This window comes from Rhinolophus hipposideros, assembly GCF_964194185.1.
Source record: "Rhinolophus hipposideros genome assembly, chromosome: 8".
Taxonomy (NCBI): domain Eukaryota; kingdom Metazoa; phylum Chordata; class Mammalia; order Chiroptera; family Rhinolophidae; genus Rhinolophus; species Rhinolophus hipposideros.
The window spans coordinates 71,425,297-71,544,077 of record NC_138054.1 but is presented as its reverse complement, the minus strand read 5'-3'; the positions used below and the strand labels follow the sequence as shown (position 1 = coordinate 71,544,077).

At 38.6% G+C, this 118,781-nt stretch overlaps 5 protein-coding genes across 27 annotated transcripts; 1 reads left to right on the top strand and 4 right to left on the bottom strand.

Annotated features, from left to right (window-relative positions):
- Positions 1 to 6,530: 6,530 nt before the first annotated feature.
- TMEM35B (transmembrane protein 35B) lies at positions 6,531 to 13,467 on the bottom strand (the record flags this gene model as incomplete). Its single annotated transcript, XM_081056377.1, is given in 8 exon segments — positions 6,531 to 6,661; positions 10,342 to 10,482; positions 10,484 to 10,511; positions 11,633 to 11,662; positions 11,665 to 11,710; positions 11,712 to 11,813; positions 13,359 to 13,409; positions 13,411 to 13,467. Coding segments are annotated over 7 exon segments (453 nt in total). The 3' UTR covers positions 6,531 to 6,661; positions 10,342 to 10,343.
- A 922-nt stretch (positions 13,468 to 14,389) lies between these two features.
- Positions 14,390 to 53,336, bottom strand: ZMYM6 (zinc finger MYM-type containing 6). 14 transcript variants are annotated; one of them, XM_081056860.1, is made up of 17 exons: positions 53,151 to 53,332; positions 52,561 to 52,649; positions 51,877 to 52,042; positions 40,940 to 41,024; positions 40,248 to 40,488; positions 37,086 to 37,260; positions 36,797 to 36,988; positions 34,840 to 34,990; positions 34,313 to 34,428; positions 33,264 to 33,533; positions 32,946 to 33,096; positions 32,193 to 32,365; positions 30,812 to 30,959; positions 29,459 to 29,599; positions 28,984 to 29,021; positions 18,565 to 18,709; positions 14,390 to 16,839 (listed from the first exon to the last, which is right to left on the bottom strand). In XM_081056860.1, exons 3-17 carry the CDS (start codon positions 51,967 to 51,969, stop codon positions 15,008 to 15,010), a joined length of 3,951 nt encoding a protein of 1,316 aa, XP_080912986.1. In that variant the 5' UTR covers positions 51,970 to 52,042; positions 52,561 to 52,649; positions 53,151 to 53,332; the 3' UTR covers positions 14,390 to 15,007. The 14 variants fall into 14 exon arrangements, with proteins under 14 accessions (XP_080912986.1, XP_080912979.1, XP_080912985.1 ...); XM_081056853.1 differs by lacking the exon at positions 53,151 to 53,332 and adding an exon at positions 53,035 to 53,073; XM_081056859.1 differs by lacking the exon at positions 53,151 to 53,332 and adding an exon at positions 52,885 to 53,057.
- Positions 53,337 to 62,071: 8,735 nt separating this feature from the next.
- Positions 62,072 to 82,920, top strand: ZMYM1 (zinc finger MYM-type containing 1). Of its 8 annotated transcripts, none has more exons than XM_081055697.1 (10): positions 62,076 to 62,161; positions 67,639 to 67,811; positions 68,923 to 68,995; positions 69,180 to 69,429; positions 74,873 to 75,047; positions 75,138 to 75,350; positions 77,310 to 77,463; positions 78,325 to 78,471; positions 78,630 to 78,667; positions 79,173 to 82,920. In XM_081055697.1, the coding sequence occupies exons 2-10, from the start codon at positions 67,716 to 67,718 to the stop codon at positions 81,483 to 81,485; spliced, it is 3,459 nt and encodes a 1,152-aa protein (XP_080911823.1). In that variant the 5' UTR covers positions 62,076 to 62,161; positions 67,639 to 67,715; the 3' UTR covers positions 81,486 to 82,920. The 8 variants fall into 8 exon arrangements, with proteins under 8 accessions (XP_080911828.1, XP_080911823.1, XP_080911824.1 ...); XM_081055698.1 differs by having other exon boundaries at positions 62,076 to 62,165; XM_081055702.1 differs by lacking the exon at positions 68,923 to 68,995 and having other exon boundaries at positions 62,072 to 62,161.
- On the bottom strand, positions 65,649 to 92,193 carry LOC308500567 (small ribosomal subunit protein eS25-like). Of its 2 annotated transcripts, XM_081055706.1 has the most exons (3): positions 92,156 to 92,193; positions 91,214 to 91,297; positions 65,649 to 66,178 (listed from the first exon to the last, which is right to left on the bottom strand). In XM_081055706.1, the coding sequence occupies exon 3, from the start codon at positions 66,142 to 66,144 to the stop codon at positions 65,770 to 65,772; it is 375 nt and encodes a 124-aa protein (XP_080911832.1). In that variant the 5' UTR covers positions 66,145 to 66,178; positions 91,214 to 91,297; positions 92,156 to 92,193; the 3' UTR covers positions 65,649 to 65,769. The 2 variants fall into 2 exon arrangements, with proteins under 2 accessions (XP_080911832.1, XP_080911833.1); XM_081055707.1 differs by lacking the exons at positions 91,214 to 91,297; positions 92,156 to 92,193 and adding an exon at positions 67,246 to 67,317.
- On the bottom strand, positions 90,360 to 105,446 carry SFPQ (splicing factor proline and glutamine rich). Of its 2 annotated transcripts, XR_013993750.1 has the most exons (12): positions 104,521 to 105,446; positions 103,683 to 103,871; positions 103,052 to 103,353; positions 102,857 to 102,952; positions 102,129 to 102,325; positions 101,947 to 102,031; positions 101,497 to 101,614; positions 101,104 to 101,152; positions 100,902 to 101,023; positions 92,156 to 92,201; positions 91,214 to 91,297; positions 90,360 to 90,441 (listed from the first exon to the last, which is right to left on the bottom strand). XR_013993750.1 is itself a non-coding variant. In XM_081055705.1 (10 exons), exons 1-10 carry the CDS (start codon positions 105,334 to 105,336, stop codon positions 98,340 to 98,342), a joined length of 2,112 nt encoding a protein of 703 aa, XP_080911831.1. In that variant the 5' UTR covers positions 105,337 to 105,445; the 3' UTR covers positions 97,492 to 98,339. The 2 variants fall into 2 exon arrangements, 1 of the variants encoding a protein (XP_080911831.1); XM_081055705.1 differs by lacking the exons at positions 90,360 to 90,441; positions 91,214 to 91,297; positions 92,156 to 92,201 and adding an exon at positions 97,492 to 98,477 and having other exon boundaries at positions 104,521 to 105,445.
- Positions 105,447 to 118,781: the final 13,335 nt, after the last annotated feature.

The window sequence follows — 118,781 nt, the reverse complement described above, 5'->3', positions numbered from 1 at the left end:
AAATATGGGAAAGATATACCATGCAAACACTAATAAAAATAAAGTGATGTTTCCTCTTTCACTTTTGATATTGGTAAATTATATTAGTATCTGACACAGTAGATTTCAGAACAAGGACTATAAATAGAGGTAAAGAGTTACATTTCATAATAGTAAGGAGTCAGTTAAACAAGAGGGCATAATAATCCTAAATTTACATATATCTACTAAAAGAGCTTCAAGAAGCATGGAGAAAAAAACAGAAAAGAGAAAGAAAAAAGTAGACATATCTACAATTATAATTAGAGATTTCAATGCTCATCTCTCAGTAATTGACAGAAAAAGTAGACAAATATTAGTAAATATATAGAAGACTTGAATATTATCAACCACTTTGACCTGACATTTATAGAACACTCCACCAACACTGGAGAATAAACATTCCCAAGTACACAGGGAATGTCCACAAATGTGGACCATACACTGAGCCATAAAATAAAGCTCAATAAATTCAAAGGGATTGAAATCATGCAGAATGTGTTCTCTGAACATAATGAATTTAAATTAGAAATCAAAAATATAACTACATGTAGAAATAATGCAAGTGTTTGAAATCAAAACAAAATAATTCTAAATAATCCCTGGTCAAAGAATATGTCACAGGAAAATTAGGGGGGAAAAAAGTTAAACGGAATAAAAGTGAAAGATGTATGACAATGCAACTAATATAGTACTTAGAGAGAAATATATATTTTTTGGGGGGAATACTGGGGAACAGTGTGTTTCTCCAGGGCCCATCAGCTCCAAGTCATTGTCCTTCAATCTAGTTGTGGAGGGCACAGCTCAGCTCCAAGTCCAGTCACCGTTTTTGATTTTTAGTTGCAGGTGGCACAGCTCACCATCCCATGTGGGAATTGAATGAGCGACCTTGTTGTTGAGAGCTCGCGCTCTAATCAACTGAGCCATCCGGCCACCCCGAGGAATGTCTACTTTTAAATGCTTACAGTATTAGAAAAAAATAAAGATCCAAAATCAACAATCTACGATTTCACCTTAACAAGCTAGATAAAGAAGAACATATTAACCCAAAACAAGTAGAAGAAAAGAAATAATAAAGATAAGAGCAGAAATCAAAAATGTAGAAAACAAATAACTTTAAATTAATAAAATATAAAGCTGTTATTTGAAAGATCAATACAATTTATAAACCTCTAATTAAGTTAATCAAGGGAAAAAATGAGAAGGCACAATTTATTAATATCTAAAGTACAAGAGGAAACATCATGATCCTACAGGCATTAAAAGGGAAATAAGATAATATGAGCAAACTTACTCCAATAAAGGCAGTAATTTAGATAAAATTGACTAACCCCATAAAAGAAACAAATAGCCAAAACTGATGAAGAAATAGAAAAATTCAATAACCTTATACTATTAAAAAGTCTGAATTTTTACTTAAAAACCTTACTACAAAGAAAGTCCAGAAGCACAGATAGCTTCACTGGTGAATTGTATCAAACATCAAAAAAGAATACTCTTGCAATAGACTGTTTTTTTGTGTCGCCCAAATTCGTGTGTTAAAAATCCTGACCTCCAATGTGATGGCATTAGGAGGTAGGGCCTTGGGAAGTAATCAGGTCATGAGGGTAAAGACCTCATGAATGAAATTGGTGCCCTTATAAAAGGGACTCCAGAGAGCTTTCTCTCCCTCCATCACAGTTGTAAGAATTATCATCACTATCCATTTACTCCCTTATATATCCAAGCATTGTATGAGACATCTTATGAATGCTGCCTCATCTGGGTAAAATAGGGTGTGTGAAGGGGCAGTACTTTGCCAAGGCCCTATATCTGAAACATGATGGAACTGGGATTTCATTCTGAGTATCTCTCACTCCAGACCCCATGCTTTTTCCCATTTCTATCTCAAGCTTCTGTCATGCCTTCATTTCCAAGCAGAATTTAACCATCCAAGCAAAATACTTTGAACTAATTGAAATATTAAACTTTGCCATCTTCTTTCAAATCATACTAATACAGAAATGGCAGAGTAGATAAACACAGTGCTTGCCTCATCCTGTGAACACATCAAAATTACAACTAAATTATAGAACAATCAACCTGGAGAACCATCTGAAGTCTAAATGAACAGAAATTTTATAACAAAGGATATAAAGAAGAAGCCTTATTGAGACAGATAGGAGGAGCAGAGACATGAAACCAGCTAGCCTCAAATCTCCGTGTGGCAGATAAAAATTGGGAGGGATTTCTTGGCCACAGAGGTTCCCCAGGGAGGAGCAAGGGACTCCAGCCTCACACCAGGCTCCCCAGCCTGGAGTACTGGTGCCAGGAAAAAGAGCCCCCACAACATCTGGCTGTGAAAAACAGTGGGGTTTCCAACCATCTGGGTGGGACGGAAGGCTGCAGGAAACCCAGACATCCTCTTAAAGGGCCCACACAGACTCGCTCACAGGTACTCACCCTGGGCTCCAGCAGAGGGATGCTGATTCAAGGGGCATCGGAGACATACGGGCAGTGGACTGAGGTGTGTGGCTGCGGGTCAGGGCTAGAAGACAGTCATCGTTTCCCCTGTGTAGGGCCCTTCCCCGCAGCCTGCAGGCGGGCGCCATCTTTCCTGTGTTGAGCCCGCCCCACAGGCCAAATCTCAATTTGATTGGCCTGGTGAGCTCTGCTTGCTCCACCCTGCTGACTCACTGAGACCCCGCCACACCCAACTCCACACTGCCCTGAGGCTTTATCAGCAGCTGAATCTTACAGGAGCCAGCAGGTGGCAGCAGGAATCAGTTTGTCCTTGATTTTTGCAGAGCTACCCTAGACCCAGTAGTGGTGGCAGCCATCCTCGGTTCACAGAGTGGCCTCTCCCACACACCTCCAGGTCCAGCATAGGCAGCAAACAATTGTGGATTGCTTTGCAGCTCCTACAATGTAGTCCCCGACCAGTCACAGGCAGTGGCTAACCTGGCCTGCACCAGAGCCCCTCACAAGAGGCCCCAGAACCAGCATACTTGGAGGTTGGCTTCAGACCACAGCAGAGCACCACCCAATTAGCCCCACAAGTGGCACACCCAAAAGGTGACCTCAACAGGCACCAGAGCCCACTGGGGCAAAATCCCATTCCATGGAGTAAGCCATGTAGCCCATAAGCTGTGGATGTGGCCAAACCCCACAGCCAGTCAGCCTGAGGGTCAGTCCCACTCATTGATGTGCCAATAGCAATCAAGGCTCAAATATAACAGGTTGGCATACACAAACCACACAAGGGATACTTCCAGAGCACCCAGAGCAGGGGACCAGGGAGACTGTGCCACTGGGTCCCACAGGGCACTTACTACATAAAGCTATCTGGCCAAGTCTTGGAGACACAGCAGATGTACCTATACATAGAAACAAACACAGAGAGGCAGCCAAAATGAGAAAACAAGAAACACATCCCAAATAAAAGAACAGAAGAAAACTCCAGAAAAAGAACTAATGAAAAGGAGGCAAGCAAACTACCATAGACAGAGTTCAAAACACTAGATATAAGGATGCTCAAAGAATTTAATGAGAACTTCAACAAAGAGATTGCAGGCATAAAAAAAGACATAGAATACATTAATAAGAACCAGTCAGAAGTGAAGCATACAATAACTGCAATGAAGAATGCACTAGAAGGAATCAGCAGAAGACTAGATAAAGCAGAGGATGGAATCAGCAATGTGGAAAGCAAGGTAGTATAAAACACTCAATCAGAAGAGCAAAAGGAAAAAAAAAATTTTTTAAAATGAGGATAGTTTAAGAGAACTGTAGGACAACATCAAGCACAACAACATTCTCATGAGTACCAGAGAAGAGAAAAAACAAAGGATAGAGAATCTGTTTGAAGAAATAATGACAAAACATTCCTAACCTGGCAAAGGAAATAGACATACAAGCCCAGGAAGCACAGAGAGTCGCAAACAGGATGAACTCAAACAGGCCCAAACCGAGACACATTATAATTAAAATGGCAAAAGTTAAAGACAAAGAGAGAATCCTAAAAGCAGCAAGAGAAAGGCAACATGTAACTTATAAGGGAGCTCCCATAAGATTGTCAGCTGATTTCTCAACAGAAACTTTGCAGGCCAGAGGGGATTGGCAGGAAGTATTCAAAGTGATGAAAAGCAAGGACCTACAACCAAGACTACTCTACCCAGCAAGGATATCATTTAAAATCAAAAACAGATAAAGAGCTGCCCAGACAAGAAAAAGCTAAAGGAGTTCATCACCACCAAACCAGTATTACAAGAAATGTTAGAGGGACATCAAGACAGAAAAATTAAAAAGTAAAAAATATGAATAACAAGATGGCAATAAATATCTATCAACACTTTCAAAGTAAATAGACAAAGAAGGACCCAGTAATCACACTACTGGGTATTTATCTGAATAAAGCCAAAACGCTACTTTGAGGGGATGTTTGCATCCATATGTTCATTATAGCATTATTTACAATAGCCAAGATGTGGAGGCAGCCTGGGTGTCCATCGATGGATGAATGGATAAACAGGAGGTGATATATATATATAAACAGGAGGTGATATATATATATATATATATATATATATATATATATATATATATATATATACACACATACACATATGTATATAATGTATACATGTGTGTATATATATATATGTATGTATAAATGTATATATACCCTTGCTGGGTAGAGTAGTCTTGGTTGTAGATCCTTGCTTTTCATCACTTTGAATACTTCCTGCCAATCCCGTCTGGCCTGCAAAGTTTCTGTTGAGAAATCAGCTGACAATCTTATGGGAGCTCCCTTATAAGTTACATGTTGCCTTTCTTTTGCTGCTTTTAGGATGCTTTCTTTGTCTTTAACTTTTGCCATTTTAATTACAATGTGTCTCGGTTTGGGCCTGTTTGAGTTCATCCTGTTTGCGACTCTCTGTGTTTCCTGGGCTTGTGTGTCTATTTCCTTTGCCAGGTTAGGAATGTTTTGTCATTATTTCTTCAAACAGATTCTCTATCCTTTGTTTTTTCTCTTCTCTGGTACTCATGAGAATGTTGCAGCTAAAGATTGAGAAGAGCGACTGGACTTGGAGCTGAGCTGCGCCCTCCACAAGACTGAAGGACAACGACTTGGAGCTGATGGGCCTTGGAGGAGCACAATATTCCCCCAAAAAAAATTTTTTTAAAAAGAACTACAAATTGGTAGTTACAAAATAATCATGGGGATGTAAAACAAAGTATATGGAATATAGTCAATGTTAATATTAGGTAATACTAGGTTGGTGCAAAAGTGACTGCGGTTTTTGCAATTTTTTTTTCAACCTTTTAAACCACAATTACTTTTGCACCAATCTAATAACTATGTATATTGTCAGATGTGTACTAGTCAGGGGGATCTCTTCTTCAATTATATAAATGTCTAACCACTACACTATACATCTGAAATTAATATAAAATAATATTGAATGTAAAAAAATCATACTGATATAACTTTTTCTCAGTTGATATTTTTACAAAGATAGTTTGCTCCTATGGTCTACACTTTCTCTATGAAAACTGCTGCTGTTCTTTGAATTTTCAAGGATAACTTTCCTCACCTCTGATTCCAGCTAATGTCTCAGGACAGAAGCCCTGCAGGCTGCAAGTGAGGAGGTTATTTGACCACTAAAATTCCTGAGTGCCTGAGGCCAATAAAGTTTGTTTCTAAATTAAAGTTTATTGGGGTGACAACTGCTAGTAAAGTTACATAGGTTTCAGGTGTACAATTCTGTAATACGTTATCTATACATCACATTGTGTGTTCACCACCCAGAGTCAATTCTCTTTCCATCACCATATAATTGATCTCCTTTACCCTCGTCTATTACCTGCCAATAAACCATTTGATAACAGACTTTTCTAATTTTGTTTCCATCAGTATTAAAATGCTAATGATTCTTTCTTCCCAGAAAAACTACCATAGTAAAAATTTACCATGTAGCATGAATTACTTATGTTTATTGATAGATTTGCTTGCAGCAAGAGGTCAATTAATTTGTTTTACTTTTATATATAGGTTGTTGACTGAAATTATATGAATGTTAATTCTGCTTATTAACTATTACTCTGTTATAAAAGAATCCCAAGTCTTGTCAATGTTACCTTCTTTCTAGTCCTGAAATAAATCACTTGATTTCTTTTTGTGAATTCTAATTCTCTGTTGAAAATATCTATTTTTTCATTCATTTTGTCCATTTGTTCGTTCATTATATATAGTAAAATAAGACCGGGTCTTATATTAATTTTTGTTCCAAAAGATGCATTACAGCTGATTGTCCAGTGAGGTCTTATTTTGGGGGAAACACGGTAGTATGTGGTTACGTCAGAATTGGAATCTAGGTCCTTCCAAAGAGCTTTCTCCACTGAGGATGCCACTGGCAGGGTAGCAGGAGTGAAGCAGGCGGAGGAGCCGGGACCTCTAGGAGGAGGCCGAGGGGGCCACGTGTGCCCCAGGCTCACCCACCCCCGGGCGGCAGCTCAGTGCCCAGCAGTCCTGGTGGAAGCTGCACAGGGAGAAGCAGTAGACGAGCGGGTCCAGGCAGCTGTGGAGGCTCAGCAGCACCAGGCTGAGGGTGTGCAGAATGTCGAGTGTGGAGGCGGCACGGCTGTTGGGCTGGTTGACAAGCTGTGAGAAACAAGGAAGAGGCAGAAGTCCCAGAAACCTTGGAAATTTTCAACCTGGTGACTGGGAGGGTGGAGGTTCCCCTCATGGAGCGGGTATGGTTCAGATATGTGGGGGTACAGGCACGTGCAGTAAGCCCAAGCAAGGCTGAGCCAACTAGGGGTTCGGGAGAAACCAACCTGGAACATAGAGAATCCGACCCAGAAAGAACCCAAGCCATCCAGATCAGTGGGGGACAGAGCAGGGCATCGATGGAGGGCCAGTCTTTCGATGCACTGATCCAGAGGGACAGGCCTATGCATAGTGACCTTGGACTTGCCTTTGTGAAGGTCTTCTCCTGACGCTTGCCTAGAGTACCTTCGGCAAGGTTGGTTGCAAAGGTTTCACAACTCTCAGGCCTTCCAGCCTGTTTCCCACCTCCTCACCTTTTGACCACAAAGAAGTCCTGGGTCTGACTCAAAACTTTAGACAGCAAATCAGAAAGAGCACAGGCCCTGGAATCAGGCAGATCTTGGATACACACATTTATTTGCCATGTGACCTTGGGCAAATTACTCAGCTTACTGCGCCTGTCTTCTCTGCTGTAAAATGGAGATTAAAAGACCTACCTCACCGTGTTGTTGGGAGGGTTATGAGAAAACATAAGTAAAACTCTGAGCACCATGGCTGACCCTGGGGAGATACTTCATCAGCATTAGTTCCCTTCCCTTCCAGGCAGCACACAGATAACTGTGTACACCCACACAGGCACACTCACAGCACTAGAGATACAGACGCCAAGTAAGCAACACAACACGGAGATATCTGGGCATATTCCTGTTCTCTACCCAAGGGGGGTAAGTGCACAAGCCAATGTCCTCTTCCTATTTTAGACACAGACACACTCCTCGGGTGTCCAAAACTCCGTTCCTCCAATACCAAAATTTGTACTTCTGCCTTTGAACCTCTCAGGCTCCCGTCCTCTGTGGGACCCTGAGTGAGTGGTAGTACCCTCCTCTCCCCGCCCTCTCAGCTCTGTCCACCATGGCTGCCCCACCCTGAACCTCCCCCTTGCCATCCCACTAATTCAGTCTTCTCTTACCTCTTGCTGTTCTGGCTGCTGCAGCTCTCTCTGGGGCCCTTGGGGCCTAGCTTTAAGGAACTGAGACAGAGCAGAATCCACTCCCACCCACACATCCTAGACCCTCCCATCAACTAATTAATCCTAAGACATGACCTGAAGATTGGGCCCAACAGCTGGAAGGGCTGGGGATCACCTGTGGCAGCCAGGGCCCAAAGGGAAGGGAATGTCATTGCAAGGCAAGCGGGAAGGTGGAGGGGGAGGGGAGGGGGGTGGAAAAGTCTAAGGAAGCCCTGGCAGCTGAATGTCATTGTGTTGACCTGACCTAGGTTTAAGCTGCGGAGTGGGGGACACATTTCCTGGGGCCTGGCTTCTCCTTGTGCTAAGGAGCCAATGCTGGAGCTCCTGCTGCTGTCAATCCCAACGGTTCCTCCATACCAGCTGGCCAGCCCACTCCTCTAGCACCCTGCCTTTCCCACAGCTGCTGGGGTGGGGTCCTACAGCCAAGCTTGGGGAGCCCTGTGCAACTAACCTGCGTACGGGCCAAGCCTTGGTAAACAGGAACCCTCAATCTAATGCCAGCTGTGAGAGGTTTTACTCAAAGTCCTGGCTGGAGACAGGCTGGCTGTGGCATCCTGGCGGGGGAGGGGTGGAGAGATGGAGGCCAGGATTCTAGGGGCTCCAGGCTCTACTTTCCTGAGCTTCAAAATTTTCATGCAGAGGGGCAATTCTGGAAAGCAAAGCAGACTTAATCACATTGGACAGATCATCCCATCTACCTTCAAGTTGAAGAGAGCAGAGGTGTGATGCCTGCCCACTTCCAACTTGGCAGCTGGTGCAGTATGAAATGTGTGTTCTGGAGTCAATCAGGACTTAATTCTAGTCTCAGGTCTGACACATAGGCACTTAAGCTTTCTGAGTCCATCTTGTCATCTGTACAACCAACCAGTATTTAATACTAGCATTTATTGAGCACTTATTATGTGCCAGGCACTATTGTCAGCTACTGTCAGTAAATCCTCACAGCAACTCTGAGAAGTAATTACCATTATTAAACATATTCTGCAAAGCAGCTAGAGTGTGGCAGAAACCATTATCTATCTTCCTCCCTTCTTTGCAAACTAGTGTGGATAAATCTTAACTAGCTTAAGTCCATTATGGGATTTCCATTCTCCTTGCTAGTGATTGGTCTAGGAATAGAAATGTGACATAATTCTGGTCAGTGAGATATGAGGGGAAATCTAGGGATCTTCGAAGAGAGATTTCCCCTCTATTTTCACCTTTGGATGTTATGTGTAAATGTGACATCTGGAGCTGCTGCAACTATTTTGCGACTCTGAGGGCAGTAGCCAACAAATTGACAACAGCAGAGCAGAAAATTGAAAAAACGTGTCTTTGAGGTCATCGTAAGGCAGCCAAATTACCCATCATTGAAACTAAAGCTATGCTATCTCTGGACCTGTTACATGAGCAAAAGCTTCCATATTGTTTTGACTCTATATACGTAGTAACATGTGTATGTACTTCACATATACTACTGTATGCGAGTATGTAGTAATACATGTATATATGTGCGTGTGTTATATATATATGGTGAAGATGTTTTTTGATGTGACAGTAGGTGTCCTAACATGGTCACTTTCCCTTGAGAGTACACAGACACACACACTCACATACACACACACACACCCTGCTGACTTCCTAGGACCTCTGGGATTCATCCCAGGCTTCTGGCACTGCTTTAACAGGCAGCGTCCCTTGGAGTTGGCTGTCCCCTGCCTCCGTGTAGGTATCCAAGGAGCACTGCACTGAGTGCCCCACCTCCCTACCAGAGGCTGACAGTTTCAGGTCCTGTAAAATGACTCAATGCCCATCTTTGTTAGCTTTGCAAATCTAAAGTGCCCGAGATGAAAAGCAATGTGGGGGAGTACCTCATGTGACTTGGAAGGGCACAGGCAGAAGTAGACACTTATACTCTGCCGCACTCAATCTGCGAATTTTAAGTATGTAATAAAAACCTTAAAAACGTGCATATCTTTGAACCAGGATCTTCACTCTTAGGGCAATAAAACATGTATGCAAAGGTGATTTACTGTGAGGTTTATAATAGCAAACCATTGGGGACAATCTAAATATCCCTCAGTGGGGCCTTGATTAAACACGTCCTCACAGTGGAATACTAGGCACACATTAACATCAACAACGTAGAACACACATGGAAGGGAGTGTATTAGCTTTAAAAAGCCAACGACAAAGTAGTACATGTGGTCTCATTTTTAATTTAAAAAAATCTATATAAAGGCATAGAAAAAAACTGACAAGTAACAGTTATACAAAGGAATTGAAAGTAGTTATTTGGGGGCATTAAAATGTTGGGTGATTTAAATTTCTTTTCTGCTTATTTTCTACTTTCACATGACAAGGAGAATGGTAGTAAGTGTCAGGAAACAGCAGTAAATGTCCGAGAGGAAGCAGGGCCAGGTAGACAAGATGTCTGTTTCAACAGTGTGGCCATACTTTGACCCTGGATGTATTACTGTATTGGTAACAAGGTGGTGGATTCCGTGTGTTCCGTGTTCCTGCTGTGACAGTGACAAGGCACAGAGAGGAAAGAGACACCTACTCTCAGGATTCCTTGAATGTTCTTAGAGTCTTCCTCCTAGTAGGTCGGACCACTTTCTTAGGTTGGACTAAGAGCTGGCAGATATCCAGCAGCAGCCAAAGTGCCGGGCAGACGACAGCTGGGATGCAAGTGTCCAGTGACTTTCAGAGACACCAAAGTGAAGATAGCCCCTGGAATGGAAAGTGAGGTCTCTGAGACTCCCTGGGGGCACCCAGGAAATCCAGGAGCTCAGGGCTCTCCAGCCTATGCTAACCCACTCCAGCTCAAGCACTCCCATTAAGTACCACCCACTCCATTCCACACACACAAACACACACACACGCATGCACACACATGCACACACATGCACCCTAAACTAACACTCAGCTGTCTGGTCTCCCAGAGAGAGCAGGACCTAGAATCAGAAGCTTTTTGAACTACTAATGTAATCCCTCTCAGAGGGCAAGAAAGAAACAGCAACAATCCAGCCAAATAGGCTGGATTGGTGAGTAAATAGGCATTTATGTCTTTTTTTTTTTTTATCGTTTTTTCGTTTCTTTTTTTTTTTCTTGTTGTTTCGGTTTTTTTTATTTGTTTTTTTTAAATAGGCATTTTTGGAACATATTCTCCCTGATGCTGTTCCTTTCTTAATCCTACGGGAGGGAGGGAGGCCAAGGGTTTGGTGGTGGAAGTGAAGGAAAAATCTGAAAATGAGGGAAGCTCCAGAAATGGAAAGGAAAGCCTGGGGGAGGGGTGGTAGTGGTGGCAGCAATGGTGACACAAGGCCGGGACACACAGATGAGCATGAAGATGTCTGCCCTTTGAAGCAGCAGCTGTCTTTGTACATCAGCAGTTCCTGTGGGCAGAGCTGCTAGGAGAGGGCCTCTCCAGGACTGCTTGCCCCAGGAAAACTCTGCGTTTCTGTACAGGGGGCTCAGCTCTCCTGTTCCCAACCGCCAGACACATAAGTGGCAGCTGCTACTCTATCCTCTCATCTCAGTGTGGGATCAGGCGAGAACAGTAGGGGCTTCTAGGTTACAAGACATCTTTATAAATGGAATACCACACAGCCAATAGAACTGATGAGGTGGAAGGCATAGCTGATATAAAATGGTGTTACAGTATATTACATGTGAAAAGCATCTGTCCTAATCTGAAGACCATGGAAATCACACTACAGCAGGAAGTGCTCCTGGTTCCAGAGAAAAAGGAAGGGTGGCAAGAATAAAGGGGAAGAGAGGAGCAGCCAGGTCTTTCCATCATCCTCCCCAAGAAGTCCCCCTTTCCTCTGCCCAGGTGGACCCCTCCTTACCCATCATGTGCACGGTCAAAAGAAAGTTATGATCTCTTGCAGCACAGGTGGACCCAGGACCCTCAGCAACCCAGCCAAGCAGTTCCAGCCAGCCCACAGCCACTTGGTAGCTCATGGGATCTGCCTGGTAGCCGAACACCTTCAAGAGCAACATGTCAGCGAACAGGATGAACAGGGCTTTCTAGGGATGGCAGGGAAGGCCTGTCAGCCACTCACCAAGGACGCACTGCCCAGGTGCTTCACCGGGGCATTTAGTGCCTACGTCCTCGACTCCCCCAGCAAAGGAGCTACTTCTCTAAGTTAGGTCCAGGGCTGAGGTCAGCCTGGAAAGGGGAGAACCTCTTTGGGGGGCAGAGCTTTAGAATCAGGAAATAGGCTTTATGCTCCAAGGAGAAGGGCTGGATGGTGATGGAGGCATGCCGTGTTTCCCCGAAAATAAGACCGGGTCTTATATTAAGTTTTGCTCCAAAAGACGCATTAGGGCTTATGTTCAGGGGATGTCATCCTGAAAACTCATGGTAGGTCTTATTTTCGGGGAAACACAGTAGACTTATTTTCTCACCAGACTCAAACCAGATTACAACCGAGCCCCAAATTTCAGGAAGAGGAATCACGGCTTGGGCCTTGGGCCTTGTGATCTAGTGTGAAGGTCTTGGGAACTCCACGGCTTTTCTGTCTTTCTGCCTGGCCTGGTTTCTACTCAGGTACTATGCAGGGACTATTTGGGCTTGGGAGACAGCCCAATGTTGCTCATTAAACAGATTCCACCCTGGACATCACATGCTGAGTCCTGGATCCCACCGCAGTAGAGACAAGAGGAGTTTAGGGGGCTAGTGACTCTCTGGCTGAGTCAGGCTCTGTCCTGGGCCACATGACAACACCCAACCCTCAGGTGAGCTACCTTTCCCTGCTCCCCCACCTCAGCTCTACCTGCCCTACTCAACATTTAAGGAAGAAGCTCTAAGCTATCTGGCTGTGGAGATAAACTTTCGCAAACCTATCACCACCCTAAGCCAGGAAAAGAGGGGAGAATCCAGGCCTTGGGAGAGGGAGTCTGTCAGGGTCTCCAGGCTTGTTAGTGAGGGGTTTGGGAGACTGGTGGGCATAAGAACATGAATGTTTTAGTGAGAATCTGGAACTAGACCTAAGGCGGAAGGATAACTTCTAAGGCCTCCCTCTCAGGTTCCATTCTCTAGGAAAGGGCTCTCTGGATTCTACAAGGAAGAGTGTGTCTTTTGGGTCCTGCTTTCTAACTAGCTGTGTAACCTTTGGAAGGTACAGTTCACCTTCAGGGCGGTTTCCTACCCTACCCCTAGCAGGGATTAATAAAACCCCCACCAAGCTCTCAAGAACCCAAGCAAAGGAAGGAGGGGATAGGGGTGGGTAAGGAGCTGTGACCCTGTTCCATTCCATCTTCCTCCCCCAGTCCCCGACCATTTCTCTTCCAGCTCTTGATTTGCCTAGGCGACCAATGATCAGCTGGAAGGGGACATGCCCGACCACTTCCATCAATGGAACATCCAGAGAATTCAGAGGAACTCCCCAGGCAGGCGCCCACGTCGAAGACGAGGTCCAGGTGCTCTGCCCCCAACCCTAGCGCCACTTTACCCAAAGGCAGGTGCGTCCGCCGGGTATCGGCGCGGGCAGGCGGGGGAGGGGCGCGCCGGGTAACGGCTGGGGTGACCGCTGGGGCCCATCCGCCCGCCGCCCACGCCACGCCGCTCACCATCTGCTGGCACGCAGGTGCCGCTATCTGCTCTGAGAGCTTGGCCGCCCCGGGTGAGTGCGAAGAAGCCGCCCGGCAGGACACAAAGAGCAGCTAGCGGGAGCGCCATAGCCGCGTAAGCCCTCCAGGAGGGCGGGCTCGCACGCCCCAGGGCAGCCCCCACCCCTCCCCTCGAAAACCCGCCCCTGCCGCTGGTTTATTTCCTCCCGCCACCGAGCGGCCGGAGGACCTGCGCCAGAAGCCTCCCTTTTCTTGCCTTCCAGGAGTGTTGCCACCCTCTCATTTTCCCAGCACTGGTTGCAGGAGAGATGGCATTTGTCGCAGATGGGGACCCTGAGGCCAACTGGCTCTTAACTGACTGTACAGGCCCATTTGAATTCAGGGAAAGTCTCCGTCTCCTAGTCCCCACGGACAGAGGGGAGGCAAACATGGCTATCGACGTGGCTCACAGAAGGGCTCAGTTAGCATCAAAAGACCAGGGCTTCATTCGGGTCTGTGCCACCTAGCTTTGCGTTCTGAGCTGTCACCTAACGTCAGCGGGCCTCAGTATCTGCTTCTGTAAATGGGGATAACACCGTATCAGCCCTGCTAAGTCTGTAATAGACCTAGCACAATGCCTGGCACTTGTAAGAGCTCAAAAAGCTGCAAATTATTAAATTAACAGTAATAAACCAATAGCTAGTCATAAAATGAATTGCTCTTTTGTCTTTGCCTGAAATATATTTTCCCCCTAATTTCTCTCAGCTGAAATTAAAATGTAAAAGGTGCTTGAAAATTCAGATACTTGCAGCCACGGGAAAAAACGCTTTCATGAACCAAAACCCTACAGGCCACCCCTGGCCCGTCTGCTCTTACCTGGAAATCTGTCTAGACCTGGATGGGCAAATTATGGGCCAAATTCGGTCAGCTTTCTGGGTTTTTTACTCCCTCCCCCTTCCCCAGCTAACAATGTTTGTTTACATTTTTAAATAAAAAATTATAAAGGCAGCTTTCATGACACAGGAAAATTATATGAATTCTTATTTCAATGTTCAGAAATAAAAAGCTTTATTGAAACACACCTACACTCGTGTATTGTCTACAGCTGCTTTTGTGCTGCAGCCACAGAATTGAGTACTGCAGTTGCCACCTATGGCCTGCAAAGCCTAAACTATTCACTATCGGGCCCTTTACAACAAAGGTTTGTCCTAAACCTTTGGGGGCCAGGGAGGCCCCCAAAAGGAGTCTCAAACTCTCCTGCTGCTCTTATTTCCTGTTAGCCAAGTTGCTTAGATCCGTTTTCTACCTACCCACAACCTGCTAGAGTAGGAGGCTGAAGACTAAAATGTCCCACGTGCTTCTAAATGCCAAGCAGTTTCAACATCCAGATTTGCTATTACATAAATTGGGTCTTTCATTACCTACATATTTGTCACTAATCCAAATTATTCGATCAATGAATAAAATAGTTAAATTCTCTACTTTGGAATATTAAAACTATAATTATGTGTAAATGTGTAATTATTAAATTCCACAAAAAGAGAAAAATTATTAAAACATTTAATCACTGAAAGCACATATCCACATTAGGAAATTATATTTTAGGATACTTATCTCATACAAAATTTAACACAAAAGTATAGAATTTGATAATAAGCAATATGCATTTACTATTCTTTCTCCTTTAGTAATTTTTCTATCCTTGGAATTAAAGATGTGACTGCAAGTCTTAGGGCAGGGCCAGAAACCAACAGATTCCTTTGTTTTGACTCAGTCAAAGCCGAAAATGTAGCATCACATAAATAAATAGTTGAAAAAGGCAATAAAAACTGCATTGCCTTTTCATAAAGTTCTGGGTAACTTGTCTTTGCATTTATCCAAAATTGAGTTACAGACACTGATTTAAATACTGATTGTAATTCTAAATCTGAAGATAACTGTCCCAGTTTTTCTTCTTCAAAGTCCGTGAGACTGCTATTTTGGTGATTCACAAAAGGATGAAGTATCCACAAATTTCCTGAACGTAAGTCTTCCTCTGGTGGATAACAGTCATTGAACATTTGAGAAAGTCCTTCCAGGTGCTCAAAAACAATGCTTGCAATGCTCCTCATATTTAAGCCCGATGAGTTTGAGAATTCAGAAAATGAAGAGAACATGTCATAATCATTCTCCTGTGTGCGCTTCAACCACATTTTTAACTTTTCTTTAAAGACATCCATTTTATTATACAAGTTGAAGAGTGTAGTCATAGTTCCTTGGAGACTTAAATTTAATTCATTTATAAGTGAAAAAATATCTGATAAATAGGCCAGCTTTGCAACCCATTCCTCATCAACAAAATACTTGGCCAGATCTGAATGCTTTTGATTTAGAAAAATTTCAATTTCATGTCGTAATTCAAATAACCTTGTTAAAATTCTCCCTCTTGATAGCCAACGTACTTCAGCATGAAGTGGTAAATTCACATGCTCAGACCCCATCTCTTCACACAAGATTGTTAACATACGTGAATTCAATGCATTGCTCTTTATAAAACTTAAAATTTGTGCTGACTGCAAAAGTATTTCATGTAAGCATGGAGACAACTTTTCTGCTGCTAAATGTTCACGGTGAATAAAGCAATGTGTAAACGCCACTGTATTCATTGCAACTTCTTGAATTTTTGCCTTTAAACCAGAATACCTGCCAGTCATGCTTATAGCCCCATCTGTACAGAGACCAACACAATGTTTCCAATCCAGAGATTTACTATCAGTATATTTATTTATCAGTTCAAATATTTCAAAACCAGTTATTTGAGAAGGCATTTCAATACAACACAATAATTCTTCTTTTATGTCACTACAATCATAATCAATGAAACGAATATAGCACAAAAGAAGGGTGATGTTTGAGATTTCTGAAGACTCATCTATCTGAAGGGCAAACCACTTTGACTCTCTGACTTTTTGAATCAACTGATCTTCAATGTCTGCAGACAGTTCATCAATTCTACATCCAATCGTACTGTTAGAAAGAGGGATGGTTTTCATTTCGTCTCCAGCACTTGAACCCAAAACTTCTGAACACATTTCTACTAAATATGGTTTAATTAATTCTTCAGCAATGGAGAATGGCTTCTTGCTGGCAGCAATTTGGAAAGCAATTAAGTAAGATGCTTTCATAAGTGACTTTTCAACTAGTAAACACTTTTTAAAAGAATTGTTTTGACATTCCATCTCAAGAGATTTTTGTTCAAAAAAATCTACTGGTTTGTTTTCTAATTCTGAATGCTTTGTCTTCAAATGATGAGAAAGATCTGCTGGCTTCATGTTTTCAGCAGATAAGATTTCTCCACAAATGACGCATTGTGGCCTTGGTGAACTTTCTTTTGATCCCGGACAGATAATAAAGCCAACTTTTAAATATTCCGCATCATAAGTCTGGAAAAAACCTACTCTTTTTTTCTTTGCAGGTGGAGAATCAAGTTCCACATCACTTTTCTCATTAGGCATAGGTAAATCTGAATGAAATATTTGAACCTGTTATTTTCAAGAACAACTAAGCAATGTTCTTTATGTTTTCCCCATGGATTTAAAATTTACATTTTTTTTACTATTTATATTTATCAAAGGAATACACTAATTAAAGTTTAAACACAAACCATAATACTTCCATTATGCTATTAAATACTGAATTTTTCCTTTGCCCACAGCTTGGTCACGGACTGAATTAAAACTGTAGGCAATGGTAGATGAACTTGCAATGCTATGTATTCAACAGATTACTGGAATTATAGCAGAAGTCCATAGAATACATCAAACTAAGAAAGTTACTTAACTTTTTAAAAGTTCAGGAAAAAGAAAAAGAGAAAACAAATGTTGCAAAAAGTTAACACTTGGTGAAGGGTACATTGGTGTTCATTGTACTGTATTTTCAATCTTTCTGAATTTTGAAATTTTTCCAAATTAAAGTTGAGGGGAAAAGAGAAGTGTTAATTATTGGATTTAATACCCAGTGTTAGTGAGGGTGCAGAGAAATGGATGCTCTCAAACTGGAGCATAAATTGATGTAACTTTTTAGGAGGGCAATTTTGCAACACATATCCAAAGCTTTAAAAATCTATGATAGCTTTTGAATCTGTAATTCCACTATTTAGGATTTGTCCTAAGGACATAATCAAACAATGGACAAAGATCCATTTATCCAGCTTAATCAACATTGTTTATAACATTAAAAAATTAGACGCAATCTAAATGCCCAGTCTTCGGGGGATGGATACGTTATAGACATTGGAATCTATGTATCCATTAAGAATCTCAATGTATATTTAAATTTATTTTGACATGGAATGGCTTCCGATGCAATGTCAAATGAAAACATAGTTCACAACAGTATATAGAAAACAATCCAATATTTAATATAGAAAAAAATTTAAAAATGTATAAACACACACATACCCACACATTTAGATGTCCACAGATCCTCTACTACCTTCCACATGTGAATGTGTATATAAATTCATGTACACAAAGTATCATTTTAACAGGAATATCAGATTTAACAAGAAGCAATCAAATTTACTGAGGAAAGAAAACAGGATTCTCCTTGACTCTTACCAAAAGAATGGCACCCTACATAAAAACTCATGATTACTTGGTGATAGACTAAGCTTTTAAATAGAGTATATTCTGTGACATAAAATTATCATTAAAAACAAAAATCAAAAAAAATGCTTTGGGCAGAATAGGCTATGAAAATAATTGAAAATATAAGGGTAGTAGGATTAAAAGCTATAACATGGACTGGAGCAATTAGTTTTCAAGTATGAATTCAAGTAATTTTACTGATCACCAACACCTCAGACATAGATAAATCTTTAACTCACAAATTAATTCATAGTATTTTAAAAAAGAACTAAGGTTAAGTCACTAATACTTTTAAATAAATTTATATCTTAGTAATTATAATAGCTTTTCTGTACATTTGAAAAATAGCATTGCACACATGTAGAAGATGTTTGTCCACTCTACACATAGTGCTTTGTGCGCATATGGGTTCAGTTTAGTAATTGTTAGTGTTAATGACAACAATTATAAGGAATAATTTAAATATTCAAAGTATGTGATCCAAGAATTAATGAATGTTTTCCCATTTAAGAAATTGTCAATGACTTTCTTTTCCTTCCTTGAAAAAACAAATAAAACAAAAAACAAACTTTCTACATGTGGAAAGCAAGGACACATACCTGTCTGACATTCCTTGTGTTGTGTATGTGGTTTGCAAGAGATGGCCTTGGTCTGTGTGACGGGTTTGCACAATAATGCTTTGTTCTTTAAAAGCCTGGAAGACGGGGAAGATGGAAGTTTCATGGCATCTGTCCGTGTATTTTCCTAGTTAAAAACAAATTCAGAAGCCAAAGAGATTTTTTTTTAAATATCTTATCACTGATTATAACTGCTTGGTGGCATATATCGAGAAATATAATATCTCTGAAAGAGTAATTGCAATAAAGAAGTCACTTTGGAAAATATGCACTAATTCCTAATTCTTCTAATCAGTATCAGTTCCATTTACTGATTTTTAAAACTACTCTGCCTATAGTAGATACAATTAAAACAGATAGCTGCCAGTTAGCTCAGTTGGTTAGAGTGCTTTAACAAGGTTGCCGGTTCGACCCCCCATTGGCCACTGTGAGCTGCGCCCTCAACAACTAGATTGAAACAACTATTTGACTTGAAGCTGATGGATCCTGGGAAAAAAACACTTAAATAAATAAAAGTTTTAAAAAAAAACAATGAAAACAATCTTTGCTGATTCGGACAAGTGGCTAGTCACAAAAATTAGATCCGACATCAGGCCATATCAAAAATATATTCCAAATCAATTAAAGACCTCAATATGAAAAAAAATAACTTTAAAATCACTGGAGAACTTTCAAATTACCAGAACAAGGAGCAAATATTCTTTTTGTTTTGTTTTGTTTTGTTTTGTTTTGTTTTGTTTTGTTTTTTCAAGGCCCTGGCACTTTAATTAATGAATGTTCTTCAAAAGATAATCTCCTCCCAGGGAGTGTAAGGAACCTACCTGTGCTAATGAATGGAGCTGGGGGATAGGAGAAAATATTCTTAAATAAAACACAAAAGAATTAAAGACCAAGTAGAAAAGACTGACATATTTGACTACCTTGAATTTTATGCAAACAAAGGTCTTTAAAAAACAAAGTTGAAGGATAAGCAATAGAGTGGGAGAATGTATTTTAAAATGTTGTTTTATTCAGTAAGTACTTACTGAATGTTTACCACAAGCCAGGAACTATTCTAAGTCCTGAGGATAGAGCAGAAGACAAAGTCCTGCTCTTAAAGGCCTTATGGGCCGGCCCAGTGGCTCAGGCGGTTCCTAACTCCGAAGGCTGCCGGTTCAATTCCCACATGGGCCAGTGGGCTCTCAACCACAAGGTTGCCAGTTCGATTCCTCGAGTCCCGCAAAGGATGCTGGGCAGCGCCCCCTGTAACTAAGACTGAACAAGGCACCTTGAGCTGAGCTGCCGCTGACCTCCTGGATGGTTCATTTGGTTGTCCTCTCGACCTCAAGGTTGCCGGTTTGACTCCCGCAAGGGATGTTGGGCTGCGCCCCCTGCAACTAGCAACGGCAACTGGACCTGGAGCTGAGCTGCGCCCTCCACAACTAAGACTGAAAGGACAACAACTTGAAGCTGAACGGCTCCCTCCACAACTAAGATTGAAAGGACAACAACTTGACTTGGAAAAAAGTCCTGGAAGTACACACTGTTCCCCAATAAAGTCCTGTTCCCATTCCCCAATAAAATTTTTTTAAAAAGGCCTTACATGCTAGAGGGGAGACAAAAAAGATAAACAAATTAAACAAATACGTAATGTGTAATTTTACGTAGTGATTAAATGCTATGAAAGAAATAAAGCAGGGTAAGGAAATGGAGAGTGATGGTTTAGAGGAGGGTAATATTGGAGTAAACATCTGAGCAGAGACCTGAATATTCAAAAGGGCAAGCCATGCAAAGGCCTGAGGTCAGAGGATTCCAGGCAGAGGGACTGTAGGGAAACAGCTTGGCATGCTTTAGGAATATCAACAAGAACAAGGCTGCAATAAAGTAAGGAGGAGCTAATATGATAAGTTTGGAGAGGTAAGCAGAAGCCAAATTGTACAGGATCTGGAAGGTGTGAGTTAATAAAAACAACCAAAAGTTAGGATTGTATTTTAAATGTGATGGAAAGCCACTGGAGATTACAGATGCAATAATTCTGAGTTATGTAATAATTCAAAGGTATAAAAGTGTATACTTAAAAAGTTTTCAATGCCTGTCTGCCATCTATCCAGACTCAACCTTGAACATAAACACTATTCCCAATTTCTTATACATTCCTCTAGAGATGGTCTATGTAATTAAATCAGTTGCTTCTGACTACCAATGATAGCACATTATTAGCAAGGTTCTGCACCTTGCGTTGTCACTTAGCAAGCTATCTTGGAGGTGTATTTACATAACTTTGCATAAAGCTGCCTAGTCATAGCTTTATACCCTGAATGTACTTCAGGTAATTTAAAGTGCCTCTGCTGCTGAACATTTAAATGTTACAAATCTTTTGCTATTATAAACAATGCTGCAGTAAATATCCTTACACATAAATCAATTCTACATGTGCTATTACATCTATAGAATAAGGTCTTATACATGCTGTTTGGGGGTCAAAATATATTAAAATCTGTATGCTATGGGCTTTAACAATGATGGTACTGCCGAATTACTTTCCATAGAAGTCGTATCAAATTAAATTGATGTTCAGCAATGAATGCGAGCCTGTTTCCCAACACTCTGGTCAACCCAGTACGATCTGACTTTCTCAATAAGTGTTACATAATCTAACAGTAGTGTGGTTTGGTATTTTTCATGTTTAAGCATTATTTGTATTTCCTCTTCTATGAACTGTCTATTCATATCCTTTGCTCTGTTTTCCTTTACCTTTAAAAAAAATTGTATGCATATTTTTTGAATGGGTAATATATGAGGTATAATCAAACTCAGTGAATGTTTAAATAAAAAATTTATTACAGTAAAAGACACATTGCCATTAATCCCCCTTAAAATACTCCCCCTCGCTTGGAAAACACTTATCCCATCATTCTTGCCACTTTCTAAAGCAGTTCTGGAAGTCCTCTTTCATGAGTATCTTTAGCTGTACTGTTGTGGCTGCCTCCAGGTCCTGAATCATTTTGACTTTGGGGAAGAGACAGAGGTCTCGTGGTGCCATATCCAGTGAATAAGGTGTATGAGGACACACCATGTTTTATTTTACAGAAATTGCCATATACCAGAAGCAATGTGTGACACGGAGCAGTGTCATGATGGAGGATGATTTATACTTTAAAACACACCTTCTCTCAGCCATAGCTCACACCCGACTGACTGCACCAAACAAGTTGAAACTTGTCACACAGTTACTAAGGCTCCATATGCTGTTTCCGTTTTTTAAGATCCCTGTCTTTCCACTGGATGGCATTCGGCAACAGCATTCACGGTTTTTTGTGATCACAGTGGAAAGGCTCCAGGTCAGTCATACTTCGCTTCTGGTATGGCAATTTCTGTCAAATAAAAACATTATAGGGGGTGGCCAGATGGCTCAGTTGGTTAGAGCGTGAGCTCTGAACAACAGGGTTGCCGGTTCAATTCCCACATGGAATGGTGGGCTGCGACCCCTTGTAACTGAAGATTGAAGGCGGCGACTGGACTTGCAGCTGAGCTGCGCCCTCCATGACTGGGGGACGACTTGGAGCTGATTGGCCCTGGAAAAACATAGTTTCCCAATCTTCCCCCAATAAAATTAAAAAAAAAAAAAAAACACATTACAGTGTGTCTTCATCCAACTTATTTTCCAGATCTGGCATAGTGCAACTTCTGGCTCTTCCCCAAAGTCAAAACGACCATGAAAGGTAAACCTTTTGGAAGAAGTGTGTTCGAAGAGAGGGAGAGTATTTTTTTTCTATTTTAATGATGATTATTTTATTCTAGATGAGTGGGAATATTTTGAGGGAGATTAATGGCAATGTGTCTTTTACTGTAATAAATTTTTATTTAAACATTCACCATATTGTTTGATCACACCTTGTAACATGACATAAAATTCAAAGATTCACACAGTAAGCAATGAAAAAATAATAACTGGCCCTCTTAAAATTCTCCCTCATTCAGTTCTCGTCAGAGGCAACCACTATTATCTATTTACTGGCTGCTTCCCGAGATATTCTATACATATGTATACGCATGTGTTCAAATACAAATGACAGTATGCTATACAGTTTGTATCTTTTTTCACTTGTGTATGACTGCTCTATGTCTGTACATATAGAGCCACCTCATTCTTTTTAACTGCCTAGTATTCCACTGTATGGATATGACATTTAACTACAGTTCCAACAGGTCCGCTGTGTATGCTTGTGTAGAAGACGCCATTTGCCAGGCCATGTGACTAAGTGTGGGATTGGAGAGGGGTGCATTTCAGGCTCTAACCATGTAGGGGTATTTTTTTTTTCTAATTAGTGTAATAACTCAGGATGAACTCACAGTGGCCCTGATCACCGTAAAACAACTAGCTTGTTTTCAAGTTTTTGGTACTATAAACAATGCTGCAATTAGTTTCCTTGTAACATACTTCATTTCATAAATTTGTGAAATATATCTGAAGGATAAAGTCCTAAAAATGGAATTCCTGGGTAAATTAGTATTTACATTTTAACAGGTTTTACTAAATTGCCCTCTGTAGCAGTTTTTCCAACTGCTGTTGGCAATATGTAAAAATGCCTTAACAGTGTTATCCATCGTATTTATCTCTGCCAATCTGATAAAACTGTAGTTCTAACTGGCATTTCTCTAATTTTGCAGTTGACTATCTTTGCATATGTTTAAGATCTATTTTTATTTCCTAATTTATAAACTGATGGGTCATACTTTTGCCCATTTTCCCGATGGGTATTATGTCTTTTTACTGATTCACAAAAGTTCTTTGCGTATTAATATAAAAGAAAAAACCTAGCCTCTTATGACATGAATTACCACCTTTTCGTTTTTGTCATTTGTCTTTGAAATGTAGTTAAATTTCCCTAACAAATATTTTATGGCTTCTGGGTTTTGTGGCATATTTAAGAGAGACTGTCCCCATTTCTGTATTAAAATTCTTTCCTATATGGGAGGGGGGTGTGTATGAGGAAGTTAAGGGGATTAGAAAGCACAAATTGGTAGTCACAATATTGACACGGGGATGTGAAAGACAGTTTGGGGAATATAATGAATAATGTTGTAAAGATTTTGTAGGGTGTCAGATGGACATTTGTCTTATTAGGGAGACCACTTCATGGACTGTTTATACGCCTGACCACTGCACTGTACATCTGAAACTGAAGCTGGATAATATTGAATGTCAACTATAATTTTATATATATATAAATATATATGATCACAGGATGTGGAGTACAGCATAGGGAATAGAGTCAATGGAATTGTTAACAGCTATATACGATGTCAGAGGGTTAGTTGATTGGGGGAGGGAGATTATCACTTTGTGAGGGGTATAAATGTCTATTACATTGTTTTGCACACCTGAAATGAGTAAAAAGAATTCTTTCCTATATATTTTCCTGGTACTTTTTTAGTATTTTTTTACATTTAAGTCTTTTCTCCACCTGGCCTTCATTTTGGTTTAAGTTGTGAGGTAGAAGTCCAACTATATTTTCTTCCACATGTCTACTCAGTCGTCACGACACTATTTATTGAATAATCTAGATTTCTTCTACTGATGTAAAATGCTACCTTTATTATTTCTAAATTCACACACACAGACACACACACACACACACACACACACACACACACACACATATATATTTTTAATTTCTGACTTCCTTTCCACCTATTCATGGCTTCAGTATCAGCTGTTGTTAACTATATAGCTTTATAAAATTTGTAGCTTTCCTATAATTTTGGATACTAGCTCTTCCCTTTCTTTATTCAGAATTTCATTGAAGGTTTTCTTTTCATGAAAAGAAATTCTTTTTCAGAATTTCATTGAAGGTTTTTAAGCAGTGGAGTGACATAACCTGTTTTAAGATCATTCTGGCAACCGATGGAGAGAAAAAAAACTGCAAAGGGCAAGAATGGAACCAGGAAGACAGGTAGGAGGTCCCTGCAATAATCCAGAAGAAAGATAATGGTGGCTCAGACTAAGAAGTTAGCAATAGAAGTGATAAGAAGTAAGGAACACTGGAGAGGAAGTCTTGGAGGAATAAAGGGTCCTGTTTTATACATATTGTTTGAGATGACTATTAATTATCTAAGTATAATTATCATCTAAATGTCAAGTAGGCAGTTGCATAAATGAATCTGGAACTCAGAGGTAAGGGCAAAAGAGATAAAACTGGGAATCAGGCATGACCTAGGTGGTGTTTAAAACCACAGGACTGGGGCCGGCCCAGTAGCTCAGGTGGTTGGAGCTCCATGCTCCTAACTCCGAAGGCTGCCAGTTCGATGCCCACATGGGCCAGTGGGCTCTCAACCACAAGGCTTCCAGTTGGACTCCCACAAGGGATGGTGGGCTGCGCCCCCTGCAACTAGCAACAGCAACTGGACCTGAAGCTGAACGGCACCCTCCACAACTAAGATTGAAATGATAACAACTTGACTTGGAAAAAAGTCCTGGAAGTACACTGTTCCCCAATAAAGTCCTGTTCCCCTTCCCCAATAAAATCTTTAAAAAAAAAAACAAAAACAAAAAAACCACAGGACTGTATGAGTCCCCTAGGAAGTAACATAGATTGAGAAAACCGACAAAGTATAATGACCTGGAAGCTGAAGAAGGTATTTCAAGAAGGAAGGAAAGATCTTACTGAAAGGATGAGAAAAATGAACTGAAAATTGACCACTTGATTTGACCAAATAAAAATTGATAGTGACCTTAACAAGTGCAGTTTCAGTAGAGTGGTGCAGACAAAAGCCTGACTAAAGTGAGCTAAGGAAAGATAACAGATAAGAAAATGGAGGCAACAAGTTGAGGCCACGTTTAAAGAAGTTTTTTCAAAATAGAGAACAGAGAAACGGGACAATGGCTAGAGCGCCATGACGTTAAAGAAGGATTTTTTTCAAGAACTATTACTGCATGTTTTTGTGCTGATGAAAATGATGGGGGGGTGGCAAATCCAGAATATATATAAAAATCCTATAAATCAATAAGAGACAATTCAACACAAAAATGGGGGAAAATTAAAAACAGGAAATGAAAACTCAAATGTTAAAAAACAGAAAAATAAGCAAACTCACTAGTAATCAATGACGTGCAAAATAAGACAGCAGTAAGATATTAGTAAACAGATTGGCAAAGTGATGTTTAAATCAGACATTGAATGATAGCGAAGCTGTAGGGAATAAGTACAATCATAAACTACTGATGGGAATAAAAATTGGAATGGCCACTCTGTGGGGCAATTTAAAAACTAAAAATACAAATACACTTTGACCCCAAAATTCCACTCTACACTATACAAACACTTGCACACATGCACAAGGAGACATCTACAAGGATGTTCACTGTAGCAGAGATTCTTAATAGTAAAATACTGGAAGCAATGAAATGTGGTACCCACACACAATATAATACCGTATAGGAGTCCACAGTTAAATACAATGTGGTACCCACATACAATATAATACTATGTAGGAGTCCACAGGAACGTACCAAATCTATTAAGTATCATATGGTATTTTTAAAAACAATTATTAAATATTTTCCATGCATTTATATATATGAATGTGAAAGATTAAAAATGGTCTGAAAGGACACACAGCAGACTCCTAATAGTAGTTACATCTAGAAACATGAAAAGGGAACTGGTGATAGTGATTAATTTTTTAAAAAAGAAAAAGAGGGAAAAAAAGGTAAGAGGGGAAAAAATTGTGAGCAAATAAGCCAAATCTAACAATGGTTAATTCTAGATAGTGGGAACACAGTTGAGTAGGAGTTAGCAAAGAATGGCTCTGGGCCAAGTCCAGTCCATTACCTGTTTTTGTAAATAAAGTTTATTGGAACACAGCCACTTACTGCACTAAAATGGCAGAGGTGAGGAGTTGCAACAGAGACTGTATGGCCTGCAAAGTATAAAATATTTACTATCTAGAGCTGTACACAAAAAGTTTACTGTCTTTTGTAGTAGATTTCCTTCTTTGTATTTTCCTTTATCTTACCTTTCCCCCAAATTTAAGACCATTTAAATAACTTGAAGGAGATTCACACTAAAGTCCCAGAGAAACAAAGAAATAATTGTAAAACTGTCAAGTTTTTTTTTTTTAATCATAGAGTATTACACTATTTATTATTATACTTTTTTTTTTGTTTTTAAGGAGCTCACAGTTCACAGTGGCCCATGCAGGGATCAAACCTTGGTGTTATTAGCACCATGCTCTAACCAACTGAGTTAACTGGCCACCCTATTGTTATACTTTTTAATAGACTAAACTGAAAATATTAATCAGAGCTATTCTGTAACACAGTTTAAATAACTGGTTAATTATAGGACTCCACATAAGGAAAACATATATAGCACAGTCACATTTAATGAGGGATATGTTCCTGAAAACTGAATAATTCAAAACTAACATAATTCAAGAATAACTGTCCTATATATATAAAATAGAGGAGAGATGCACTCTCAGAGTACATAAATCTACAATCAATATTTTAATAATACATATTAATATAAAATATAATGCATTAATACCTTAATCAATTATATAAGGATGTGGTTAATAACAAAATTATTAATTCTATAACACAGTAATTAATCATGTGATTTTAAAATAAAATTTAATGTATAGTATAAAATACACAAATAATTACAAAGTTAACTTAATGACAGTTCACTAATGTAGTATCCTGCCTGAAAGTAATTAAGCAGAAGTTATTTATTACCATCTTCCAACAACACAAATAATGGGAGAGTTAAGAGGTATCTAATTACGACAAGCTCTCTCCACATTATGGTGAAGCTGGTCTGATTCTCTGAAAGACTTGCTAAAGAATGAATCTACTATGGTTTCATTTATCTCATTTTTTGTCACTGTGGACTTCTTGATGTGCAGACACACTGTCCATCTTTGGCCACCATGAAACAGCCATCCACATTTGGCTCATCTTCTTCAAAAATAGCAGTTGTTGCTGAAATATGGTCAAAAGCCTGTGTCAGTCACTTCACTGTTGGTTGATGTTCTGAGGGCCCCGGTGGTTGCCAAGGCCCTCTTCCTGCCATCTTTGTTTTTCTAATTCTAACAAGTCTTCCTTTATTAATTCGCAGGGAACAACCCAAGCAAAATGCCAACACCCCCTTACCATCCTTGCACAAATTTATGTTCTTTACCACTTTCACAGATTCTTTATTAGGAAGTGTCATGATGTCTTCCAAGTTAAAGCCTCTTTAAATTATAATGAAACTGAAATGTTTTGATAGCTTTGGAGTTAGCAGGTATGGCTTGTCTGCTCATTTGTATATACTTAAAACTTTGGTAGGCTTTAAAATGAGAAATTAGTAAACCTTTTTGTTTCACTGTCACCTCCTTCCAAATCATTAAAACTACTTCATGCCTTAGCACAGATGATACCTTGGCTTTTGGGGTGCACTATGGCAGCAATGATCTTGTAGCCGTGTTGCCAGGATTTTATCCATTTATTCTATTATCCTTGCCTGGTTACAAGATAATTTTGTGAACTAAAGGGTATACCTGCTTTAATGCTGCTTTTGGCCTTTTTGAACATTATCTCTAATATTCTGCAGGGTGCACTCTCCTACATTAACAGAATGAGATACTGCAGCAGTAGTTTGGCTTCTTCAGAGTTTTATCACATTTAACTTCTGTTCCAAATTTATTGAATTATGGGCATATTTTTTAGCATTTGCACCACCACTTAATGAACCTGAATGACATTGTTAGTTGATATTTTTTAAAATGGTTTTTAATTGTATCAAGAGCAAATGTTACGAGAGCAACACAACAGTCACCAAAAACATTAAGCTAAGATCTAACGCCTTTGCTTCATGTGATATTGATCAAGAATGATGGGAATTTTATTTTCCTGCTAAAGTGATGCTGAGACAGGACAATAATGACAGTTTGCAATCCTTTCAGCCAGATATGAAATTATGTATTTCTTCAAAAAACTTTTTTTAATTTTTGGAAGTTTTATAATATTTCAAATTTGAGTCATAAAGTAGGAATTTAAATATTTTTACTTTGCACTATTGTCAGCCTCACATAATTCAAAGATGCATAAACTGACAGTATACTGAACGTTTTCAAGAAAATTTCTAGTCTAAAAGAAAACTACCTGAATGCAGTAAAAGAGAAAAATAAGCAACCAGATGGAATTGACAAGTATTTAAAGAAATTAAGGAGTCAGACACAAATAAATCAGGAATGCATTCTTATTCATGATCTAACTTTAACATTCAAAAACAAAAATTAATGCATAATATATCACTCCACTTTTTAAAAGACTAAGCTGCAAACAGAAATGTACTCATATATATTAGAAGGCTATATCCAAAATGAAAATAAAATGGCATCATCAGGCAAAATATTAACAATAAAACTTACATCTTCAATGATCTTTGTTGCTTCTTTAGTTACTGCACCTGTTATAAAACATACATTATTATCCCTAGAATATACAGAAGTAAACAATGATACCAAGAAGTTACTTTCCTTTCACTAAAGTGGTCTACAGTCTAGTCCAGAATTTCTCAAAACCGGTCCAAGGAAACTCAGCATCAGTATCATCTGGTGTCCTTGGTAAAGGTAAGAATTCCTGGGCCCCAATCCCACCCTACTGTATTAGAATCTCTGGTGGTAAAGGCAGCTATATTAAAATCATTTGTGTTCTTAAAAAAACAAATTATAACATACCTCTTCCTTCCCTAGCCATACCACCCTACTAGCTACCCACTTCCTTCCGAGACAGAGGAGCATTTCCTCATATAAATGTAAATGTAAATATTACCAATAAGAGCTACTTAGACTAGACAACACTCACTTCCACAACCTAATCAAATGCCTTTACGTCAAGTCATACCTTTCAAAACACTGTTAGTGTTCCCTGTGGGCTGGGCAGGAGATACTTTTGCCAATGACACCACACTGGTTATAACTGGCGTTGTATTTGTCCTTGCAGAAGGGAGCGCCACTGAAACAGTTGGTGCCTTAGAAATATTTACTGATTAAAATAAAAAGATAAGACCTAGTATAAACAAAAGGGACACACACACACACACACACACACAAACCTGTTTAACAACTAAGTTTTCAAGGTGCAATGCAAATGTCTAACTGTATAACATTGGGTTAGGTGACTCTGGTCACATTAGTGCTTGTTAGAACTTAAAGAGAGGCTGATTCTCTAAAATTATTAACTTCAAATGATATTTAACAGGTAAAAAATATAGGATTAACTGGGCTTTTCTATTCATTAATATTAAAACTCCTACACCTAAGCTTACTTCAAATAAAAATTTAACATGACAATTTTTATACATAAGTTGTTGATGTAGCTCTCCATCCAGATAATGTTAACCCACATTATAGAAAGAAAATTCTACCACCCACCTGACTGGTCTCAGGGAATGGATGATAATACAAAAGATTAGCACAAGGCATGTCTGGATTAAGGGGATGATTAATAAGACTGCAAAGGTACACAAGGGCCAGACTGCAAGGAGTCAAAGCACATGGATTCTGTCAATTCAGCAGCACTCCAGGCTTTGGTCAGAGAACATAATATCAAATGTTTTTAATCTAACCCAGTGAAGTCCTACAGCAGGGAGCCACTCTAAAAACATACCACGTAGCTATCTATTCATCTGGATATTTTGACCACATTAGCTGTCCTACTTGCAAAATTATTTTATTCTTAGCCAGAAAAAACTTTGCTACCCATGAAGAACTGGTCTACTTTATTTTTTGTGATGTAATTAATGTGTTGTTCTTTTTCTCTTGGCTACAAGCAAGCTCTGGATCAAATCTTACACCAGTCACGGCAACTACATTAACATACTTATATCTTCTTTCCCTTTGTTTGCTCCAATTTTCTATTTTTATTTCTAGTTAATTAACTGAATAGCATATATCCTTTAGTGTAAGTTATTTATGTACAGATAAATTCAATCAAAAGCAATCAAATCTAATTTCCCTATAAGATTAGTGTTTCCACATTTATTATTCTTGGTGTGTTTGATTATGATAGCAAAAAACATCCGGATTAATTTTTCCTCAAGGGCAATCTTTAAAGATTCTTATAGGAAAATTTAAGGAAACTCAGGCTATCTGAATCCAGTGCAATTTTGTTTTTATTATATTATTTACAGCTGTGTATGCTGATAGTGTACCCTAGCACCGATATAAAGATCCCATTAGCTAAGTTTAATTTTACCTTTTCTTTGTGAAACAGGGTCATTCGTAATTTGCTGATGACAAAACTCCAAGACACAAAATAGGTTACAGAAATGTTTGATGTTTCCTTGCCATTTTATGGACTCACTTAGTTTACCCTGTCGTTTACAAGCATCACATTTGGCCATCTGAGAAAGAAATGTAGGACAGAATAGGCTTAAAACTGTAAAATAATAAAAAATTAACATTAATCATAAAACCAGAAGGCACTATGAAAACAGGATATATGAGTCAGTTGAGATTACAAAATGCAAGGTTCCTTCCCACCTTAGAATACTGTGGTTAAAAAATATATATATATATATATACATACATACACACACACACACACACACACACGCATCGGACAATTAAGTTTGTGAACTTTCCACCATATGTGTATGTGTGTGTGTGCGTATGTACCTGTATATGTATAGTATACACACACACTTAATTATTTATTTCATATCGGTATCCTCAATCAAGAGAATATAAAAGTTGATCTCCCATTTTCAAAATTACCAATGAAAGAATCTACAGATAGTTTCTCTTTTTAAAAGGTTAAAAGGCAGCATATTGCAGTAGAAAGAATATGGGCTTTGGAGTCATAAAGACTGACAAATATCTAGTGGTATCCTTTGCCTTGAGCACTGAGATAGGTCCTGTCATATAATTATGAAAATACATACCTCCCCCCAAGATTATATTTTGGGGGTAGGGAGACCAGTAAACAGGTGATTTCACTGGAGTGTTATAGGTGCAGTCTAGCTGTCATCTACCAGCTTCTTCAAGGGAATGTTACTTAATCTCCCTGGACCTTACTCTTATTCCTTATTGATAAACTAGCACTAATATACCTACCTCTCAGGACAGTGGTGAGGATTAAATGAAATAACACTTATGAAGCACCAGACATGTCATATTAGTGGTTCAATTAATATTAGCTTTTGTTGTTAGCCCTTCAAAAAAGTAATTGTTTTTACAAAGGAGGTGGACAAGGAAGTCAGTAATAGTCATTTGACCTATGAAGTGAGAACAAGGTCTGACTTCAAATTCCTCAGAGTAACTTTCTGACTTCAAGAGGCTTAAGGCAACATAACTATGTAAAGTTCTAACTTGAAAGAAGTTATAACTAAAGTCAATGTGCCTTATAAGAAAGCAAATAATAAAAGGAACATACCCTCAAACAACGACAAAGTCTTCAGAAATTCTATACTCTTTACTCCAAAGATTTCAAGTTTACAATCAACTTAATTTTGCTTGGAGTTCATAGTTTATTTTATCCAGTTCTAAACACAAATTTTATTCACATAATCTGAACATATTTTAAACATAAAATAATTTTTACAAACCTCAGAAAGCCAGAGGTATATTACATTTACCTGATAAAACAGAACTGTAAATTTGGACATGCAATCTTCACAACAAAACTCTTCTAACTTGCCCTCTAATCGATTTTCTACCAAATTAGGGGATGTCTGAGAACAATAACTACACATCCTACAGTAGTTTCCCCACCGTTCTCCAAAGTCACGGGCAGACAGGTACTTGCAAACTGAGAACCAGAAGAGATGAAAAGAAGAAACAACAAATTTACATTAAACTTGAAGGAGGTAAAGTGACTTCCTACAGTCTTAGATAAAAACTTTAAGCGAATTTCTAAATATTCGACACAATTGTTTCCGTTTAGGTTAAGGTATAGTCTCTATATTCACAAAACAAACTCATATTACCTTTTAAATACACTCTAAATCGGCCACCTATATTTAGAAACATCAGAGGTATAAAAGTTTCTTAAGCCAAAAATCCATAATTGCTTCAGTACCGTCTTCACAAATGGGTACAAGAACAAAAAGTTCTCTGAAGTCACAGCTAAACTCAGCAAGAGATTTTCTATACTCTATACTAATAAAATTGATCTCATTATATTTCAGAAGTTTTTCTTTACTAAGATTATTGTAACATTTAAAAGGATAGACTTTAAAGTGAAGTAAGTATAAACTCAATATATAGGTCTCAAATTATACCACATAAAACAAAAATTACTTGAAAATGAATTATGGATTAATAGCCCAACTCATAATGAATACTTCATAACACATGCTCTGTGGATAAAACCGAACTTTTTTCTTTACCTTCACTACAGAATGGCTTATCAACCCCTGAGAACCGTACAGTCTCCTTTATAATTTTCTGTAGTTTACAGTAGTCACACATTGCTATAACTTTATTTTTCTTTTTGTAGTCATCAGAGCAAGTCTTGCCACAAAACAGAAACATTTTACCCTGCAGAGAAAGAATACTCATTAAGACCTAATTATACAGTTACTTTATTTTTAAGAAATCCTTTCCTCCTCCTTTAAAAGCAAATTAAGTGATCGTCAAAGATGAAGAGATAAAAATGTTTCTATTGGATAAGTTTAGATTCAATGCCTTTCACGATCTCTCCTTACCTTGTAGAAAAGAAGTTCAGGTTTTGTGGCAAACAGATGGTTGCAGTGCTGACACTTGAGTTTAACAGCTGCATGGGCAGGAGCAACTTGCTGGGCCTCTGAGGCAGGAGACTGGAGGCCCGCTGCTGCAGAGCCACTGATGATGCTTGTGGAAGTGGCAGAGGTGCTACCTCCTCCTGCTGACACCACTGACCCGGAGGGCGGGCTTCCTTGGCCCTGAGACAGGGGCACTGCTGAAGAGTTTGTTCCTTTTGGCTTGTTAAATACATTCTGAATGAACACAAATAAAGGCAAACATTTTAACAACTGAGAAATAACAGAACTTTCATCTTCTCATCTTGATAAATTAATTCCCCCACCAACATTTCTTTAACATGTATAAAGTAGTACACAGAAAGAGTTTCAATAGCATACTTACAGAATACAAGGACCAAGAAATGCAAGCTTCTAGACAAACATCTTTAGTATACATCACCTTAATAAATTAGAGCAGGCCTCTCCTTTCCCCCAAGACACCCCTTCATCTGCACCCCCCTCACCAAGCATCCTCTGACAGCTATTAAGAACACTAGACTCTCTCTCCTTAGCGCCAAGGACACTGCATCAGGCACCTTCCCACCCCGGAGGATCACTAAACTCTACTGTCTGTGTTATCGCAGAGAGTGAGGAGAAGATATGACAAGTAAGTGGAAGCTTACAATTCCATGCCAGGAATTGCATCTGGCCCAGGATGAGAGGAAGGGATACATGAACAGATCATCATACCATGTATCCAAACCATATCCTAGCTTCCACCCTTCTGAAAGGGAGAGAGCCAAGGGAAAAAGTGAAAAGGAAGGACAGTTTAAGTGAGAACTCTGAATAAGGAAGAAAGCACTGAGGCTCAATACCTGGGCTCAAACATTCTGCAGAAATGACCTTCAGAACCACAGTTGAACTTTTTTCTTTCTAACTTACAGTGTAATCTTTTATGGACCTTCAGCAGTAAACATTTTACCATAGACCAATGCCTAAGAGAACTGCAGGGGTAAAATACTCTTAGATCATACCTGGAAAGCCACCACACAACTGGAGCTGCAGAAGCTGTATATAGTTCCATTGGACATGGCTAGGTGATACTGAGGGATTGCTGAGGTTTTACAACTATGACACGACACCTGGACACCTGGGTAACAAAAAATAAAAACCAATGAATAAATGACACAGATGAAAATAATAATCCAAAAATGTAGTAGAATAAAACCACAAATAATATAAAAACAAAAATCAAGGAACTTTATTATAACCTATAAAGCTAACTACAACCTCTTCAATTAAGTCCGATTTACACAAAAACTAATTTTCAACTTATGTGTTTTTTTTTCCTTTTCACATATGAAACTACAAAAAAAAAAATCTCAACCAAGAAAATCAGTGAAAAACATTTTTCACTTAAACATCAGTTCTTTGAACCTACACCAATCTTGGGTCTTTATCTAACCATATAGATAAATTTAGTTTATAACAAAATAAAGGAAAAGCAGTTACATTCTTCAATAGTTATTAAATCTATAAATTTATCAAATTTAAACATTACCTGAAGAAATAACTGTCTTAACTCTGTAAGCAGATAAACAATTAACAGAGCAGAAAAGTTCTGTTTTTCCTGAGTCATTTGTAGTCTCAATCATTTCAGCTGAGGGCCTCAATGATTTCCCCAAGGCATATGGAGGAGTCTGGGCTGAATTCTGTTAAAACAAAATAACATTCATATACCTAGTACAAGCATACATATGTACATATTGTTTAAGAAAAGGAATAAAGAGGGGAGCATTTGAGGTCTTGCTCCCTGGCATATGTCATCAGTTTGGTTCAAATAAACTCTTATAAATTTTTTTTTTTTATAAAAATTAAAAGGAAAAAATGAAGAAAAGCTACTTACAACTACTGCCTTTGGTTGAAATATTTGAGCATGACAACAAGGCCACACCAAGCATGGACTTTTCAGAAAGTTGGGATGTGGGAAAAATAAATTCTTTCAGATAATAAAATATAAACTGAATAAAATTAGTAACTACTCATATATAACTAGCAACAACATACCACATTAAAAGGAATGAATTAGATAGTCTTAACATTCTTTTCTCATTACAAATAATCAGAAAAGACCAAGTAATCCCTGAACCAAAGGGCCATCCTCAGTACAGACTTGGACATTAATCTAGGAGACAGTCTACCACTGTAAGGTTACTTAACTAGTAAGACTCTTTGGGAGGAGGAAATAGAAATGATGTTTAAGGTATATTATGTCGTCCTGCAGAACTACTTGTTTTCAAGCTAAGTTTCATAATAAAATTTGCCCATAAGTTTATCATGTTTTAAGAAACAATAATAATAATGGCTAACATTTACATAAATTTCCAATATTACTACTTATTGAGTGTTTACCATGAGCCAGGACCCATGCTAAGCAATTTATATACAGTGCATCACAGAATTCTTTCAACAACTTAGTGAGATACTTTAAAATATTGAATTAACTAGAAGTTTATCTTTAATTAGATAAACACATAAACAGAAAAGTCAGAGAATAAACTTATTTCATCTGACTCCAAAGTCAAGCTCTTAACTGCTAAACTAACTCTGTCATTGACACAATAGGGTTTCTCAGTAAGAAATGACATGGGGAAGTATATGGTAGGAATATATAAATTGTGAAGTTTCACTACATAATCTTCCTGGTAAAAGAGGAACATCATTTATGCAGTTGATAGACCAGTAACAAAATTAGGAATGAAATGGATTTTTGGATCATATATATGTATAAATAAAATGGATTCTATTCCTGTGAAAGCAATAACCAGACTGCCAAAAGTTGCAATTCCTAGAAAAGTGATACTTTTCAAAGATGAATGTCCATTACCAACTGCTCAGAGGAATTACATATAAATCAAACTTGCTAACTAAATATTTTTTAAATTATTATTTACAACCTTTTTAAAAAGATAACCTTTTAAAGACCAAAATCATTCAACAATAATTAAGTTGACACAAATTGATATAGTTAGTAACCAAATGTATCAATTATTCAATAAAATAAATAAAAATTAAAGTATTCTAATAAGGCAGTGTTGCCAAAATAATTACAATTCATTCCAAAACACATTAAAAAACATAAAAGGAAAAGATATGCTTTAGATTCACTGATTTTTATCATCTTTTTAACTTTTGGTCATAGTTGATTTACAATAACATGGGATTTTCTTCACTTTGATATATCACAAAATATTTCAGACTGAGCAAATCATGAAATGACATTTGTGAATTCCTGGCCATGAAGGAAACCTTAAAAAATGATGAGGTTCATGTATATCATCTCACCCCCACAATCAATCCTTACAGTATCAGAACCTATCCCACTTTTCTGCAGGGGAAATCACACACCAGGATTAATTGATGGGAAGGATCCTCTTTTATTTTGTATTTCACCCCTGTGCAGCCATCTCAGAAGGGGTGAGCCTAACTATATGCAACAGACTGATATTCATTCATACCTGCTTATATGCTGTGACACTTGTTGAAGTGAAAACTTTCTGGGACTGGCAGGGACCAGAGCTACTGTAGCAATAGCTCCCACAGTTCTCACAACATTTCATGGTAAGGTTGTTGGTAGAGTGAAATTTTGAAAAACAAGCATCACTACAAAGACCATGTACCACATTTTGATATTTAACTTCAAATCGAATCTAGGAAATAAAAATACATATACATACAAAATAAGCAGAGCCAGTTAAAAATCTCTGATCTTTAATTAGAATCTCAATAAAGATAAAAGGAACTTACATCAGCATTCTTCTGACACATGCTGCACTTTGTTGAAATGCTATTGGTATATATGGTAACAACAGGTTTTTTCTTTAGCTCATAAGAAGAAAGGCATGACTGGCTGCAGAAATCTTTGCTGGGAGAAGAATTTTCAAATCGGGTTGTGATCACATCCTTTGAATTTAAAATGTCTCTAAAAATAAATAACAAAGCCAAAATGAAATGTGTTCTTCCTCTTTGTGAGCTAAAATGACTGTACTTACTAAGTGCAGCTAATGTATAGTGGAAATTGGCTGACCCTGCATAAGGCATCTGGAAACCTGGGTTTGATGATTAGTTCTGTTACTTATCAGCTGAGTGACAATAAGTGAGGCAACTACTATCTCAATTTCCTCATGTATAAAATGTTGATTATAATACCTAACTTATAGATGTGTGAAGAAGAATTATACTTAAAATATATCCAGCCAGACACCCATGACAAAAACAGTGAGGCTTCCAGCTCTAACCAAGTTTCATCCACTGGAGCCAATGGAGAGAGTGGCCATCCCACAACTCCAGACCACAAAACACTGTCCTCTTATTAGCCAGTAGCTGCCAAGAGTATAAATATGAATGAAACAAGAAATTAAATTTAAAAAAAATTTAAATGCAAGATTTGGGAAACAATGAACTACAAAAGATAAATATAAAAAATTAGCACGATATATAAAATTTAGCTATAATTGAAGTGAGCAAATAAACAGATGACAAAAGGGCTATTAAGGTTTCATAGCAGAGGACGGAAACAAGAATAAGAAAAAGGACACAAATAATCGAGTGGTTCTGTGAGATTCCTAGAGTCATTTTATAAGAGTTCATTATTGCAATAAACACTGACAGTAAAAACACAGGCTGATTATTGACATTCTTCTGACAAGTATAAAAACTAACAGTCATTAATCAGAAACACTAGTGCAGGCCATAAAGTAAAAAAATAATGGCAATAATATGATATACTACAATAACATGTATTGAGTAATTACTATGTGGCAGGCATTGCTCTCTTTACTCAAATTATCCAATTTAATTATCAAAAAACTCTATGAGGTAAGTATTATTATAACTGCCATTTTATAGATGAGGAGACCAAATCCGAAAGGTTACATAGCTTGTTAAAGTCACACGGCTGGTAAGCAGCGAAGCCAAAATGCAAATCCCAGCAGTCAGATTCTGCAGTCTATGGAGTTAATCACTTGACTGTTCTGCCTCCCATCCTGTACCTTTATTATACAGAACTGTTCCATGGTAAACTAAGAAAGAACAACAACAATAACAAGGTACTTTAATCTCCTAAAACTCACCTAACCTTAAATATATGACAGTGAATCTTGGAAACCAAGTGGATATGCTTACACACAGGTGAAGTACTAACTTAGAAAAGTGATTTTTTTCTCTAAAAACAGAGTATTACAGAATTTCATTTAATAATGTGAATCTGCCAGTGGCATAATGTATGTATAAGTAAACCAATGAGAATGTCTTTTTAATGAAATATAAATATAAATGTGCACATAAATATAAATGTATTCTAAACCTTACACATGCAAATGAATGCTACACCTTAACATTTATCTTTAAAAAGCCATACCTCTTCCAACAACATGGCTCCAACTTTTTTTCTAGTTTTTCTTTTAATTTATAAAAACTCGAAGAACTTTTTAATTTTATAGCCAAATATCATGTTTAACAGTATGACTAAGTTTAACCATCTACAATAGTCAGCTGATTAGGCATCAAATAACTTTTGACAATTTGCAAAAATCAAACCCATGCTGAAAAGATAGATTTATTACCTAACTTAGTCTAAAGGAATGTTTCATAGGTTCTGAAAGCAATGCCAAATCAAGAGATTAGAAAATTTTTTTTGAATAAGAGCAGTACTGTGGTTAAAAAGTCCCTGACACTAGTGACTATTTTTAAGAGAATAATACGCATTTGGGTATATAAATTGTGCTATGTTCTTTAACATTTAATTCATTTTCTCTTGATATATGACATGTTGAAATAGAATATCTAAAAACAGAAAACTAAATTTACTTCTTCCAGATCAGTTTTATGAGGATGACATAAAAGAGTTAAAGTAAGGCATTAGAAAGGCATTCTAGAACAAAACTAAATTTTAAAATTTAAGTAAAATATTTTAAAATTCCTCTTTCCTTTCAGTTGGAGATTTCCATTTTAACAGGATCTATTTTTAGATACCTAAGGCCAACACACCAAGCAGATAAAGAACCTGTCCTGTATCTCCAAAGACAAAATAGGGGCCTATAAATTATGTTACATATACACAATATTAATTTTATTATTAAAAATAATAAGATCCCACTCAGTAAGCATTTGCTATGTGATAGGCCCTGTGCTAACACTGTCTGATTAAAATCTGAGGGAGTAGATACTTCTAGTGAAGTACTATCAATGAAGAAACTGAGGCTTAGACAAGTTAAATATCCATCCAAGGTTATCCAATTAGTAAGTAATAGAGCCACGGTCTAAAACCAAGTTCTTAACTTTTATTACTCTACATTAGTAACTACTGACAATGTACTACATTCCTAGAATTACACTACCACAGGAACAGGCGAAACATGTCAAATTCTTCAAACATACTAAGGTAAAGAAAGAAGCTTGTGTGACTTTGTTGCTATTTCTTTCTCTTTCTGCATCTATGCATTATTTAAAATAACAATGATCCCCAACAAAAGCTCACAAGGATTTTTTTATAAACATATTTTTGTGGCCATTTAGAGTTTTTACCTTCTAAAGAATTAAATAATTTTCATATACTTGTATAACCGTGGTATTATTTTATTCTATACTTCAATAACATTCAAGATAACGTAATTTTGAATGGTTGTTGTCTACAATTACAGGATATATGAGAGGTCCTACCATTCCCACAAATAGTTTGTTATTTCTTTCCATAGTAAAATTTAAACTGAAAGACATAAGGAAAACTCATTTAGACAACATTTTTAACACCAAATCACTTACTTTAGAATTTGCAAATTTCTCAATTAGTCAAAAAGCTATTTTCATAGAAAGGTGCTAAAGAGATAGAGAGTAGCAATAGCATTTTGAACTAAACTATATACAACTAAACAAGTAAAGTAAAAAGGGATGTGATTAAGAATTTTATACTTCGAGCAGTTTGTGCAAGTTTTCTTGGGAGGAGGTAGCAGGCAGACAGGTGAAGGATATCTGGTAATGCACCACATGGAGCAAAAGAGATGAGGAGATCCTGTCTTATGATATGCCGTTTGCCCCTTATAGAGCAGTTTTTTACAGCCAGAACAAACAGCTACAACTGGAACCGAAGGAAGCCATCTGTTTGGACCAGATGATGCAAGAGGAAACTGAAAGCCTGGGGTCAACTGCTGAGCTTTAAAAAAAAAAGAAAAAAAAAATTTAGTATCAACTGAACACATACACATTCTCTATTTCTTAGAGCAAATTACCTCAGTCTTGAAATCCAATATGAATAAAGCAATAAGCACTCTAGGGGATTTCAAACTTTAAAAATCATAATCCATAGTAAAAACTACATTTCACATTATAATCCAGGACACACATACATACATGTGTATGTATGATTTAATAACTGAAACAGTAGTTTCATGAAATAATGTTTCCTTACTACAAACACTATACTCTGATATAATCTTATTCTATTCCAGTTTTTAAAATGCTGGTCAATACCAGCTACCTAGTTTGAAAAGCAATGCTTTATCTAAAGGAAGAAAAAAAACCAACATGAGGTACTTTCCCTAAATTCTACTAGTCAGATATAACATATATTAATCATAATTAACTTTTGCAGTTCTATTTCTTACCAAGAGGACTGTCATTAACTGAAAACACAGCACTAATTTTCAGTTCACTTTCTTGAGTTTTTGGCTTTGGGGCATGTTCATACTCCTTAAAGAAAAAAAAAGAAAGAGAAATGAATACGGTGTTAGTTTAGTACCTAAGTTAACCAGAAATTCAAGCAAAAAAAATTGTTATATTCATCTCTTCTACATTGTAATCATAATCACCTTTACAAGTAACTCAAAAGTCAAAATTTACAAGTTATCAAACTAGCTTTAGTCTTTACAAAAAAAGGATCTTTCAGAATTGGAATATCTTTTATAATGGAATACCTTTTACTTTTCAAATGTAATCTTTATATATAAGGTAATAGACAGCTTTTTTTTAGTGGGGGGGAGAGGAACAGTGTGTTTTTCCAGGACCCATCAGCTCCAAGTCAAGTCGTTTTCAATCTAGTTGTGGAGGGCACAGCTCATCGGCCCATGTGGGAATTGAACCAGAGGCCCTGCTCTCTAACGTCTGAGCCGACTGGCTGCCCACTGGCAGCTCAGGTCCCAGCTCAAGCAGTTGTTTCCAATCTAGTTGCGGAGGGCACAGATCACAGGCCCATGTGGGAATCGAACATGACCTTGGTGTTATGAGCACTGTGCTCTAACCATTGAGCCATTCGGCCCAATAGACCGCTGAGCACTACCCTTTTTTTAGGCTGTGTTTATAAGGGGTAAATTAAATTAAATCTGAATAATTTACAGTTTGTATCAAATTGGTAATTTTAGCCAAGAGATTTACAAGCTGTCATATCTGTTAATAGCAGAATGAATACAAGAGCTTCAATGTAATCTGCTCATTATCCATAAAATCACAGCCTAAATCAGATTTATGCTTAACATACTCTTTAAAATGTTTTAAAATATAATCATGAAACAAAATTTTAAAAATATAAATACCTATCTTGAAAAAGACTCTTTATTCTGAGACGACAACCATCCTACTTTTTTATGTGTCAAAATAGTCTTACATATTTCAAAATAAGTTTTTAAAAAGTCTTACTTTTCTGAAATAGTGGTGAGAATATACGGTAGTGTATTTTTAACCTCCCTAAACCTAGAAAAATAACTGACTGATGTATCAGTTCCCAAAGTTACTTTTGAAATTTCTTTGAACTATTAAATGCCAAAGACTAGGAAGCACTGCATTAATGTACCACTTCCCATAATGTTCATTATGGCACAAAGAAGCTGCTGCTTACAAGGTAGGAACTATGATACTTTTTTTTGTTGTTGTTTGTTTTTAAGATTTTATTGGGGAAGGGGAACAGGACTTTATTGGGGTACAGTGTGTACGTTCAGGCCTTCTTTCCAAGTCAAGTTGTTGTCCTTTCAGTCTTAGTTGTGGAGGGCGCAGCTCAGCTCCAGGTCCAGTTGCCGTTTTTTCTAGTTGCAGGGGGCGCAGCCCACTATCCCTTGTGGGAGTCGAACCGGCAACCTTGTGGTTGAGAGGACGCGCTCCAACCAACTGAGCCATCCGGGAGGCAGCTCAGCTCAACATACCGTGTTCAATCTTAGCTGCAGGGACTCGAGGAATTAACTGGCAACCTTGTGGTTGAGAGCCCACTGGCCCATGAGGGAATCGAACCAGCAGCCTTCAGAGTTAGGAGCACGGAGCTCTAACCGCCTGAGCCACTGGGCCGCCCGATACTTTCTTTATAGATGTGGAAAGTGAGGCTTAGAGAAGTTCAGCAATTTATCCAAAAGTCACAGAGATACTAAGTGCACAGATGGGAATCAAACCCAATTATCTCTCTTCCAAAACCCATGCTATCTCCCCCATAAATGTACAAATACAACAAAACATAATTACTATAATAAACTCAAACCCTGGCCCCCAATTGAAAGTAATTTCTCCTGCTGTAGTCTCTCAAATCTCCTTTTACTCGTAGTACCTGTCATAATACATTTCGTATTGATTTGGGTGATAATTTAATATCTAACACTGCTCCTCTGCATGCATGTGCACACGACCATATCCACTATGAATAGGGACCGTATTTGTTTTTCCACCTCTATACGTAATGCCCAGCACAGTCAACATAACACAACAGATAAGACTGGGTTCTGACAGCAGAAACAGATGGACCTTGGCTCAAACAAGTTATTTGATCTTTCTTAGTTTTAATTTCCATATCTATAAAATAATATTATCTAACCCATTAGGCCATTATGGGGGGGTGTAAATGATTTAATACAAATAAAGTACATAGCATGATGCCTTACAGCTAGCCAAAGGTCAAGTGTGATTTACACATAAAAATGCTAGCTCTTACTATTTTTATAATTATGGCATTAAAAAATATTTGTTGAATAAATGAATCCAACTCCATTCAACCTAGAGTAGATGTTCTTAAACATTATATTTAAATAACAATATTTATTTAGTGACACTTGCAAAAAGAGAAATTAAAAGTACCTATATATACCTCCTTCAACTTACTAAAAAGAACACTTAAGATTCAATAAAAAAATTACTTTGCCTTATCAACTCAATCTTTAATATTTTTTAAATATGCATGTTGCATTTCCCTGGTCAGCTCATTTTACTTCATAAAGTAACTATTCCAAACTTTCATCACTTGTAAGTCCCAACCCCACATATTTCCTGCTCACAGTGATCTTTCAATTTTACCAAGAAAAAAGAAGCAACTGAGAACTCCCTCAACATTCTGATTCCCCCTTCCACCATAACTACAAATTAATCAGCAAACTGCCCTCCTTCTTACAGGAAAAGGCAACATTCCTAGCCACAGCTAAAAGAGTGCTTGCATTCGGGATCCCTTTCCCTCTTTTCTTTCAGCACTCCATACTATCTTTGTGTATATTCAGTCTCTCTCCACCTCCATATTGGTTTCTTTCCCTTAACTTATATGAGGTGTGATCAACAAATACAGTGAATGCTGTTGCCAAGTGCCATCCAACAGAAAGGCAGGAATCTTCAATACAGGAAACAGCACGTCAGCCCTTAGTAACCGTGTGTGACAAGTTTCAACTTGTTTGGTGCAGTCAGTTGGGTGTGAGCTATGGTTGAGAGAAGGTATGTTTTAAAGTGTGCCATAAATCATGGATCACGAACAACTCATTAACATGAAATGGGCAGTTTCATCCTCCATCATGACAACGCTCCATGTCACACATCGCTCCTGGTATACGGCAATTTCTGTCAAATAAAAACATTACAGTGTGGGGGCAGCTGGATGGCTCAGTTGGTTAGAGTGCAAACTCTGAACAACAGGGTTGTCGGTTTGATTCCCACATGGGCCAGTGAGCTGCACCCTCCACAATTAGACTGAAGGACAACGACTTGGAGTTGATGGGCCCTGGAGAAACCCAATATTCCCCACTACAAAAAAAAAAAAAAAAAAAAAAAAAGGATTAATAAAACAAAAACCATTACAAGTGTGTTCTCCTCCACCTTTGTTACCGGATCTAGCACCATGTGACTTCTGGCTCTTCCCCAAAGTCAAATGACCATGAAAGGTAAACGTTTTGAACCGATTCAGGACATCGAGGCAGCCACAACAGCACAACTAAAGACACTCACAAAAGAGGGCTTCAGAACTGCTTCAGAAAGTGGCAAGAACGATGGGATCAGTGTGTTCGAAGAGAGGGGGAATATTTTGAGGGGGATTAATGGCAAGGTGTCTTTTACTGCAATAAATTTTTTTTAAACATTCACTGTATTTTTTTATCACACCTTCGTAAGTGTCAACCGATAGTCATCAGTGCCAATTCAATGCCAGCAGGAATCCCCAATTTGGGGTACAGTGAAGGAGGAGACGTTACTCAGAATAAACAGCTCAACTGTGATGTAGCACAGCTGTGGAACAGCTTCATTATGAAATATCATGGCTGGGGAACAGCACAGCTGTGAGGCTGCCCTCAAGTGAGGCGGCCATCTCCAGTTAGACAGCTCTGTTCCTCTCCACTCAGGTCAGCGGAGACAGGATAGTTTCCACTCTGTTCTGGTCCGGCAAGTCGTCTTCTGTGTTTCAGGTTCAGCCAGGGAAAGTCTCCCGTGGAAAAAGGAAAGTGCGCTCCTCAGAGCCAGAAGGGAGCTGACTTATATAAAGAGAAGTCCCTGGTCCTCGTCCCTGATTGGTCCATCCTCATGCAAATGAGGATTCTAAATCCTGTTTGATTGGTCCAGAAAGCACTGTTCTGATTGGTCAGTGAAGATGCTAATGGGGATACAGCTATACAGCTCCAACTGGATGGAGAAAATCTCAGTCCTATTGAAAGAGTTGGCTCAGACGACAGATAGTTTGGATGCCACACTAAAAAGTTTATGCTTTATCACACATGAGAAGACAGGGTCTTTAAAGGGAGTAGCGTCATCAGATCTGTAAATAGTAAAGGCAGCCAGTTCAATGTGGGAGGCAGGAAGTTCAGTGCAGATACAGGCAGATTAGTGTAGGCTTCTCCCTGAAGCATGGCTTCTGTGACAAGCTCCTGTTTAGAAATGGTTACTTGGCTCTTTTTAAATTTGAGTCCAGGAACACTTGGTAGGTATCTTTTTTTCTTGGGTCAACATAAAGAACCTATTCCCTTAAGAATTCCTGCCCTCTCCTCTTTTTACAACCAAGCAGAGAAAAAGTATTCTGGTTCTTCTCTACTTCCTCACTTTGATTCCCTCCAGAACTCAATGCTATCAGGATACTGCTTCAACTGTCTTAAGATAACCAATCATCTCACAATTGCGTAATCCAATGAACACTTTTAGATTTTATCTTTTCAGATATATCTGACACTGCCAATTATTCCATTCATTGCCTTCCAGTTGTTACTTTAATTCATTACTGTATCTTAGTTTCTCCCTCATTGATCTTCTTATATTCACCCCTAAAGTCAATCGTTCCCAAATTCAATGACATCAGAAACCCCTGGAGGTCTTAAGACATAGATTGTTGGTCTTCAGCCCCCAACATTCTGATTCAGTAGGTTTAGAGCAAGGCCCCAAAAATACACATTTCTAATAGGTAATGCTGAGGCTGCTGGTTGGGGGACTACTTTGAAGCTACTCTGAAGCCGTAAATTAATCCTGTTTCCAACTTTCTATCCTGAGCTCTACACTACTCTCTACTCTTGTTCCTTTAACAATCTCATTCACATTCAAGATTTCAACTATCACCTATGTAGGGTTACCAGATTTAGCAAATAAAAATATAAAACACCCAATTAAATTTGAATTTCAGATAAACAACAAATAACATATATAACTATGTTCCAAATACTGCATGAAACTACTTATATAAAATAATCATTGTTTATTTAACAAATTTAACCAGGCATTCTGTATCTTATCTGGCTAGATCTACAACACTGTACCTACAAGTAGATAACTTTCTAATCTCTAAATACCACATCCATATGGCAAATGCCGCCCAGTGCAGATTACCACTTAAGTGTCCCACTAACCCCTTAAACACAACAGATCCCAAACTATGCTAATTACATCCCCCCCATCCTTTTCCTAGCCCCTCAATAAATGGTATTATTACTTAGTGCACTGAGGCCAGGAACTTGTAAGTATTCCTGGACTCCACCTTGACTCTCACACTTCATATGCTATCTCTAAATTTGATCAATTCTACCTAAATATATTTTCTCAATTACAGTTGATATTCAATATTGTATTCATTTTTGATGTACAAAGTGGTTAGACATTTATATAATATACAAATCCATTCCGATAAGTCTAGTACCTCCTTGACATCATACAGTTATTATATCATTCATTATATTCCCCATGCTGTACTTTACATCCTTGTGACTATTTTGTAACTGTCAATTCATACTTCTTAATCCCTTCACCTTTTTCCCCAAGTCCCCCAACCCCCTCCCACCTGGTAACCATTAGTTTGTTCTCTGTATCTATGAGTTTTTTTCTGTTTTGTTCATTTATTTTGTTTTTCAGATTCAACATGTAAGTGAAATCACATGGTATTCGTCTTTCTCTGTCTGACTTATTAGCATAATACCCTCTATGTCCATCCATGCTGTCACAAATGGTAAAATTTCATTCTTTTTATGGCCAAGTAATATCCCATTATATACACATACATGTACCACCGTTTCTTTATCCAGTCGTCTGTGGGGACACTTAGGTAGCTTCTATATCTTGGCTATTGTAAATAATGCTGCAATGAACACAGAGATGCCTATATCTTTTAGAATTAGCGTTTTGGATTTCTTCGACTACTCAGAAGTGGGATTGCTGAGTCATACGGAAGTTCTATTTTTAATACTGTTTTCCATAGTGGCTGCACCAATTTGTAATCCTAATAACAATGCGCAAGTCCTCTTTTTTCTCTACATCCTCCCCAACACTTGTTGCTTGTTGATTTTTTGATGACAGTCATTCTGACAGGGGTCGACCTAAATATCTTAAATCTATTCTCTTCCCACTTTATTGTTGAACAATCAATCTCTAAACATACCACATTCTCCCATGTCTGAGTGACTTGACACATGCTGTTTTCTCTGCCTAAAAGTCTTAATTGTTGTAACGCAAATGCTACCTGCCCTGTGAAACCTTCCTCTCCTCTCCAGACTTAAGGGTTCTTTCCTCTATGTTTCCAATGCATCTTGCACAATACTTTTTATTACAGTAATTGCTTAATACTGTGATTCTGTTATCTGTACAAAGGTGACACAAAGCAATAGGAAGAATACAATTTTGAAGTCAGTCAAAACTAAATTGCTATTCTAGCTGTGATGTTTCCTTTGAGTTTGGTAAGTTACTTAACCTCTCTTTGCCTCAGTTCCCTCATTTGTAAAATGAGGTAAGGCTGTTTCCCCCAAATGGTTATAGAGTTTAAATGCAAATGCATAAAACATGCTTAGCATAGCTTCTAATAAGGCACAGCCACTCAAATAATTACCTCTCCTTTACATTATCAATTCCATTGAAAGCAGAGGCGCTATCTTTTCATCTTTATAGCATTTCTGAAAACAAAATAACACAACTTAGCCTGTGGTATCCTGGTTAAGAGTTTCGGTTCTTGAACTAGATTCTTGGGTTGAAATCCTAGCTCAACCATTTACCAGTTGTGTGTCCTTTAACAAGTTACTATCTGTGTCTTAGCTTCCTCATTTGTGAAGTAGAATAACAGTACTTAACTCTCAGGGTTGTGAGTATCAAATGGATTAATACATATATAAACTGCTTATAACAGTGTTCAACATGTGCTGTGGATTATAGTAAACGGAAATAAAAACTCACTGAATGAATGACAGCTCAACTATAACTTTAATATCCAAAACAGCCACTTAGTATATCAGAAAATAAACATTTTCGTTTCTTGTCTCCTATTTTCCAATATTCAAATGCAACATGGAAAAATAGTATACACTATGTTCAAATGGCTTTTCTATCATAACCCACACTCTTATTAAAAACCATAGCATATTCACCTTGAACAGCATTAAAAGAAACCAAAGAGAACTGAGTAGGTCCTTATCTACTTACATTTACAGTGTTCACTATTAGTGGGAGTTTCATTATCCTAATTTTTATATTCAGAAAGAATACTCAATTAAATCATAGCACAATATTGTTAAACTTATATACTATAGACAAGCTATAATGAAAGAAGTGTTTTTCTGGAATTTAAAAAACTGGTTTAGGGGGGTGGTAGATGAGGTAAAGGGTATCAAATATATGGTGATGGAAGGAGAACTGACTCTGGGTGGTAAACACAAAATGTGATTTATAGATGATGTAATACAGAATTGTACACCTGAAATTTATGTAACTTTACTAACAATTGTCACCCCAATAAACTTTAATTAAAAAAAAAATCTGGTTTATATCCCCGCTTTGCCATGGGACTTTGGTGAAGTCACTTGTTTCTTCAAGCTGTTCCCTCATTGTGAAAAAGAAGCTCTTTTATTCCAATTATTGAGTATGTACTTTCTGCCTGTCATTGTGCTAGGAAATGAGGATTCAGGTCAAATAAGACCAGACTCTGTACGAAACAAAATTTATTGACCCATAGATGCCATAATAAAAGTGAAAGCAGTTTACAATGGGGAAAAAAATTTAACTCTACCTGAGTGACATTAAACTGTATTAAAAGAGGAGAAAATTTTTGCCAGGCTACCTAGTTTAGGATACTGCAGGCAGAAGAAATAGCATGTATGTGCAAAGGCAAGGAAACAAAACTCAACAGAATATACCTTTGAGAGAAACGCAAATAGTTTCTCTCAAAGCAACTATAGTTTGCAGGACCAGTAAAGATGGGAAGGATGAGTGATGACATTAAAAAAGGGAAACAAAGGCCTAAACTTGGATAGTTTGGATGCCACACTAAAAAGTTTATGCTTTATGACACATAAGACAAGGTCTTTAAAGGGAGTAATGTCATCAGATCTGTAAAGAGTACAATGTCATCACTGTACAGTGTTTTGATGGAGATTGTGACTGAAGGAAAGAGGCTAACTGGGCCAGCCCAGTGGCTCAGGTGGTTGGAGCAACAAACTCCTAACGCTGAGGTCACCGGTTCGATTCCCTCATAGGCCAGTGAGCTGCGCCCTCTATAGCTAAGATTGTGAACAACAGCTCTCCCAGCTGCGGTGAGCAGCTGGAGGTTGGTGTAAGATGCCACCCGCTGCTAAGTGCTGCCATGGGCTACCGTGTGCCACCGGTGGCCAGCGTGAGTGGTCAGCAGCCATTGTGAGCAGCCGAGCTGCCGTGAGCTGCTGTAAGGAGTGGACCAATGACTGGCAATCGACAGCTTCAGCTGGGGGGAGTGCAAGGCTCATAATACCAGCATGGGCCAGGGAGCTGTGTCCTACACAACTAGACTGAGAAACAACAGCTTGAACTGGAGTGGCTGGGGTGGGGGGGAGGTAGAAGAAAGGGTGGGAAAAAGAAGAGGTTAAGTAGGAAATTGTTATAAAAGTCCAAATGAGAAATAATGAAATAGGGAGGAAAAGGAAAAGACAGAGTCAAAAAAATACTTAAAAGGCAGAATTCACAAAACTTGGCAAACAAATAGTTACTTCTGGCAGAAGAGAAAGATTTACCATCTGGAGGGAAAATAAGTGTCATTGAAGCCACCACCCCCCCACCCCACATCCTGCAGACAGACACTACCTCAAAATTCTTCTCAGCACAGCACTCTGGGAAGGCATGAATTTGATGAGTGAGACAAAATCTAATTGGTATCCCTGTCCTGGAATGATACTGCCTTTGAGATGGTATGAGAAATAAATATTATCATTATTATTATTTTGTTATTTATATTATTATTTATATTTTAAGTTATTGCTTTGCTTATACAATAAAGCCAGTAACTACAGAGTATAAAGCAAAAGAACTGTCCAAAAAGAAAAAAAATCATTTTCTTGCTAAAATAACTAACTAGTCTCTCCACATTGATCTCCACAAATTTCCAACCTGGGTTCCTAAAGGGTAGCCAGATGATCTTTCCAAACATGTTTATCTTACTCTCCCACTTAAAATCTTACAATGGCTTCCCAATGCTCTCAGGATAAAGACCAAAATTCCTAACAAGGTCTACAAGGTCCTGCATAATCTGGCCTCAAACTACCTACAGAGCCTCATCCCAGAAGCAGGATAGCATCAGCTCTGAAGTCTGACTATCTGGATTTGAATCCAGGCTTTGCCATTTACAATCCATGTTCTGTGGCAGAACTGCTTGACCTGTTTATACTTTGGTTTCCTCATCTGTAAAATGGGGTTGATAAGATGGATGTGAGAATGGTGGCTAGCCCAGTCTAAGCACATGTAAGTATTAGTAAGTTAATGGGCTGTCCCAGTGGCTCAGGTGGTTAGAGCTCCATGCTCCTGACTCCGAGGGCTGCCAGTTCGATTCCCACATGGGCCAGCGGGCTCTCAACCACAAGGGTCCTGCGGGACTCGAGGACTTTAGTTTAGCTGCGCCCCCTCAACTAAAATTGAACACGGCACCTTGAGCTGTCAGTTGGTTGGAGCGCATCCTCTCAACCTCAAAGTTGTCGGCAACGGCAACTGGACCTGGAGCTGAGCTGCGCCCTCCACAACTAAGACTGAAAGGACAACAACTTGACTTGGAAAAAGTCCTGAAAGTACACACTGTTCCCCAATAAAGTCCCGTTCCCCTTCCCCAATAAAATCTTTAAAAAAAAGTTAATATTTATGTCACTTGTTACCATGATGTAACATACACTACATATTGATGTATTGCTGCTTCTTATTAGTACTGTTATGATCATCACCACCATCATCACCATTTTCATAACTTTTCTGTTCCAGGTCCCCTGGTCTTGCAGTTTTTCAAAGGAACCACACATCTTTGCAAATCACTGCTTTCCTACATGCAGATGCCTGTCTATAACACTTTCTATGCCTCTGCCTAGTCAATTCGTTTTCCATAATTCAGCTTATAAATCCTTCCCTCTGGGAAGCCTTTCGTAGCCAGTCTCTGCCCACAAACAAAACTAGGTCAAATTGCCCATTTCAGACTTTTCTTTCAGAGCACTTATCATAGTTTATAATTATATATTTATCCCTTGATCAATTACTTGTGTCATGTCTAACCTCTAACTCTATGAGGGAAAGGACTCAAGTGACTGGTCACTCCTGGATCCCCTAGCATAGAGGAGACCACAAATACTTAGCAAAAAAAAAAAAACTACTGTCAGATACAAAAAAAAAAGGTACCAACTGTGGAAAAATGGTAACAACATATTACTTTCTTTTTACAAAATGAAACATCATATAGTTTCCAAGCTCTTCCTTTCATTCAAAGAACAGAAAAACTGATTTATTCATCTAATGGGCGGGGAGGAATCAATTTGGGTTGTTTGAATTTATAAGCCAGAAACTGCCTAACTAAAAATATGAATTCACCAGATAGAAAAGAAGGAATAAAAAAATTTTTTAAATAAAATGAAATGCTTACTTGAGCATTGTCAGGTTCTTCTTTAATTTTGTCCGGAAGCCCCTGTTGTGGTGCCATTGCTTTGCCACAATCACCATCCAAAGGTTCTTTCATTCTAATTTTTTACGTAAAGGAATCCCCCAGTCTAAACTAATAGATTTCTTCTTGGTGATGGATAGCTGGGCTCCTAAAACACAACACAAAGGATTGGTACTAGGGTTTATTCTTTTCTTCTTCTTCTTCCTCATCTTCATGTTTATCTGTTAAAAGCTTTGTGTTGAGCACAGGGCTTTAGGGTTGAAGCATTTGAAAAAACTCTTCTCTAAGGCCATAACTAACTCTAGTCTCCTTGCTTCCTGCTTTCTGCTCCTTTAGGAGTCATCTTCACCAAAGAAAATATTTTGGCAACAGCTCCCACTTCCCCAACAGCTTTAAAGACAAGCACTCTGGTCTTTTTTATATTTTGGAAGTTAGAGGGAATTAGACCAGCAGACCAACACGTAGGTGGAAGTTACCAAGCTCCTGGAGAAATTTCTGGATCCATGAAAATTAACGCTTGGAGGCCCCCCTCGGCTTTTATTTCTCAAAGTGGAATACACCGAGCTCCCCACCCCCATCTCTAACAGCCTTTCCTGGAGGCCTCCACACGGGCCCCATTTCTTGGCCTAAGATGCCATCACAAGTAAACAACAGATACTCCCTTACTTAAAGCGGGCCACCTGCACCTTTCAGGGTCTCCGTGGGAGCCATGCCCACGAATGAGCCCCTTTGAGCTCTGCTTCACCTTCGCCTTCCTGTAAACAAGAAATTCTATTAGCCATTGACCAGACTTCCCTTTCCCTAGCAGTAAACATACTAAACCAGACGTAGTAAATAAACCTAGAGCAAAAAGATAGCTCCCCAAAGTTCTCTCTATCCGGGTAGGCAAGCCAGGCTGGACATGGGCACCTGGTTTTTAAAAGCCTGTTCCGAAAAAAGAGATGGGAACTTGGGTCCACTTGCCAGTTACACCAACCTACGGGCGCTCACCCCTCCGCCTAGCATAGTATTCCGTCCGAAATTCTCGTCCCCACCAAGAATTCCCAGGCGCGTCACAGATACCAACGCGGCCACATTGTATCGTAAGGAGAATACCCGACCCACAACCGCCTGCCAGGGCGCCCAGCCCGAAACCCGCACCGCGTCAGCCACGCAGTCCGACCGGCCCCGCCCCCGTCTGGCGCCCGCCCCGTCACGTGGTCACATGGCGCGGCCCCGCCCCGCGCAGACCCTCCCGCCGCCGTAGTCGCGCTCACCGCCTGGTCGCTTCCCTACCCGGGGAAGCACGACCGACCGGGGAAAGAAGGAATTTGACCCAAGACTCTTATTGGAGTTCTCTTTTCTCACTGAAATCCTTTCACCAGACCCATGGCAAAGCAACACCCGCACTACCGCGCTTGTGCAACACTGGTCTCCGTTTCCCTCCCTCCCCCGCCCCACCCCCCGCTTCCCGTCATGCTCCAAACCTGAGCCGGGTGAATCTTCCCAGCATTCCTCTTTCCTCAGTTATGGTGGACTTCTTAAAGAGACCGAGACCAACTGTGAAAATTAGAGGAAGGGGCTTGGGGGAGAATGTTAAGGACATTAGACAGCGCTCTAAGTGTTCTGCACCATTCTTTAATGCTCATGCCCAGAAAGGAGGCCTAAGAGCATATGTTAATAAACAACAGCAATCACAAAAGACTGAATAGCCAAAGCAATCCTAAAAAACAAGAACAATGCTGGAGGTATCGCACTCCCTGACTTCAGCTTGTACTACAGGGCAACAATAATCAAAACAGCATGGTATTAGCAGAAAAACAGACACACAGACCAATGGAATAGAACTGAGAACCCAGAAATAAACCCACATAAACATGGACAGATAATTTTCGACAAAAGAAGCCAAAAGCGTACAATGGAGAAAAGACAGCCTCTTCAGTAAATGGTGCTGGGAGAACTGGAAAGCCACTTGCAAAAGAATGAAACTGGACTGTTATCTGTCACCATGTACCCAAATTAACTCAAAATGGATCAAAGACCGGTCTTATATAAGACTGGGTCTTATATTATGGTAAAATAAGACCGGGTCTCACATTAATTTTTGCTCCAAAAGACGCAATAGAGCTGATTATCTGGCTAGGACTTATTTTGGGGGAAACACGGTAGTAGAAATGCAGATTTAAGACTAGAATTACCATATGACCCAGCAATCCCTCTCCTGGGTATCTCCCCAAAAAATCTAAAAACATTTATCTGTAAAGATATAGGTGTTCCCATGTTCATTGCAGCTTTATTTACGGTGACCAAGACATGGAAACAACCAAAGTGTCCTTCGATAGATGATTGGATAAAGAAGATGTGGTACATATACACAATGGAATACTATTCTGCCATAAGAAAAAAATGACATAAGGCCGTTTGCGACAACATGGATGGATCTTGAGATTCTAATGCTAAATGAAATAAGTCATTATAAATGAGTGAAAAGTTGAGAACCATATGATTCTACTGATATGTGGTATATAAACCGAAAACAACAAAAGAACAAGACAAACAACTGAAAGAACAAAAACTCAGAGACACAGACAATAGCTTAGGGGTTACCAGAGGGTCAGGGGGGAGGGCGGTGGCCTCAAGGTTAAGGCCAACTTAATAGTGCAGCTGCAAGGCCACATTAGGAGGTAAACAGTGTCCCGTGGACTCTCTCATCTAGATAGAAGGGCTTCTAAGAAATATAAGGTCATTGTCCCATAGCAATTTGACACACCCAAAGTAGAGAGAGCTTTGTCTCAGAAGTATGGATGTGGTTCGGGGAGCATGGAGGGAATCTCAGTAAGATTCATGAAACACCCACAAGGGTTTTAAGGGAAACAATTTGGCAGTTGACTAACCACTGGATTCTTTCAAAACCAAAACCTTAAATTATAAGGAACAATGTCAGTTTGAAGTGAAAAAGCTCTCTAGATTCCCCACTTTCTATGAGCAGAGAGAAGCTGAAAAAGCTATGCAGTGGCAAATATGAACCATTTCTTATGGAAAAGAAAGGTTTGTCAGGGGGGCAAAGCCACGAGCCCAGAGTGATGTGAGAGAGCTCCCTCACTACAAAAGTTTTAAGCCTCCCTCACTATAGAAATTTTAGTCTCCTTTTCCCTAGTTTCTTAGCTCCTTAGCCCCTGGCTTTGATTACTCTTCTAATCAGTTTCTGAGTCCTAGACTAAAGATTGCTCATAGCCTGAATCACAGAATGTCTCGCAGATAACTGGTTAAAACCCTGTGATTTCCCAACATCCCCAAAGCCATTCCGGACCTAACTTTTAGAATTTCCATCCCAAAGACCAAATAGGTTTTAACATACCCCCAGGCCAGTAATCATTGTCCAACCCCTTCCGGCCTCAGCTCCTGGACAACTGACACCACTTAAATGACTGGTTGAATGGCCACAGGCTCTAGAGAGCTAACGGATTTATTAATTAAAATCTATTTTTCCTCATTCGGGGCCTTGGGGATACAGAGGATACCCCAACAAGATTGACAGTGGCAACCAAAGAAGCCAACATGGTGTTCCAGGCCAGATCTCAGGATCCCTTCCTCTCATCTGAGATCAGATAGGTGAGAGTTCTGCGAACCCCCCAAAAGGTAGGGACAGCTCTACGCCCCTGCCCAACAGGAAGCAAATACAGAAAAACAGACCTTCTGTCCCTCAACTTTCCATAGAGATTTTATGGGGATCATGTCTCTCAAGGGGAAAACAAGGCAGGCAGTTAGACATAGGCATCACATCTGCATTACCGCCCAAAAGACCTCCCCTATCTGTCCAAAACTTCCCCTTTCCATTGTAAACAAATGGGTACTAGATACCCAACTAGATCAAACTGGCCACTCACACCTGCACAGTTTAAAAAAGATGAGGTAATAGCCTCTTGTCAATTACAGGTGTCAATCAGGTGGTCAACATGCTGGGAAAGGAACAGCCCATTTGAGAGAAAAAGATAAAAACCACCAAGACCTCATTAGTCAGGGCCCTTGAACCATTCTCTACTGCTCGGGTCCGCTTCCATTTCTTTGAAGTGTCCTATCTCTTCTAATAAACTACTCTTTCACCACTTTATTTTTGTGTCTTGTTCAATTCTTTGCTTGAGACGCTAAGAACCTGGACATCGTGCCGAGAAGGACTCACTCTCCGGTAACAAGAGGGCAGAAGCAAAAGCCTCCAAAAAAATGGATTAGGGAACTATTCCCATAGAACAAAACAAAGAACATCCCCTGTCTTAGAGTATAAGAATCGGTATTAGTGGATGGGGGTGGAGGGTGGCTTTCTTTTCAAAGGGGTTCCAATTCCATTTGAAAAGGGAGAGTCTGTAGCACTGGAGAGGATGTCTGTCTGTCTATCTGTCTGTCTACCTGCCTGCCCACCTCTCTGTGTTCCCTGGTCTAGAGGGTTCTGTCTGTGCTCCCTTGCCTAAGCACTACCTCCCACAATGTTAGACTGGGCCTCAGAATCCCCCCTACCTCAGCTATATTGGCCTGGCTGGCGTGGGGAGTGATTGTGAATTTAATTATTTAGTTTCTCCAGATCGGTAGATTAATCCATCCATCACAGGCAGGCCAAGCCTTCTCCACCGGAGTCTCCCCCTCTCACCTCTGCCTGGCCAATCCCAAGAGAAAGGAACTACATTGCTTACCTGGGCCTGGGGACAATGGAAGAAGTTTTAATTAGGGTGAAGGAGAGTGTAAACATTGGGGGCAGTGAGTGTTTATGTAGTGATGTGCTCAGATTTAAAACATGTTTATCTGAGAAGGATATATGAAGATGAACATTCATAGAAACGTGAATATACAGGCAGGTGTTTCTGTAAGTTGTATGTGAGTTAAATTTCTATAAATATATGTGTGCCGATACAAGCAAGGGCTAGAAGGAGTTAGGAGTTGATTAGGCTGTGACATTCTCCTGAGTGGCCTTAGGCAACCTTGACAATGACAAGATAGATTGCTTTCTGCGTGTTGTGCCTCTCTGGGACCAGCCTCGGGTCCTCCCTCAATGTTAGACTTCAGAATCGGAAAGCACTTTGGTGATTACATGGTTGAGGCTTGAGAAGTACGTGAATCCCTGCCGCAGCATTCCAAAAAGAGTCTCTGGTCTCTATTTGCACACCTTTCAAGGCAAGGAGTTAACTCCTCCTTGGCAGCTGCTTTCCCAGTGGACAGCTCTGCCATCAGAAAGGTTCTGATGACAAACCCTGGCCGGGCCACAGGAAGGTGTCTCCCTTTTCTGCCCTCACCCCCACTTACTTAATTCAGCTCTGGGGTTTCATCAATCACTGTGCCTAAAGTTATCAAGTATTGTTCAGCCAGAGCCACTGATGGGCCCTAGAGATACACAGATGGATGAAGTAAATTGTGGCTTTTAAAGTTCATGCCTTAGAGGGAAGGCAGATATGGAAAAATTATAAACAAGAATAGAGGAGGGAGTGATTAACTTGGCCTGGGGGAAGAAGGGTGGCTTTCAGGAAAGGATTGCTGGAGGAAGGAAGACACCGGAGGTAAATCAGAGGGCAAAGCCAGGCAGAGGGAACTTTGCAGTCATTGCTGCCTCCTTTACCCACATACTCTCCTACTATGTCCCTAGCTCTAGGCTCTCTTCTCTCCTGCCAAGTCCAGAAATCCAGAGCAAAGAAAACAGGCATAGAAATCCCTGAGGCCAGGGCAGGGTCAGACAGATTTACAGGTAGAGCTGAAGGTGCCACCATATGAACCCAGCAGTTAGCCAGCTGCCCTGTGGGGCCCAGACCTATGCTTGACACCACTGTGAAAGAGGCCCAGAAGGAAAGGACAAATCCTTGATGAGGCAGAATAGGGTTAAAAAAGTGAACCTGAAGCAAGACTGCCCAGGCCTGTATCCCCTCCCCAGGAATCGCCAAGGCTCATCCCCTAGAAATAAATCTGATGTCTAAATCCTCATAAAAAGAGGAGATGAGACACAACTGGTTTTAACTGGTTCTTCACACATGTGCAAACTGCCAAAACCTGCCCATTAGTTGAACTCTAGCCTAATTATAATGCAATTAGAATGGAATGAACATTAAAGCTTGCCACCCCACCACCGTGGGTTTTTCTGTATGCATTCTGGGTAAGAGCATGCTCAGAAAGAAAGTAGTTATATAACTAACATATGTCAATCAAATGACCTCAGTCTATACGTCACATCTCCTGCCATAAGGAAATTTACCTATACTTTCCTATATAAGGAAAAGCTAACCTAAAGTTAGGTGCAGTCCTCTGTCCTGGCAACCTCTAGGCCGGCTTCTTTCTTCTTGAATAACTTATTTCCTTGCTCTCTTCATTTCAATCTGAGTCTGTGAGTTCTTTTCATCTTTTGTGAACGACCAGGGGTTAATTCCAATGACACAACAGTCCTGATGCTGAAAACCCCCATCCCAGCTCACACAGAGAGCTTACAGGAGGGTGTGCTAACCCAGGAAGCACACCATTTGTGGGTGTCTGGACCCCTGGACCAGAGGGTAGGAATGGCCATGGGCCTGGCCTGGCTGAACAAGCTCTTGTGTCACGGATCCCTGCTATGAACTTGGGCTCCTAACTACTGCTCTGCAGGCATAAGTCTGTCAGCACCGTGGAAGCTAGGACACACCTTGGTCACACCATCCCAGCTCAAAACTGGTCATAGATATTCGTACGACCTTGGCCGTTTCTTCTTAGTCTCTTTTTGTGTTCTCATCTCTATGAGGTCGGACAATTAAATTTGCGAACTCATCCTAGAAAAAGTGCTACATACCTCATTGCTGAATATCACTATGGTCACCTTCAAAGTACTCCCCTTGGGAAGCTATGCACCGACGCCAGCGCCTAGTCCACCCTTCAAAGCAATTTTGGAACTCTTTTTCTTGAATGGCCATCAGAGCTGTCGTCATATTACCCTTGATGTCCTGAATGTCATCAAAATGTTTTCCTTTATCTTTGGGTAAAGGAAGAAGTCACTGGGGGGCTAGGTCAGGTGAATGGGGAGGATATTCCAATACAGTTATTTGTTTACTGGCTCAAAACTCCCTCACAGACAGTGCCGTGTGAGCTGGTGCATTGTCGTGATGCAAGAGCCACAAATTGTTAGTGAAAAGTTCAGGTTGTTTAACTTTTTCATGCAACCTTTTCAGCACTTCCAAATACTAAACTTGGTTCACTGTTTGTCCAGTTAGTGCAAATTCATAATGAATAATCCCTCTGATATCAAAAAAGGTTAGCAACATCATTGCAACAAGTTTGTGAACTTAATTGTCAGACTAATTCTTTAATTATAAGTCTTCCTCAAGGTTTCTCTCTTTGGACTTCTTTTCATCTCACTCTACCCACTATGACTATACTTTCACCACCCACTTCTATGGCTGTAATGATCAACTCCATATGATGACTCATGAAGCAGTAACTGTTTCCCAGATATTTCTTCTGAACTGTTTATCCAACTGTCTATTAAATATTTCCCTTTGGGTATTCCACAGCATCTCAGACTCAATATATCTAAAATTGAACCCATTATTTGCCTCAGTTCACACCCCCTCAACTGCTCCTCCTTCTGTGTTACCTATCTCATGGAATGATACCACTATCCACCAGGTTTTCTGATCATCATACTTAACTCCTTCATCACCCACATTCATCTACAGTGATTCTTCTCTTAAACATCTCTTTAATCAGCTCATTTTTCTCCACGCCCACTTCCACTCTCCAGGTTCAATACACCATCATCTCTGATTTGGTTCAGGACACCACCATCTCTAATTTGGAGGCTGGAAGTAGATGAGGCCACATCGTGTTAAGCATTATAAAGCAGATTACGAAGTGGGAAGGGTAGAGGGAAGACATAAAAGGCCATTGATCAGGAAGCTACTTGATCAGATTTACATTTCAGAAAAATTGCTCTGGTTGCTGCTGTTGGATAAGAAGGGAAGAATAAAAAATAAATAAAGAAAGAAAGAAAAAAAGAAAGAAGGGAAGAATAATTGTTATGTACAGAGACCACTTCTGAAGGCCAATTTGGAACCTAGACTGGAATCTGAGTACTCCATCTCCCAGGTATTTTGATTAAGCGAGTGATGGTCATTTAACAGACTCAGCACCTTGCTGAGATTATTTTCCCCTCTAAATCCTCAGGAAATACGTGTCTATATCCAGTAAAAATATCCTTCAGGCATGGAGGTAAAATAAAGACATCGTTAGAGGAGAAAAACCAAAATAATTTGTTGCTAACAGACCTGCTCTGAAAGAATTGCTAAAGGGAAGTTCTTCTGATAGAAGAGAAACGGTACCTGAAGTAAACCTGGAACATCAATAACAGAAATGGTAAATATCTGAGTAAACATAATATACTACTCTTCCCCTCTTGAGTTTTAAAAATCCTTGATAGTTTTAACCTTGATGAGATTTACAATTCTAATACATAAGACAACTGTAACATAAAGGGTAGGGAGAAGATAAAGGGACTTATATGGGGTAAAATTCCCACATTTCACTTGAAGAGGTCAAATATGGATTCTAAGTGGACTATGAAAAGTTACTTGTTTATTGTAATCCTAGAGTAACCACTAAATATAACATACAAAGAGATATGGTCATAAACAAAAATTAAAATGGAATACTAAAAAGTGTTCAAATTAGCCAAAAGAAGGCAAGGGAACAAAGGGAACAGATAACAGATATAAAATGGTATACCTAATTTCTATATACTATATTAGGAAGGTAAGAATAACCGTTGGAGAAATTAACTTCAGTTACCAGTCTAGTACAGCAGATCCTCCAATAACATTGTTTCAGTGTTACTCATTATAACCATGCCCTAGGAACTTAACTTGCCGATATCAATTAGCCTATGGTAAAATTGGTTTCGTTATACTTTGTTTCCCTTAAAGTCAGAACCTATGGATGATGTTACACGAAGACTTACTGTATTCAACATCACCAAAGGGTCTGAATTTGAGGTTAACTACAGAGGATATTTAGGGACCAAAACAGCAGGGTCAGGAGGCGCCTAGACATCACATTCACAAGGAGCCTCACATTTAGACTTTTCATAGTATCTCAAGAAGTATGGTCAAAGACAGGATTGCAATAAATTAATCATTCAACTTTATGTATCTTTTATAATCTTATTATCTTATTATGACTTTAAGAATAGCACTTTTTTTTTTTAAAGATTTTATTGGGGAAGGGGAACAGGACTTTATTGGGGAACAGTGTGTACCTCCAGGACTTTTTTTTTTCCAAGTCAGGTTGTTGTCCTTTCAATCTTAGTTGTGGAGGGTGCAGCTCAGCTCCAGGTCCAGTTGCCATTTCTAGTTGCAAGGAGCACAGCCCACCATCCCTTGCGGGAGTTGAACCAGCAACCTTGTGGTTGAGAGGATGCGCTCCAACCAACTGAGCCATCCGGGAGCTCAGCGGCAGCTCAGCTCAAGGTGCTGTGTTCAATCTTAGTTGCAGGGGGCGCTGCCCACCATCCCCTGCGGGACTCGAGGAGTTGAACCAGCAACCTTGAGGCTGAGAGCCCACTGGCCCATGTGGGAATCGAACCGGCAGCCTTCGGAGTTAGGAGCAAGGAGCTCTAACCTCCTGAGCCACAGGACCGGCCCCGCACATTTATTTGGTCCCATACTTTTTTTAGGCGTTGAAAGTGTTAAAACTTGTTAAATAGCATTTAAAACCTACCATGATTTTTGCCACACTATTTTGGGATTATGCTCATTGTAATATACTAAGAGCTCCCCAAAATGGAAGAAGCGGGGAACCCCCTCACCATCTCTGTGAATAATTCCTTTTATTGGGAGTTTACTCTGTACCTGGCACTTTACTAGCACGGCCTTTCTAATCGTCACAAGCCTACGACGTAGCCATTATAATTATCCCCATTTTAAGGATGAAGAAGTTGGGATTGATAGAGGTCGCCAATAGAGACCTCTCTCGAATCCAAGATATCCAACTGCCCTGCCTGAGCTCTGAGTCAGTCGACGCTGCCTCAGCCTTCAAGGGTCCAAATGTGGCTGCCACCTCGATGTGACTTAAAGGGTTAAGAGCCTAGGAGGCCGTAAGGGCTCTCCCCAGCCCCCTCACGCACCGCCTCCCTGATTCCAAAGCCGCCCTTTCCAGCTACCAAAGGGGCCGGAACAGGGTGGCTGCGCTGCGCATGCTCGGCCGCAGAGCACTGCGGGAAAGGGGCTGGGCCCGCGCGTCCTTTCGCGTCGGAGTTCCTGTGAGAATCCTCGCGTGGCGGGCGTCGGGGAGAGAAGTTGGTAACCTTCCCTGAGCCGCTCGGGTGTCGGTCTTTATTCGTGCCTTACGGGTGGGCGGAGAGTTCTGCGTGTGGGAGGGAAATGGAGCGTGTTGGGCAGGGTTTTTAGACACCGGGCCCGCGTGCGGGAAGTCCGGGGCAGGCCCCTCATTGTGTTTACGGTCTCCTTTAACCTGGTCGGCAGAGGGTCGGGGGGCATGGCCCCCAGACGCCAGCGTTTCTCGCCGCCTGCTGCTCCTGCGTCGTACCTGGGCTTGCAGCCTTTGGTCTCTCCGCGGCCTCCGTTTCTAAAACGTTCATCTGGTCCCGTTTGTGGCTTCTCCTTCCTTAGCTTGTGATTTCTTTAAACTTGAAAACCTGGGGCGCCTTTTGCAAATTGAATTCTCCGCCCAGGATCTCAGCTGCAGAAGATAAATAATTGCCGTGCAAGTTAAACTCGATGAATGCGGGCTTGAAATGGGGTTAGACGAAGGTGCAATCTTGGTGACTTGATTGCAGGCGTTTGCTGCCGTGGGCAAGAGTGTCTCGGTTTGCTTGGACTGGTGTTTGCAGACGGCTGACTGTTTCAGCCTCGTTCTGCTTTTCAATTAAACTGATCCCGAAGCTGGAAATCAGATAAGTGAATTTTCTCTGAAGAGTTGAACCCCCAGTAACCTCTGGTAATGACTTGTGTTGCTCATCACAAATTTATAAGACAAGAAACCCTTAAAATTATAACAAGAACCATAATACATTTATCCCTGACAGTAGCAGGACTGAATACTGCCCTTTTAACTCCTAGGTTGAGGCAAGAGCATTAGAGGAGGGGATGCCCTTGCATTTGAGTGAATTTGCATTTAGGGTTTTCTGTGAGTGAAAGAGCATAGTAGGTCCAAAGCTGTAATCTTCCTCGTCAATGACCTAGCTGCAAGGAATTGAGCTGTATTCACCCAGATGGCAAAAAAGCTATTTTCTGAAAGTCTGTGCTAATCCAGCACAAACGAGTGCTTTGGACATCTCCAAAATACTTAACATTTGGTATATAACACGTTAAGCGTATCTGGTGATTTTATCAGTTTTTTACAGTAAATTTTTATTTAAAAAATGAGATGTGAATGAAATGTTTGCTGAATCCCCAAAGCTACTGATATACAAGATGAATTTCAAGGCTTTTTGTGTTTAAAGACCTTCTTGATACGATACCTGTCTGCTTTCCCAACTTCATTTCCTTCCACTACCACTCTTGCATTTTATCTTCAACAATAACTCCAGTCCTTATGCTTCCCATATACTTGTGCTTTTGCACATGCTGTCCCTATACCTGAAATAGTCTCCATTATTGCTTCATAGAAACCTTCTTTAGAACCTACCTGAAATCCACCTTCTGAAAGACTTTAACCATCTTCTCTTTCCTCATTTCTACTTAGTACCTTGTATATACTTATTATTGCAATTATCATACTGTGCTAGGCAGAGCATTATCAGTGTGGGGACATCCTAATAATCTCTGTAACTTTGTAAATAGTGGCTCCCCATTACCTATAGAGCTAAGCATGGACATTTTAGTTTAGTTTGAAAATCATTGCATCTTCTGCCTCCAACCTTCCTATCAAGCCAGTTAAAAACTTGCAGAACTCAATTGAAAAAAGTGTAAAGGATAACGAAGCATCTGTAATAATAATAAAAAAAAAGAGGTTGGAGTATACCTGCTTCTAGACTCTTCATTAGTCATTTTATGTTTGCTTGTATCTATACTACACTATCTTAATTATTGTAGCTTTCTAGTAAGTCCTCCATCTTTTTTTTTTTTTTTTTAGATTGTCTTGGCTATTATTTGCCCATTTGTGTGATGATTGACACTTTTGAAGGGATTCCAAGGTGCCAAAGCTCAGAGATGCTTTGTTTTTAATTGATGTTCGAGCTTGCATAGCGTTTTTACTTTCAGGTGAAGGGAATCTACTTAATGACAATCTAATAAATTTCCAGTGACTTTTGCTTTGCTGGTTGTATGTATTAGGTTGGTGCAAAAGTAATTACGGTTTAAAAGGCTAAAAATAATTGCAAAAACCACAATTACTTTTGCACCAACCTAATACTCAAATGGGCTGCACAGAGGCCATATGAACTTTTATTGCACTTCACAATCAGGCCTTATTTGTAGGGGCTTTCAGTAAAAGCTGAGTTAAAGATCAGGGTGGTTGACTTTCAACCTCAGAAATAAAAGAAAATGGCAAAATGTCTTGGGTCTTTCATGTACTAACCCGGAATAAAACCATAGAATTACTCCTGTAAGAACCTTAACTTATCCATATGTTTTAGTTATCCCCTGCCCTCCATCTTCGTGAGTTGTAAACTTCCTTTGTTTTTTTTTTAAAGTTTATTTATTGGGGTGACAATTGTTAGTAAAATTACATAGATTTCAGGTGTACAATTCTGTATTACATCATCTATAAATCCCATTGTGTGTTCACCACCCAGAGTCAGTTCTCCTTCCATCACCATATATTTGATCCCCCTTACCCTCATCTCCCACTCCCTCCCCCCAAAATTCCTTTTTTAAAAAGAGTATCTTTGTCTTGGTGATCAAGGAAGGGGAATCCAGGAGGCTTGTACTGTGCAGCTAAGCTAGGATGGCAGGACGGGAAGGAGGGCCCAAGGATTTAGAATCAGAGGTGGCAACTGCCAGAAAATTGGAGAGGAGACCTCAGTTAAGGAAAAAGAACACAAGGAACCGGTTTGCCTTGAAAAGGAGACGTTGGGGCTAAGCAATCAGAAGTTCCTCGGATTCCTCAAAAGTTATAAAATGGAATTCTTTTTTAAGCCTGAATGTGCAATAATTTTTTATATTGTGGTTTTTACATTTTAGCTATATTTTTACCAAAAAGGAATGCATTGGTTGGGGAAGGGTGTTGCAGGCTATATTTGGTCCAATTTGGTGGTTAGATGTGGGGACTTTCGGAGAGAGGAATTTAGTACTACCCATACATAGATTTCTAGTTTGGGAAATTGGGTCTATGTGATAGTGCCATTTACCAAGAAAGAGAACATGTGTAAAGCAGGTTTATGAGGATAATATAAGAATATAATTTTAAATTTCTTGAATTTGAGGAACCTGTGGAACACCCACGTGGAGGTATTTAATAGGTAATTAGGTATATGGGCTGGAGCTCAGGAATGTAGAGGAATATAATAGGTGTTAGATGAACCCCAGGTTGTACCTGTAGAGCAAGTGAGAACAATCCTGGGTGTTAACGTGAAAACCATCCAAACCTGTAGAGAATTTTTATAAGTTTATTTGAGCCACGCTGACAGACAAATGCCAGGGAGCAAGTCTCATACGCTCCAGAGAATAACAGTTTTTCGATTTTATGCATTTGAAATTAAGGAGGAGACATAAGGTTACATGAAGGTAGGAGAAAGCAAGGCGAGGATTGGATTACAGGATACTGTTCTCTTGAGGATGGTTACATCTTAGACGGAGGGCTCTGAAAGGGAGTATTTCAGAGGTGTGTTAACCTAGATGCACAGAAACTGTGGACAGGACTTAACTTAAAGCAAAGATGAACTTTTTTTTTTATTTAATAAAGTTTTATTTTTCAAAATGTACAGTTGGTGGGACCTGTTCTTCATGCATCTTCACCAGCAGCTGGGGCATCCCCATCCTTGGTGTTTCTGGTGTAAATTACTTGAGCTCGGTGCTTTGAAACTAATTTAATAAGTCCTTTACTAAGGAGCTCCTGAAGGGCTGCCCTGGCCAAAGAACCACGGATCTTCAGTCTCTCAGAGACAACAGCTGGTGTTATAAGCTTATAGTTTGGAACTTCCTTACAGAGTTTGTCATATGTCGCTTTGTCAGACAAGACTAGGTTATTGAGCTTGTCCCGAACTTTGCCTTTGGACCACTTCTTTTTGGCCTTGCCTCCAAATTTGTTCACTGGGTCTTTGTCTTTCTTGGCCGACTTTCCAGCATCTTTCTTCTTCTTGTTGTCTTTGGGCGGCATGGCAAAGTGCGGACAGCAGAGGCTACGACCGCAGCTTCGGACAAAAAAAAGAAAATAAACCTTTTACTAAAAAAGTATATGCCAAAAAAAAAAAAAAAGTATATGCCTGGGGCAGGACCACCCACCCTGACCTGCCCAGTTAGGAATTTATGATCATATCACCCTGTGAGGTGACTTTCCATAGAACCTTTTTTTTTTTGTCCACATGGGGAATTGTGCTTTGGAGGAACACAAATAGTTTAGAAGCAGTGAAATAAATGTTCGAAAAGAAGACTGGCAAAGAGGTAGGAGTAGAAATAGGTCTTGGAGTCATAGGACTCAAGGAAGGAGAGAATTTCAAGGAGGAGGGAAAGCATAGTCAGAGAGAGGGCAATAATCGCTTTAGAAGTTGGATCCTTGAATGTACTTAAATGCTTACCTGAGAGGAACCTGTAAGGACAGAACAAGAGTTGAAGAGGCAGATGATGACTGGCTCTATAGGAGGGCAGTGGCGAGGAGAGGTAGTGCTGTACAGTTGATTGGATTAACCTCGGATAGAAGGCTTTACATTTGTAAGAGTTTGATAAGTTAAAAATAAACTTGTGGGGCCTGCCTGGTCGCTCAGGCGATTAGAGCTCCATGCTCCTAATTCCGAAGGCTGCCGGTTCAATTCCCACATGGGCCAGTGGGCTCTCAACCACAAGGTTGCCGGTTCAACTCCTTGAGTCCCGCAGGGGATGGTGGGCTCCGCCCCCTGCAACTAAGATTGAACATGGCACCTTGAGCTGAGCTGCCGCAGAGCTCCCGGATGGCTCAGTTGGTTGGAGCACGTCCTCTCTCAACCACAAGGTTGCTGGTTCGACTCCCACAAGGGATGGTGGGCTGTGCCCCCTGCAACTAGCAACAGCAACTGGACCTGGAGCTGAGCTGCGCTCTCCACAACTAAGATTGAAGGGACAACAACTTGACCTGAAAAAGATCCTGGAAGTACACACTGTTCCCCAATAAAGTCCTGTTCCCCTTCCCCAATAAAATCTTTAAACCCCCCCACGCCCGCCCTCCAAAAAATAAAGTTGTGGTGGTTGCTTGTTAGCGCAGTTGCGGTGCTCTTTAAAAGGTTACCTGTTGGATCCCCAAATGGGCCACTGTGAGCTGTGCCCTCCACAACTTGATTGAAACACTACTTGGAGCTGATGAGTCCTGGAAAAACAGACTTAAAATTAATAAAGGTTTAAAAGTAAATAAATTGTGGGTTTAATGATTTTATGCTGGAATCGGACCTGGGAGAATAGAAGTGGAGACTAGTTCCAGATGAAAGCATAGAGGGGTATCTACCAGATGAAGTGTGAAGCAAAGCTATATTGGGGAATAGTGGATGAAGGGAAGAAAGTATTGGTACTCTGAGAACTTTGAGGCCTCGCTATCTACAGACCCTTTTGTGCTTCCAGAAAATTGCCATATTTAAATGGACTAATTTTAAAATAAGACTCTTCATCAATTACTATTTTATTTTAGGAATCTGGAGGAAACTGTTCCCCAAAAAGAAACCTATTGGTTTGGAACTGGAGGATTCCTTTGTGTCAGATACTCAGATGAAGGAATCACCAATAGAGGGTGAACCTGACAAGGCAGTGGCACCACAGCTGCTCCCGTTAGATGAAATTAAGACAGAACCCGACAATACCCAGGTAAATAATACTTTACCTTATTTTCTTTTCTCTAGAGCAGCGTTTACATATACATTTTTGTTATGCAGATGCTGGTTTGTTGGTTGAAAATTTTAAATCTTATCTTCCCCAAAACAGTTGATCAAATAATATAAGGTTAAGTGCCATGACAAGTATTTGCAAGTATGTTAACTGACAGAATGAACTGTTTAGAATTGGGTTTTTGGATTGATAAAAGGATTGGTTAGGATATCATGGTTCTGTCTAAGGTTAACACGTTTTTTCTTTGTTTTAACTTGAAACAATACAAATAACTAATACATTTTTATGCTACTGCCTCCATTAAGTAGTAGAATTAATACATTTAAATTCTTAGAATTGTTTTCTTTATAATTTTTTAATCCAAATTAGTTTCATGTTTTTATTCTTAAAGTTTTTTCAATATTACATGCTAAAGAACTGATAAATTGATTCAAGATGTTAGTGTTCTGAAGAATCAAATTTCCTTAGAATGTTTGCATATGATCTAGCTGAAATTTCTAATGAAATAAAAAGTAAATTTAGTTTTAATTTATTTCTCATGTTCTGTTTAGAAATAGCCTAAAGTAAATCAGTGTCAAGTAATGATATGAATCCCATTGAGTTAGTGACACTGTGGAATGTTGTCCATCCAGGAAATATCTGTTGCCTTTTCACACATAGACATTCAAAAACATAGGTCAAGTTTAGATAGATTGCCTGGTGCTCTGAAAAAAGTCCTCCTTTGTAAACTCAGGCCAATCTAACAATTCTTGTGTTTAGAACTTTATGAAAACAATTAGCTGTTAGAAATTAGAAGAGGGAAAAATAGGTGTCATTATTGAATATGTCTACTCTCTATTTGTAGTAGCTAATAAGGGGCTGTGTTAACAAAAATTTCTGAAGTCACATTAGGTATGATAGAAATAATGTAGTAACTGGTTGCTGTTGTCAGCCAAAGGTCATTAAAAGAGGAATGCTTACCTATGTACCATGGTTCAATTCAGTTATACAATTCACTGAATAGACTTGAGCATAATTTATCATTTTCTATTCTATCAAATGACTTGTTGTTTAAAACACATTGTATTCATTATTTTCAACTTTTTTTTAGGAGTATTGTCAAGCCCAACATTCCAAAACTCAGGAGAATGAAATGAAAATAAACACTACGTTTTCAGACAGTGGTAATAGGATTATTTAAGTTAATCATATTTATTCTGATCAGTATGATGGCCCAGTTATTCTACTGTTTTAGAATGCATTGTTTGTTTTGAGTTTTAAGTCCAGAAGTAACCTCTAAAATAAAATGAAAGTATGCTTAATTTTATATAAATACTAATTTTTGTCCTTCCTGTTTTGTGTTTATAGCCTCACAGTTGACTACAGGCATTCTGATTTCTCTGACATCATCTGGCATGAATAAAATGCTTCCTTCAGTTCCAGCCACAGCTGTTCAGGTTTCCTGTGCTGGTTGTAAAAAAACCCTCCAGAGGGGGCAAACTGCTTATCAGAGGAAAGGGTCTACGCAGCTGTTCTGCTCCACCCGGTGCATCACCGAGTACATCTCATCCGCCAGTGTACCAGCTCTGCCCAAGAGAACTTGTTCAAACTGCTCCAAGTATATAATTTTAAATCATGCCTCCTTTTACTTCCCTACATAGATCTTGATCAGAGGCTTGGCTGTAGTTTTTTACATTTTCATTTTTTCTGAAGTATCACCTTGGTATAGTGAAAAGAAGCTGCTTCTGCTTTCAGTGCCTCTAATAGTCTTTAGAAATAGGGTGGTGGTGGTGGTGTTTATTGAGAGATTTGCAACAATTAGAATGTGAGGAGTTCTGTTTCTCTTCAATTTTAAATAGTGTGACTTCCAAAACTTATTTTCCTATTCTTTTCATTTGAAATTCTGAGGTTGTATGCCCCTTTTATCATTTAACTGTAAGAACAACCTACTGAAAAATTAATCATACAGTTACTTTGGATCTTCCAAGGGATAAAATTGTTTCTTTTGTAGTGGTAAACGAAGTTATTTAATTCTTTTGAAAAATTGAATAGCCATTGGTAAACATGGAAGGATGGCTGTAATCTTATTAAGATTTCTGTGAGCTATTGTTGTGGTCTTTGATGCTAACTTCTTTACATATTCCTATGTATAGCTATGTAGATGCAGAGAAAGGAAGTAATGGTAATTTCTTAATGAATTAGTGAAAAATGTTCAGAACTTTGAGCTCTACCCTGAGATGTATGAGTATAAAGGAGAGGCTTATTGTAGTATAATCCTGGTTTCTTAGTATTCATTAAATGATAATGCTAAGTTTTAAATATCTGGTTCAAAACAAGAAAGCAAATAGGCCACCAATTTTACTTTAAATATAATAAATTCCTTTAAAATAATGTCTTGTTTTGGAGTTGGATTGCCATTTAGAACTACATTTTGCTACCCAAAGTGTGATCCTTGAGTAGCTGTTTCAGCATCATCGGGGACCTTGTTAGAAATACAGAATTTCAGGTCTAACCCAGACCTGTTGAATAAGAACTGCATTTATCCCCAGGTGATTCATAGACAGTAGTCCTCCCTTGTTAATGGGGGATATATTCCAAGACCCCCAGTGGATGCCTGAAACCATGGATAGTACCAAACTCAGTATATACTATGTTTTTTTCCTATATGTACAGACCTATGATAGTTTAATTTGTAAATTAGGTACAGTAAAAGATTAACAATAACAAATACAATAATTATACTGTAATAAAACTAAAGTAAATATAGTTTCTCTCAAAATATCTTACTGTACCTGCACTCATCCTTGTGATGATGCTATGACCTCAGGTAATGAAACTGTGGAAATCGAAACCTTGGGTAAGGGGAGACTACTGTACATGAAGTTTGGAAAGCATTGAGAACTTCTTTCTTAGTATTCCCATCTGTTTTGTTAAATGGACATAGGAAATACGAACATTAAATAATTCAGTGATCCAGGTAATACTGGCATGTAATATAATAACTCTTAAATGTTAGGTATCACTATTATTCTCTTAACAAATTCACAAACCCTTTTTATTGGTTGCTTCAGTTCCTCATTTGGCTGCTGCTTCAGGTGTTATTTGTTGCTTCAAGTCTTATTCCCTGGAACTTTCCTTACCTTTCTCTTGGGAGTTTTCAACCCTTTAATACTATACTTTGTCTTTTTTCTGTTTTGCTATGGGCTGTATGACACTCGCTTCAGTCTGCTTCCTTCTGCAGAATCATAAAACTGGAAGGGACCTTAGAGATCATCCAGTGGAAACATTTTCTTTGGGTTTTGAGGAAACTGAGGCCCTGAGAAGTTTAAGTATCAAGTTGCTATGTTTGCAGTTTACCCATTATACATCTTTAGAAGATCTCCCAGATAGATTGAAAAGCCTGAAGCAGGAAGGATTTAATGTGTAAGTTGTTCTCAGAGGCAAAGAAATCAAATCTGAGCAAAAATATGAAACAAGTTTTTTTTCCTTTGTAATAAAAAATTTTTTGATACGAAACACTATTGATAGGTTGGTGGAAAGGTGGTAGAGTAATGCCTAGGCTACGAGAGGCCATCCATTGTTCAAAGGAACCTGTGCTTTTTGTAGAACTTTTTTTTTTTAATTTATTGGGGTGACAATTGTTAGTAAAATTACATAGATTTCAGGTGTACAATTCTGTATTACATCATCTATAAATCCCATTGTGTGTTCACCACCCACAGTCAGTTCTCCTTCTATCACTATGTATTTGATAGAACTTTTTTTATTCCACATTCATTAGCCTCTTGTATTAATATGTACTTCCCAAGATTTTAAGCTAATTATCAGTAACTGTAAAATGTTTTTGAGTTGATGAAGTTTTTATTCTATTTCATGAACCAAATGAAAAATATCTTTGAAAATGATATTTTAAATCATGTTAAAGATTTTTTTGAGAACTGTACATTTAAGAAGTGTCATTTCTGCACTCGGTATCCCAGTTGGAACCAACCAGAGATCCTGAGAGCAACTAATCGAGTTCAAAATAGGCCCATGCAGTAACGCTATAACACTTATTTAGAGGAAAGTTCTCAGACCTATGCTCAGAGTCTTTTAAAGCTAATTTTAGGCACTTAGAACAAAATTCACTTTTTGATTTTTTATTTATTTAGTAAATTAGAAACCAGCAACCTAGTATGCTACTAGCAGTATAAATCAGTAAGCGTTTTCATTTCCATGCTTCTGCCAATGCAGTTTCTTCTGCCTCCCTTCCCATCTGGCTAATTTTGTATCCTAAAGACCTGCCTCATATATCTTTACCTCTTGTCTATTCTCACATTCTTCCTCTCCTCTTACTACCTGCCTTTCACCCAGATTACTTGTCCTATGGTCTGTGTTTTGATAGTGCTTTTAACTCCCAAAGCATTGATCATAAAAGGAATATTTTTAAAGAATTGCTATTGCCCAGGTTAGACTATGAGCCTCTTAAACAACAGGGACTAGATTACAGTCATTTTTATATCCCAAGGCCTAAACACTGCCTGGCACACAGTGAATCCTAGAAGAATTTTTGTCAAATGAAGTACAAGTATAGCACAATTCAGACACGGCATTTACAGCTGTATTTTAAACCAGTGAAATGATTGATGATTTGGTAATGAAATGAGCCTGTTTTTTTTGGTACCACCTGTTTAAGAGGGTGGGAAAATTATACACTAAAAAATTTGTCAATATTGAAGTGTTAAAATAATGTTAATTTTGGGAGTATTTCATCTGAAAAACTTATCCTGAAAGATTGCTGTTCTGAGGGTCTTAGGTAGCCAGGTATCTTGGTATTTGTTGTAGCAGCAGTTCTTAAATTTTCTGTTTCACACTCGTAAAAATGATTAAAAACTCATAGATCTTTCGTTTTAGGTAGGTTATGTCTACCAGTATATACTGTGTTAGAAATTAAAACTGAGAAAATTTATTTAATCATTAACGCATTTAAAATACGAAACTTGGTGCATGTTGACAAATATTTTTATGAAAAATAGCCATATATATTTAGTGAGAAGAGAAATTTTAAGAAAAATTTAGTGAACATTGTTTTATCCATTTTGCAAAACACTTTAATGTCTGGCTGGGTTTTCATATCTGTGTCTGCATTCAGTTTGTTGCAAAATACTGTTTTGGTTGAAATCTGAAGAAAATCTGGCCTTATAAATATGTGATTGGAAAAGGGAGGTGTGTTCTGCTAGCCTTTCAGATAATTGTGGATACTCTTCTTTGATACATCAGAAAACAAAGTGTAGTTTTTTAAACGTTAGTTGTAATGTGGAATGTGAAACCATATCAGTGAAGTTTTTGTATTGTTATCAATATATTAAAATTCATTGGTGTAATTGTATTTTGGTCTTTTTACCTGTAAATGATTTTTGTTACATGCAATCTTTGGGAAATGTTAGTTCACTGAGTTAAGCAGATCTTCCAAATGTTGACATATTTCATTATGCAATATTTCAAAAACCACATTTGTTTCTAAAAGTCACTGATCTCATTAGGAAAGTCTTCAAGTGTTGGTAAGCTATTAAGCTGGTGGTGGCAGATACAAGTTTTCCAAAATTCTTTCAATGAAAGCTCAACTTTTATCAGTGGCAGTGATACTGACAGTTGTTGTTCTTGAAGTACTAGTCTTGCTTTATTCATTTTTGAGAAAATATCTACCAGGTATCCACTTCTGGATAATAGTTTGTCTGATACTTGTTCATTAAAGTAACAGTGTGTTTCATAAGAATGGTAGATAACTCAGGTTGTAACTCTTAACATTCCCACATGAGGTTTTCCTTGAGACAACCACCATACTTTGACGTTCAGGGGAAATAGTTTATGCCTCTATCCCATGCATCACACAGAATGTTAGAAAGATGTGATGTACTCAAGAATCAAGTTTAATAAAGTGAGTAATTTTTTACAGGGACTACATGGCAGTAACAGTACTGGTACATTTTGGTGCCACTGCCGTACTTTGTGCTAAGGCTCTGGCAGCTTTACCCACTATTGCTTATTTTCCCTCCTAGTTTACTGAGGTGAAATTCCGGTAATAAAAACGTTTCAGTAGCACTTAGTAACACTCTGTCTAGTTCCAAAACATTTCTGTCACGCCAAAGGCAATTGCTTTATTCATTAAGTACTTTTCCCCCATTTCCCATTCTCTCCCCTCTGCCCCTGGCAACCACCAACTTGCTTTCTGTCTATGGATTTATCTGGATATTTCGTATAAATGGAATCATACAACGTGACCTTTTGTGTCTGGCCCTTTTCCCTTAGAATGTTTTCAAGGTTCATCCATGTTGTAGCACGTATGTCAGTACTTCATTCTTTTTCATAGATGAATACTATTCCACTATATGAACATACCACAATTTGTTTATCTTTTCATTCATTGATGAACATTTGAGCTGTGTCCTTCCTTTGGCTGTTGTGAATAGTGCTCTTAGGAACCTGCATGTACACGTACTTCTTTTGAGTACTTGTTTTCAATCCTTTGGGGTATAAAACAAAGAGTGGAATTGCAGGGGCCCACCATTGTTTTTGTACTGCCAGTTGAAAGGTCAACACAGTGAAAAAGGCAAGTAACACCTTAATATGAAAATAGTTTCATTTCATTCATTTCAGGGGATCTTGTGGACCCCCTGAAAGTATCTGGGGAATCCCCAGGGATTTGCAGACCAGATTTTGAAATTCCAAAGTCAGTCAAGTATGAATATGACTTCTTCTGATCATTGTATTATCGCTAGCGCCAACTAATACAGGCTAGATAATCCTTAAAACGGCACCGTCAGTTATGTTTTATAATCCCTACTGCATAGATGAAGTTAACATTTAGGGAGCATAAATGACTTGTTCATTGTTACTTAACATAAATGAAAACTGGATACCAAATTCAGGTTTTCTTATTTCAAAGCTAATATTACTATTTCACAGTTCTTCAGGTAAATGAAACAACAGGGGAGAGGGTTGTTTGAGGGAATGATTTAGCTTATAAAGAAATTATCATTGTGGTAAAGTGTTTAATGGTGCCCTTGTTGTTTATTTTTTAGAGATATTTTAAATCTAAAGGATGTGATCAGTCTCCAGCTGGAAGACACTACCTCAAGCAAAAATTTTTGCAGTCAATCTTGTCTTTCATCATATGAAGGAAAAAGAAAACCATTTGTTACCATATATACTAATAGCCTTTTAACCAAATGCAGCACGTGTCAGAAGACTACTCTCGTAAGTTGCAATTTTTTTCCAACCTTTAGGAACTCTGATTCTGCTTAAATATCAGAATTTTTACTAAATCTTTTTTATTTTTTATCCTAGATTCAGTATGAAGTAAAATACCAGAATGTGAAACATACTCTTTGCAGTAATGCCTGTTTTTCAAAGTTTCACTCTGCTCACAACCTCATTATGAACTGCTGTGAGAACTGTGGAACTTACTGTTACACTAGCTCTAATCTGTTTCATATACTTCAGATGGAAGGACAGTCTCTTTATTTAAACAGTTCAAAGAGTGTTACGGCATCTAAGCAGGTATGATTGCTAAAGTGAGGACCACTCACTCCATTTGAATTTGATGCATAGGACTCAAATGAAACGTTGATGATTGAGTTCCTTCCATTAATTGGCTTGTGAATGGTTCCCCTTTAGGAAAATGTGGAGATAATAGATTTTAGTACCATTGGGAACAGTTTCAATTGGTAAGATGATGAAGGAGATAAATAAAAGACAGTTCCTTCTTGCAATTCCTTATACTTCATGATAAGTGCTAGATGGAGATTTTCCTAAAAATTTGATCATCTTACCTTGAAGAAAGGCAAGTAGATAGCAGCTTGTTTGTAAACTACAAAGATAGTGAAAATAACAATAGTCCACTGGTCAGTAAGACTAACCACAAAAGTGAGGTTAGGCGAATTGAGAATGTTACGCTTTTTCTGAATCAGTCATGGGAGGAAATAAACCAATGAGAAATAATCCCCTACTATATATAGGAGAACCTTGAATGGGTGGTTCTGAGAACCGAGAAGCTGGCCCTACTTTGGTGGGCTGAGATGAACACAATTAGTTGTCCAAGCCCATTTCATGAGGTGGGACTGTAACATATCTTGCTTGTTTAGATGATGTTTTAAGACCCGACTCCATCCCTATAAATTCTTCCTTAAAAACAAGCAATTGAGGATGGGTGTCTTAAGCCTCATTTCAAATAGGTCATTTGTGAGCCACATCTTTGGCTGAATGCCCACACCATGAGTCCCATCTTAGGACCAGAAATGGGAGGGTAGAATGCATGGAAGCCTCCCAAATGCAAGAAATGCCGTTCCTTCTTTTTCTTTATCCCTTACACTCTAATAGACTGTGGCCTGTTTCAAGAGCCTATATTGAGTACTATTATTCAGCCTATGTGATGGGGCAGGGCTGGTTTGTAGAGACGAATTAAGAAGCACCACCTAACTAACCATGCACAGCATGTAAGATATTGTGTTAGTGGTAATGGAGAAAACCCAAATTGTTAGTGAACTGTAATCAAGTAGAAAATGTTCAAATCTGTGAATCTGAAAATGAGATGGCTTCGTATTTTCAAAAGTGATTTGGTGTCATTGTAATTATTTAGGCCATTACCGTCTTAATAGAGTATGTTAAGTATTATTAGCTTTCTCATATGATTAAATCATCATAAATTATACCACTATTTTTGGTTAATGTTAAGTACTGATGAATTACAAAAATTTACAATAAAGGATAAAAATATAAATTTTCACAATGACACTTTTTGTTTCATTCTTCCTTTCCCAGTATCCTGTTCTTTCACAGAAAAACAAAATTCATAGTGTATTTTCATTTGTCTGCAGTTTTTGCCCCAAAAAGCAATTCTGTTACATCATTGCCATTAGTATTAACTTCTTAAGTCCAGCAATGACTGTTCCTCTTTCACTAGAAATAGGTGGTGAACCTGTGTCTATCCTTTTCCTTGGCACACTTACTGCTTACTAAACATGTTATATTCTGTACTTCTTACTGCTTGCATGCTGCTTTCATTCAGTGTTTGCAGTGTTTACCATGAAGTGAGTCTAATGACCCCCACAGCGTCCTGTAACGTGTTGAGCCCTCTTTTTCTGGCTCCTCCTCAGCATCAGTAGGTTTTCCTGAGCTGATACCCAAATAGGCATTGAGGGAAGATCTGTAAGACTTCTGTTTATCAAGCTGGCTTCGATTGCCTGGGATGGTGAACTTCTATGACCACTTTCTTCATTACTTGCATATATATTATTACTATTAATATATCTGACAGATCATACAAATAATTAATAGATTGACCAATTTCCCGCGTTAATCGTTGTAATCCACGATACCTTTTTTTCTGATTTTTAAAAAAATGTAAAAATGTGGCTTCATTGTCATTATTTGTAGAGCAGTGGTAGTGGGTATGTTTTTATATTATGTTAATAACTTGTCATATACCAGGAACATGAATGTTATTTTAATCTCTAACAGAAACCAGCAAAAACACTTATATCTGCTCTTAGCAAATCATTGAAGCCCTCAGATGAAATGATTGAGATTACCAATGACTCCGGGAAGACAGAGCTTTTCTGCTCTGTTAATTGTTTTTCTGCTTACAGTAAAGCTAAGATGGAATCTTCTACAGGTAATATTTAGTAGTTATCAGAGGTTTAGGAATTATTGAATATTACTACTTCCTTTAATTTATAACCTTGATTCATTTCCAAATTAAACTGACTTAAAAGTCAAACGCATTCAAAACTTGTTGCAAAGAAATGTTTTCCAGTATTTTTGTGTAAAAGGAAAGCTACTTCACCACCAGAGATTTAGTATTTATTTATAAAGACTGTTGTACTAGATATAGAATCTTGTATTTAGCCCTGCTTTGTTAAAAAAAAAAAAAAAAGGCTATTAGTTACGTTTTTCACATGAAGTAGAGCGAGTTGGAAATAGTTTATGAAGTTCACCAATAGAAAAGCCCAGATAATCCAGGGCCAATTGTTTTCCATCCAAGAGCCACATATAGGACCAGTGGTGCTATTTATGTAGACGGTGGAGTGAATGATGCCCCTGGGGTTTGTATACCTTGCAAACTGGCTTACTATAGAAATCTCTGCAATACTCAGAAATCTGAGACAACAGCCCAGCTTGATTTGTGTTGAGGTTTTATGAATCTTGAGTTAGAAATGATACCATTAGGAGATTGTATAGGACTCTCTTTTCTGTTCTTCATTGGTAATTTCACAGAAAAGATATGCTTGAAATTTCAAGCAAATAGTATAACACTGAGAAATTGTGTGCAAAGGTAGTGGTAGGAAATCTATCAGTTTAATGTTGTTATTGATGTTATCCTAAAGAACCTGGCTACCCCTAAGCCCTAATAGAATTTACTCAGCAATTCCTAAAGCTATTAGATATTTGCATTGTCTGTTGAAACATTTGTTATTAAACAGTGCTTTCTGATTAATTCTGCCTGGCTTATAAGAAATCTTTTTATTTTTATCAGTAAATGTTTCCATGGTGCATGATACTTCAACAGAACTTTCTCCAAAGCAGCTTTCTCCAAAGAAAGATCAGACGCCAATTATAAGCAATATAGTGTCGTTGGCAGATACTCACGTTGCCCTGCCCGTCGTGAACTCTGTCTTACAAGGTAAAAATGGATGTGAGGATATTTGACATATATACTGTTGCCATACGTGATGAATCTCTAAGTTTTTGTTGCCTGACATGAAAGAAGCAATTATACTTACGTTATTGTTTTTATAGATAATGGTGTAAGTTCTTAAATTTATGCTTTATTTTAAATAGGTACAGTTTCTTCAGTAACAACAAATGTGACTGCAGATGTAAGTTTTATTAATTTTTTTGGCTCTTCAACTTTTTAAAGTATATTTTGTGCACGTATATATGTGTGTATATCTGAGCAAGTTAACTTCTATTTTGATCCTACAGCTGAAAAAAGCAGAGCAATAAACCCTTTTTGGTATTTACATTCAGTTTGCCAAATCTCAAGTTTGACTCGAAATTATTAATAAGAATATTTAAGCAGAAGTATTATTAGTCAGTTTTTCCTCTGGGTTCTTTATTACTTTTCCTAATACTTAAGCAATTCTCACCAGAGCAGTAAGAATTATTTTTATTACAGTTACATACCAAGTGACCCTTTGAACAATTAATGCTGAATCTAGATTGCAAATAAATAAGTTACAAATAATTAGTAATGTTTCCCCCTAGTGGAGCTCATACTGTAACACGCCCGTTCACTTTATGTTACTAGAATAGATGTATTTGATATTTTAATTGACTATTTGAAAACTGTTAAAACAAATGTTATTTTATCCTTTTCTAAAGATTTCTAAGAATTCATCCAGTGAGGCAAGCAGTGGTGTTGCTAATAGCAGTGTGGAACAGCCAAGTCTTTCCCTGTCTTCATCAGTACTCGGTCAGCATACGAATGACTCCAATATAGAAGTACAGAAAGATCAAGTGTCAAACCAAGATGACACGTGCAGTATGGAATCTGTGAAAATAAGTGACAGACTATGTCGCCCAAAATTTACATCCAAAGTACAAAAATTTAAAGGTAAATCGCAAAGTATTAAAAAATCTTGGTGTTCAAATTTTCAGCAGTTAGAAAACAGTGTTAGAAAGAATGTGACATTCTGTTATTCATGCCAGTTGTTCTACCAAAAAAATTCTAGGTATGGAAGGGAATCATTTGCAGCCCAAGGAATTGCTAATTGGAAAAAAACTCTTGAAAAATTCAGAAAGCATGAAAAAAGTAAAATGCATTTGAAGTCATTGCAATTTTGGAGGGAATACCAGTTTTGTGATGAAGCTGTCAATGGTAATTTACCTATTCATTCAAAACAGACTGAAGGAAATACAAAGTACCTAAAGCTTATAATTGAAAATATTTTATTTCTTGGAAAGCAGTGTTTACCCTTAAGAGAAAACGATCAGTCTATTTCATCTGTGAATAAAGGCAATTTTTTAGAATTGTTAGAAATCAGAGCAAAAGATAAAGGACAAGAAATATTTCGACTTATGAATTCACAAGTTGACTTCTATAATAGTACACAAATTCAAAATGATATTATTGAAATAATAAAGACTGAAATGTTACAAGATATTGTGAATGAGATCAATGTCTCCTCAGCTTTTTCTATAATATGTGATGAGGCAACTTATAGTGTCACTAAAGCACAGCTTTCAATTTGTGTAAGATACCCACAGAAAACATCAAAGGCAATTTTAATTAAAGAAAGATTCTTGGGTTTCATAGATGTTGAAGAGATGACTGGGACCAACTTACTCAGGACTATCACAACTTACCTGCAGCAAATTGGAGTTGATTTGAATAAAATACGAGGCCAGGCCTATGACAGTACCACTAATTTGAGGGTGAAATTTAATAAAATTGCAGCAGAATTCAAGAAGGAAGAGCCAAGAGCTTTATACATACATTGTTATGCACATTTTTTGGATTTAGCAGTAATTAGGTTTTGTAAAGAAGTAAAAGAACTCCGAAGTACTCTAAAGATTCTCAGTTCTTTGTTCAACACTTTTCATATGTCTGGGGAAATATCTGCAAATTTTCAAAAGATTTGTAAGCTAAGTCAAAACGAAACATGCAAGAAACATACATCACAATCATGCTGGACAGTCCACGATCATACATTACTATCTGTGATTGAGGGTCTTCCAGAGATTATTGAAACACTGGAAGTTGTATCAAGCCATTCTTCAAATACAAGTTTGGCTGATGAATTGAGTGATTTGTTGTCATTGGTTTCCAAATTTGAATTTATTTTTTGTCTGAAATTTCTTTATCGAGTATTAAGTGTTACAGGAATTCTTTCCAAAGAGCTTCAAAGTGAAACCATAGACATTTTTTCCTTGTCTTCAAAAATAGAAGCAATTTTGGAATGTTTATCCTCTGAAAGAAATGATTTGTATTTCAAAACTATCTGGGATGGAGCAGAAGAAATATGTCAAAAAATAACCTGTAAAGGTTTTGAAGTTGAAAGACCTTCTTTTCAGAAAAGAAGAAAAATTCAAAAAGTAACAGACCGTGGCAATTCAGGCAGTACGTGTTTGTCTACCTCAACAGAAGAACAATATAAAATTAATATTTATTACCAAGGATTAGATACTATATTACAAAATTTAAAAGTATGTTTTTCAGAGTTGGATTATTGCAAAGTGAAGCAAATTTCAGAATTATTATTTAAATGGAATGAACCATTAAGTGAAGCAACAGCCAAGCATGTCCAAGAATTTTATAAACTTGATGCAGACATCATCCCAGAACTTAGATTTTATCGGCAATATGCAAAGCTCAACTTTGCCATAGATTATGATCACATCGACTTCATCAATCTTGGCTATTTGTTTATTCAGCATGGTCTTCACAACAATATTCCTTGCATATCAAAGCTATTAGATATTGCTTTGTCTTGGCCAGTTACTTCACCAAGTGTTGAAAATTCATTTTCTGTACTGCCTCGTCTTAAAACATATTTATGTCATACCATGGGACAAGAGAAGTTCAATGGCTTGGCTCTAATGGCTGTTGAGCAGGAATTGGTAAATAAACTGATGGAGCCTGAAAGACTAAATGGAATTGTGGAAAAGTTTATCCATCAGATGAAAGACATATAGTACTTGCTAATTTGAATCTACCTGAAAGAATTTTGTGTTTCTGTTGTAACAAGTTTTTAATTTTTTGTCTCTTAAGAAAAACACTTTATCTTCAACTTGCCTTGTTCACTTTATATGTTTTTTTGATATTGTCCCATCTTACAACTGTAAGATTTAATTGTATTGATGTACCATAATATATTGGAACCATCCCTACTGCTAAACACTTTCTAATCTTTTGCTAGTATAAATAATGCTGCATTTAATAACCTCACAGATTATGCTGCACATTAGTGAGTTACTGTAAGATAAAATTTTAAATTAGAGCACTAGGTCAAAATTTGTATTTTTATTTTTGATAGATATTGGCAAACTCCTTTCTACAGGGATTGTGCCGATTTACAGTACCACCACCACGGTGTGAGAGTGCCTGTTTCTTCAAATCTTTATAAGGCAGTGTTAAATGTTTTGATTTTTTGCCAATCTTTTAGCTGAATGGGATTTTAATCTCTGTGGCAATTAAATCTCAGTGGAATTTTGTATTTTCACTTGAGAATAAGCTTGGATATCTGCCTGAGCCATCTGTGTATCTTTTTCTATGAACTTTAACATTTAAACATTAAAACTACATACTGCTGTGTTTTTGGTTGACGCAAGAGCTGGATGAACACAATAGGAATTCTTAATCTACTTTATGAAAATAAGACTATTTTTCAAGTAACCCCAAAAGAAATAGGGCTCTTTATATTTTACAAGTTTAGATAACAAGGAAATCTTTTCCTCAAAGATCTGAAACAATTTAGTGGTAGATAGAGCTGGGCCTGGATTCCCCCCCCCCCCCACCCTTTTTGGAGGAATATTTCCCTGCCACTTTTCCCTTGGTGTTTCATCAATTTTTATAATTTGTAATTTTTTCTACAAAGAGCATCCATTTCATCGGGGCTCTCTCAAATCTATTTGCTTAGAGTTATAGAAAGTATTCTCAATTTCTTCTCTATACCTATACTAACTTTATTCATTCATCTTCTGTACCTTTTCTTTTTTGATTACGCCAACCAGTGATTTCTTTAGTTGATTTATTTTTTTGTTTTTCATACACATTCTTAGGTTTATTTATCAATCCTACTTTTTAAAACAATTATGATTTTAACATAGAAAAATACAAAGAACATAACAAGTAACATTTAGTTCTATTAAATCCTAACATTTTGCTGTGCTCCAGGTTTTTATTTCAGAAATAAATTATAGATCATGTTAAAGCTGCAAATCTTTTCCTGATAACATTTCTATAATTTTATACTTAGTACGTAGCCTTGTTTATAAACTTTATATAAAACTATATGTTGCATTGTACGTATCTTTTGTTTGCTTTTTTCACTTAGTTTTTGAGACATATGGATTTCTAGTTATTTTAACTATTGAATAAAAATCTGTTATATGAATACATGTTTTTCCTTTTTCTATGTAAGTGGATATTTTAGTCTTGATTTTGCACTTTTATAATACTCCAGTGACCATTTTTATATGCCCTTGTACATTCATCTAATATTTATTGAGCAAGTACTATATATCAGGTACTATTCAAACTGCTGGAGGTTCAGCAAAGAATAAAATAAGGACCTGAATAAAATAAGGACCTGATTCCAATGAAACTTAGCTTTCTAATGTGGAACTCCAAGATACTAGAAGAGGTTGCTTATCAGCTCTTTTCATGTAAGTAGGTATTTGTACACTACACTAGGATAAAAGATGAGGCTTTGAGAACTGTGGCCATTTAAGGCCCTATCCAACCATGGATCCCTGGCACACCAGTTTAAAAGGTCTGCTCTGGGGTGCTTGAGGGCCTTAGGAGTGGAGTTGATGGGTCAAGGCTACCGTGTTTCCCAGAAAATAAAACCTCACTGGACCATCAACTCTAATGTGTTTTTTACAGCAAAAATTAATACAAGACCCGGTTTTGGGGCTGGTCCGGTGACTCAGGTGGTTGGAGTGCTGTGCTCCTAACGCCAAGGTTGCCTGTTCAATTCCCACATGGGTCAATGAGCTGTGCCCTCCACAACTAGATTCAACACGACGACTTGACCCTGATGGGTACTGGAAAAACTGTTCCCCAATATTCCCCAATTAAAATACAAATTTAAAAATAAATTCACTGATTTCTACTTTTATTTTAAAAAACAATATAGAAGGCAGTTAATCTCTAGTACTGAATACTTATTGCATGTATTTTCCTTCTTTTCTGTTTGGCAAAGTGTTTACCACTGAACTTTCCTCTTAAGTCACCTTTGTCTCCCATGTGTTTTTCTCATCATTATTTTCTAGCTATTTGTACTTGTTTCTTGTCATGGAAGTAAGTTAGTTTCAAGAGGCTGGGTTTTCATTTTTAATCTTCAAATGGTTTTTTACTTAAAATAGTCCACTATATAGCCAGTGATAGACCTAGACCTGAAAAAGGAAACAAAAAACAGCTCTTTGTTGAATGCCCACTACATAACCTAGAACTTTTCTCCATGCTTTGTTTTTTATTTAGTTCTCAAAACAACCTATTATTTTACAGAGGGAATTAAGACAGAGGTTATAGATGACACAATTAGTAAATGGTAAATCTAGAATTTGTGCCCAGGTAGTAGTTGCCCAGGTATAGTGTGACTCAAAGCCCATGCTTTCAATCACTGCTCTATTACTTTTTCCCCACTTCTTCCGTGCCCCACCTCCCCCGCCACTCAGGTTCAAGCCGTTGTTTCCCAGTCTAGTTGTGTAGGACACAGCTCCCTGGCCCATGCTGGTATTATGAGCCTTGTGCTTCCCCCCCCCTGAGGCAGTCGGTCGCCAGTCATCTGCCGGCCACTCATGGCAGCCCATGGAAGCACATGGTAACCCATGGCAGCTCATGCCAACCTCAGGCTGCTCACAGCAGCCCAGCTCCAGGGAGAGCCGCTGTTCACAATCTTAGCTGTAGAGGGCATAGATCACTGGCCCATGTGGGAATCGAACCAGCAACCTCAGCGTTAGGAGCCCAGCACTCCAATCACCTGAGCCACTGGGCCAGCCCTCTATTACCTCTTATACAAACATCGAATATTCCTAAAGATAAGATTAACTACCAGGAAATGCATTAAAGAATAGAAGATGGCAGAAATAACAGTGTACTAATTTTTAATCTCCCCAAATCCCTTCATAAAAGCAAAAACCCATGCACAGCATCTACAACAAAGCTTGGTGACAAAGTAATCCCCACAATCCCAAAATGAGATTAGGTAGTAACAAACTGAAAAGCAGGTAAAAGACCTGAATGTTATCAGCTGTCTGTATAGGTCATGGAGGAAATTCAGTGGGATGTCTGGTGGCCTCGAGAATAGGAGGTCCCCCAAATCAACAGGCTTCCTTCCATTGAAAAGTATGCAGGCCAATTTGAAAACTGCCAAAACAGAGAATTCCTGAAGGTGGCAATTTGCAATTCAGTTTAAGGGGACTGCTAAATTCTGAAGATGTTAGAGGCGGCTAGGTCCTTATGAACTCATGAAACTAACAAAACTAAGCATTCCAAAACAAAATCCATTTAAGGAGAAACTGCTGGCTGTAGATACCAAATTGAGCAGGGCAGGGAATAGAGGCAAAGGAAAATGTACAGTTGGAAGTGAGGCAAAGGAAGCAGATCTCAATACTAGGTCATATCTCAGTTACTATGAAAATAAGATTTCATGAGTCTTGGGACTAGTAAAGTTATTCTGTCCTTTTCCCTCCCTCCTAAAAGGAAAATGCATGTCACATAAAAGTGAGCAACAAAGAATTGTGAAACATGCAAGATTATGAATATAGAACAGAGTAAACCCTTACAAAACAAATTAACTTGTTTCAAACCAAACTAAATGAAATTAAGAAAATGATAGTTATAAAATAATGTAAATCAGAACTAGACTCAGATGAGTAGATAAAAGATTTGAGGGTGACAAGAATTCAAGAAAGCATTAGAAATAAAAAATAAAAATCAGTTTAAAAACTAAAGGGAACTCAAGTGAATAAACATTGTTGATCCGTAACAGGATGGAAAGGAGGAAAATGTTTTAAATCAAGAGACTTGAAAAGAATTCAAGAAAAAGCAACAAACGGAACACCCGATACCCATATAAAGTGAATCCTCAAAGAAATCCAAAGCAATGGAAAACAATCCTAAAAAGCATGTAGCTGTCTTGTTGGTACAACTGCTTTGTTAAATTCACCTTCCAAAGATTTTGTCTTAACATTTGATGAAAAGAAATCCCTGGCTCCAAACCAATAGGTAAATTGAGTGCCAGTCTCCCTAAGACATAAAGTAAAATATTTATTAATCCTCAAATACAAAAATCATTCCTCTTTAGGTCTATTACTGCCAAGGGCAGGCAGTGTTTCTCTACTGCTCAAAACCCTTTTCTTCGACACACTGGCTTTCCTTTTTTTCCAGTATAGGGCTGCTTTCCAATCTGCTGGGATTGCTGTTACAGCCAACTGTCATTTAGGTGTCTTTCCTCTCCATACCACAGGCTCAGAGTGGACTGTTCTGCAAAGTCCCTCTTCCTCACTTGTCTCAAAAACAGTCACCAGTCTGTTTTCCTTTTAGGAATTTAGACATACCTATTTTGTGGAAACTATATAAATGTCCCAACCATCTCAGCTGAGGTGTCACATGAGTGAAACAGCCATGTTGGACAATACCCATCCACCCCAATAGAAGACTCAGCTCCAGCCTCCACCTGCGTCACTGAGACCCAATGACCCCCAACACCGTAATTCATTTTCCTAAGCCACTGAGTGTACTGCTGCTGTGCTGAAAATGCAAAGAGTAAACAAGTTAGAAGGCCACTTTAATAATCTAGGTGATCTCAGTGCCCCTTGTTCAAGTGACTAGCAAGAACAAGAAAAAGCTTAAGATCAAAATCCTTAACATAGCCTACAAGGCCTTCCATGATGAGATTCCTGCCTTACTGCTCTAGCCATAAACCACTCCCATGGTCATTTTATAAAAAACCTTTTTTTGAAATGTAATTCATATTACAATTCATCCAAAGTATGCAAGTTAATGGTTTTTTAGTATATTCACAGACATATGTCACAGTAATTTTAGAGCATTTTCACTACCTCAAAAACCCTGTATCCTTTAGTAGTCATCTCCCTCTTCCCCATTACACTCCCCTTCCTCAACTCTTATCTCCCCCAGTCCTAAACCACCAATCTACTTTGTAGATTTCTTGTTCTGACCATTTCATATAAATAGAATCATATGTGGTCTTTTGTGACTGGCTTCACTTAGCATGGTTTCAAAGTTTATGTTGTAGCATGTATCACTACGCTTCTTTTTATGGCTAACAGTCCATTGTTTGGACATACAATTTTTTAATCCATTTATTAGTTAATGGACATTTTAAGTTGTTTCCACTTTTACACTATAATGAATGATACTTTAAGCATTCACATATACAATTTTGTGTGAACGTTTTCGTTTCAGGTATTAAAATTGCTGAGTCATAGGGTAACTGAGGAACTACTAGACTGTTTTTCAAGGTGGCAGCACCATTTTACATTCCCACCAGTGGCCTGTGAGGATTCTAATTTTTTCACATCCTTGCCAACACTTGACTGGTGATTTTTAAAAAAAACGTCTATTTGTTTTTCAGGACCCATCAGCTCCAAGTCAAGTACAGTGATACCTCGGTTTTTCAACGTAATCTGTTCCAGAAGACCGAGTTCTGAAGCGTTAGAAAACCGAGGCATAGTTTCCCCAGCCATATAAAGTAATCCAAAATGGATTAATCCGTTCCAGATCTTAAAAATCAACCTTCCTTACTGAAACTACAAATTTAGCATGCATTTTACTAATACCATACATCCATAAAATTTACAGCATTCATAAAACGTAATGTTCAACAGAGACGTTCGAAAACCGAGGTACCCACTGTAGTTGTTTCCATCTAGTTATGGAGGGTGCAACTCACAGTGGCTCATATGGGGATGGAACCAGCAACCTTGTGGCTAAGAGCACCGTGTTCTAACCAACTGAGCTAACTGGCTGCCCCCTTGACTTTTTGATTCTAGACATTCTAGTGGGTGTGAAGTGATTATCTTTTCCCCTCAGCTTTACTGAGGAATAATTGGCAAATAAAACTAAGATATTTCAAGTGTTGTGATTTGATAGTCATGCACTGCTTATCAGGGATTCCTTCTGAGAAATGCATCGCTTTGTGAATATCAGAGTGTAATTACACAAACGTACATGGTATAGCCTACCACACACCTCAGTTATAAACCTGTACAGCATGTTATTGTACAAAACATGAGATTAAGTCAAGCAGAAGAGAAAATGATGCAATGAAGACACAGTAAACATGAGACTGCTGCTGGTGTAACTTGGCATACTGTTTAGCAGCAAACTATCAGAAAGTACACTAATGACAAAATATTCTTAACAAGTCATTTATTATCAAATATTGTACAATGTACTGGCAGATTTATACACAATCACCACCACAAACACGACCAATGAATTGCAATGCGTTGCATTACATGATGGCTGTCACTACATAGGAATTTTTCAGCTGCATTAATCTTATGAACTACAGTATACCCAGTCCACTGACTGAAACATTGTGGCAAATGACTACATATACATTTTTGAAAGCATTCACCACCTCACCTTTGAGAACATTTTCATTCCACTCTTAGCAAGTTTCAATGCAGTTATTAACCAGTCAACATGTCATATATTCGACATTCAGAACTTACTCATCATACACCCGAGTTGGAAGTGATATCTCATGGTTGATTTGTAATTCTCTATTGACTGGCTTCACTTAGCATGGTTTCATGGTGCTTAGAATGATGTTAAGCACTTTTTCATGTGCTTATTGGCCATTTATCTTCCTGGGAGAAATTTCCATTCAAACCTTTGGCCTATTTTAATTGTTTTTAAAATTGTATCTTTTCTAGATACATGATCTCCAATTATTTTCTCCCCTTCTGTGGGTTCTTTTCACTTTCTTGATGGTGTCCTTTGATGCAGTTTTTAATCTGGTAAGTCCAATTTACCTATTTTATTGTTGCATTTTTGGTGTCATAGCTAAGTCTCCTTTGCCAAACTCAAGGTCATGAAGAGTAACCCATTTTCTCCTAAATTTTTGTTGCTACATTTAAGTGTTTGGCCCACTTTTTGTTAATTTTGTATGTTATAAAGGGCCATATGAATCTCAGTTGAATTTCAAGAAGTCAGTTAGGATCATGTTGAATCTGTAAATCAGTTTGGAGAATAATGACATGCCAACAATGTTACGTAAGTCTTTCAATCCAGAACATGAAGATGTTTTACTATTTGGTTCTTCACAATTTCTTCCAAGTCATTTTCACTTTCAATCCTTGAGTTATTTGTAAGTACTATGCTCCCTCTTGCCTCAGGCATGTTTGGAACTCAACCCATTTTGGGTGCAAAACACATGCCCCATCTATGTGTTAAAATCTTGTGGGCTTTATTGTGTAATTCTAAGCTTAGGCTTGTCTCCACACACTTACTAATATCTATGTTGGGCATTGTGCCAAGTACTTAAAATACCAACTAATCAACATACAACTCAGCTCAGCAGGGATTCTTATTTAACCCATTTAATATTTGAAGTCAAATAACTTGTTAAAACTAAAAGGTCTCTCCCAGGGCTCCCAATCCCTTCAGTACTAGGGATCTATTACCGTGTTTCCCGGAGAATAAGACCTAGCCGGACAACCCGCTCTAATGTGTCTTTTGGAGCAAAAATTAACATAAGACCGACCGGGTCTGACATTAATTACATTAATTTTTGCTCCAAAAGACGTGTTAGAGCGGGTTGTCCGGCTAGGTCTTATTCTCTGGGAAACACGGTACTAATTTTCCCTTAAGGACTACACGGTCTAAAAGCTTACCAAAATTAATACATTACTCTTTGCTATCAAATATTAAAGTATATATCAGATCTTCTAATTCCACGCTTTATAACCAGGTAAAGAATTCTCAACTTGTTGACTATAAACCCTGACTATTTGAAAATACCACATATTTTTCTTTCAGGAACTGTGCTAAATGCTTTATGTGCATCATCACCTTTTATCCAAATGACCCAATTAAAGTTATTTTCTTCATTCTACCAGTGAACAAACTGCAACTTGGGTAACTTGCAAGATAATGCAGCTGGGCAAATTGCTCAATACTCGAACTCTAGTATTTATGACCCCATTATGCCCTTAACCACTGTCTTACACTGCAGGGTGTTTTTGCCTTGAGATCCATAAACCTTCAGATCCTAAGTTTTTAAGCTCGCAATCAGAAAGAGAAAGTTGAACCAAGACACAAACTCAAAAAAGATTTCTTGATTTGGAATGGTGGCCTCCCTGTTTGAAAAAATATAGCAACCACAGATAAGCAGAATGACCAACCAATCAAGAGAAAAACAGGATCTTGGTCTCAACCCTAGTACTGACTATACAGTTCTTCAAAGCAAATTCCATGGCACCAGTGACTGCTATGGCTTTCAACTCTCTTCCCTTGTGGCTATTTTAACTAATCTTGAACAAACTCCTGAATTCCGACTTTCTTCTCTTTAATCACAGCAAGCTAATAAATTAGCACTTTAGGTATAAAACCTATAATGAGTAAAGACAATTTTAAAATACTGATGGCCAAATCAAGTTAGGCAGAAGAGCCATCTAATTGATTAGTAATTAGGTTTAAATAGCTCTGCCAAAAAAGCCTCAAGAAACAGTTCTGAATTATATACAATCTGTTCTATGTCTAGAATCGGAACATCTTTATGTCACCTAGAAACAAGTTGATAACATAGGAAAATTCTAGAAAATGAAAGAGTCCTACTTAAAAACAAAACAAAAGGACAATCTGATTTTAAAATGTCTTTATTAACAATTAGGCTGTTCACTCCTCTTTGCCCTCTTCCTCACTGGTTTCCTGGAAACAGTTCACCTGATCCTGCCAATTAAAGGAAATGATTACTCCCAAAAGATGTAGTAGTTATCAAGTTCTCAAACATTTATCAGCACCAAGCAAGTAAACTTCCTAACAAACGTTAATCAAGGAATGTGGTATTAATAGTATTTAATGGTCCACGTACATATAACTACAGCTTAAGATGCAGAGATTGTTTCCATTTCAAACGATGAGAGCCCCTTAAACCTGACTGATACCTTATCTATCTATACATGCAATTCATATTAGATAAGGGGACAGTAAACTACTATCCACGGCCACCCTTTTGTAAAATAGTCTTATTGGACACAGCCATGTCCATTTGTTTATACACTGATTGCTTTACAGCTAGAACAGCAGAGTTGAGTTTAAAATTGTCAATCAGTCCAGTAGATCATTTTATATTTTGTTCTCATTTATTTTCAACTGTAAAAGATCCTACCATATAACTATATAGATGAAAAGCAAAACAGGAACTTCAAATTTTCCGAACCCTCCTCTGCATGGTGCTATGTGCAGAAGTGAATATATGTACCTATTTCTTATTGAAAACTGAAGTCCCCCTTTTTCTGAGGCTGGAGCCAAATCAACAAAGCCTACAACCTCAGAAGACTGTTAAAACAAATATTTTAGTACTGTGAAAATATTTCCTACAAGAAGGTTTTAATATAGAAGAAATGAAAATTAGATGTTCACACACAAGTGATTATTTTTGTATTATTCAAGAGTTCTTTTTTCTAAAGGCAATTTACAGAGTAAGGACTGTGTAACTTACCTAGGCACTTCCTCAGTCTAGCAAGTTTTGGCTTTCCTTCTTGGTTGGCTCATGCTGTGTGATGTCTTGAGAATAAATATCCACCTATCATTAAAAATGTAATTTTATTAAAATAATATTGCTCAGCATTACATTCTTATTAATAGTTAATGTGTATATTTTATGTTTGTATTCCAATCAGTGATTTTTTTTGTTTTACTATGGCATTGCTTCAAAAAGATCTGGCCTACCCTGGTAAATTCTAAAATTTTCCCACAAAAATTCTAAAATTTGTACTTTTGAATGTGTCCTAAGGTTGAATTTAGAGTACTAAAAATACAGCATTTCTCCACTAATTCAAGCCCACTTTTCTGTTCTCCTATGATGGTTTTCCCCACATAACCATGCACCTTTTCTCAATTCTTCTATTTGACATTTTCGTAATAAATTTTCCCCATCTTTTCTCTTTCCAACTCACACACATAGGTACATGCACATACCTATTTTCAAAAACACAGAAATACAGGAATATCACCTTAGGAGCGACAAAACACCGTAAAAATCAAATGTTTCACCCCACATAGCTACGGCAAATTATCTAACCATCATGTAGCATACCCGATAGACACTTATTAGGGAGACCACTTCAGGTACGGTGTAGATGTCTGATCACTGCACTGTACCCTGAAGCTGAATAATGTCAACTACAATTTAAATATATATGTATATATGTATTCACATAAAGTGGAGTACAACATAAGGAATAGACAGTGGAAATGTAATGGCTGTTTTCGATGTCAGAAGGGTAGTAGATTGGGGGAGTGGGTTACCACTTTGTGAGGATAAATGTCTATTACGTTGTTTCGTACATGAAACTAATTTAAAAAAAATCTAACCATTAAATAGAAAAATCAAACCCCAAAGTCCTCTACTTCTAAGGTTAAGATTTCTAAGGCAACTTACTTCAACTGAATAAGCACTCCAATCAGCCAACATCAATCATTGGTACCTAAAGAATAATTAGAAAAAGTTAGTATAAAAGACAAGGGTGTAAAGTTTGAAAATGCTATTAACTTCAAATTTTAAAGAATAAAATTCCAGAGACCAAGATTGGGGGCAAGTTACAGCATTTAAAAAAAAAAAAAAAAAAAAAAAAGGAAGAAACTTCATGGGGGGAAAATCTAAAATTATTCTTACGTAAAGCAATAAAGCAGACACCTGAATTAGAATGAAAACTGTATCTTCTTAAAATACAAAAGCCTAACTGCTATTTTCACCAGTCTGAGCACAATATAAAGTTTGACTGCAACCCAAAATATACTATCCCTTATGTGAAGGTATGTGACAACGTTTACCTTACCAAATAAGTTTTAACATCGCCTTTTTTCATAAAAGCACATACCCTGCTCCTCATTCAAGTATGTCTTCCATTCTCGGGTGGACTGACCACCTTCAGCAGTCCTCCAAGAGTACCCTCCCCATTCCACAGTACAGAACAATTCAGTTGTTATCCTGCAATCCTGTGTATTTGCCTCATTCTTTCCCTCTAAGTCCTCACTGAGTTTTAAGTTAGGGCAGGGAAACTATGCCTTATCGGGACAGCAAGGAACCTGAGTTTTTTCTGAGGGAGAAGACATTCACCTTCACTATATATGCCTGCAGGGCCACAGTGCACAAAAACCAGAAAGATCAGCCTTAATTCTAGTTCCAGGTTTTTCTTTCTCCCTAATTATCATTTACTGCCAAGAGTATATGAAATCGAGTTCCCTGTTGCACATGTACCATCCATAAGGGATACTATATCGTTTTGCATTCTTCCCCCATTCTCCAGATTACCCTATTCTGCATCCAGCCTCCCTTTTCACCCTCCGAATAAAATCTTTTCAGCACTGGTGTTCAAAAGCAACATTTTTATGGTTGATGGTTTACCAACAACTGTGAGGTTTCCACAGTTGAGTCTTAAAAATTGCCAATCATTATCTAGCAGCAATGACAGATGATTAGGAGCAGTCAAATCCTCCAAGTTCTTTCCCTAATTGGCAGCCATTTGAGAACTGCACTAGCTGACAAGAGCACTGAAACATATCAGCTAAAGCCAAAACCAAGTAAGGCCCAGAACAAACATCCTGGCTCTCTAAAACCTGTCCAGAATCATTACGGGAAAGGCAGTAAATGCAGGACTGTGGATCGTGTCACTGCAGCTGACAATGATTAACAATAGGAGACATGCAACCCCCATTAAGGTTTAAAAGTCCAAAACTAGTCACACGCATCTCTTTATTTGGGAAAAGTGAGACTATTGTGCATTTTTTGGTAGGTTTTGCAACCTTGTGTGAAGAGCACCCATTGCATTTCTTCCATCTTTCAGAAAGCACCTGTTAACTGTTCCAATGGCCTAACAGTACGAAAATGCATTCTGGCATCACACCTCTGAACATCAGACCATTCTCATTAAAAATAATAATTTTGGCATGTAGCAAGAGAAGATTATGAAATACAATGCAAGCACCTCAGCAGTGTTATTACTGAAACCCATTTATTCCCAGCTTTTTGACTGAGTGATTTAAGATCCCCCCCCTGTACTAAGATTCACGAATTATAGCTACGTACAAATCAAAACTAGTAAGAATCAACTTAAGTCACAGGTTTCTCATTCGAAAGTGCAAAAACCTATTCACTTTGAAATAAGCAGAATGAAGCAAAATTAACCCCCCACCCCAATGATGTTCCTAAAGTCCGTATTATAACAAGTACATTCTCTTAAAATTGTTATTGACTATTAAGAAACAGAACCTGAGCCTTTATTTCTAAACAATCTCTAAATCACGGTAGCAAGTGCTAGCCACCGATTTAATGGATTATGCCACAGGAAAGCCCCATCAGGGTTGTATGCAAATTTAGTGACACTCTTGTCACTATTATCTAGCATTATGTTTGCTTTGCATTGTAGTATTCACATTGAGAGCTAAACTAGTCACCATTTACTCTTTTATCTAGTAGCAGAGTCAAAAGTTATTTGTTTGAATGGACTACATATTAAAGTACAAATTTGTCCCCACCTTGTGAATTGCTTGCCAAAGAACAAGCCATTTTTTCTTAATACAACGGAAGAAAATTCTCAGTCAAGAAGAGTTTTTACACAGTTATACAAAGTAAACCAAACTTTCCAGTTACAGAGCAGAAAGCATTATACATGAAAGCTGTTTCTCATGCGTGCTAGCTACAAACGAGTTCAGAGACCAAATATGAGTTGAGTTGAGGTCTGGAACACCAGGTGATGCAAAGCTTACGTCCTAAGCAACAAAAGAAGGTCTTTTTAAAGTCTTGTATTTTTTTGGTAAGTAAATATTTTGGATTATATCATTGCATCCCTAAAGCGAAGGGAACCAAATTCAAAAAGCTACTCTGAACATTTGCAGTTATCCTACAGAATACGACGAAGTCTTATGATTGGGAAATGATTCCCAAAGTGTGTTCAACTGTAGGCAAGTCAGTGTGCCACACCAATTTCCCCCAGGTTTAGAGTATAGACATATTTAGACAAATCACATAACTTGAACTATTCACATTAGATTCCCATCTAAGCCCAAGTTAGTAACAAAGGTGTTTCCATGGAACCCATTAAAAAAAAAAAGGCATTTTAAGTCACATTACAAAAAACTGTACTTTCAGTCTTAATTCACTCAACCTGCCGAATTACCAAGATTGCATTCTGAAATAACTGATATTGCTGATCAGTTTGCTACAACAGAGACTAATTATCACATGCTATACAGTCCATGTCAAGATGCTAAAAGCACTCTAGCAGGAGAGTCAAGTATGGTTTGGTTCCCTTTCCCCCACACCACTGATGTGTTCCATGTTATCTTCAGTTACAATGCAACTAAAGAAAACCACACAACTGAATCAGATATACCAAAGAATCAAGTTTGCACTTTTTATCTGAGAACTGCAACAGCACTGAATTCTGCCTGACAAATTACAGCTCTAAGCCCAAACCCACGCAGTTTTGATAAGCTAGCTTTAGCATACAAGTGTTAGGTGCTGCACTGTTATTTCATTGTCAGAAGTGTGATGTCAGAATGCCCACGGATTAAAAGTACATAGCAAGTCACCAAGTTAGATTATATTGCTTGTTACCTACCTGTATGCAGTCGGCAATGAGAATCTTGGAGCAAGCAGGAATACTACATCCGGGTCCTAATGTCCATTGCCATTTGCGGTACTACGTTCCTCACAGTTACGCACTGCAGAAATGCTGGCTAAATGCAGTTATGTAGCAGGCCACTACTTTAATAGTGCATAATTGCAGTCCAACACCAGAAAACATTCCGCCACAACTTAGTGGCTTGCCCAAGAAAAGCCAAGTATCTCAATTTTTACCTGCCATAATATGCCACTTATAAAAATTGCACAGGCGTAACATTACAATTTCCCAAATTATAAACTGTTTATATTAGTGGTATGATACATCTATAGAGTGGTGGGGTTTATAGTTCTTAAGGAGCTTAATTAGTGTTCTTAAGAAAAGAGGATCATGATTTCACTAAATAATGTGAGCCAATGGGTTAAGCTTGTAAGATACCTATTAAATACACTGGGGTCTCTTAGAGAATGCAGTTTTTAAAGATTAGGAGTACCAAGTTTCAAAAGGAGGTGTTCCTCTTAAAACAATAATATGAGAGAAAAGTGGAGAAGAGGAAAATGGGGGCAGGTGATTTCTTTAAATGAGAAAAATGGCTAAATTCTTTGAAAGTACTACCCTTCCCTTTCCCACCCCAAGTTTCGCATCAGCTTTTAGGCAACTACTTTTTAAGATGACTTGAACCACATTAGGCTAAAAACTATCATATACATTGCAAGACTTATAGAAAGTCTATTTGAGTAACTTACAACCCTTGGTACACTATTTCAGTGATAAAAATAAAAAACTTAGTTGAAACTAAGCAACATTATTTGCTAAACAACGTTTAGCAATTCTACAGCTCACAGTAAGGCTATCAAAAACTATCAAAAACCACAACTTTCAGCAGATTATCCATTAGCATCTTTCACCACTCTTCAAAGGTACAGTACTACCAAACGCTTATTTTAGGGGTCTGTGCCAGCATCCCTTATAAAGAAAGGCATGTAATCTGAAAAATAAACTGAAACATTAATTTTATAGGCAGATTTTCCCACTTCCCCACCAGCCCCCACCCACACACACACAAGTTCACCCTCCATGGGTGTCCCACGAACACCCCTTATTTTATGATTAGTGGAGTCCCTACCATACAATTCAAATTGTAACGGACTCCTTTCGAATCAAGACCCTTGTTTTCCGCACAGAAAATCTCATACATTATCACCAATTCATAACTTGACTGGGGACAAAACTCCCTCATTGATCATTATGGTAGAGCTACCCATTTCCAGGTGTCGTGGTGAATACAATGAACATTATCTAATGAGATTCTCTCCCTTAATTAGCACACCATGTACCTGTCAGTCACACAACCAGAATTGGGTGACATGCCTTTATACTCAACTAGTATTTTGCTTTTATTATTATCCAGTTTCCTATGCAGAAAGTGCTCATTGTTTCAACAATAGATTTCCCCCTTTAACTCAGGCACAATACTAAACTTCAGCATTTTAACAAAGGATTTAGATTTTTTCTTTTGCCAATTAGCACCAAGAACAGAGGTGAAGAGGAAGACACATTCCATAGTAAGAGTTCTATAATGTACAAATTTGAATGGAACCGTAAGAACAAAGCCAAACCATTCAATTACTTTACCTACTTTTAGGAAGCTGTTCCTCCGCTAACACATATACACTGGGAAAGCAAGTTCCCACTGTACTAACAGACAACAGTGATAATGTACTGTAAGTCAAAAATATCTTATTCTAATGGAAGTTCGATGAAGTTGACAAACAACTGACAACACCATCAAAACACTCCAAAGCTTTATGGTGGGAGGGATATTTATATTTGTACTGTGTAGCATGAGCAACTCTCTCCAGATTTAGTGCTACATCAAAAGGAAATTATGGAAAACGGGTTAACAAATATTTTACAATTAAGAATGGTTATCTGCAACCCTATTTGTTAATAGTCACCACTCTTAGAGAAGATTTTTATAGTCCTACAGATTTTGCCCATCAGAAGTAGCACAAGGAGATGTAAAAATTAGAGTACAAATGTATACGTACCTAAACCTACTTTATGATCACTATACTTCTTCCTTTCCCAGTTGAATTTTTCAGACTAAACCCCATCTTTATAAATCGCTTGAAGTAATACATGAAAAGACTTCATGTTTAACAATCTTTAATTCAAATGTGAAAGTTCAGTACAAGCCATTTGTAGGGCTTGGGACTTAACTCTTAAAAACAAGAATGGAGGAATGCAACAAAATGATCTTTCCACTTTTTCTTCAGTAACTTTCAAGGAAAGTATAGATCACAGGGCCATAAAAGATCCATATAGTCATAACCACTTTCTCCCCTATCAATAGTCTTACACCCATTCCATAATCTTAAAACACATTCCTGAAGATTTACAGTTCAGCTTTGCTTACATAACCATTTAAAAGTACTTAGCACCACTTGCTTCCTATAACGCCAAACAAATCAAATCATGAAACTACTTCAGTATGTATTTCTTCTTTTTAAAACAAGGGAGTTCTTATTTGTAGAAAGCAATACTTAGCCTACAAATACATTTCCCAGAAATGGCATGTGCCATTTGAAGGTCTAGACACTCTCATGCTTTCAAAATGGAATACCTAGCCTAATGTGCATAGAAGCATGAATGGCAAAGTTGAAAATCAATATTATAACTATTTTATCTATTTATTTGAAGCACAGTAAAAAAAAAAAATGGTACACTTTGGAAATTCAGTGGCACAAGGTACACTGCCATAACTTGAGGGGACATTATACAGTTTAAAAAAAAAAGAAAAGGAAAAAAATTCCTGTTTCAAACACTGCATTACATAATTTTACCTGCCCAAACAGACCATTTACAAATATTAGGTCAATAAACTGCTAACATCCATAAAAAGTAGCTTTCTTACTAAAATGCAAGAATTTAAAAGATTGGTATCTAAACAAGAAAAGACAAAAACAAACTGGAATGAAAGCCTTGATATCATCACATCTAAAATCGGGGTTTTTTGTTTGGGCCTTCATACTCTTCTCTCCCTCTACCATATCCTGCTGGAGTTCCAGGCCCCATTCCTCTAGGACCCTGTCCACCCACAGGTCCCGCACCTCCCTGCCCAAAGCGCTCAGTACGCTATTGGAACAGTAATTAACAGTTCATTATATGTAGTTGATGTCCATGTGTGTTAAGTAAATATTTTAGAAGGTTCCGTAGTCAACGTTCGTCGATACAATCACCAATGAGTCGATCCACAGGTACCGGGAACATAGAAAGGAAAAAAGGGTAATTTGAAAATTAGTTTACGATAATACATGCCTTGTGGTATGTTCCCACTTGAGCCATTCTCATACACCTGTTTCAAAGAACAGATCTTCCCTGTAGTGCTAAAAAATTTAAGAATTAGTGTAGATGTGAAAACCCATTCCAAAATGAGTTTAAGAAATTTCACATCAGATTAACCCACTGAAAAGCTTGCAAACTTCTCACTTTCAAGGTCTGAACAGGAAATTTAATTTCCAAGTAAGCCTAACAAGCCCAACCAGACAGATTCAATTCACTCAATGAAGTGACAAAGACCTACTCACCAGTTAGTGGCATGTGCTGCATAAGAAACCTTGTGCTTTTCAAGATCTTAAGACACATCTGCTAAGTTGCAGAACTCTTAAAAGATTCAAAGTTTAATAAAATGCTACCAGACTACAAAAAAGAAAAAGCATAAAAGACTAATAGATTTAGTCACTTAACCGGCACAGTAACTTGATTAAAAAAACATGTTGCCATATTCTCACAGGTATACCACCTTCAGAGCCATCACTATATAACCAGAGACAATTATGTTCACAGTACTGTTCTGTATTATTGCAAATTGACTGAATATACAGCCCACCCCCATAACAGCCCAACTTTCCCCTTTAGGTCTTTGAAAAGTCCACTGGCACTTAGCTATGATTTCATGTTTTGGGTATCTCCCAAACAGCCTAACACCAAGCTTAAATGACTGCAATAAAGCAGGAGTTCATTATTCCATCTAGTTTTAGGTACTTCTAGTCTTAGAAAGCTACGTACCCAAACAGAAGAACCCTATAGATATGCAAGCACCACAGCCTGAATTATCTTTCAAATTCCATTTAAAATAGATCAGTTACTGAGTATTACTCCAATAAACATAAAACAAAACCAAAAATGGCATCAGGATTTAACTATTCCTATACATCATAATTTCAACATGTTCCTTACAAAATACTACAGGACTGCTTGAAAAGACTAAATCTCAATCCTTTCAATTATTTTTCAAAATACTAAGTTTTAGGGTTTTAGCACACTGTACTGTTTATTTCAAAAAACTAAAAAGGAAAATTTGGAGATTTCACGATTACCACATCTTAGAACCCAGAGATTCTAAGAACCTGTTACATGGAATACAGAAACTTAACTGTGGGAGCATTATGTCAAATTAGATTTTTACAAATTTGTTTACATGCCTACAGTCTGCCTTTTAGGAAGCACATAAGCCAAATTTTACCCACATTATTTTTAAATTCAATTTGAAGAAGCTAATAGCACTAGTTTAACCCAGCCAGCTATTTATGGTTCTAATTCCCAAAAAGCGGTAAGTGGATTTTAAACAGGTGAGGCCCCATACTAAATCCTATGTTCCTATTTGTAAAATGACTCTAGTGAATTACATGCTGCAGCTTCCTTCCTTTGCCAAAACTGTGGGTAAACTAATCAGATTCAAGTCAGTTGTGAAAATGAACGCTTCTCTAAACCCACTTCTAAAGCCAATATTCAGTTCTTTTAAGGATTTGTAAAGCCCTATATTCAGCCACTCAGACCAATTCACTTGGTTGTTCGTTCTAAAGCATCTGACAGGCTACCTGCACAGCTAACATATGGTAGTATCAAGAAGGTTCAGATCAAATGCACACAACTAGTATGCTTAAAATTATCAGATTTTTGGCACCCTGTAGCAAAATAGAGATGTCAGTTTATTTTAGAAGTTATACCTATAGACAAGCCCAACGGGTGGGAAACGACGAGTCAAAACATTAAACAATTCCCTTTTCATGGGTAGAAGCCACACCAAATATAGGTCAAAGTCCTACACATCACTAAAACATGCCTAGAAGCTGCAAACTGCAAGTCTAAATCATACATATGGCAAATACCAGCTTAATGAACAACAGTTTGCCATTTGATTACTCTCACTTGGATGTAGAATAATCAGGTACATTACACCTAACATGTAGAATTTGGATTTGCCATGCGCTGGAGTGCAAAAGTACACAAGCAATGTAATGGAAAGCACCTAAGTCTATTTATTGCCAAGATAACTCCAACATACTACTAAGAGCATTGACTTCCCGCTGGCAACCGTATCTGTTTAGGTTACCACACAGAGTTCTTCTATGTTGCCAAAGTATTCCTCAATATTATGATTTACATGATAGGGAAACTAAAAGAGGTCCAGTCACCTACTTTAAAAAACAACAACACACACACGTAAGTTGTGAAAATGAGAATTTCCTGTGTACTACGTCCCACAGGATACATTACCATGTCACTTCCCATCATGGAACCACTCATGGTTGCTGGTGGAACTCCAGGATTAGCTTCATAACCTATGCCACCACCACCACCTAAAGGTGGAAATTTCTGGCCTCCTGAACCATAGGGATCTAGGAAACAAAAATGCTGGTTACAACGCAACCAGAATATGGCTCTCTAATGGTTTTGCTAATTTAATTTTCATGCTTACCTCCCATGTTCATTGCTCCTCCACCACCCATTCTCATGTCTCTTTCTCTCTGAAAAAATAAATCTCTTTCATACACTTATACTATACACATAGAATTCTTGAGAGTACAAAAAAACCTCACAAACCTAATTGTTTTTATCTTTTAAAATAAGCTTCATTAAGGCAATTTCAAAGTCAATATTCTGAAACCAGTTACTGAGATTCAATCATCAAAAGACCTAAAAGCTTCTTCCCAACCAATGAAAACTGTAAGGCATAGTAATCATAACATACTTGTTTTTAAAAAATGGCTGTAATGTGAAATGTTGTGTACTTAACCGAGTACAATTTCATTCTAGGTGTCTATAAGCTTTGTAGACAACTCCAATCAGATTGCAACAGAAGTTTACTTACTGGATCCATGTAGCCCATTCGGCTGTAACTTTCTTCTCTTTGGCGTCTCATTTGTTCTTCCATTTCACGTTGACGAATCATCATCTCTTCTTCCCTTCTACGTCGTTCCTCCTCTTGCCTGGAAATGTTCATCAAGCATATAAACCAAAGTGTTATCCACATCTTTTAAAATTCAGTCTGAAGAAAGCTAGTAGTTTGCCTAACAGCTTTACAAAGTCGAGATTAGAGCAAACAAACGTAAAGGCCTGGAGAATCTAGAATAGCCCTAGAGACATTCTGGCAAAGAAAATAAGCATTCTTTATGAAAATCTTACACACAATTCCAATTTAAGTGTTATACCAACACTGACAAACCTCTCTGTACTTCATTGGAGTCACCTGTAAAATTTAGGTACATCTTTTCTCTAAACGTGAATGCAGAAACAAAGGCTTAGTTTAACAAAATTTTACCTCAATTGCATTTCTTTACGTTTCTGCATTTCTTGATTGTGAAGTTCTTCCATGCGTCTTAATTCTTCCTGGCGTCGCATCAGATCTGAACATTGGAAAATTTTGTTTTAGATTCACATGAAGGGTTCTAATAAGTTCAAAAAGCAATTGACCCTATCTGCAAAATTCAGAGGATCTTTTACCTTGACGCAAAAGATTTGCCTGATGCTCATGATAGGCATCTTCCATTTCACTTTCCAATTTGTCTTTTGCATCTTTCATGTTTTTTTCAACTTGTTCCCTTTGCTGTTTCTCCATTTCATCCAGGGACTTCCATCGCTGAGAATATTCATACTCAAACGTGCCATGCTGGGCAAAACGAGGAGGGGTTTCTCTCTCCCTGTCAATATTTAAACATGATTCAATTTTGGAATGCACATGAGAAATTCTACCTGATTCCCCTAAAAACACTGGTCTTTCCCCGGGGCCTATCACTTGTAAGGAATACCAAGAGGCAGACTACCTTGGTTCATATAAAATATCTCCACAGTATAAACAACACATGTCCCAAAATGATATAGTGACAGAGAACATGGGCACTAAAAGATAAATCCTATCTTCCTCATTTCCTAATTGTTTCCTCTAGCAAAATTCCTATTCAAGAAAAATTTTCCCATCCTTAACAATAAGGATACCTCATGCCTCATAGAATTGTTGGTTGTAAAGACAAAGATTGTCTGTGAAATATACCTCCCTCAGAAACAAAAGCTAGGCATTTGAATAACTGCTTTAAAATCAAACTTTCTGAGCCTGAGGTTTTTATTAAGCATATCCATTTTGAAAAACTTTGTATTTTAAGCAAAACTGAAAAATTATTAAAATAAGTTCTCACTTCAACTTGAAAACTGCCCCAAAATTTTATCAATCTTACTTTTGATACATTGGATTCTTCTGTGCAAGTTTTTCAGGAAGACCATCTTCATCATCTAATTGTTCAAGTGGCTCCACAATGACCGGACGAGGAGTTCTAACAACAAAAACAGTTCATCTGAATTTTTTTCCAGTTTTACTGCAACTTCCTCATACAAGTTTAACAGAAATTATTAAAATAAGCACAAGAACTTACGTTGTCAATAAGAAAACGCCTTCACTGCATCTTTCAAATGCTTTTCTTGCTGCTGGTTTAGAAGCAAATTCAACAATGCCTTTCCCTGTCGATCTTCCACGATCATCCACAATTACAACAGCCCTTTCAATAGGACCAAACTGGCTAAAGGCTTCTTCCAACAGTTCATTGGAAACATAAGGTGAAAGATTTCGAACAGAAAGGGCAGCAGCATGTGTGGCAAAGCGAACCCGAAGCTGTCTACCTCTCATGGGTGTATCATCAAGTTCAGCTTTAGCAATTTCAGCCAATGCTCTGGATTCCTGAAAGTTACAAGACACACTCATGTTAACGACCTCAAAAATTGGCTAATGCCCACTCTGAAATTGTCATAAGCCTAATTCTCATTCCTAGTCTTCCTCCAGCTTAGTTCAACGTTTCTTCAGGCAGCCCTCCTCAACACCATTCACTGAAGGTAAATGTCTTACCCACCCATCCCCCTTGTTTCTTAGATATTAACAATTATGCAATGTACAGCAGTTGCATCTTTTCTGTAATGAAAATTTTAAAGACTTACTCCTCTTGGTTAAAAAAACCATACATATGTAGTAGCAAAAAATGGGCTCTTAATTACACAAAGAATCAAACTCACAAGCTTAATAAATCCGAATCCTTTGCCTTTGTTGATAAAAACTTCTCCTGGTTCTCCATATTTAGCAAATAGTCTTTTGAATTCATCCTCCGTAATATCAGCAGGTAGATTCCCAACAAACAACCGACAACGCTGAGTGTACGTTTTCTCTCCAGGTCTCCTCAAGAGAGACAAGTTGGCTTTAAACCCCTAATGAAAAAAGAAGGGAATTTTCAGACACCAGTGACCCATGCGAGCAGGGAAACCCAGTAGTTTTTGCTTTTCCCAAATTCAGCCCAAATCATTCAAAATACTCTTGAAAACTGACACTTAAAAACCTGCCTACAGAGTAGACTCTGTATCTGCAACCTCGTCGGCCCTATCTGCTGAGCGTCCCGACGAACTGAAGTCGTGGCAGACAAAAGTTAAAATGGTGGTCAAGGAGTCAATGAACAAACAAAATGACCAAAACCCGGTGGTTACCGAGAAGACTTGCGCCTGCGATTTTCACGCCGTAAACTCCCCCATCTGTCCCACTCCACATTTCTCGCTCGCTGTCCTCGACTGAAGCCCACAATCGCTGGCTGTAACAGGGCCATCACAGCGTCTCCGGTCCTCCCTCCTCAGACAAGCCCCCCTCCGTCCTCCGCCAGCGCCGCGGCCGACCCCGGGCCGGCCAGCGGACCCACGCGGCCCGCCCCTCGCCCCCGCGGCCGCCCCGCCCTCCGCGCGCAGACGCCTTTCCGGTCTCCGACAAAATGGAAGCCGACCGGGGGGAGGGGAAGGAAGAGTGGGTCGCCGCCATCTTAGGGAAACGGACTCGTAGGGAAACGGACTCGCAGCTCCGGGAGACACTCACCTCCGAGTCGGAGATCTTCTCCTCGCTGCGGCCGCCCGGCCCGCCGGGCGGGGGCCCCTGGTGGTGCTGCTGGTGGTAGGGTGGGTGGTGCTGGCGGCCCCCGCGGGGCTCCCCGCCTCCTCGGTGCGGCGGCTTCGGGTGGCCGCCAGGAGTGCTTAGGCCCGGGCCGCCGCCGGGCTTCGGCCCGCCTGGCATTTTGACGCCTTTCGGGCCGCCGGGTCCCGGCCCCTGCTTAGGCCCTGGCCCCGGGCCTTGGCCGCCCGCGGGTGGCGGCGGCGGACCCCCGGTCTGGGGGGGGGTGGTAGGGACCCCACTGCTCGGCGGCGCCGGCGGGGGTACCCCGGGGGGCGCCGAAGTGACAGCGGGCGGCGGGGTCGGAGTGGGGCCGGGCCCCGTGGTAGCCCCCGCGGTCGGGGGGGTCGCGGGCGGCGCCGATCCGGCGGCTGGCGGGGCGCTACCTACTCCCGGAGCCGGGCCGGGTCCCTGAGGAACGACGGGCTTAGACGAGTCCTGTGGCGGTGGTGGCTGCTGATGCGGCGGCGGCTGCTGGTGCGGCGGCTGAAGCGGCGGTGGCTGCTGTGGTGGCGGCTGCTGAGGCGGTGGCTGCTGCTGCTGTTGATGCGGAGGCGGTGGCGGGATCGGGGGCTTGGGGCCACCCGGGACTGGGCCGGGACCCAAGGGTCCGCGGTTCTGATTAAGGCCCATGCCGGGCGGCGGGGAGCGAAAGTCGTGGAGGCCGCCGCGGCCGCCGCCTCCTCCGCGCCGGTGGAAGCCGCCACCGCCACCGCCGCGGCTCCGGAACCGATCTCTAGACATGTCTGTGATCAAGGGGCGGTCGAGACAGAAGCGGAGAAGACGCTCAGGGAACGTGGAGGCCACCTTGCTTCGCACAAGATGGCGGATGACACAGGCTGCGCGCCGCCTTTGTCCTCTTCTTATATAGCCAGCTGGCGTGGCCCCGCCTATTTCTTGATCGGTAGCTCCAATAGCCAATTGCAAGTGCCGTACTTTATGACACAAAGTTACGAAGCGCTAATATTTTCTATTGGCTCCTGGATGAGAGGCGGGAGGAATGGGTAGCTTAAGTTTCCAGTTGGCCAATGAGCAGAAAAGGAGTTGACTGATTCGCTGGGAGAAATTTGAATGAGTTCGCCAGACCAATTTTCCCATGAAAGCAAATAGCAAAAGCTCTATCAGCTCCGAGGGAGATGTTCAAAGACCCTATTCTTTCTGGATTGCACTGGGAGCAGTCGGCTAGTATCCTTGCCTGGAAACAACAGACGTTCTCTGGTTCAAAAGCATAAATTAAGTGCCTGCTATATACCCTGTCTTGTCCTGGGCCAGTGAAATTTGAGAAATAAAATCTTACCGATTTCACATACACAAGCTCACTGATTTCATTTTGGAATCTAACTGCAATACAGGTTTGTCTAGCAGTATAAACGTCGCAATAGGCTTAAGTGAGTGCACTCTTTGTTTAAAAAAAAATCCTTGATTTTGTGTGTTTGTCTATGGACTAATAATTTACAAACAAATAACGGCGAATATAACATTTTTCTTAATTATCACAACACTTTATGCAGAAATTAAGATACTTTTAAAGTTACAATATTAAAATATCTATATGGAATCATCCAACGGGCAGTGTCTTACTTCCAAATTTCCAACCTCTGAACTGCCCTCGCCATATTCCTTAATATCTCTCCTAGTTACTGTTATGTATGAACATTTTAGTGGATCATTCCTCCCTCAATATTAGCTCATGACTTATTGTCTTCCTTTCTACCTCTATTTCTGTTCATCATCCAACATCTATGACACCTAATCTCTGTCAATTTTTTACCTCCTCACCTCCAACAATCTTTTCTTCCATCCAATATCAGCTGCTCCACCCCCCACGACTGCCCCACAGGTCATCCCTGCGTTTGTTATTGCAGTATTTCATCTCTAAAATCTCTATTCAAGAATCCTAACTGTCTGATCATAGTCACTCTGATTCTTTGACTTCATCAAAACCGTTAAACATATTACTTTTTCACTATCTCTCACATTCTTATATTCATGACTTGTGTCACACAGTTTAGACATTACTATTGCCTACAAACACAACTGTTCCTCTTTCTCCATTATGCACACCTGGTAAAACCCCAATTCTTGTTGGACTCAATAAGTGACCTTCTTTAATAAGGGTTTTACTTTACATTTTTTATCACAAGCCTCATAAGGACATTAGACTTTTCCTGGCACTCGTACTGAATTTCCCTAGTAAGTTCACTTTCCCACTTCCAGAAATAGTGTATCTCACACCTTCTCTGTTCAAACTCCTACACATTCTTCTCTCACTCCACTAAAACTAATGACTTCACGTCATATTTGAGAAAACAAATCAGACAGGAACGTTCTCGTCCAACTGGAAAGCCACAAGCCAATTTGATTTATACTGTGGGGGCACAAAAAATAACTTTCCTCTCACCTAAGTTCTTCTAGTTGAGCTAATCATCAGATTAATTGATTAACTTGAGACAGATTAATAGAAAATGTCCATAATTTATTATGGATGTACATTTGAGGGTGCCATAAGATATGAGACCTGAAGACTCACTGGGCAATTGAAATTTATATGTCATTTTGAACAAAGGAGAAGCAGGGCAGGGGTCTGGGATTTTTAAGGAAAAGTAGGCAATTCACAAGTAGATGAGAAAGAGTAAATGTGTTAAAAAAGAAAAGTTATTGCTGGGCCACGCAGAAACAATGGGACACGGAAGGCCAACAAACAGGCTTTGCTAGATTGTTTTCCCTGTCTGCCACATTTAGTTTATATTATGATGCTAAGATGATGTTTCATTTCTCTAAGCAGGGCTTCTTTCTGAATTCCTTTAGACAGGAAGGGGAAGGATGAAAGGTTCTTTCTGAGTCTTTTGTTTCTTAATAACCAGCTTAAAAATCAATATTCCAAAAGGGACATTTTGTGATTGCAAACTTTGGCCCCCTCAGTACGCATCTTCCTGATAGATGAAAGATGTGTCTTTGCCCCTATCAAAGGGCAACCCTCATAGTACTATGGATCCCACCTGCTCTTGCCTTTTCTAGGACTTTTCCTTGCTGTATCATCAATTACTTCTACTGGATGATTACCATCTTAAAAATAAACAAAACCCTCCCTTTATCCTATCATCTCATTTATTCACTCTTTGTAACAAAACAAAAACAAATTGTCTACACTACAGGTCTCCATTTCCTCACTTCTATTTCTTCTTCAATCCACCCAATCTGTTCACCCTTCTCCTCTTAAACTTGCCAAGGATACCAATGATCTCACGTTGCCAAATCCAATAAGCACTTCTCTATATTCATCTGTTATTACCTGTTAGCAACATTCAGCATAGACATCTCTCAGTCTTTCATGAAACGCTTTTCTCACTGTCCTCTTTGAAACCACATCCTAATTTTCCTCCTGCCTCAATGATCTGTCTCCTTCTATGACTCCTCCCTCATAGGACCTCTAAATGTTGGAATATTTCATGGTTCATTTCTGGGCCCTCGTCGAGACTTCAAATACCATCTAAATGTTAATAATCTTCAAATTTGCATTTCCATGATAAGGTATATCTTTCCTTTGAGTCCCCAACTCATATATCCAACTACTTATTAGACATCTCTACTTGGAGACCTAGCTGGAATATCAGATTTAATATGTCCAAACTGGAGCTCTTGATTGTATCTACCTAATTTGTTTCTGCCCCTAATTTCCCCCACCATAGTAAATAGCATCACCTTTTTTTCAAAACAAGGATTCATCCTTTTCATAAAATCCAAAAGTCGATTCTACCTCGAATGTATAGCTCAAATCCATTTATTTCTCTCCATCTCTATCACTACAACCTAATCTTTTTCACCTCCATCTCTCACCTGAGTTAAACCACTTTTTAACTTGTCTCTGTGCTCTTTCTGGGTCTTCTCTAATCCATTTTCCATATGGCAGCTAGGGTGAAGTCTTAAGAAAAAGCGATTCAGATGTCATTTTCCTTCCCTATATAAAGGCGCTCAGTGGCTTCCATTCATCTTAGAATAGATCATCTTACCAAGATCTATAAGGCCTAACTTGATCTGACCCATCTGTTTCCCTAGTTTCATCTCTTTGGTTCCCTAACCCTAACCACAAGAGGCCCCTATCTGTTCTGAGGATTTATCAAGTTACTTTACATGCATTTTGCCTCAGGGTATTTGGACTTGGTGCTTACTTAACTTGATACGCTCTTCTCCCAACTTTGTGCAGTTATGATTTCTTTATTCTTCTATCTCAGCTTGAATGTCACCTCAGAAAAGCCACCTCTGACGATCAGCACATCTACAGTAAACCTCTGTTACATCATCCTGTATGTGATGTAAGGTATACAGGTCTGACAATTAAGTTCGAGAACTCATCCTAGAAAAAGTGCTACATACCTCATTGCTGAATATCACTACAGTCACCTTCAAAATACTCCCCTTGGGAAGCTATGCACCGACGCCAGCACCTAGTCCACCCTTCAAAGCAATTTTGGACTCTTTTTCTGGAATGGCCATCAGAGCTGCCAACATATTACCCTTGATGTCCTGAATGTGATCAAAATGTCTTCCTTTCAATATTTCCTTTATCTTCGGGTAAAGAAAGAAGTCATTGGGGGCCAGATCAGGTGAGTAGAGAGGGTGTTCCAATACAGTTATTTGTTTACTGGCTAAAAACTCCCTCACAGACAGTGTAGTGTGAGCTGGTGAATTGTCGTGATGCAAGAGCCATGAATTGTTGGTGAAAAGTTCAGGTCGTCTAACTTTTTCACACAGCTTTTGCAACAATTCCAGATAGTAAACTTGGTTAACTGCTTTTTCAGTTTATACAAATTCATAGTGAATAATCACTCTGATATCAAAATAGATTAGCAACATCGTTGCAACAAACACGTTTCTCCGAAAATAAGACCTACCCCAAAAATAAGCCCCAGTTAAGATCGTCAGCCAGACGGATGCGTTTAGTACATTATGACGATGTTCCAGAAGATGACATGACTACATTTGAATAAATGTAGGTTGTTGTACATGAAAAAATAAGACATCCCCTTAAAATACGCCCTAATATGTCTTTTGAGGCAAAAATTAATATAAAACCGGTCTTATTTTCAGGGAAATATGGTATAAAACCCGTTCTTATCTTGGGGGAAACACAGTATTTCGAGAACTTAATTGTGCAACCTCATATGATAGCTCTCTTCACAATTTGTATTTATCTTGTTTATTTTTTCACTTGTTTATTGTCTGTCTCCTCTATTGGACTGGGATTTTGTCTGTATTCTTGAGGCTGTACCACTGGTACCTAACACAGAGACTACTAGCACAGAGATGCTTAATAAATATGTGTTTAATGAATAAAAGAGTGGATGAAAGCATAAAAATGAAGAATAGGCTCTAGTTCCATCTCCAGGGCCTTATCCTAAGGTTCTTCACATTTCTGACACACTCCTTAAGGAAGTCATGAAGATTGTGTGAAAAGTTAAATACTAAGTGCTCAGTAAATGCTATTAATAACTATTGTTATGAAAAAAATCAGAGACCTTCAAAGACACTTGAGTGTTAGAGCCCAGAAGACAAATGGAGTTGAGTAATAAAAGTCTGGTTAGTGTATTCCTGAAATGGCAAGGAAGTTTGTAATTTTAGAAGAAAGCCTATCCTTGAATTTAACAGTAGATTAAAAGAACTAAGTAGGGCTTTCCTTAGGAATACTGGGATATCTTAATATTAGGAAAGTTATTAAGATGTAAGAAGAAAAGTATTAAGCTAATACATCTCATCAAGAAATCAAATAAGGAGGGGCCGGCCGGGTGGTGCAGGTGGTTAGAGCTCTATGCTCCTAACTCCGAAGGCTGCCGGTTCGATTCCCACATGGGCCAGTGGGCTCTCAAAAACCAAAAAAAAAAAAAAAAAAAAAAAAAAAAATCAAATAAGGAAAAGCATGTGGATGCTAAAAAGACATTTGATAAAATTCAACATATTGAGTTTTAATTTAATCTTACTTATTTTTATTTTTTTAAGGAGGGCGCAGCTCACAGTGGCCCATGCGGGGATCAAACCAGTAACCTTGGTGCTACTAGCATCATGCTCCAACTAACTGAGCTAACTGGCCACTCCTGAGTTTTAATTAAAAAAAAAATTGGAACAGTAAGAAAATTGTTATAAAAAATCTTTATCATTTTGTTGGATGAAAAAGTGTTCAGATTATACCAACCACATCTGGAAATGGAAAATTGCTGATTTCCTCCATTCTACATAATGGGAATAGCTGCCACTTAATGAACATTTCGTACTTTGTACCAGACACTCCATTATCTCAATTAATGTTTACAACAATGATATGAACTACATACTATGATTATTCCCATTTTACAGATGACGAAATGTGTTTACAGAAGCTAATTAACTTTTCTGGTGTTATACACAGATAATGATTGATAGAACTGGGATTTGAATCCAGATATCTCTCATTCTAAGTTTCAAGTTCTTAGCCATTGTGTTATTCTTTCTCTTTCATTCTAGATGTTGATGCTTAGGTTCAGCTATAGACTGTTTTTAATTTTTAAAAATTACCCAAGTAGTACATTATATACATGTTAACTGTAAAAGATTCAAGTAATTAATGTTTCTATAAATTCTTACCCTCATTTACTTACTTCCACTCTATTGTTAAAAGTTTGACGTGTGTACCAAAAGGAAAATCCTTAAATATGAAAACAATAGCTGCCTGAAATAATAGCCAATATCATAACAATAGCCAAAATTAACTGATCATTTACAATGTTAGACACTATAGTAAATACTTAATATTTAATTCTCATTACTACTCTACCACTACTGTAATCCACGCTAACACAGCACCATGATTTCACACCTAGACCTTTGCAAAAGCTTCCTAAATGGTGTCATACTCTCACTTTCTATTTTCCAGACAGCAAAATTATCTTTTTAAAAAGCAAGTCTGATAGCTCTTAATCCCTTCTTTAAAACTTCTTGTCTTCACATTGCCCGTAGGAGAAAAAATACAAAGTAAGATGGCCCTCCATTCTCTGGCCATCACTTTCCTCTTCAGTCATCTCTCCCTCTTGCATTTTTTGCTGACAGCCTTTTAGTTCTTTTATTATGCTCTTACCTGAAATAATCTCTCCCTGACCATCCTCTTTCCACTTTGTGGTTAGTTCCTATTGATCTTTCAGGACTTGACTTATACCTACCGTTCTCTGAAGGCCTTCTATGACCCCAAAGATCAAGTTGCTTCATTTGATTGGCACCCTGTGCTTTCACTGTCATAATGCTTATCCCACTTAATTGTAGAGGCTTTCTAAATTGTACCCTCTAGACTGGAAGATTGTGAGCGCAATGACTGAGATTCTCTTTTAACCATCAAATCCCCGGAGCCTAGTGCTGAGATACTCAATATATATTTGAATGAATGAGTAAATAAATGAATGAATGAATCCATTAATCTTTCTTTTTTGAACCACTGAAGAATGCCCCTAGTCATAAACGACTAATTTCAGATATTAAACATAACTTCATAGCTCAACTGTGTGGTAAATTATGCTGGATGGCATGTAGAACAATCTTCACCTTGTAATACTCTGAATGTGGATGAAGTTATGATTCAAAACTATGATTGCAATAAGTAAAAAGTACAATTATCCTTTAGTTTGACTTTTTATGAGGCCTAAAAGGGGGAAGGATGGAAATAATGTCCTTGATTAAACATATTGCTGCTCCTCAATGAACATTAATTGAATTGACTAAATTTACATCTTCAACTGTATCCTACAGCCTGAGAAACTATGTTGGTCAGTTTAATTTGTGTTAATTTAGTTTCATAGTTCCAACTTTGCAGATGCTGTTTATTCAGTTACCAGATCTATCAGCACTTGTCTCTGTAGCTTCACGCACACAATAGAGGCCTCAAGTAATTTTGTTTGGGAGCAGAAAAGGGGAGCAGAAAAGAGGGCACCTAAACTCCCAAAATGCACACTCCCCTGTAATAAGTGGTTCCTCGATCCACCCAATTGGCCAACTCTAACGGTGCAGTAAAGCTCATCACCACTAGGTGTCTCAGTGGCCGTGCCACTTCCTCCATAACTGGAAAACAATTCTGTGCACACACTCCATTACCCTATTGTTACTGAGCCTCCAAGCAAATAACCTTCCCGAAGGGTTGATTTCTATACCTGGGTAAATTTTCCAACAGATCTAATCAGTATTTAGATCACCTCTCTCAATAGAAACATTGGATTAACCGTAGTCTCTCACTCTGTTACTGCTTTCCTTTGTTTGGAGATAACATACTGTGTTGGTAGTAGACTATTTATTTCACTATCTATTTATTTATTTATGAAGGAGGGGAGGAGCCTTAGCCTGAAGGGATTATGATGTTCTACCTGATCTTGAACACCTCTCACCCCCCACAGTGAACTAAATGTCCTTCTAGGCTTTCTCTACAGAGGTACTATAGTCTTAAAGGCATTTATCACTCTTTGCTGCTAAATTGACCACTTGGGCTGATTTTAAAACTCAAAAAAAGTTAGAACTTAAAGAATCACCAAATGGAGAAAGATAGCATTGAGACAGATCCCATAAATATATGAATTTTTGTCAGAAGGGGACATCAGAAATCAATGAGAAAAGAAATAGTCAACAAATGGTATTAGAATAACTAGTTTACAAAAAAAATTATCAAACTAATTGTAGAGGATTAAAAAGATAAATATATTTTTAAATCAAATCCTGAAAGAAGAAAAAAATATGCGTGAATATCAGATCTTTGTCAGGAGGAGAAATTTCTAAGATTTAATATAATAACTACAAAACAAAATATCAATAAATTGCCCTGCATGAATCATGTGAAATCACCATGTGAAAAAAAACAAGACAATAACAAAAAATTAAGTCAAACTGAAAAAAACAATTGCAAAGAAAAATTGTAAATGGTAATACCTTTAACATATAAAGAATTTATACAATTTTATAAGGAAAATCACCAAGAGCCCAATAAACAGCCAAAATAAACGAACAAACATATGAAAAGTATTTATCTTTACTGATTATTTCTGAAATACAAAGTAAAATGAGATAACCATTTTTTATCTAAGTTAACACAAATTGAAACAGCCACTACTAATATATCCCTTATGGAAAGTAATTTAGCATACCTTTTAGCAAATGTTTTCTCTCTGTCTCTCTCCTCCTTGGTTCTCAATCGCCCCCTCGCGTAGGCTCTCTCCCCCGTCATTCATTCATTTTTATTCAACAAATACCCTTTGTGTGTATGCTAGGTGCTGGAATCTAGCCTAAATTCTAAATATGGAAAAAAATTTGTGTACAAATTTGTTCATCTCAATGTATGTGATCAGTAATAACCTCAAATTGAAAACCTCCTACATAGACAGGGAGACCAAAAGTCCTATTTTACGCAGGACAATCTTGGTTTATGCCTGATGTTCTTGTATAATTATTAAATGGTACCCCCTTGTAAGACAACTTTCTGGCTGATGGCAGTCAAGTATCTTGAGGAAGGGCCAGCTTTCCTAATTTGTACAAAGCACCATGGGTATTAGCCACTGCCCATGGAATTACTGAGGTTGGATGATTATTGGTTTTGTAATCTATTTTTCTGTAATTTCCAGATTTTCTAAAATGCATGTGGTTTTTACGTGGATTAACTCATTTAATTTTCATGACTATAATTTTTTTATTATTTTGCTGCTTTTTTTTTAAGATGGAGGAAATCAAAGTACTCCTGAGAGATTAAGTTACTTACCTAGACCCACACACTTAAATGGTAGAACCAAGATTTACACCCACAGTCCATTTCCAGACATTTACACAACTAAGATAGCCTACCCATAGTGATAACTATATCCAATTGGGCTTGTTATTCAATTTATGGGGGAATAAAGATTACCTATACTTATAAATATAATTAGAAAAGTACTTACAAATGGTAGCCAAAAAGTCTTTCTTTATTTCTTAGAAACAAAATCTTTCTCTTAAGTCTACTAATTAGAAACACATTAAAAATATAAATAGTTGATTATTTTTAAAAAAACAGAAGATGCAAAAATTCATAAACAAATAAGTAAACTATAATAATCCCAAACACCAAGTTATAAATGTGTCTTTTTGATATGTGGTTATATTTCTGTTTAAATTTCAACGTACATTAAATATACTCAATAAAAATATCTGCTTTAAAATGTTGGTGGACAAATAATATTTTTCTTACATGATTAAAGTAAATTAAACAATATGCATTACTATTTAAATGAGGAAATGTAAAAAATTATGTATATTTTATGAGTATTATTAAAGATTTATAAAAACAACTATATAATGCTACCTTTAATTATATGTTAATCTAAAATGAACTTCAAATCACTTTTTTATCATATACTACAGAAGGACAAAATTTAAATTATCTCCTTAAAAGGGACCCTGGTATATTTGAGTATCACCTCAGCAGTCTGAATCATACCATAGTGAGTGTTCCCAAGTCTCCTCAACTATGGATTCACAGATCATGGTGAACTTTCACTGTAGATGTCTCATTCATTATGTGTTGACATTTCCTAGATTCATTTTCAGACATTGGAGGCAGCTTAGCTCAGCTATGAAATTAAACAGATCAGGTTCCCATTCCAGCTCCATCTCAGGCCGTTTGTCCCTGGGCAAGTTTCTTTGTCTCCCTGAGCTTTCTTTTCCTCCTTTGTAACAATAAAGTAATAACACCTCCTAGTGTTGGCTTGAGGATTAAGTGAAATGGGTCACATTGAGTACCTAACAAGGTCTGGCTTCTGGTAAATTCTCAATTTAAGTTAGTAGTATTGTGACGTCCAATTTCTGGAAACTTAACTGGGGCTCTTATGTGGTGACCATGGTTGGACAGGGTCAGGTTTGAAAATAATCTCACTGGCTTGAACAAGGCAGGACACAATGGAAGCACAGTTTGAGTGACATTTCCTGAGAGGATATAAGGGAAACAATTTGGAAGGGTAGGGCAAAGCAGGCAAGATCACCAAGGCTGCTCGGTTTTTGGCAGGCATGCTAGGTACTGCAGGGGGGTATCTGGGGCAAGCCAGATTGAATTTTAATATCCTTCAGGCCACAAAGGGAATAGGCTTCCTGTACTCCTGACACTGCAGTGAAAGCCAATTTGGGTTCTGACCCTTCCCTCTTAATCACTGGGACTACACCAAGAGCCGCAAAAGGGGCTTTGCCTCTTCTGCCTCCAACACACCCAGAATGGGGCCTAAGGCCTAAGCTCCAAGTTAAATGCCCCTCTGAATTCAAGGCTCTCATTATCATTGTATAACATGCCTAGAGAATCCATGAACTTAGTACCACAGGAATAGGTGCATAACATGGGAGGCAGCATGCCTTGAAATCCTTTTGCCATCTTTCAAAGTCCAATTCCAGATCAATGTTGCAAGGAATAAATGAGATGATGCATATTTAGTACATTGCTCACCACAAAATATTGGCTGTTATTCCTCTGTATCACCAAGATTCACATGACCTGGAATGCAGTGGACATTGGTTGATTAAAGGTTATCTTCCCTGGGCTTTTTCAGGCAGGACCTGTCACTTGCTCCTTTGGGCTCCTAACCCCTATGTTCTTGGTTTGCCACTGTACTTACCACTCTACATTACATTTCTACTGTCTGCTAACTTGCTTACTTTTTCCATAAGACTGTGAGTTCTCTGAAGGCAGGGATCACATCTGTCGTCTGTGAATTCATATCTTAGGTGCTTAATGAATGTTTCGTGACTATTGAATAAAGCAAAATACATTGAAAAAAGTATGCATTTGGAATCTTTACAGACTTGGATTTGAATCCTAACCTCAACATTGAAGCTATGTTTCCCTAGTTATTTCCCTGAAAATAGGGATGATAGTAACTCCCTTCTAACATTTGTGAAGGATTAAAGAGGATAGTGTAGGAAAGGATGTAGCCCCTGGACCTGGCCAATTTTAGGTGCTCAGTAAATGTGTTCCCTTTCTCCTCTAGGAATTTACACTGAAAATACAAATCTCTTGGTCTCTGAGTTTCCTTCATTTCTAAAATTCTCACGGAGTAAGAATACGTGAGTTAAGTGTAAAATACTATGATGGCTTTGGCTAAGCAATGGCTGCATTAGCTGGAGGAAAAGTCTAATGTGTTATTACTGGGCTTAATTAAGTCTTCTTTGATATCCTGCCATCATGGAAGAAAATACATTCTCCTTGGTGTTAATTTAAGGAACACTACTCACAGGAGGAAAGTCTGGGGCAAGAGTCATCAAGGAGGATGAGCTCCACTCCCCTACCTCAGGCAGCAGCATTTCTTCCCAGCGTTCTTCACAGACACTAATAGACCCTGCTAAGTGCATCCTCCTCCTCCCCTGGGGTTTCTTTGTGAATCACCCCAACCAGACCAAGGCTGGAAACAGGACTGGGATTCGTCAGGCCTGGTGGATGGCTGACAGCAGGAACTGAGTCTGACAGAGAGGGCTGGATTTTAAGTAAACACAAATCCGATTGGACAGAAGGTAAAAGATGAGGAGAAGAGGAGGTAAACCAAAGGGGCAAATGGAGAGATTTTCCTATGAATGCTCCTGTAAACCAGATCCTGAGATTGCTTACTAGCTCCTCCCCCAATTCCCCACTACCCACCTTCCATCCCTCCCCCACTGCCTTTTCACTGCTTGCTGAATTTAGACCATGCACCACGTGCCTGCTGCCTCTTCAGAGCCTTCCTGAGAGTGAGAATCTCATGCTTCTGAAGCAGCGGGACGATCCACAGCACAAAGTCAAACAGCTTGCTCCTTCTGTTTTCCACAATTGGTCCCGATTATTTGAGAGGAAAAGATTCAGTCACACAAGAGATGACTCTAGGAGTCAATGGCCTACAATTCTAAACAGCATAGTCACAACACTGGATTAAATCCATTACCTGCCCCCAGCCCCTTTGAGCTATTTCAGCACTCATCCACCACTGTCCACTGCCTCTGTTCTCTTTCCCATCGCCTTCCCACTGTGATCCACTCCAATGAGAATGGCCTCTTCTGCCCCCACTGACTTCCTGGAGTTAAAATATTTTTCAGCAAATTACCTGAGCCTCACAAGTCTGAAACCATGATTTTGAAAAAGCTCAAAACCTTTCATTCTAAAACATTGGCACCTCCCACCTCTTAGGATGTTTTATCCACCTCCATAAGAAAATTGCCCTATGCTATGTTTCTCATCCTCTCAAAATTCTCAAGGAATTATCTACCCCTAGATACGTTAAATCAGGTTTTTTTTCTTATAAAAGAAAAGCAACAACAACAAAACCAAAAATGTTTCAGGAAATGGAGACAAACTCACTCCTGAGAGGCAGGCAGCATAGCTTTTAGAAAGTGCATACACTCTAGAGCCAGACTATCTGGGTGTGAATGCTGGGTGGGTCTTTAACTTACTAGTTATTTAATATATGGCTTTGTCCAAGTCCCTTAACCTCTTTGCACCTTGAGAAATTTCCTCATCGGTAATATGGATGAAAATTATATTTGAAGAACATAGACATGCTATAAAAACATATAGTATTATTTTACTAGAATATAGATTTGAACACACACACACATACATATATATATATATATACTGGAACTATATCCTAGATCTTTAACAGCTCAGCCACCTGGTACATTCTGACAAGCCACCATTCCCAGTCCATTCAAACTGAACTCCAACCCTACACCTTTCTCCTACTTGGCCATTTGAAAGCTTGTTCTTACAAGAAAAAAGTAACATCCACTGTTGAAAAAAGAGAAATGAACCCATTTGCTTTAGTGAAATCGTAGTGGCCCAATTTCTAGGTTTGAAGAGATTTCAATTCATGGAAATGAGATTGTTTGCAGAGTTGAATGGAGGAAGAACGACCTTTAAAAAGGATATTAAGGACGGATTTGTGAGTTAGAAGGGTCAGCAGAGTCTATAATCACAGACAACAAAAGACAGGTTTCAATGCCTTGAAATTTAGCTCTTGTCACAGCCACACAACTTTAGTTGTACTTTGAAAGGTCACCAGTGTCCCATGTGAGCCAGTCTAGGTCTTTTATCAGTCCTCATCCCTCTTGAATCTTTGTAATTTCTCCTTGGCTCCACACCAAAGTCTTTAAGCTCCTAAAAGGAATATTCAGAGGACAGCGGCAAAGCTGCAGTCTAAAGGTTACAA

Excerpts from the sequence above, each read along its gene's own strand:
- SFPQ (XM_081055705.1), bottom strand. The coding sequence starts at position 105,336 with ATGTCTAGAGATCGGTTCCGGAGCCGCGGCGGTGGCGGTGGCGGCTTC. Across the intron at positions 102,032-102,128 it reads GGCAAATCTTTTGCGTCAAG|ATCTGATGCGACGCCAGGAA; the intron begins GTAAAAGATCCT and ends TCCAATGTTCAG. Across the intron at positions 101,615-101,946 it reads CGTAAAGAAATGCAATTGAG|GCAAGAGGAGGAACGACGTA; the intron begins GTAAAATTTTGT and ends GAACATTTCCAG.
- ZMYM1 (XM_081055697.1), top strand. The coding sequence starts at position 67,716 with ATGAAGGAATCACCAATAGAGGGTGAACCTGACAAGGCAGTGGCACCA. Across the intron at positions 69,430-74,872 it reads ACTTGTTCAAACTGCTCCAA|AGATATTTTAAATCTAAAGG; the intron begins GTATATAATTTT and ends TTTATTTTTTAG. Across the intron at positions 78,472-78,629 it reads CGTGAACTCTGTCTTACAAG|GTACAGTTTCTTCAGTAACA; the intron begins GTAAAAATGGAT and ends TATTTTAAATAG.
- LOC308500567 (XM_081055706.1), bottom strand. The coding sequence starts at position 66,144 with ATGCCGCCCAAAGACAACAAGAAGAAGAAAGATGCTGGAAAGTCGGCC.
- ZMYM6 (XM_081056860.1), bottom strand. The coding sequence starts at position 51,969 with ATGAAAGAACCTTTGGATGGTGATTGTGGCAAAGCAATGGCACCACAA. Across the intron at positions 32,366-32,945 it reads TAAGCCATTCTGTAGTGAAG|TTTGCAAGTACCTGTCTGCC; the intron begins GTAAAGAAAAAA and ends TCTGGTTCTCAG. Across the intron at positions 29,600-30,811 it reads CCCTGTTTCACAAAGAAAAG|TAAATATTTCTAAGGCACCA; the intron begins GTAAAATTAAAC and ends TATTTTAATCAG.